This window comes from Salvia splendens, chromosome 1 (assembly GCF_004379255.2).
Source record: "Salvia splendens isolate huo1 chromosome 1, SspV2, whole genome shotgun sequence".
NCBI lineage: Eukaryota > Viridiplantae > Streptophyta > Magnoliopsida > Lamiales > Lamiaceae > Salvia > Salvia splendens.
In genome coordinates, this window is record NC_056032.1 from 15,201,913 (window position 1) to 15,345,427 (window position 143,515).

The 143,515-nt window shown below is 38.5% G+C and overlaps 13 protein-coding genes, 1 long non-coding RNA gene and 1 pseudogene across 20 annotated transcripts; 9 read left to right on the plus strand and 6 right to left on the minus strand.

The window, feature by feature from the left end:
* Positions 1-453: 453 nt before the first annotated feature.
* On the plus strand, positions 454-975 carry LOC121803646 (ethylene-responsive transcription factor ERF017-like). Its single transcript, XM_042203312.1, has one exon. It carries the CDS (start codon positions 454-456, stop codon positions 973-975), a length of 522 nt encoding a protein of 173 aa, XP_042059246.1.
* Positions 976-7,588: 6,613 nt separating this feature from the next.
* Positions 7,589-8,843, plus strand: LOC121796595. The gene is made up of 3 exons (XR_006049776.1): positions 7,589-8,227; positions 8,496-8,565; positions 8,660-8,843. It is a non-coding gene; the product is annotated as an uncharacterized LOC121796595 (long non-coding RNA).
* Positions 8,844-27,370: 18,527 nt separating this feature from the next.
* Positions 27,371-28,939, minus strand: LOC121803740. Its single transcript, XM_042203374.1, has 2 exons — positions 28,328-28,939; positions 27,371-28,255 (listed from the first exon to the last, which is right to left on the minus strand). Exons 1-2 carry the CDS (start codon positions 28,937-28,939, stop codon positions 27,371-27,373), a joined length of 1,497 nt encoding a protein of 498 aa, XP_042059308.1.
* An 11,107-nt stretch (positions 28,940-40,046) lies between these two features.
* LOC121803815 (heat shock cognate 70 kDa protein 1-like) lies at positions 40,047-40,537 on the plus strand. Its single transcript, XM_042203432.1, has 2 exons — positions 40,047-40,211; positions 40,259-40,537. The coding sequence occupies exons 1-2, from the start codon at positions 40,047-40,049 to the stop codon at positions 40,535-40,537; spliced, it is 444 nt and encodes a 147-aa protein (XP_042059366.1).
* A 189-nt stretch (positions 40,538-40,726) lies between these two features.
* Positions 40,727-41,269, plus strand: LOC121803890 (probable pectinesterase 66). The gene has a single exon (XM_042203485.1). It carries the CDS (start codon positions 40,727-40,729, stop codon positions 41,267-41,269), a length of 543 nt encoding a protein of 180 aa, XP_042059419.1.
* Positions 41,270-49,629: 8,360 nt separating this feature from the next.
* On the plus strand, positions 49,630-50,800 carry LOC121802922 (uncharacterized RNA-binding protein C17H9.04c-like). Of its 2 annotated transcripts, none has more exons than XM_042202619.1 (4): positions 49,630-49,768; positions 49,850-50,167; positions 50,292-50,394; positions 50,505-50,800. In XM_042202619.1, the coding sequence occupies exons 2-3, from the start codon at positions 49,866-49,868 to the stop codon at positions 50,380-50,382; spliced, it is 393 nt and encodes a 130-aa protein (XP_042058553.1). In that variant the 5' UTR covers positions 49,630-49,768; positions 49,850-49,865; the 3' UTR covers positions 50,383-50,394; positions 50,505-50,800. The 2 variants fall into 2 exon arrangements, with proteins under 2 accessions (XP_042058553.1, XP_042058559.1); XM_042202625.1 differs by having other exon boundaries at positions 49,641-49,768; positions 49,853-50,167.
* A 9,487-nt stretch (positions 50,801-60,287) lies between these two features.
* LOC121796601 (tRNA (cytosine(38)-C(5))-methyltransferase 2) lies at positions 60,288-64,303 on the plus strand. Of its 3 annotated transcripts, none has more exons than XM_042195418.1 (10): positions 60,288-60,412; positions 60,482-60,592; positions 60,921-61,014; positions 61,112-61,230; positions 61,810-61,932; positions 62,200-62,509; positions 62,613-62,722; positions 63,067-63,132; positions 63,247-63,311; positions 64,005-64,303. In XM_042195418.1, the coding sequence occupies exons 1-10, from the start codon at positions 60,341-60,343 to the stop codon at positions 64,084-64,086; spliced, it is 1,152 nt and encodes a 383-aa protein (XP_042051352.1). In that variant the 5' UTR covers positions 60,288-60,340; the 3' UTR covers positions 64,087-64,303. The 3 variants fall into 3 exon arrangements, with proteins under 3 accessions (XP_042051352.1, XP_042051356.1, XP_042051361.1); XM_042195422.1 differs by having other exon boundaries at positions 62,613-62,707; XM_042195427.1 differs by lacking the exon at positions 60,288-60,412 and having other exon boundaries at positions 60,485-60,592; positions 61,120-61,230.
* Positions 64,304-66,611: 2,308 nt separating this feature from the next.
* On the plus strand, positions 66,612-70,654 carry LOC121743864. 3 transcript variants are annotated; one of them, XM_042137259.1, is made up of 5 exons: positions 66,612-66,777; positions 67,391-67,875; positions 68,163-68,453; positions 69,742-69,882; positions 70,327-70,654. In XM_042137259.1, the coding sequence occupies exons 2-5, from the start codon at positions 67,426-67,428 to the stop codon at positions 70,393-70,395; spliced, it is 951 nt and encodes a 316-aa protein (XP_041993193.1). In that variant the 5' UTR covers positions 66,612-66,777; positions 67,391-67,425; the 3' UTR covers positions 70,396-70,654. The 3 variants fall into 3 exon arrangements, with proteins under 3 accessions (XP_041993193.1, XP_041993184.1, XP_041993201.1); XM_042137267.1 differs by having other exon boundaries at positions 66,615-66,777; positions 69,742-69,892; XM_042137250.1 differs by lacking the exon at positions 70,327-70,654 and having other exon boundaries at positions 68,163-69,974.
* Positions 70,655-71,190: 536 nt separating this feature from the next.
* LOC121796617 (GTP-binding nuclear protein Ran-B1-like) lies at positions 71,191-73,185 on the minus strand. The gene is made up of 7 exons (XM_042195432.1): positions 73,060-73,185; positions 72,853-72,922; positions 72,386-72,442; positions 72,159-72,276; positions 71,968-72,057; positions 71,565-71,891; positions 71,191-71,481 (listed from the first exon to the last, which is right to left on the minus strand). The coding sequence occupies exons 1-6, from the start codon at positions 73,060-73,062 to the stop codon at positions 71,885-71,887; spliced, it is 345 nt and encodes a 114-aa protein (XP_042051366.1). The 5' UTR covers positions 73,063-73,185; the 3' UTR covers positions 71,191-71,481; positions 71,565-71,884.
* A 780-nt stretch (positions 73,186-73,965) lies between these two features.
* LOC121803951 (putative pectinesterase/pectinesterase inhibitor 43) lies at positions 73,966-74,358 on the plus strand. The gene has a single exon (XM_042203533.1). The coding sequence runs from the start codon at positions 73,966-73,968 to the stop codon at positions 74,356-74,358; it is 393 nt and encodes a 130-aa protein (XP_042059467.1).
* A 30,793-nt stretch (positions 74,359-105,151) lies between these two features.
* Positions 105,152-107,055, minus strand: LOC121804074. Its single transcript, XM_042203639.1, has 3 exons — positions 106,392-107,055; positions 105,877-106,344; positions 105,152-105,177 (listed from the first exon to the last, which is right to left on the minus strand). The coding sequence occupies exons 1-3, from the start codon at positions 107,053-107,055 to the stop codon at positions 105,152-105,154; spliced, it is 1,158 nt and encodes a 385-aa protein (XP_042059573.1).
* Positions 107,056-108,996: 1,941 nt separating this feature from the next.
* On the minus strand, positions 108,997-114,395 carry LOC121743884 (T-complex protein 1 subunit eta-like). Its single transcript, XM_042137277.1, has 14 exons — positions 114,246-114,395; positions 113,048-113,308; positions 112,673-112,798; positions 112,370-112,573; positions 111,706-111,875; positions 111,479-111,614; positions 111,153-111,269; positions 110,777-110,896; positions 110,595-110,693; positions 110,406-110,495; positions 109,995-110,082; positions 109,754-109,842; positions 109,587-109,661; positions 108,997-109,356 (listed from the first exon to the last, which is right to left on the minus strand). Exons 1-14 carry the CDS (start codon positions 114,258-114,260, stop codon positions 109,267-109,269), a joined length of 1,680 nt encoding a protein of 559 aa, XP_041993211.1. The 5' UTR covers positions 114,261-114,395; the 3' UTR covers positions 108,997-109,266.
* A 7,308-nt stretch (positions 114,396-121,703) lies between these two features.
* LOC121743905 (photosynthetic NDH subunit of subcomplex B 3, chloroplastic-like) lies at positions 121,704-123,872 on the plus strand. 2 transcript variants are annotated; one of them, XM_042137294.1, is made up of 6 exons: positions 121,704-121,987; positions 122,151-122,252; positions 122,464-122,517; positions 122,976-123,038; positions 123,259-123,321; positions 123,593-123,872. In XM_042137294.1, the coding sequence occupies exons 1-6, from the start codon at positions 121,751-121,753 to the stop codon at positions 123,623-123,625; spliced, it is 552 nt and encodes a 183-aa protein (XP_041993228.1). In that variant the 5' UTR covers positions 121,704-121,750; the 3' UTR covers positions 123,626-123,872. The 2 variants fall into 2 exon arrangements, with proteins under 2 accessions (XP_041993228.1, XP_041993234.1); XM_042137300.1 differs by having other exon boundaries at positions 121,707-121,936.
* Positions 123,873-124,625: 753 nt separating this feature from the next.
* Positions 124,626-127,676, minus strand: LOC121743894 (serine/threonine protein phosphatase 2A 57 kDa regulatory subunit B' kappa isoform-like). Its single transcript, XM_042137283.1, has 2 exons — positions 125,877-127,676; positions 124,626-125,302 (listed from the first exon to the last, which is right to left on the minus strand). Exons 1-2 carry the CDS (start codon positions 126,996-126,998, stop codon positions 124,964-124,966), a joined length of 1,461 nt encoding a protein of 486 aa, XP_041993217.1. The 5' UTR covers positions 126,999-127,676; the 3' UTR covers positions 124,626-124,963.
* A 9,194-nt stretch (positions 127,677-136,870) lies between these two features.
* On the minus strand, positions 136,871-139,709 carry LOC121796623 (annotated as a pseudogene).
* Between the last annotated feature and the right edge of the window lie 3,806 nt (positions 139,710-143,515).

A 143,515-nucleotide genomic window follows, 5' to 3' on the forward strand; every position in this document is an offset into this window, starting at 1 on the left:
TTAGAAAGCCGGTTACACCAAGAATATATCTAAACTGCAATGTTGATCAACTCCAGGAAATCCTAACAACCAAAACTGTAAAACAGGTAACTTAGTAGTCTTATTCCTCAAAATGGAAATAAAAATTGTTATACGTGTATTGTCAAATAGGTAAATCCCCATTAATTTAATCTAAACGCTTTTAATCACTTGAGTCAACGCGCTCCGACAATTCAATTTTAACTTCAACTTCAACATCATTTGGTCTGTGCCCCACCCTCTCACTATCTATACATAAAACACACATGATTATATATCAGTATATATATGTAATCATGCATGCATTATGCGTACACACACTCCTCAACTAGATCTCTTCATTTAATTTCATGCGCTTCTTAATTTTATACAGACGGCGAGGCGAAGTGCAATTCAGTTATTAAGACACTTCTCCTTCAACTAATGAGTCAGAAGATGGAAACGGCCGAAGCTAAGTACAGGGGCGTGCGGAAGCGGAAATGGGGGAAGTACGTGTCTGAGATACGCCTCCCGAACAGCCGGGAGCGTATATGGCTCGGCTCGTATGACACGGCAGAGAAGGCGGCGCGGGCTTTTGATGCGGCCCTCTTCTGCCTCCGAGGCCACTCCGCCACCTTCAACTTCCCGGACGACCCTCCCGCCATTGTGGGCGGGCAGGGGCTGGATCGGTCCGAGATCCAAGCGGTGGCGCAGAGCTATGGGAATAGCTATGGCGCCGCCGAAGATGGGTTTCGGGCTCAGGCCTCCGGTGATGTGGATTTGGTTGATGAATCATTTTGGAAAATGGTGGACATGAATGGTGGACAAAATGCGGGCTGCAGTTCGGATTTTGGGCTGTTTGAGGAGCCCAGTGAAATGTACATGGATCCAAATTATGAAGCCAGGGTGTGTGAAGATGAAGATAAAGATGAAGATGAGGTGGAGGGGAGTTGTTATCTCGGCCTTTGGAGTTTCTAATATTTTGTATCATAGGATATAGGTTATATATGAGCTGTTTTTTTTATTTCTACTAGTATACTATACGTGTATTCCTTTTTTAAGGATTACATATATGTATGTCTTTACAAAGACTTCAAAGTTTTCAACTATATAATAAGACTATTTATTCTTATTAATTATTGCTAGTATTTTACTTGTATGCATTTTGAAATTTGAATCATATTTAACTTTTATTTCTTGGAAGATATTCAAACAAAGAAAACCATCTATATCAACAGTGGAGTTTGGAAATCAAACCTCATATCCCCTCTAATCAATTTAATAGTATGTCTTTGCGATGGGGTTGAACTAAACAAAATTTTGTATTTTGACTTTAAAATACTCCCTACTTGTTTCCTGAAAATAGATGTGATAGTATATTTCTCCACTTAATAATTTTTCTATGGCGATAGAAATATATACACATAGAACCACTTTAATTTTATACTCTCCTCATCTATGTTACTTTATTCGTTATGTTACTCTTATTTTACTCTTTCTACTTTAACCTTTAATATATCAATTTCTTAAATTCTGTACCCAAAATAAATGCTAAAACACTCCAACTACCTTGGAACGGAGGGAGAATAAAACTCACTCCCTTCGTCCCACAATAAGAGTCCTATTTTGCCATTTCCATCCATCACACAATAAGAGTCCTATTTCACTTTTACCATAAATGATAAATAGGTTTCATATTCCACTAATTTAATTTCACCCACATTTTATTATAAAACTAATATATATAAGTGAGACACATATTCTACTAACTTATTTAACTCACATTTCTTTATATTTCTTAAAACATGTGCAAAATCCAAATAAGACTCCTATTATGGGACGGATGGAGTATATTGGTCGATAGAAGAAAAAAAAATGAGATTATTTTGTGTGATAATGAGTAGAAGTAGCAAAAGAATGAGGATTCAATGACTAAATATTGATGACTCATAGTATATAACTAGAGTCACTTAATCTTGATACATCAAACATAACTACAATGATGAGAGTTATACAAATATAATGTACTCTCTCCGTCCTTGAAATTTTGTCACATTTTCCTATTTTCGTCCGTCCCATACAATTTGTCACATTATGCTTTTTACCAGTTTTGGTAGTGGATCCCACGATCCACTAACATATTCTCACTCACACTTTATTATAAAACTAATTCTTTAAAAGTAGGATTCACATCCTACCAACTTTTTCAACACATTTTTCATTACATTTTTTAAAACACATGCTCGGACAAACTGTGACAATATTTGAGGGACAGAGGGATATGATATTTCCGGCGGCCATCTACACATTTTTCACCGGCCATCTACACATTTTTCACCGGCCAAATGGAATGTTGAAACTGGTGGAATTTATCCATGTGGCGCCGCATAAACATGTTAAGAAGTACTACTGTGAGAGAAAGAGACTCCATGAATATTACGAAAGCACACGTCTCTGTCTCACTATCAAATGTTTTTTCATGCCTTGTTTTATTCAGACATATATATATAATGTCACCATTCCAATCATTGGTATAAACTAAATGCAATTATTAAAAAGTTGCCATTAGGCCATCGTTAACGCACTGGGCCGGGACTCGCGTTTGCCATTAGGCCATCGTTAACGCACTGGGTCGGGCCGCAAAACGCGAGTCCCGGCCCGTCCTAAGCGTTGGGGGGCGGAAGTTCCGGCCCAGGCCGGTTCCGGGGCCGCATTTGCGGCCTGGTGACGCTCCCGAGGTCCGGCCTGGCCGGCGTTAATCGGGGACGGGCCGCAACACGCGAGTCCCGGCCCGGCGTTGCACGCTCTCCGGGCCGGGCCGCAAGTCCTCAAAATTTTATTTTATTTTTTTTCGATTTCGTCTCTATAAATACGGAACTATGGTGCACCATTCTTACGTACATTATCCATTTCAATCCTCTTTTATTCCCTTTCTTTCGGCGATAATGGATTGGTTTCACAACGATGAACGTCAGATGGACGAGTTCGTCAACTCGAACAATTGGTACATGCCGGTATTACCACCATCGCAGCCGACGCCTAGTCCGGGACTCGATAGCAACATCGACGTAACATCGCCGGTCAACACCGATGAGTTCGAGATCAGTGAGATAGAGCCCGCTCAAGGGCGGGGCAAGGGCAAGGTCGACGAGGATGACGGGCCGAAGAAGTACAGTGGCTTGCCAGGAACTACGTCGACGTCGCCGAGGATCCTATTATCGGCAACCAGCAGTCCGACAAGGTGTTCTGGGAGCGGATTGCTGAGAAGTATAACGCTGGGCGTCCTAAAGGGTCGTTCGAACGTAGCTACGTGAAGCTGCGCAAGCATTGGGGTCGGGTCCAGGCGGATATGAGCAAGTGGAATGGGAACGCCGAGCGGGCACAGCGAGACGGACCTCGTCGAGAAGGCGAAGGAGACGTTCTTCGGTGACTGGAAGAAGCACTTCAAGTACTTCGACGTTTGGAAGCTCGTCGAGAAGCGCCAGAAGTACACCAGTGGTGCCGAACCGACGGCAACCGGGGCGGCGAAGAGAACCAAAGTTTCCGCCTCCGGACACTACTCTTCAAGCGAAGGAGGTCCGGCGATCAACCTCAATGTGACGGACGACGACGTCTTCGTCTCATCTCCTAGCGTTCACAATCGCCCGATGGGAACAAAGGTGGCAAAGAGGAAAGCAAAGTGGAAGGCAACTGCGAGCAACTCCGTTATGGCGCCACCGCCGATCAATCAGTCTCTGGATAAGATGCCCGACTCTTTGTCGGAGATGAGTATTACCTGGAGGATGAGTCAGCTGACGGAGTTGACATCGAGGGATACCTCGACCATGTCGGAGTTCGATCTCGAGTTGCACCGTGAGATGTTCGTCTACCTTCGCGCCCAACTGAAGTAGTTTTTCTAGGCATTTACGAGTAAAATATGTTGAAGTTGTGAATAGTGTCATTTATTAGTTGTGGCCCGGGTTGGGGCCTGCAGGGTTAGAGCAGTTGGGGCCTGGACCGCAACTGTAGGAGAATGATGACGTGGAGGGGACTTGAGTGAACACGTGGTTTTATTTAAAAGGTCCGTGTCACTAAAATTTCCTTTCATTTCATAAAATTGATTGCACAATCACATCAACATAGATACCATATCTGAAACGTATGTGAACCGGGAATGTGGCCACATTCCACGACGGTCACTGGACCGGCCAACTCGAAAGCTAGCTCACGATCCCCACATGAGTTTGAGACCAACTGGACCCAATTCACTGAGTTCAACAATGCACAATGGGCCAACATCAATGCCCAATTCGATGAATTCCGTGGCCAGTGGCAACATCCGCTTCCTCCTCCGCAGTGAAGGTCCATGGGAGATCCACTCTCTTTCAAACTTATCCTAGCTTTGTTTGGAATAAGTTTGGGGAGATGTCGAGTGGATTCCCTCTTTCCTCTTTTATCTCTCTCTCTCATACTCTTTATTTGATGATACCCCGGCCTGTACCCCTATTCTTTTGGCTATATTTGATGATGATATGTGGGCATGTAACCTTAACTTTGCCATGTTTCCTTGTTCCACTTGTTTTTGTGTTTGTGTTTGTGTTTTCTTTTTAGGTTTGTTTTTCTTGTTCCTTTTGTGTTGAATAATATCCCTTGGGTAAGAAGATAGTAGGAAAAAAAAGTTGAAGTTTGAACGAGTGTGAGACATGTTGGAGGAGTTGCCAATGATGATTTTGCCAAAAAATTTCAAAATTTTGAAAACCTTGTTGATATGGCCAAGTAAATGTAATTTTCATTTCAAATTGCCTAAAGTGAATTGCATGGTGCCTTGTCTTTTGCCAAAAAACACCTTGTGAGAATTGAGCCTATTTTGTTCTTAATTGTGTGCTTGATCTCAAGCATGTCATATGTTTCTAGAACTTGCTCGCGATCTCCTTGAGTCTACATAGTGGTTATAGAGATAAGGGAGGATGTTAGGCCATCCTTGTTAGCTAAATTTTACCCTTACCCATTATCATGTTAATAATCCTTGCTAGCCCACTTTGAGCCGATAAACCTTTTTCTTTGACAAACCAAGGGGTTGGGTTTCTTATGTGTTGCTTGGGAAAAATTAAAGGAAAATGAAAGTTTGGAAGTAGTGTTAGCAAATGAAAAAAAAGGGTGTTGAGGTAGGTAAGAAAAAGAAAAAAAAGGATTGCATAAAAAAAAGAAAAATGAAAGTGAAAAATAGTGTATAATTAGCTTGTGGTGAAAAGGGTGTCTTGAATGTTGGAAAAGGGGTGAAGAACAAAAGTGGAATGTTGATAGATGAGAAGAGTCTAGGCAAATCCTAGAACTAGCTAAGATTGGAAAGGAAAGTTGGTGAAGTTGAACAAGTTATATTTTGGGGATTAAAGTCACTTTAGCCAAAACTTACCTCACCTAACCAAAGAACCTACATTACAACCTATAGAAAAGACCTTTCGGATCTTAGATCTTTAATCACACCATAGTAGAGGAGAGTGTAGATTTCGAGCAATTCTATGGTAAACTATGCATGCTTTGATGATTTGAGAGTTATGTCATGAGCTTATACACTTTGAGAGTGAGTGAAATTTCTAAAATGCACATTGCATTTTCTCTTTGTGAGGGCAAATTGGCAAGGTTGAGTACATGATAGTAACTTGAAGCTATATTTCATAATACTTTACAGCAATGTGGCGGCCAAGTTGCTTTTCCCTCCTGCAAAATAAAAACAAGTTTTAATGGCTAAGGAACAAGGGAAATTAATGAAGCTCTTATTATAGGAAATGGGACAACCCCTCTTTAGCTATGGAAGACCAAAGGCTCACCAAAGAAGCAAGTCAAATCCTGCAAGTCTTCACCTCATAGGGCAGCACCTGCATTCTTGTTTGTACCAGCCGCAATCAAATAATGGAGATTATTAGCTAAGTACGAGGTAGCCATATGGGAACATAATGAAGTTAATAGTCAAGTACCCAGTACTACAAATAACACCAAATCTCTTAAGTAAAAAGGCTGCAAGGAGGATCAAATAAGGGATATGCTGTGTGTGAAAACAAATGAGGTTCAACCCCATTTAATTCTCCAAAAGTACACCAAGACTTGCTGACAAACTCATAGTTTAGGATGGTTTTGTGGGTAATTAGATGGTGATTTTGATGATTAAGGTGTTTAACATAGGTTTTTCACCACACATACACTAATTAATGAGTTAATGAGTATTGTCGTAGTTTTATGATGAAAACAGGTTGAAACGGACTGAAAAACAGATTGAACGAGCCGAGACATATTTTGAGAAGTCCAGTAGGTTCACCCGGTCGGGTCTTTTTCATCGACCAGAACAACCGGTCGGGTGTTTCGAAGAAACAGTTGAGGTCCAGAGAGAAAACCCGACCGGGTGTTTTCCAATTTCCAAATCACCCGGTCGGGTGTTTTGTCTTGCGGGATCCAGAGAGAACACCCGGTCGGGTGTTTTCCACTTGCAAATCACTCGGCCGGGCGATGCGTTTTTAATTGCTTCTATTTTCGCCCCGGGTATAAAAGGGACCGAGGGTTTTCGACTCCCACGCATCAGACACCCGTCCAGGAGCAGCTTTTGACGTCTAGAGAGCGGATTTGAGAGCCAAGGAGTCCCAATCCTCAACAAGGTTGAAGACGACGACTAATTGCCGTTCAATCCACCCTTGGGAGTATCTTTATTAGTTTTCCTATGTTCAGTTCACTTTCTATGGATTTATCTTGTGAATCTGCGTTGAATATGAGTAGTTAAATCTCTTGCAGAGTTTTGGTGAAGACTACAATGAACACTTGTGATTAATTCAATAGCTTTTAAGTTGGCCACATTCCACGACGGTCACTGGACCGGCCAACTCGAAAGCTAGCTCATGATCCCCACATGTGTACACTAGTCCGGTAGGGTTTGCGGCCCTACTGAGACCCGAATTCGATTTAACATAATTGGCATAGCCAAGCAGATAGGTATTTATAAAAGCAAAACATGGCATGACAAACAAGCATAGTAATTTTCACCTATCATACTAAAGTCACGTAAAAAAAAGAAAGCCCACCTCAAACGCAATTCCTTAATCGAACGTTCTTTGACTTGGTCTTACTCAACGATCGAAGACGTCAAGGTATACTTAATTTGGGCTTTAAGAAGCTAAATAAACTTAACATGAATGCATCCTAAGTGTGTGATCATTTTGTTCTTTTTCTTATTTCATAGGAGGGTCCTTGAGCATTAATTTAAATCGAGAGATTTAATTATGTGGAGGCTTACAAAATTATTTGTTTAACAAAGAGAGCATTACCTTCTATGCAAATTATTCAAGTATTAAACTAAATCCAAGGTTCATATTCATCATTGCGGAAATAATTAGCGACCCATTACCTACCATCAATCATTCGATCAAGCAACTTAGGAGAGCCCATGATTTAATTAAATTCTTAGCCCATACTTTTATTTTAGTTGGTGGCTTAAACTCCATAATTGTTTCTATTAAAAGGCACTCCACTTCTCTATCTAATTTCTTAGCCCATAGTTTTATTTAAAGAGGCCCAGTAGAAGAAGGATCAGGCCCAAAACTAAACCTCTCACTCCCATCGGTCTCCCTCTCTCATTTCACTTCGCATTCTCAAAATTCCCAAATTGGGGAAGAAAAACTCTAGGTCCTTCTCCTCCCTTCCTCTCGGCGAAAACGCCGCTCCAGCTGGGTCACCGGAGCGCCACCGGCTCAAACTCCTCGGCGTCACCGGGTCGCCGGCGAAATCCTCCGCCGTCGCCTTCTGCTGCTGCTCACACTTCCGTCGCTCCGTCCGGCTCTTCGTCGAGTTGCGGTTCCGCTCGCCGCTATCTCAACCGGCGTCCTCTGGACGCACCGCCGAGGCGGCCACCGCCGTTTCCGTCAGGCGCTCCACAGGGCGGGTCGTCGTTGTCTCGCAGTCAACCCTGCTGCCGCCTCTGCGCCTAGCCGCTGCTGGTGTTACTCCGTCGGAAGAGAGGAGGGCATCGCTTCTCTCCCCCCGCGCTACACAGCGGTGCAGCACCGCTGAGACCTCGAGACTCCGCCGTCGCCGGCAGCCGGTTCTAGTGTGCGGCACGTCGTTACTTCGTCCTCTGATGACCGAAGTCAGTAGCTGCCGTAGCGGCGCCTCTCCGTTTTTCAACCGACTACCAAGCTCGTCTCCTCTAATCTTAAGCTAAGCCCTCTAGTCATCTATCATTTGGTGTTGAGTTCTTCTTGGGCAGTAGGTAAGTTTAGTTTTAAGTTGGTGATCCGAGTTTGATTTGGAGGGATCTGCTCTATGTCCTAAATCCATTATGTCCTAAATCCATTTATCATTTAGCATGCTATAAACAAAACTTAGGCAGTGGCTTTGTGAAATTATAATTCTTGGATTTGTTCACAGTGGTGAAGTTTCGTAAGGTTTTGCTACTGATTGTGGCTTACGAGGCAGACTCTGGTTTTTCTTGCACTAACTTGTTATGGTGTGTTTTACTGATCTTATTTGGGATTTAGCATGCTATTTGAGATTTCCAAGATGTGGTGCTTCTACATTATGACATTTTAAATTGGGAGAAGGATGAAGGTGTATTACCTCTTGAAGTAGCTACTGATTCCTTTCCTCAGCCCCTAAAACTCGCAGCTTGCTCACTTGTGTTTCTGGTTCCTATGTCGAGTAGGGGCTGCCCTTGCAAGAAGCTTTCTGCTGGGAAGAACTTCACTCACTCACTCAAAACACTACACTTTCAAACTTGGTATGTCGCTGGAAAAAAAAATCGAAGTATGTGGGAGGGGAATTTGATGGAGAAAATCGGATTTCTAGGCTATTTGGCCTTTAAAATTACGTAAATGTACCCATTTTGTTATCAATTCCATTTATGGGAAAAACGCCGATGAAGTTGGCGTGTTTATAAGTAAAAACGCCAATAATATTGGCGTGTCTATACGCAAACACGCCAACACAGTTGGCGTTTTACAATGGCACCGTATGTTTCTCGTATTTTTAACCAAAATACTTAAATTTAAACACGCTAACTTCGTTGGCGTGTTTAATAGTAAAGACGCCAATCTTGATGGCTTGTTTAAGTTATAAAACGCCAAGGTCATTGGCGTGTTTAACATAAAAAACGCCAACCTGGTCGGCGTTTTCCGGTTGAACCATATTTCGCAGATCTCCCCCAAAATCGCAGACCCTAGTCACATTCCCTCCCCAAAACGCGAAAAACCTTCCCAAAGCTGAAAAACGCGAAAACGCTTGCCTTGATCGGGTCAACCCGGTGGTGGATTGAAGCGTGTAGATTTCTATTTTGGCTCATTTCTTCCAAATATTAGTACTCGCAATCGGTTAGTATATCTAATTTTTAACTCATTCTTCCAAACATTAGTCTACCAATATTCGTCAATTACTCAACAACATAGTCATCATCTCATGAGTAATGATGTTGGTACGTCTACGAGAGGCCGAGAACCATATTTCGCTGCAACACAAGATTTTGATGTTGGTACGTCTACGAGAGGCTAAGAACCATGCTTCGATACAACACAAGATTTTGATATTGGAGGCGTGCATTTAGGGGACAGTGACAACTGTGATGTGGTTGAGGACATAATTGGTCATGATAAAGCCGACTTTCTTGATCCATAATCACCTTATGATTCTGAAGATGTCGATCCGGATAATACAGATTCAGATGGTGCTTCGTCGGATGAGGACCAATTTGTTGCTCCAAGAACATCCATTCCGGTTGGAGAAACAGTGGTTGGAGAAACATCAATTGGAGGAAGAGCAGTACGAGAAAGAGTAGTTCCACAGTTCCCACAGCCTGGTATGAACTATTTTCGCACCTTACCAGGTCCATATGATAGTTTTGATCCAAAAAACTTTGAGTCTGATGATCTCAATGTGCATTATTGGAGTGAAAAAGATCCGAGCAATGTCGGTTTGCATACTAAATTTAAAACCAAATTGGAATTGAAGTCAGCTGTGACTTTTTGGCATTTGGAAAAAATCCGACAATATACAATTGTTGAAAGTAAAGGAAAGAGATGGCATGCAGTTTGTAAGTGGCCACAAGGAAATCCGAAAGATAAGTCCTTACCGCCATGTTTGTGGGAGTGCCGAGCAACATTGAGGAAGCATGATGAACACTGGCAAATTAGAGTGTTTAGCACTGCTCATACTTGCATGGGGGATCGTAATTATAATGGACACGCTAATCTTTCGTCGGGTATGATAGCGTTGAGTGTTCGACATCAGATAGAAAACGATCCTTGCTACAAGGTAAAAGCAATTGTGGCGGATATTGAAAATAGATTTCATGTGAAAGTTAGTTACAAGAAAGCATGGTATGCTCGGAGGACAGCTATTGAGCTTGTGTATGGTTCGTGGGAGTGGAATTTCAAAGTTTTACCAGGTTATTTGAATGAGTTGCAAAGACAAAATCCTGACACAATTGTCGAATGGTTACATGATGAAAGATTAAGCAACGGTATGAACAAGGTTTTCATGTACGTATTTTGGGCTTTTGGTCCAGCTGTGGAGGTTTTTCAACTATGCAAACCAGTTTTAACCGTTGATGGAACTCATCTACGTGGACGATATCGAGGTAAAATTCTTATTGCCGTTGGATTTGATACTAATAAGAAATGTTTGCCTATTGTATATGCCATTGTTGATGAGAAAACCATACAAAGTTGGAATTGGTTTATGGAACGTATTAGACTTCACGTAGCCAAGCATGAAATATGTGTAATATCTGATAGGCATGTGGGAATCATAGATGCAATGAATTCTCCCATATGGAAAGAAGAACCCAATGTGGGGCATCACAGATTTTGCTAGGTAAATGTTAGAAAAAATGTTTTGCAGAATCACAAAGGCATCATGGTAAAAAGACTTGTTTGGAAAATTGGTATTGCTACAAAGAAACGCAAGTTTAAGATCAGACGTCGTTTACTTCGAACCATCAACAACGAGGCTGTGCAGTACCTTGATGCCGTGGAGTTAGAAAAATGGAGTTTGGCGTATGACAAACACAAAAGATGGGGTGAGATGACCACTAATATGGTGGAATCTTACAACAATGTGTTGAGAGGCGCAAGACAACTCCCAATTAAAGCTTGCATTGATCTGATATTTTGGAGGACAATAGAATGGTTTAATGAGCGGTCAATTGCATCAACACAGTGTGCCACACCACTTACCCCGTGGGCCCATGAAAAGGTGTGCAAAAATGATGTAAAAGGTCAATTACATAATGTGAGAGTCCCAAACACAATTGCAGGGCTTTACGTGGTTCGAACAAAGCGTCGAATTGGTGGAAAGGGCGGTAATAAGTGGAAGGTAAAGTACTTGGAGTCGAACTGCAAATGTCAAAAGTGGCAGATGTGGAGACTTTCATGTTCACATGCAGCGGCAGTTGCGCGATTTAGAAACGAGCCCATGCTGTCGCTTGTTGATAACGTATACCGCACAAGTGTTTGGGTACACCAATATTCTACGGTGTTCAATCCAATCAGACACCAAGATTATTGGGTTGTGCCTGAATGGACTTTGCAATGTTCACGAGCCCAGTTAATGCCTAAAAGTCGAGGTCGATATCGTACTACTAGGATTCCTAATCAGATGGATGTCCGTGAAGCTGACCAGCCACGCGCCCGACGCCGATGTAAACATTGCCGTCAACCAGGGCACGACAGACGCAACTGCCCGAATGCTTCTTCAAGTATGGATACTCAGTTGGTAGATGATGCCGCTGACGATTTTATGCCTCCACCTCCATCAAGATCTGCAGTTCGAGGTCGTCATTCTATCAGCCACACTGATGATGCCGATCATGATTTTATGCCTCCACCTCCACCAAGATCTGCAGTTCGAGGTCGGCATTCTGTCAGCCACACTGGTGGTACAGGCGACGACATTGGGCTTAATGATATCCCACATTCTCCAACTAGGTCTTCTGTGCGAGACGATTTTTTCGGGGTTGATTTAGAGAATGTCGTTGTGCAAGATACTCCTCCGTCTAGACTCTCCACCGCCAGAATCGGGAAGGGTATCCGTAGCTTCTTTACCCGGAGAAGGCGAGACAATTGAATGTGTAACAACTATTTAGTTGAATTGAACATTGTTCTGTTTATAATCGTAGCTATTTATTGAATTGAACATTGTAACGTTTTACTTAAAATTTTGGCGAGGCAAAATTTTCCCAAGCCAAATTTTCCCCAAGTTAAAAACGCCAATTGGAGTGGCGTCTTTTAAAACACGCCGACTACAGTGGCGTGTTTATTCAGAAACGTTACCTCGGCGTAGGAAAAAAGTTCAAAAAATTCTAACTGTAAAACGCCATCGCCGTTGGCGTTTTCCCCGAAAAACGCCAATATTGTTGGCGGCTTATGAAAAAACGCCACTGTTGTCGGCGTTTTTATGCAGAATGTCCGCTACAACGTAGGAAAATTTGGCCAAATTTTCCCCAAGTTAACGCCAATTGGAGTGGCGTTTTATACAAAATCTTAGTGATATAAAAAGGCCAACTGGGAATGGCGTGTTTGTTCTTATCGTCGACCAATAAGTAATATAAAGAGTTCAAAATATCAATATGAATACGTGTAAAAAGAGGATTTATCAAATTACTAATATAAAGAGTTCAAATCAATGAAAAACCACCAATATCAATAGAATGTATCAAATTAGTTTAATCATCTCGCCGTTTCCGCATAAACAAACCCCGTATCCCCTTCCTAATTCTGGATGTAGATCTAGGGATCCTTGAGGGAGGAGTATCTTGAACAACAGCGTTCTCTAGATCCACCCCAAAAAAGTCATTTTGCACAGACGACCACGGTGGAGAAGTGGGGACATCACTGAGGCCAATATCTTCTCCGGTACCACCGGTGTGGCTGACAGAATGACGGCCTCGAACTGCAGATCTAGGAGGAGGTGGTTCCACAAAATCGTCATCGGAGCGGTGTACGGGCTGAGATGTCGACTCTCCGCAGGCGGTTTTCTTCTTGGTTCGTCGTTTTGCCTTTTGCCTTACGGGTACGTCCACGTCCATTGCAGAGCGCTGCGAAGGACGATAGTCCATCCGCTCAGCCTCCCCGGATATCCGCAGTCCTTCTTCAATCATCCTCGAAATGGTTCCCAAAGCCGGATGTTCTGTCGTATCTTGGCCACTTAGAAAGTGGCGCACGTTGTGAAGTGTCTCCACCTACAATTATCAAAATTAAATACATATCATAATATGAATTTAAATAATTAACTAGGGTTTGGTTAAGTATGAATAATTTACCGCGAATCTATGAGAAGATGCCGTTTCGTGGAAGCCCTGCTCAGCATGCACGCCAGGTTTGGTTAAATACACCACAGTTATCTGCCGAAACCAATCCATATAATCTTCGGTTGCAACAGGCTCATCACTATACTCCAGATCAGTCCACACCAAAAAGTGTCTGTTGTCCCACTCCTGTATATAATTGGCGTGCCAATCAACCCAATTTCGACCAGTTTTTCCACGGCGATCCTGTTTCGCAAAATCAGTACCGTGGAACCGGGGGAGTTGCGGGATATACGGTTGGACAATCCCAAATTGGCGCAACACTCGGTGTGGCAGGTGTGGCTCAGCCAGATTCCAGCAAATAAGCGTTGTTATCGACATCCATACAGGACGACCGACATCACAACTTTCCGGCAACTCCCGTTGGAGATAAGGCATCCAAATAAACTACATGTAACACAAATTTATTCAAATTAATTTCAATAAAAAACAACAAACAAAAAGCAATTTATAAGTATATGAAGTACCTGGTTGGCATGCATCATGGAGAACTGATCTCGGAAATTTTCAATACAATGTCCGGGTGCTTTTACATATGACGCCGGACCATTCCATCTACAAAATGTAAATTATGAGCGAATAACACGAAGATTGATGAACATAAAGCTTAAAAAATGAATTAGTGAACAACTTACGCGATTGGACATGGTAGATAGTCTGTATGCACGGGATCTAGCATCCTCGGTCTAATATTTGGGATTCTCTCCCAAGCCCACAGCTGTAATAGAGTTAAGGCTCCCCCGACATCCGTCCTCTTAGCAACGGCAGCTTCACACAAATTGTGGTACAAGCAAGCAAGCGTCGCACCACCCCAGCTATAGGTAGAACACCGTTCTATATCCATGAAAAATTGCAGGTAGAAGAACGGAATTTTATTTCCGGTGGCATTCGGGATCATCAGACCACCAAGTAATAGCAGACAATAGATACGAGCCCGCTGATCATATATGTTGTGTTTGTGCTCATCATTCAGCTCAATCCTCAATTGACGCGATAAGCTTGTCTGCTTAAAAGCCATTTCCTTCAACTCGGATGCGTCCGGTATGAATCCTAGAAAATCCAAACACCTGTCCTGCCAATATCCCGGTTGTGTCGGGGGGATGTAACCCGTCACAGCCTCTCCATCAACTTTCAGGCCCCATAAAACCTCCACGTCTTCCAATGTTACAGTCGCTTCACCGACTGGGAAGTGAAACGTGTGAGTCTCTGGCCTCTAACGTTCAATCAAAGCGGTGATAAGATGAAGGTCAATTTCCTTTGGCTGACCACACCTCAATAAACCGCCGAACCCCATCTGGTCCACTAGTGCCAAATCACGGTGATGTATGGGAACATTCCAAATTATTCCTTCATATCGTCGGCAGCGTACGTATTCGGATGGAACTCCTGCCCATATGTTATTAGAGACGTGTTGTCTCTGAAGATACAGTACAGGAGGATCCGCAGGACCACACGCAAGCCGACGAGCAGAAGTCGAAGATGATGCCATAATTTACCTACACAGCATTCATAATCCAAATTTAACATTTACCAAACATAAATCATTTCAATAATTACATTTACCTACACGGTGATTCCATTTCACAAAATTGGATTAAATTGTATGTAATTATTGAAATGATTTATGTTTGGTAAATGTTAAATTTGGATTATGAATGCTGTGTAGGTAAATTATGGCATCATCTTCGACTTCTGCTCGTCGGCTTGCGTGTGGTCCTGCGGATTCTTCTGTACTGTATCTTCAGAGACAACACGTCTCTAATAACATATGGGCAGGAGTTCCATCCGAATACGTACGCTGCCGACGATATGAAGGAATAATTTGGAATGTTCCCATACATCACCGTGATTTGGCACTAGTGGACCAGATGGGGTTCGGCGGTTTATTGAGGTGTGGTCAGCCAAAGGAAATTGACCACCATCTTATCACCGCTTTGATTGAACGTTAGAGGCCAGAGACTCACACGTTTCACTTCCCAGTCGGTGAAGCGACTGTAACATTGGAAGACGTGGAGGTTTTATGGGGCCTGAAAGTTGATTGAGAGGCTGTGACGGGTTACATCCCCCCGACACAACCGGGATATTGGCAGGACAGGTGTTTGGATTTTCTAGGATTCATACCGGACGCATCCGAGTTGAAGGAAATGGCTTTTAAGCAGACAAGCTTATCGCGTCAATTGAGGATTGAGCTGAATGATGAGCACGAACACAACATATATGCTCAGCGGGCTCGTATCTATTGTCTGCTATTACTTGGTGGTCTGATGATCCCGAATGCCACCGGAAATAAAATTCCGTTCTTCTACCTGCAATTTTTCATGGATATAGAACGGTGTTCTACCTATAGCTGGGGTGGTGCGACGCTTGCTTGCTTGTACCACAATTTGTGTGAAGCTGCCGTTGCTAAGAGGACGGATGTCGGGGGAGCCTTAACTCTAATACAGCTGTGGGCTTGGGAGAGAATCCCAAATATTAGACCGAGGATGCTAGATCCCGTGCATACAGACTATCTACCATGTGCAAGCGCGTAAGTTGTTCACTAATTCATTTTTTAAGCTTTATGTTCATCAATCTTCGTGTTATTCGCTCATAATTTACATTTTGTAGATGGAATGGTCCGGCGTCATATGTAAAAGCACCCGGACATTGTATTGAAAATTTCCGAGATCAGTTCTCCATGATGCATGCCAACCAGGTACTTCATATACTTATAAATTGTTTTTTGTTTGTTGTTTTTTATTGAAATTAATTTGAATAAATTTGTGTTACATGTAGTTTATTTGGATGCCTTATCTCCAACGGGAGTTGCCGGAAAGTTGTGATGCCGGTCGTCCTGTATGGATGTCGATAACAACGCTTATTTGCTGGAATCTGGCTGAGCCACACCTGCCACACCGAGTGTTGCGCCAATTTGGGATTGTCCAACCGTATATCCCGCAACTTCCACGGTACTGATTTTGCGAAACAGGATCGCCGTGGAAAAACTGGTCGAAATTGGGTTGATTGGCACGCCAATTATATACAGGAGTGGGACAATAGGCACTTTTTGGTGTGGACTGATCTGGAGTACAGTGATGAGCCTGTTGCAACCGAAGAATATATGGATTGGTTTCGGCAGATAACTGTGGTGTATTTAACCAAACCTGGCGTGCATGCTGAACAGGGCTTCCACTAAACGACATCTTCTCATAGATTCGCGGTAAATTATTCATACTTAGCCAAACCCTAGTTAATTATTTAAATTCATATTATGATATGTATTTAACTTTGATAATTGTAGGTGGAGACACTTCACAACGTGCGCCACTTTCTAAGTGGCCAAGATACGACAGAACATCCGGCTTTGGGAACCATTTCGAGGATGATTGAAGAAGTACTGCGGATATCCGGGGAGGCTGAGCGGATGGACTACCGTCCTTCGCAGCGCTCTGCAATGGACGTAGACGTACCCGTAAGGCAAAAGGCAAAACGACGAACCAAGAAGAAAACCGCCTGCGGAGAGTCGGCATCTCAGCCCGTACACCGCTCCGATGACGATTTTGTGGAACCACCTCCACCTAGATCTGCAGTTCGAGGCCGTCATTCTGTCAGCCACACCGGTGGTACCGGAGAAGATATTGGCCTCAGTGATGTCCCCACTTCTCCACCGGCGGTCGTCTGTGCAAGATGACTTTTTTGGGGTGGATCTAGAGAACGCTGTTATTCAAGATACTCCTCCCTCAAGGATCCTTAGATCTACATCCAGAATTGGGAAGGGGATACGGGGTTTGTTTATGCGGAAACGGCGAGATGATTAAACTAATTTGATACATTCTATTGATATTGGTGGTTTTTCATTGATTTGAACTCTTTATATTAGTAATTTGATAAATCCTCTTTTTACACGTATTCATATTGATATTTTGAACTCTTTATATTACTTATTGGTCGACGATAGGAACAAACACGCCATTCCCAGTTGGCCTTTTTATATCACTAAGATTTTGTATAAAACGCCACTCCAATTGGCGTTTTTAACTTGGGGAAAATTTGGCCAAATTTTCCTAAGTTGTAGCGGACATTCTGCATAAAAACGCTGACGACAGTGGCGTTTTTTCATAAGACGCCAACAATATTGGCGTTTTTCGGGGAAAACGCCAACGGCGATGGCGTTTTACAGTTAGAATTTTTTGAACTTTTTTCCTACGCCGAGGTAACGTTTCTGAATAAACACGCCACTGTAGTCGGCGTGTTTTAAAAGACGCCACTCCAATTAGCGTTTTTAACTTGGGGAAAATTTGGCTTGGGAAAATTTTGCCTCGCCAAAATTTTAAGTAAAACGTTACAATGTTCAATTCAATAAATAGCTACGATTATAAACAGAACAATGTTCAATTCAACTAAATAGTTGTTACACATTCAATTGTCTCGCCTTCTCCGGGTAAAGAAGCTACGGATACCCTTCCCGATTCTGGCGGTGGAGAGTCTAGACGGAGGAGTATCTTGCACAACGAAATTCTCTAAATCAACCCCGAAAAAATCGTCTCGCACAGAAGACCTAGGTGGAGAATGTGGGATATCACTGAGCCCAATATCGTCGCCTGTACCACCAGTGTGACTGACAGAATGCCGACCTCGAACTGCAGATCTTGGTGGAGGTGGAGACATAAAATCATGATCGGCATCATCAGTGTGGCTGATAGAATGACGACCTCGAACTGCAGATCTTGATGGAGGTGGAGGCATAAAATCGTCAGCGGCATCATCTACCAACTGAGTATCCATCCTTGAAGAAGCATTCGGGCAGTTGCGTCTGTCGTGCCCTGGTTGACGGCAATGTTTACATCGGCGTCGGGCGCGTGGCTGGTCAGCTTCACGGACATCCATCTGATTAGGAATCCTAGTAGTACGATATCGACCTCGACTTTTAGGCATTAACTGGGCTCGTGAACATTGCAAAGTCCATTCAGGCACAACCCAATAATCTTGGTGTCTGATTGGATTGAACACCGTAGAATATTGGTGTACCCAAACACTTGTGCGGTATACGTTATCAACAAGCGACAGCATGGGCTCGTTTCTAAACCGCGCAACTGCCGCTGCATGTGAACATGAAAGTCTCCACATCTGCCACTTTTGACATTTGCAGTTCGACTCCAAGTACTTTACCTTCCACTTATTACCGCCCTTTCCACCAATTCGACGCTTTGTTCGAACCACGTAAAGCCCTGCAATTGTGTTTGGGACTCTCACATTATGTAATTGACCTTTTACATCATTTTTGCACACCTTTTCATGGGCCCACGAGGTAAGTGGTGTGGCACACTGTGTTGATGCAATTGACCGCTCATTAAACCATTCTATTGTCCTCCAAAATATCAGATCAATGCAAGCTTTAATTGGGAGTTGTCTTGCGCCTCTCAACACATTGTTGTAAGATTCCACCATATTAGTGGTCATCTCACCCCATCTTTTGTGTTTGTCATACGCCAAACTCCATTTTTCTAACTCCACGGCATCAAGGTACTGCACAGCCTCGTTGTTGATGGTTCGAAGTAAACGACGTCTGATCTTAAACTTGCGTTTCTTTGTAGCAATACCAATTTTCCAAACAAGTCTTTTTACCATGATGCCTTTGTGATTCTGCAAAACATTTTTTCTAACATTTACCTAGCAAAATCTGTGATGCCCCACATTGGGTTCTTTTTTCCATATGGGAGAATTCGTTGCATCTATGATTCCCACATGCCTATCAGATATTACACATATTTCATGCTTGGCTACGTGAAGTCTAATACGTTCCATAAACCAATTCCAACTTTGTATGGTTTCCTCATCAACAATGGCATATGCAATAGGCAAACATTTCTTATTAGTATCAAATCCAACGGCAATAAGAATTTTACCTCGATATCGTCCACGTAGATGAGCTCCATCAACGGTTAAAACTGGTTTGCATAGTTGAAAAACCTCCACAGCTGGACCAAAAGCCCAAAATATGTACTTGAAAACCTTGTTCATACCGTTGCTTAATCTTTCATCATGTAACCATTCGACAATTGTGCCAGGATTTTGTCTTTGCAACTCATTCAAATAACCTGGTAAAACTTTGAAATTCCACTCCCACGAACCATACACAAGCTCAATAGCTGTCCTCCGAGCATACCATGCTTTCTTGTAACTAACTTTCACATGAAATCTATTTTCAATATCCGCCACAATTGCTTTTACCTTGTAGCAAGGATCGTTTTCTATCTGATGTCGAACACTCAACGCTATCATACCCGACGAAAGATTAGCGTGCCCATTATAATTACGATCCCCCATGCAAGTATGAGCAGTGCTAAACACTCTAATTTGCCAGTGTTCATCATGCTTCCTCAATGTTGCTCGGCACTCCCACAAACATGGCGGTAAGGACTTATCTTTCGGATTTCCTTGTGGCCACTTACAAACTGCATGCCATCTCTTTCCTTTACTTTCAACAACTGTATATTGTCGGATTTTTTCCAAATGCCAAAAAGTCACAGCTGACTTCAATTCCAATTTGGTTTTAAATTTAGTATGCAAACCGACATTGCTCGGATCTTTTTCACTCCAATAATGCACATTGAGATCATCAGACTCAAAGTTTTTTGGATCAAAACTATCATATGGACCTGGTAAGGTGCGAAAATAGTTCATACCAGGCTGTGGGAACTGTGGAACTACTCTTTCTCGTACTGCTCTTCCTCCAATTGATGTTTCTCCAACCAGAATGGATGTTCTTGGAGCAACAAATTAGTCCTCATCCGACGAAGCACCATCTGAATCTGTATTATCCGGATCGACATCTTCAGAATCATAAGTTGATTGTGGATCAAGAAAGTCGGCTTTATCAGGACCAATTATGTCCTCAACCACATCACAGTTGTCACTGTCCCCTAAATGCACGCCTCCAATATCAAAATCTTGTGTTGTATCGAAGCATGGTTCTTGGCCTCTCGTAGACGTACCAACATCAAAATCTTGTGTTGCAGCGAAATATGGTTCTCGGCCTCTCGTAGACGTACCAACATCATTACTCATGAGATGATGACTATGTTGTTGAGTAATTGACGAATACTCAACATACAATTCAATTTGACCTCCTGTAGTCATACTCTCACTAAACATTAGTGGCATGTATACTTCTTCTAGTAAAATACCTATATACGTGATTGAAGATCCATAGAATATATGACGTTTCCATACTATTTGAAGTTTGTTTTCAAATATGTTTATCCCCATTCTTTCACAAATTGTTTCCACAAGCTTTTCGTAGGAAATACTTTCATCCAACATAATCAATCCTTTTGCAAAAGGAGGATCATATGAAATAACTGTTCCGGGAATTATATTTCCACCCCAATATAAATGGACACACCACGTCATACTATCTGCATTAATGTCAAACACAAATATTGGTCAAAAATATTTCTTTACAGTACACTACAATATATACTATCATAACAACCTATCAAATATGGGTAAAAAATTAGATATACTACAACATATAATACCATAACAATTGGTCAAAATATTTCTATTAATTACAATACAATTTATAATACTATAACAATCCATCAAATAATTATATAAATTACACTACAATATATACTATCATAATAATCCATCAAATATTGGTAGACTAATGTTTGGAAGAATGAGTTAAAAATTAGATATACTAACCGATTGCGAGTACTAATATTTGGAAGAAATGAGCCAAAATAGAAATCTACACGCTTCAATCCACCACCGGGTTGACCCGACCAAGGCAAGCGTTTTCGCGTTTTTCAGCTTTGGGAAGGTTTTTCGCGTTTTGGGGAGGGGAATGTGACTAGGGTCTGCGATTTTGGGGGAGATCTGCGAAATATGGTTCAACCGGAAAACGCCGACCAGGTTGGCGTTTTTTATGTTAAACACGCCAATGACCTTGGCGTTTTATAACTTAAACACGCCATCAAGATTGGTGTCTTTACTATTAAACACGCCAACGAAGTTAGCGTGTTTAAATTTAAGTATTTTGGTTAAAAATACGAGCAACATACGGTGCCATTGTAAAACGCCAACTGTGTTGGCGTGTTTGCGTATAGACACGCCAATATTATTGGCGTTTTTACTTATAAACACGCCAACTTTATCGGCGTTTTTCCCATAAATGGAATTGATAACAAAATGAGTACATTTACGTAATTTTAAAGGCCAAATAGCCTAGAAATCCGATTTTCTCAATTTGATGAGTATGAAGTGGTTATTATAGGCAAGTGACTCAACTTATTTTAACACAAGAAATTCCCGTAAGTGTACGTATCCCACAGAGACAAATTGTATAAACTCAAGTACCACGGACCGATGTTAACTACTATCTAGACAAAACAAATGTTTGGTTTTGATATGTAACTATTAAACATAAACAAAGTAAAGCAAGAGACAAAAGAGCAAGTTTTCAATAAGAGAACGAGGTAGAGCTTTGGATCCGACTACAATACCCACAATGTAAACAACTCAACAACTTTTGTTACCCGTTGACGTCTCTAGGATTATTAGGAAAATCGCTAGTCTAGGCTAAGCCCCCTCTCGAGTGCACTCAACCCGTTGATTACTTATTAATATTGAAGTCTCCTTCTAATACTTCACAACTAACTCCTTTAAACAAAAGATCCAAGCCCTCGCTCTAGAATTCCTTCTCTCGAATGCAAATTATCTAGACGTTATTCATTCTTTTATCAATCCTAAACCGGTATCTCTCGATTACACAAATCTAGGACAACATATCCAATTGGTAGCTAAGCAATTGAATTGAAAAAGGGCATAACAATGAAACAAAATAATCTCAAGAGCATAAGTAATCAAAAGCTATTGAATTAATCACAAGTGTTCATTGTAGTCTTCACCAAAACTCTGCAAGAGATTTAGCTATTCATATTCAACGCAGATTCACAAGATAAATCCATAGAAAGTGAACTGAACATAGGAAAACTAATAAAGATACTCCCAAGGGTGGATTGAACGGCAATTAGTCTTCGTCTTCAACCTTGTTGAGGATTGGGACTCCTTGGCTCTCAAATCCGCTCTCTAGACGTCAAAAGCTGCTCCTGGACGGGTGTCTGATGCGTGGGAGTCGAAAACCCTCGGTCCCTTTTATACCCGGGGCGAAAATAGAAGCAATTAAAAACGCATCGCCCGGCCGAGTGATTTGCAAGTGGAAAACACCCGACCGGGTGTTCTCTCTGGATCCCGCAAGACAAAACACCCGACCGGGTGATTTGGAAATTGGAAAACACCCGGTCGGGTTTTCTCTCTGGACCTCAACTGTTTCTTCAAAACACCCGACCGGTTGTTCTGGTCGATGAAAAAGACCCGACCGGGTGAACCTACTGGACTTCTCAAAATATGTCTCGGCTCGTTCAATCTGTTTTTCAGTCCGTTTCAACCTGTTTTCATCACAAAACTACGACAATACTCATTAACTCATTAATTAGTGTATGTGTGGTGAAAAACCTATGTTAAACACCTTAATCATAAAAATCACCATCTAATTACCCACAAAACCATCCTAAACTATGAGTTTGTCAGCAAGTCTTGGTGTACTTGGGGAGAATTAAATGGGGTTGAACCTCATTTGTTTTCACACACAGCATATCCCTTATTTGATCTTCCTTGCAGCCTTTTTACTTAAGAGATTTGGTGTTATTTGTAGTACTGGGTAATTGACTATTAACTTCATTATGTTCCCATATGGCTACCTCGTACTTAGTTAATAATCTCCATTATTTGATTGCGGCTGGTACAATCAAGAATGCAGGTGCTGCCCTATGAGGTGAAGACTTGCAGGATTTGACTTGCTTCTTTGGTGAGCCTTTGGTCTTCCATAGCTAAAGAGGGGTTGTCCCATTTCCTCTAATAAGAGCTTCATTAATTTCCCTTGTTCCTTAGCCATTAAAACTTGTTTTTATTTTGTAGGAGGGAAAAGCAACTTGGCCGCCACATTGCTGTAAAGTATTATGAAATATAGCTTCAAGTTACTATCATGTACTCAACCTTGCCAATTTGCCCTCACAAAGAGAAAATGCAATGTGCATTTTAGAAATTTCACTCACTCTCAAAGTGTATAAGCTCATGACATAACTCTCAAATCATCAAAGCATGCATAGTTTACCATAGAATTGCTCGAAATCTACACTCTCCTCTACTATGGTGTGATTAAAGATCTAAGATCCGAAAGGTCTTTTCTATAGGTTGTAATGTAGGTTCTTTGGTTAGGTGAGGTAAGCTTTGGCTAAAGTGACTTTAATCCCCAAAATATAACTTGTTCAACTTCACCAACTTTCCTTTCCAATCTTAGCTAGTTCTAGGATTTGCCTAGACTCTTCTCATCTATCAACATTCCACTTTTGTTCTTCACCCATTTTCCAACAGTCAAGACACCCTTTTCACCACAAGCTAATTATACACTATTTTTCACTTTCATTTTTCTTTTTTTTATGCAATCCTTTTTTTTTCTTTTTCTTTCCTACCTCAACACCCTTGTTTTTTTTTCATTTGCTAACACTACTTCCAAACTTTCATTTTCCTTTAATTTTTCACAAGCAACACATAAGAAACCCAACCCCTTGGTTTGTCAAAGAAAAAGGTTTATCGGCTCAAAGTGGGCTAGCAAGGATTATTAACATGATAATGGGTAAGGGTAAATTTTAGCTAACAAGGATGGCCTAACATCCTCCCTTATCTCTATAACCACTATGTAGACTCAAGGAGATCGCGAGCAAGTTCTAGAAACATATGACATGCTTGAGATCAAGCACACAATTAAGAACAAAATAGGCTCAATTCTCACAAGGTTTTTTTTGGCAAAAGACAAGGCACCATGCAATTCACTTTAGGCAATTTGAAATAAAAATTACATTTTACTTGGCCATATCAACAAGGTTTTCAAAATTTTGAAATTTTTTGGCAAAATCATCATTGGCAACTCCTCCAACATGTCTCACACTCGTTCAAACTTCAACTTTTTTTTCCTACTATCTTCTTACCCAAGGGATATTATTCAACACAAAAGGAACAAGAAAAACAAACCTAAAAAGAAAACACAAACACAAACACAAAAACAAGTGGAACAAGGAAACATGGCAAAGTTAAGGTAACATGCCCACATATCATCATCAAATATAGCCAAAAGAATAGGGGTACAGGCCGGGGTATCATCAAATAAAGAGTATGAGAGAGAGAGATAAAAGAGGAAAGAGGGAATCCACTCGACATCTCCCCAAACTTATTCCAAGCAAAGCTAGGATAAGTTTGAAAGAGAGTGGATCTCCCATGGACCTTCACTGCGGAGGAGGAAGCGGATGTTGCCACTGGCCACGGAATTCATCGAATTGGGCATTGATGTTGGCCCATTGTGCATTGTTGAACTCAGTGAATTGGGTCCAGTTGGTCTCAAACTGGTTCCACCGCGCTTTATTCCGGGTCTCATATTGGGTCAGCCGTGCATCATTATGGGCCACAATATTCCTCCTGCCGAAGCTCCATCCGTGTTAACCTCTCATTTATCGAGCCGTAGTCCTCATCTTCTCGCTCTCGTCGGCTTCGTATCCTATGAGTGCTTGTCCAGGCTCCATCGTCACCACGCAGCGGCATCTCTACGTTAGGCTCCTCGGGAACCCCATCCTCATCTTCATCCGCATGCCCCATTATCAAGTTCTCGGGGACCTCGGGAGCCTCAGGAAACTCCGCACGATCAAATTCTTCGTACTCGTCCTGATCAACATCGTCGAATCTCCTATTCGGGTATCGGGCTGTGATGGCTTGGTGGATTGGGGAATTCATCTTCCAGTTTCTCTTATCCACGGGCCCGTTGATGTACGTGTTGACGGGGTCTGGAAGAGGGAAGTGATCCTTCAACCTTTGCAAGAAAAAGGCTCGGACCTCATACTCTACTCCAAGATCATGTGATCTCCGGAGTACTTCAATATCAATAGCCGTGGACCCTAGATCTTGCTCAAATCCCCTTGTGTTCACGCCCAAGTGGCGTGCAATGGCGCCCACCACAGCACCGCAACATATCATACCCGAACTCCTCTTTGATGCCCCCTCCATGTTCTTCACAATGTAGTGGACCATGTTCATCGCCAGTCCGTGTACTAGGCACCATAGCAGGAACAATTCGTCTTTTTGGACACTCCCTGTTTCAGTCCGTGCGAAGGGATGGTTGTTGCAAGCCTTCTGGATCAAACGGAGAACTGGGTTCCGGATCATAGAGCTCTTAGCCCGGGCGGCCTTGAACCCCTCAGTCTCCAAAGTAATGTCGTTCCAGAATCTCCCATTCTTGAACTCCCTCGGCATGTCAAATTCGTCAGTTGTGATCCCATAGATTTCCTTTAGCTCCCCCATTGGTAGCTCATATTCCGTGTTCCTTAGTCGGAACTTGATGGCCGCAATAGTTCTCCCCCGCATCACTACCACCAACGTGGTTAAGAACTCCAGAGTTAAGCGGTGGTGGGAAACGATCTCCATCGTGAACGTCCTATGCAGTTCCCCCACATTGCACAACTCATCAAAACATTGAAGTACGCCTAGGTTGTGTAAAAGGACCCGACAAGGCTGCCTCGCAACCCTATAATCTTGTTTGGCCAGAGCCTTCCAAGTGGCCCGCTCCTCTGCAGTTCTTAGAGTGACCGAACATCCCGTTGCTGTAAGGACCATCACTGTACCTACAAGGGCAAAGTATTAGCTTATGATGTAACCAAAAACTTACCAATTCAATCAATATTTACAAGTTAGCATATGGAGTACAACTAAGTGTATGCATCACCCCCATCATGTGTTTATATACCACCAATCAAAGCATATAACAAAAGAAGTTAAGCACAAAATCACAATTGAAGCTCAAAAGATGCACAAATTCATCCTACACTTGTTCTAACATGTAAAGATCAAACAATTCACTCCATAATACCACAAATTCATCATTAATCCTCATGCCATAGCCAAATTCTCTCCCAAAGTCCAATCAATCACAAGTATCAACAATTCAAACCAATATCACCAACAACTACACCATCATTCCAAAGATTTATCCTTCTACAATCCCAACTCTTCATCAACATGAAACAAAAGCAACAATGTCCAACAAAGGCAACTATCAACACATTCAACTTTACATTATGCAAGGAATTCATAAATTCTCACCAAATCCTAGCAATTCTCCAACAAATCGACACTAATCCTCAAAACCCCACAACTATGCATCAAATTCATCATAATCTTCCATAAATCACTCAATAGTCAACAATAATCCATGGGTAAAGAAGATCAGAGGGAAAAATTCATACCTTTGGGGTTTAATTGAAGTGGAAATCGACAATTAGCCTCTTGCCTTGTTCTTACCAAAATTCACCGATTAATCGGTTAAAATTGTGTAAAAGAGAGAGTAGAGTGTAGAAGTGGGATTGGAAGGGAGGAATTGAGAGGAAATCACCGGGAATTCGGATTTGGAGGCTAGGGTTTGCGAGAAGAGGCGCCGGGTGTTTTGCAGCCGGGTGTTCTTTGCGCAATATATGTAGCGACACAAACACCCGACCGGGTGATTTGGAAATTGTAAACACCCGGTCGGGTTTTCTTTCTGGACCCCGACTGTTTCTTCAAAACACCCGACCGGGTTTTTCTGAAATTGAAAAACAACAGGTCGGGTTTTCTCTCTGGACTCAGAACGACTTCTTCATAACACCCGACCGGGTTTTCTGTGACATGGAAAACACCCGGTCGGGTTTCTTCTCTGGACTATAACCTATTTTTTTCCGTTCATTCCGTTTTTCACCCGTCCAAGCCTATTTTCCTGTTCCACTCAACTCACGCAACAAAACACCCATCTCAAACACATTTGAGCATCCTTAACAAAACAAACACAAGGAAAACACACAAAAACACACCAAAAAACAAGAACAAAACAAAAACACACCCAAACACACAAAAGCGATAAATTTTACCTACTAGGGGTTGCCTCCCCTATAGCGCAACTTTTTAACGTCATTTTCCTGACGGTCTTCAAGCTTTCACTCAATGGTCCAACCTCACTCGGATAATGTCATCGGGACCCGTCTTTGCTTTAGCGGCCAAATAGAGCTTGTGTAGCCGCTTCTTCCACGAAGTGGCCTTCACATCTCCCCCAATAACACTTCCTTTACATCTCTCCTCCAGAGGTTTCTCCACATCATCATCCTTACCCTTCACATGTGCCACTTGTATCATGTTGCAATCTTCAACTTTCAAGGGCACCTCTTCCACTCTCTTGGCTTCTTCCACTCTCTTGGCCTCTTCCACTTCTTGGCGTTTCATCTTGTCCAATATAGAGAGAATGACCGTCTTGTTTCCATGCCTAAGGGTGAGTTCTCCCTTAGTGACGTCAATTAGAGCTTTCCCGGTCACTAGGATTGGTCTTCCAAGGATGAGGGGGACATTTGGATCCTCCTTCATGTCCAAAACAACAAAGTCCACGGGGAAGATGAAATCATTCACCCTTACCAATACATTCTCAAGGAGTCCATTCGAGAATTTGACGGACTTGTCCGCCATTTGGAGGGTAATGGTAGTTGGCTTCAAGACACCAAACTTCAACTTCCGAAAGAAGCTTAAAGGCATGAGATTTATGCTTGCCCCCAAGTCACACAAGGCCTTAGTTTGCCTATCATTCCCGATCACACAAGAAATGTTGAAACTCCCCGGATCTTTCATCTTTGCCGGCATCTTTTGTTGGATGATTGCACTATAATTCTCGGTCAAATTCACGGTTTCATAATTAACCAACCTCTTCTTCTTGGACATGATCTCTTTCAAAAACTTGAGGTAGCCGGGCATTTGTTGGAGGGCCTCAATAAGAGGTATGTTGAGGTGCACTCTGTTGAAGATCTCAAGGAACTTGACAAACTTCTCATCCAACTTCTTCTTTAGCACCACTTGAGGAAAAGGAATTTTGACCTATCTTGGTTTGGGAGAAACAATTGCCTCGGGTTGAACCTTGGATTGCATAAGAGGTGATTCCACCTCAAACTCCTCTTCTTCTTTCTCTTCGGGCACTTCATTAGCTTCCACCTCGGGCATAGGATGACTCTCATAGCTTGTCCCACTCCTTAAGTAGATTGCCTTGCAGTCTTTCGAATTTGGAACTATAGTACTTGGGAATTGCCCCGATTGATGTATTTGTCCCACGGCTTGGGCAATCTGACTCATCTGCGTCTCTAGGCTCTTCATATGTCCCGCCATGCTGTGCATATTACTCTCAACCTTCTCTAGCCTTTGATTGGTATGCTCCATGTTCTTGTGTGACTGTATCATGAATGCATTCAGTATGTCCTCTGAACTTTTCTTCTGCGGCTCAGTGATCATCCCTTGAGAAACTGTGAACCCCGGTGGTGGTTGAAGGGCATTGTTGGGGTTCCCATACGATAGGTTAGGATGCGCCTTGTGCCCAAAATGATTGTAACCTCCACCCCCTTGATTGGGGCGGGAGTTGTTATAGTATCTATTGCCCCCTTGGTGTATATAGTTAACATCTTCTACACCTTCTTGCTGCTCCTGCACAGCCGGTCCCATCCCCATGAGATCTATCTTCTTGTGGAGGAGCTCCATCTATTTATACATGTTGTCCATATGGCTGCTCTCTGCGGCAGAGGCTACCATGTGTACTCTGCTCCTCTCGTTGTTCCAGCCTTCATCATTAGAGGTCACTCTCTCAATCACCTCCATGGCCTCTGCTTCTCCCTTCTTTAGCAATGATCCCCCCGCGCTCAGGTTCAGTTCACGCTTTGCTTCAGGCAAACACCCCCTATAGAATGCTAGGACTTGATGCGTCGGATTCAGCCCATGATTGGGGCACCTCTTCATCAGTCCCTTGAATCTTTCCCAAGCTCCTCGGATACTCTCTTGGGGAGTCATCTCAAACGAAATGATTTCTGACTGCCTCTTCAATGCCTCACTCGGTGGGTAGTATTTTTTTAAGAACTTTTCCACCATGGCCTCCCACGTGCGAATGGAGTTGGGCTCCATACTGTCCAGCCAATCCTTGGCATCATCCTCCAGAGAAAAAGGAAACACCCTTAATCTGATCTGTTCATCTGTGTCTCCATTTATCTTCGTCGTGTTGCAGATCTGGATGAATTTAGTGAGATGCTTGTTAGGATCCTCTGTGGGTCTGCCTCTAAAAGCATTGTTCTCAGCCATCTGAATTAATCCTCTCCTGAGTTCAAATGTGTTGGCATGAACATTGTTGTCAATAGCTGGATTTGTCACCCCATGATAGGCATACATGTTTTGGATAGGCATCACATTTTGCCTTTGATCTAACCGCCTCAGCAAGTCTTGGAGTTGTTGTTGAAGTTGAGCATTCGTTGGATGAGGTGGTGGAACATTATTCCCGTCTCCGTTCTCCATCAGGATAGGAGAATGTGGCTCAAACTGAATAGGGGAGTGAACTGGTGACGGAGTAGGTGATGGTGATTCTTGAACCGGTGAAGGTGATCGTCTCTGGACCGGAGAAGAGACTCGGATCCTTTGATTTAGCCTTCTCAAAGCGTTTCTCCTTCTGTTGGATGCTTCGATCTCAAGATCTATAGGCTCTAAAGGTAGACCTCTAGAGCGTGTGTGCATACAACCTGAAACAAGAAAACCCAATGTGAGAGCTCAAAAATAAAATAAAAATTAAAGCAATAAAGTCTAAACTAGTAATCTCTATCTTTACCGCGATATTGAGCTAAATTAACACAAATTATCCTCGGCAACGGCGCCAAAAACTTGACTCGACTTATTTTAACACAAGAAATTCCCGCAAGTGTACGGGGCTAGTGTAGCACAAAGCAAGCAAGAGTATCGTATCCCACAGAGACAAATTGTATAAACTCAAGTACCACGGACCGATGTTAACTACTATCTAGACAAAACAAATGTTTGGTTTTGATATGTAACTATTAAACATAAACAAAGTAAAGCAAGAGACAAAAGATCAAGTTTTCAATAAGAGAACGGGGTAGAGCTTTGGATCCGACTACAATACCCACAATGTAAACAACTCAACAACTTTTATTACCCGTTGACGTCTCTAGGATTATTAGGAAAATCGCTAGTCTAGGCTAAGCCCCCTCTCGAGTGCACTCAACCCGTTGATTAACTATTAATATTGAAGTCTCCTTCTAATACTTCACAATTAACTCCTTTAAACAAAATATCCAAGCCCTCGCTCTAGAATTCCTTCTCTCGAATGCAAATTATCTAGACGTTATTCATTCTTTTATCAATCCTAAACCGGTATCTCTCGATTACACAAATCTAGGTCAACATATCCAATTGGTAGCTAAGCAATTGAATTGAAAAAGGGCATAAGAATGAAACAAAATAATCTCAAGAGCATAAGTAATCAAAAGCTATTGAATTAATCACAAGTGTTCATTGTAGTCTTCACCAAAACTCTACAAGAGATTTAACTACTCATATTCAACGCAGATTCACAAGATTAATCCATAGAAAGTGAACTGAACATAGGAAAACTAATAAAGATACTCCCAAGGGTGGATTGAACGGCAATTAGTCTTCGTCTTCAACCTTGTTGAGGATTGGGACTCCTTGGCTCTCAAATCCGCTCTCTAGACGTCAAAAGCTGCTCCTGGACGGGTGTCTGATGTGTGGGAGTCGAAAACCCTCGGTCCCTTTTATACCCGGGGTAAAAATAGAAGCAATTAAAAACGCATCGCCCGGCCGAGTGATTTGCAAGTGGAAAACACCCGACCGGGTGTTCTCTCTGGATCCCGCAAGACAAAACACCCGACCGGGTGATTTGGAAATTGGAAAACACCCGGTCGGGTTTTCTCTCTGGACCTCAACTTTTTCTTCGAAACACCCGACCGAGTGTTCTGGTCGATGAAAAACTCATTAACTCATTAATTAGTGTATGTGTGGTGAAAAACCTATGTTAAACACCTTAATCATCAAAATCACCATCTAATTACCCACAAAACCATCCTAAACTATGAGTTTGTCAGCAAGTCTTGGTGTACTTTGGGAGAATTAAATGGGGTTGAACCTCATTTGTTTTCACACACAGCATATCCCTTATTTGATCCTCCGTGCAGCCTTTTTACTTAAGAGATTTGGTGTTATTTGTAGTACTGGGTACTTGACTATTAACTTCATTATGTTCCCATATGGCTACCTCGTACTTAGCTAATAATCTCCATTATTTGATTGCGGCTGGTACAAACAAGAATGCAGGTGCTGCCCTATGAGGTGAAGACTTGAAGGATTTGACTTGCTTCTTTGGTGAGCCTTTGGTCTTCCATAGCTAAAGAGGGGTTATCCCATTTCCTCTAATAAGAGCTTCATTAATTTCCTTTGTTCCTTAGCCATTAAAACTTGTTTTTATTTTGCAGGAGGGAAAAGCAACTTGGCCGCCACATTGCTGTTCGAGGCATGGGCTCGCTGCCCTAGGCCCGACGGGCTGATCGGACACGGGCCGTGATTTGGGCTTGAGTAACAAAGGCCCAAAGTGCAAGCAATAAGGATTTTTAATTTCTTAAACTCCTTGGCCCATTCAAGAGTATTTGTAATAGTAATATCCCCTATTTTTTCTTCCATTCATGTAAGACGATCATGCAAGTTAACGTATTATTCGAGAAGTACGTGAACACTTTCATTCGGGGAGAACAACTTCATATCCTTGTACAACGTTCATTTTATTTCATAACATACATTAGATTGTTTTAGTTCGTTCGATTATTACTTTAACTCTAGTTTTGCGAACTAACAACATTAAGTACCAACAAAGGGGCAACGAGTTCCATTTAATTCAGCGAAACAAGAGAGCGATAAATCTCTAGTTCGACATTAAACATAATGAAAGAGGGTAATAAAGGGGCGGGTATTACATTGCAACTCTATAAAGAAGAAAATTTGTGATATCTCAAGGTAAAATTTCTCTCAGATTTTCATGGTAAAATTCTCACTCGAAAATATCTCAAGGTAAAATTTGCGAACTAACAACATTAAGTACCAACAAAGGGGCAACGAGTTCCATTTAATTCAACGAAACAAGAGAGCGATAAATCTCTAGTTCGACATTAAACATACCGAAAGAGGGTAATAAAGGGGCGAGTATTACATTGCAACTCTATAAAGAAGAAAATTTGTGATATCTAAAGGTAAAATTTCTCTCAATTTTCATGGCAATTCTCACTCGAAAAGGTCAGCTTCTTCAAGAATTACTATTTGATCAATGATTTCATTTATAGGGCTTAATAAAGTGTTTGAATGTATTTATTAGAGCATCCACATCTATGCTCTTTGGCAAGAGCATGGATGTTGGCCCGGACACACTTTTATTAATTTTTTACTCTCTGCTCTTCCGCAAGAGCATGCTCTAGGGTCCCATCATTCTATTATTTAATTTAAATAAAAATATTTCCACAATATTAAAATGCATTAAAAATACCCTAACTATAATTACAAATTACTAAAAATTTTAAAATTACTTAATTAAAATCCTAAAAAATAAAAATTACATAATTAAAATCCTACAAATTAAAAATTACATAATTAAATCCTAAAAAATATATCCGTGGAAATTTAAAGAAGACTAGCCCGATGGCGGTATCCCCAATGTTTGTCGGAGAGCTTGTATCATTGCGTGAGGTGAATCAAGTTGCTCGGGAGTCATCCGAGACGTATCGGCCATATTGCCTTGACCCAAAAAAGCCCACAACGAGTTGGTGGGGGTGGAGATGGCACAAAGGGAGCGGGAGTGGGAACTCGCGGTGTGGCTGGGGTCGCGACGCGACGGCGGCTGTGCCGCCGCCTGATTCCTTCCTAGCGGCCGGCGTCGGGGCTATCCAAGTGAGCTCTGGCAAGCTGACTAGCCACCTCATCCTCGCTAGCGTCGGATAGGGATACCGACCTTGACCGTTTGCTGGAGGAGGATCTGACGCCTTCCTTATACTTCGGATGATGACGCACCTCTTGCCAAGCGTTGAGATGCTTGAATGTGAATTTTGGGGTAAAAATAATGAAAAATAAATTAAAAGTGGAGAAAAAACGAATATATTTTATTGGAAAGTGAGAAAATATATATTTTTTAATTTAAAACTGATTTTTTAATATTTTTTTAATTTTTTTAAAGAAAAAAGGAAAAATGACAGCGACATTGTCGTTGGCCAATCAGAAGCCGCTACGTCACCTTGCTCATCGGCACATCGGTGCTTGATGCATCGAGCAGGGCCGCGCTGTCGGCAAGAGCACAACGGATAGCAGGGTGCTCGCCGCGCCATCAGCATGGCGCCTACTCGATGCAAAGAGCACCGATGCAGGTGCTCTTAGAATCACGTATTTTGGTAGATGATAATGTAAATATGTGTATGATTGTGGTGTGTACATATGTACTGTGATTCGGTTTTGTAAGTGTGTTTGCTGAAGAAGATGTAAAGTTAAACTAATCATCGTCTATGTGAAAATTTGATTCCTGATTTCTTCAAACTATTTTCAAGATCATTGGAAAAATGGTATTACCTCCGTCCCAATTAAGTTAGGGCAAAATTTTTGGGCACGGATTGAAAAGTAGGAGATGAACAAAGCAAGAGAGATAACGAGAGAGTAAAGTAGGTGATGGAATAAAGTACGAGTGTTTGGATGTTTTGTAATACGCTTTGCACTCTGTGTTAGATGGACCTACGTGTGACTGACTGTCTGTGGGCTCGTCTAGAGGTTTCGTCATCTGACACTGGAAACGGAGGGGCCTCTGAGTTGGAGTTGTGATTTGCCGCTTGGAAGATTTCATTCCTCTTGACTGTAATCCTGAAAAAATAAGGATCTAGATCATCAAACCCTTCAATCTGATATAGCTATGCATCATTAGATTTTATTAATGAGTTATTACTACTATCTATTTAGTTGTTATTAGTTTTTAGAGATACGTTTATAACTTAGAGTTTGATCTGGTTCAGGAGTCTAGTATTTATCGTTTATAGTTTTATTCAAGTTGGAGTCTTTTAGCAAGTCCTATAAACAGGGCTTTGCTCCCTAGCTCTGTAGTGTTCATAAATAGTTTAAGTTCGGCAATTTTGTTATGGCCTTCCAGAAGATGCACTATTAGTCATAGAAGGAGTATTTATCTTTTATTTTATTGATCATTGTTTTCTTTTATATTTCTACTCTCTGTTATTTTGTACCACCTTCTTCATTGTTATCATGTCAATTGTGCAATATGCTTCGTATGATAAGCTATTAGCAATTACCTTAGTCACATGATTGAAATATGAAACACACTACTCATAGAGTCTTATTGTCTCAACAATACAAGAGAAATAACAAGAAACACACTACTCGAAGATATCAAGACCTTAGGAATTATTGTATTCATCTAATGAGCGAGCGAAAATAACATACAAGAATGACAGATCTAGATTCATAATCAAATTGTAAGTTGAGCATATATAACACAACGGAATTAAATCCTACTTGTTGTGTTGATGTTTTCTTCGATTGATTGATTCCTGATGGTTGAATCCATTACTATCGAGGTCCACGTGTATTCCAATCCGATGCAGGAACAATTCCCGGTACATTTGCTCTACATATGAAAGCTAGGAAATCCTCTGTAAAGCTTTAGTGTATTATAAGTCTCTGACTTTTCTGTTCTCTTTGTTGTGTCCTTTCACCTTCTCCTCTAAGGAGAATATAAATAGAAATGGGAAGATGAATAACCAAATGGACTTTGGCTAATGGGCTTATGAATAAATATAATTATTGCCCAATTATAATTATATAACTCATTAATCTAATTCTTGCCTATTTTCTTTTTTAAAAATTTATCACTCAACATAAGTGGAGCTAAGCAGAATTAATAAAATACAACCATGAACAGACAAGAAAGAATCACCAACTACAGTTAAACAATAAAAAAACATCAAGATCTCAAGGCTAATGTTTCAATATTACATTACATCACACACACCTGGTGAACAAGATGTACAGTGGGAGTCAAGAACGCAATCAGCTTTCCATCACCATTATTGCTATTCAAAGATCTCCCAATTTCGTTGATCAACCTAATAGCTATCTTAGTTTTGCTTGATCTTGGTCTATTGTTTAAAATTCTTGTAATTGATGGGGGATAGAGAAGACAATGGGGATGGAAAATTGATCATGTTAAGGTAGATAATTTGATTTGTATATTTTATGCCTTGATATGATTAAAGTTTGGAGGATTGCCACATATTATGCATTATACTCTACTATAATTTTCTTCATTCTATGCTCACATTGCGAAATTATAGATACAAAATGCATCACAAAGGAAGTCCCGAGAATGGGGGATAACTTGAGTTTCAAAGAACGTCAAGCTAAAGACGTTAACCAAGCGCTTGTTGGGAGGTAACCCAACATTGGTATCATTCTTTTTCATATTTAATTTTGTTTTAGTTTAATTTTTTTTCTTAATTTACTTGCGTCCCTACCGACTTTTCAAACTTATTCTTAACGTAGTTTTGAATAAGTTTGGGGGGATGAAGTGGTGGACCGTGAGTTTAGTTGTTTTTGTTAGTCTTAGATTAGTTTTTTATTATTTTTATTTTTAATAAACCCGAGGTGAATACTGTCATGAGCATAACATAGAAAAATTAGAAATACCCATGTTTAGGGACATCAGACTGAGTTGCCTATGATAAAAAGTTCGTTTATGTGTTGGTTGAGTTGACTTGATACATTGATTTGAAGATTTTGTGAAAAGGTGCATAATTAATGAATTGTTTGTTTGCCTTGAATCGTGTTTATACCCTGTGAGATTTGAGCCATAAATTTCTTTCTTGTGTGATTTATCTGCATTCATGTACTTGTTTCTAGAACTTGCTCATAATCTGTCTAAGCCTACATAGTGTTTAAATGATAAAAGAGGACGTTAGGTCATCCTTCTTAGCTACTTTATATATCCAAATTAATAACCTTATTCAAAAATAAATTTCCCTAGCTAGCCACTTTGAGCCTTGAAAGCCTCTTTCTTTGGAAGATAAATAAAAGGGGAATATCCATACACTCTTAGGGGAATTTATTTTAGATTTTATGAAAAGAGTTGGAGAGATAAGGTAGAAAGAAAGTAGTGTACTTACTGGTGAAAAGTGCATAGATATCTATGGTTTGAATGAGATATTTGGTTGTACATAAAAGAAAAAAAAAAGAAAAAAAGAAAAAAAGAAAGAAAGAAAAAAAAATGAAATGTTTAGAAAAAAATCAAAGGAATTTGGGAAGTGAGAAGAAATTTAGACTAAGTCTAGAATTTACTGAGATTTGAATTGTTGGTGAGGTGCTAAGTTTGATGTAGTAGAAATTGATCACTTTTGCTATATTTGGGTTTAGTCACTTTTTAGCCATATTTCTCCACCTTACCAAAGAGCCTACGTTATAACTTAAAATAAAGACCTTTCGGATTGTTTATTTTAATCACATAAAGTAGAATAGAGATTAGACTTTGAGCAAGCCTATGGTAAACTTTGCATGTTGCATGATCGGAGAGCATACACTTTTTACCTTATACACTTTGAAAGTGAGTGATAAACACACTTATAAACACTCGTGAGTGCATGTATTTCAAGGTGATCAACGAGCTAGTAATGAAAATGCACTAATAAGCTTTGCTTGATTTGATTTGTATTCTTATCAAACTCTTTATTTTTATTGTAATTTTTTAGGCAACTATGAAGTTTTGTTTTTAACATCCGTGTTTCTAAATTTGTTTTTCTCTTGTTTTGTTTGAGGACAAACAAATAATTAAGTTTGGGGGAGTTGACAAACACAGTTTTTGCATGTTTTTAAAGGCAAGATCTGACTCGTTTTAAATGTTAATCATGAAAATTATGTTCTTAAATTGCATATGTTATATATTTAGTATTTTTGACGTGTTTGTTGATAAATGATAGAAAAAGACAGAAAAATGACGTGTTCTTAAATTATGTTCTTAAATTGCATATGTTATATATTTAGTATTAATTCATACCATTCTCTTCTTCTTCGAAAGAGCTTCGCGTGGATACCTTGCACGACTCGATCGGAGTTCTGTGGAGAAAGTTATGACTATTCCACGAATATTGCACAGTGCAGTCAAAGCTGACGAAAATTAGGTAGAAATTCAGGGAAGAAAATAAAATATTGCCCAAATTTCTCCCATTTCTTGATGGCCACAAAAATTATCAAAAATAAAACTTTTTTTACTTATAAATACCTCTTAACCTAATTCATAATCTTCATCTCAGAGCCTACAATCCTTCCCACCCTCTACACATTCTTCCATTCCATCTTCCACAAATAATTCATCCATCTTCCATTGGAGCGGAGCTCTGCAGATCCAGGAAAGAAAAGACTGAAGAGCTCTGCAGATCCATGCAAGAAAAGACTGAAGATTCATGATTCAACATTGGGTTTTATCAATTTCTTTAATGTCTCGTACTTTTATTGTTTTTACTACTTGTCTATGAGTAGTTAAACATCATTTGTGGTTTTTTCATGATGACTATTATGAACATGTTTTGATTTATTGAAATGAACTTTTTCCTAGCTCTTGTGATTGTTTTGCTTGTTCTTGTACTTTTATTGTTCTTTTGTCCGTCCAACTTTAGAACTATGTTTGTTTAACTAGATTAATCGAAAGATAGCTAGTTTTACGTGGTAAAAAGGAATGAGTACACCACATAGGTTTATCTGCACTCGAGAGAGGGGACCCTTTGTGAGGACTGGAGTCTTAGGAACTTAAGGAGTTAGAATCTAATCTATTGGAAGGAGACTTTGATAGTTAGAGTCTAATCTACTAGATAGGTGCACTTGAGATAAGGCTTATGCTAGAATTGCGACTTTCCTAATAATCCTAGAGACACATAAACGTAAAGGTTCTGTGAGATTAATCATCACTAGGTCGTAGTAGTTGGATCCTAAAATTCTATATTCATTCGTCTGCTTTGTATTTTTTGGTTTTTATACTTTCTTTTATTTGTTTATATTTATGTAGTTTATAAAACCAAAACCAAAAACTCTGCGTCTCTAGATAGTATATGATAGCCAGTTGCAATCTTATTCCTTGAGTTCGATATTCCGGTACTGACCTTTAGCTATACTAGATCAACCCTGTAACCTTGCAGGTATTTTTAGTGCTAATAAATAGTGCATCAGTAGGTCTGCCTCTGTTCATAGCTACCCACCCATATTAGTCCACTCGACCTTATTTATTTATTTTTTGCATTTTATTAGATAGAGAGTCGAACGTAATTATAAGCACCTTTCTGGGTTTTCTTTTGTTGGTTCTTTCTTGGATCAAATAAGAAAGTCGAACCAACCTAGTGTTAAAACTCTTAAATCTTGTCACACGTCGACTTGGTGATGATACTATCTCATCTATATAAGAGTGGATAACTGATACGAGTATATCTACAAGATATTCTCATATCTCTTTTATTTAATATATTATTGTTTAGCATATCTTTCCTATTTCTTGATCATTAAGTTAGGTTATTAATTAGTATTATAAATTGAAGTCTTTGTTATCATTGGAGTCATTCATTGAAGAAATATAATTTATCTTTTCGTATTTTACTTTTCACTGCAATTTACTTTATCAAAAACCCTAGTTGAACGATAGTTGGCTGCTCGACGGGAATCATCCCCGCGAACGAACCAATATCTTCTTTGCGATCTCTCGTTGTTATCTCCCGATACGAGTTTACTCGTATCATCTGGTGCTTCCATCCGATTCTCATCCTCCGTAATTTCGCCATCATGTCATACACCTACACCACCTACCACCATCACCAATTCGGCCATCCTCATCCGCGCCCCGAAACAGACCCGTATCAGTGGCCATCGCTGTACGCCGCCCCAACTACTGAATATGGACAGCCACAACCAATGCCCTTCTCCGACAGACCAGACCCATCCTACGAGCTGCCATGGTTTGGCTCTCGAGACAAGCAGCCACCATACACTGCAGCAAAGACCACTCACCGCTGCGATCCACGTTCGCTGGCCAGGATCTGTACAACCATGTACAGTGGCAGCCGCCCGACCATGTACAGTGGCCGCCGCCATACCAGAACCACCCACAACAAATCGACTACTACCAGCCGCCGATGTTATATCCGCAACCTCCCGATCCACCGGATTGGCAATGCTTCTCAACGACCAATGATGTCGGCCATATGGAGCCTCTCGGCATGCCACGTGATCCAGTGATGCCGGATTCTGAACCGAACCTAACGGTGGCTGCCTTGGCTTCACAGCTCGAGCGTTTGACTGCTATTGTCAGGGAATTGGAGTCTTAGATGGATTCACGTGAACATTGCCTGGGCGATCCACACGCCGCGCCGCGACGCGACCCCCAGCAACAGGTATAGCCCCATTGCCTACTACTGATTTTCCGAGTTCAATGACAAATGAAGCACATCTTCGTGGTAGTGATGACCCATTCCTTGATGGGATGCAAACAAGTGAAATAGTGAAAGAACCCTTAGTGATGACATCTAAGGAGATTAATGTGAATTTGGGAGATAGTGTAATTGGAAGAAACGAGTTGGATAACAAGTGGATCTTGGATGAGGGCTTAGATGTTTCTGTTAAGGTTTCGGAAGTTCCCAATGTGGAAGAGTCTGAGGGCAAAGACGATTAGCAGGTCATCCACCACCTTTCAGCAGCACCGCTACTGGATGTTGCTCCACCACCAGCAATGAAAGAATCCCAACATCAAGGCACTGACGATGCTGGAGTTATTGTTGGCCTCGATGTGATGCTTGTCATAAACAAGCCTGCTATTGCCGCCATTGCCTACGGTCTTGACAAGAAGACAACGAGCGTTGGGGAGAAGAATGTGTTGATCTCGTCCTTGGAGACAGTACTTTTGACGTGCCTATTCTTACCATCGAGAGGGGTTTCTTTGAGGGGAAAACTGCTGGTGACACTCATCTTGGTGGTGAGAACTTCGACAACAGAATGGTGTTCTTCAAAGGGCAGGAGCCTTGCAAGACCATCAAACCTGATGAGGCTGTTGCCTATGGAGCTGCAGCCCAGGATGTTGATTTGGGCGGCGAGGTTAACGAGAATGTACAGGATTTGTTGCTTTTAAATGTCACTCCTCTGTTCATTGGTTTGGAAACTGCCAGAGGTGTCTTGACTTCTTTGATCCTAAGGAACACCACCATTCCCACCGGGAATGAATAGGTCTTCTTGACCTACTCCGACAACCATCCTCGTGTGTTGATTCAGGTTTATGAAGAAGAGAGAACGAGGACCCGTTACAACAACCTGCTTGGATGATTTGAGCTCTCCGGTATTCCTCCACCTCAGCCGTGCAACCTCGATATCAGGGATGTGGACTTACAGTTAGCAAGTTACCTGCGCTTGTTGGACATGAGGCTAGAGTTATCTATTAGTAGGATTTTGCAATGGAATCCTCATAAAGGGGAACATGAGACAATCTTTGCCGACATGTTATTGACCCATCTAAAGAGAAAACTTGGGAAAACACCCAGGGATACAGACAGCTCAACTTTCGATTCTGCAACTTTTGAATTCTTGGTTGGTATAATTTTTATCCTGAGAATTATTTTTGTGGAGCCTTCTAATTATTCACTAGGTAGCAGAGAAATTCCAGCGAGAGAAGCTGTGACGGAGACGATCCCAGGATCTAAATCAATTTTATGTAATCATAGTTTCTTGGGGTATCACAAGACATTGTACTATGATGACCAGCAGTATTGCATAAATGGCCATATCAATGGAGTTGCTGATTTGATGTTTTGGAGTGGACAATCTGCATATGGGGATGTCGCCATTTCAGAGGATATAGGTGCACAGCAGAGCAACTATTTTGTAGGTTCCATCATTGCACATGAAAATGATGATCTAAATGTTGAGAGTTGTTTCATATTCACCAGTTGCATTGCATTATGAGTGCATATGCAAAATTGTATCAGAGGATGGCTTGGTGGCCTTTTGTCAGCACCAAGTTTTATTACTTATCTCTCTTAGAACTCATCTCTCTTCAAGAATGAGACGCAGATGTCATGTTTCTTACACCTATTCTTGGGATTTTGGCTTCACGTGGCGATCCAGTGGTTCCCTTCACATTTCTTGGAGGTCTAAGCAGGGATTTCTCACCTCTTCCTCATGTGAGTGCCAATTTTTACAACTTGTTTCATGAGGTCACTGCAATTGGAGCTATGTTGGAGTTCAATGGCTTGAAGGGATATATTGGTTACCTGGTACATGTTCCTAGTTTGGCTATAGTTACAATTATTGATCTTGAGCAACATTGGGGAACATTTGCTAATTTTCTTGCTGTGGGGAAGAATAATTCAGAGAATCATATTGTTGGAGCTTCAAAATTTTGACTTCATATGTCGACATGGAGGTTACTCTTGTGAGCATTTATGGCGAATCCTCAGTTCACGCTCCTTGTTGCTGCCCTTCCTGAAGGCTCAACGAACGTGGAGCAGGTCATGACAAATTGGAAGGAAGGTAGTATTATTGTGGTTACTACACATGCTACACTAAGGCTTCACAACCAGGTGCTACTATTGGATGCCGAAGCCGTTGTTCAAATTTTGAATTACGCGGGGTATAAGTTAGTGTCGCGGGACATGGATGCACGAGGAAATGACAGCCATGTGAGTCAACTACGCGCATCTGTGGAGCGCGAGCCGATGACAACAGCAACATCCCAGTTGAAAGAGTTTCATCGTGGTAAATCAGTGTTGCAAACGATAGGGGTTCTAGATCGTCGAGTGATCGTTCTACAAAAGAAGTATCGTAACTTGCTCCTTGAGGACAAGGGGGCTCTCAACGAAGGGGGAGTTGATACGAGTATATCTACAAGATATTCTCATTTCTCTTTTATTTAATATATTATTGTTTAGCATATTTTTCCTATTTCTTGATCATTAAGTTAGGTTATTAATTAGTATTATAAATTGGAGTCTTTGTTATCATTGGAGTCATTCATTGAAGAAATATAATTTATCTTTTATCGTCTTTTACTTTTCTCTACAATTTACTTTATCAAAAACCCTAGTTGAACGATAGTTGGCTGCTCGATGGGAATCATCCCCCCGAACGAACCAATATCTTCTCTGCGATCTCTCTCAGTTATCTCCCGATACGAGTTTACTCGTATCAATAACCCTCACCCTTATAAGGCCTTTCAAGGGGTGAGTGGCCCATTTCTAATATGGTATCAGAGCGGGCCCAAGTCGATGAAGGATTTTATCTCTTTATCTCTTCTCTTGCCTACCCAAGGGTTGGAAGTCTGATGTGTCATTCCAGCTCACATGTGAGTGGGCGTGTTAAAACTCTTAAATCTTGTCTCATATCGACTTGGTGATGATCGTATCTCATCTATATTATGGTCATCTATATTAGAGCATCCACAATGGCGGCTAGCGGATCGACTAGCCGATTCCCGGCGCAGGCCGGTCCGCTCGCCGAACCATTGAAGGCGGCGAGCGGCAAATCGGCGAGCGCACGCCAATTTTCGGGCTCTGGCCGATGCGCTCGCCGATCGGCTGGCCGCCATTGCAGGCTCCCGATCGGCCAGCTAAATTTTTTTTATTAATTTTTCGAAACACTATATATACGCGATCTGTATGTCTATATTTCGATCTCAACTTTGAACCAGAAATCGATCATAAGAAGATGCTGAAGACGAAGAGTCGTGTCTCTTCATTTTCAAACTATTGCAAATTAGTCCTTCAACTTTTGGAAATTACGTTTCAGGATGAATTTTCTGTACAGCAACTTTAATGGAAATAAAAAATTTCCAAGCTGACCTGGCAGCTCGACCCCAATCAGGAGCGCTGCCCCCGAACCCCCGTCTAATCATAACGAATTCAAATAAGTGTACATTCCGCACTTCTAACTTATTTGATGTCTCATTATGATCATACTGATCAATCAAGTTAATCCAATTACACTAAAATATCCAACAATTTGCACGTCATTTTCATTCACACCACTTGTTTTAATTGAATAGTTGTGGGCGCAGAGGACTGCACGTCGTTAGATTTTTTTTGAGTTAATATAATTTTTTTGAATTAATGTACTTTTTTAATTTTAATATTATTATTGAATTTTCCCGTATCTGTGTCGTAAATTTAATTCCGTATTTTGTGTGATTGTTAATTATTTATTTTTATAATTTTGTATATTGTGGCTAGCCTATTGTTTGTCCAGTTGTTTGTCCTGATGATGTGGCAGGAGGAGTTTTTAAGTGCTGATGATGTGGCAGGAGGAGTTGTGGCTAGGCTATGGCTAGCCTATGACTGGCCTATTTGCCATTGGAGATGCTCTTAGGGTGGATAACCCTCCCCTTTTCTAATACCTAGCATTATAAATAGAGGGCTTTGTTCATTTTGAACTTAAGGAATAACTACTCTCCCGCGATTTTCCTCCCAAAACCAACATAAGTGTGATCTATAAAACAAACATACTCTCCCGCGATTTTAAATATTTTATCAATTTTTCTTTTCTTTCTGCTACGCAATTATTTACTGTAGTACATAATGTATGGGAAATGGTCCAGATTTTGGACGAGAGAGAGAACTTTATGAATTTGAGCGTGAAACTGTGGAGTGTATTTTTGAGTTAACAGATTTGGGAATTTTATATAAGCCCAATATTTAGAGCATCTCCAATAGCGGCGAGCACACCGGCTAGCCGATTCTTGGCGCTCGCCGGTCCGCTTGCCGAACCATTGCAGCCGACGAACGCCAAATCAGCAAGAAAAACGGAGAGCGCACGCCGATTCCCGAGCGCTCGGCGATGCGCTCGCCGATCTCCTGGCCGCCATTGCAAGCTCCAGATCGGCGAGCGGGATTTTTTTTAATTTAATTTTCGAAACACTATATATACGCGATCTGCACGTCATTTTCATTTGCACCACTTGTTTTAACGAGTTTTCTCTCTTTGTTAATTTCTGTACAAGATCAACAACGCGAAATGAGTAACGCGGGTGGTGGTAGTGGTGGGGATGTTGAGGAGTTCGAACGGCGTTTGAACGAAAAGTTGGAGGCCTATACGTCCCGAGAGATCGACCGACTGATACAACGGGCCTTGCAACCGGCGGTACCTTGACCTCGACCCGTTGTCCCCCGCCGAGCAGTGATTGATCGGGATCACGTAGCTGCACATCAGCGGCTATTTGACGACTACTTCGCACCGGAGCCGCGGTTTAACACCAACATTTTCAGGCGGCGTTTTAGGATGAGCAGGGCCCTGTTTATGCGTATTGTTGACGCTTTGGAGCGTCGATATCTGTGTTTCCGCTTCAGGCACGATGCGGCTGGCACACCCGGCCACACACCTATTCAAAAGTGCAACGCGGCAATCAGGCAGTTGGCCTACGGAGGCGCGGCAGACATGTGGGACGAGTACCTCCACATCGGCGAGTCGACTGCCCTTGAATGTATGAAGTATTTCTGTCAGGGCGTGGTTGAAATATTCCGTGATCAGTACCTTCGAAGCCCTACCCCCGAAGACTGCCAGGAGCTGACGCAGATACACGGGGCGAAGCATGGGTTCCTGGGTATGTTAGGCAGCATAGATTGTATGCATTGAGAGTGGAAGAACTGCCCCGCTGCTTGGAAAAGGTTCTACACGACCAGCTACAAGGGAAAGAATCTCACGATGATCCTCGAGGCCATAGCTGATTACCGGCTGTGGATTTGACATGCATATTTTGGGGTAGCCAGGTCGAACAACGACCTCAACGTCCTCAACTCGTCGCCCCTTTTCAACGAGCAGTGCCAGGGCGTCGGTCCGACCATCAGTTTTGTCGCCAACGAGAACCAGCATGATATGGGCTACTACTTGGCGGATGGGATATATCCTAGGTGGTCCGTCTTTGTGAAGACGATCAGATGCGCATCAGATGAGAGGAATGCCTAATTTGCGGAACGGCAGGAGTCGGCGCGCAAGGACGTGGAGCGCGCATTTGGTGTGCTCCAGTCTCGATGGGCGGCAATTAGGGGTCCAACGCGTTTGTGGCATGTCGACTGCATTGTTGATATAATGTATGTCTGTATTATCATGCACAATATAATGTACGTCTGTATTATCATGCACAACATGATTGTCGAAGATGAAGGTGTACAACTGACTAGTTGGGCCAACGACGATAATGAAGCCGGTCCAAGCGACGGGGTGGCCACCCCCAGCGTACGAAGTGGGGTACCTCACGATGAAGACGGCCGCCTCCAAGCACATGCCGACATGCGCCAAGTGGAAGCTCATATTCGACTCCAAAAGGATTTAATTGAAGAGTTGTGGGCGCGGAGGACTGCACGACGTTAGTTTTTTTTTTGTAATTTTGTAATTTTTTTAATGTACCTTTTTTTAGTTTAAATGAAATTATTGCATTTTTTTCATATCTGTGTCGTAAGTTGAATTTCGTATTTTGTGTGATTGTTATTTTTATAATTTTGTTTATTATGGCTCGGCTATTGCTTAACCAGTTGTTTGTCCTGATGATGTGGCATGAGGAGTTTTAATGCTGATGAAGTGGCAGGAGGAGTTTATGGTTGAGCTATGGCTGAGCTCTTGCTATTGGAGATGGTCTTATGTAAGATATTCACTAATCACTACTCATAGTAAGCAATGTTCTCGATTAAGAAAGTAAACACTTTTCTTTTCTTTTCTATATTTTAATTTTTAAATTAGATTTGGCAACCGTATTTTAAATTGGATGGAGTTAAAGTTAGATGTAAATTCTTGAAAAATAAACTAATGGTGGTTGAATCGAATTCGAATTCAAAATGCTTATTACATGGGGGAAAAATGAAGCTTGGTTTGATTTTTATTTATGTAATCGGTTTTTTCAAAAATATTTTGCAAAAGAAAATGCTTATAATTATTATAATTCATAAAACTCTACTGTTTTTCACACTCCGGTATTTATATTAATTCAAATAATGTTATTAATGTTGAATCACTTTGAAAATTTTAATTATTTCTAAAAACAAATATTTGCATAGTTAATTGAATAAACATTTGTGAATTTTGATAAAGTTAAATATGAAAATATATATTATTATAAATTTAACTTCAAAATTGTACTTTATCAAATAAGATTATTTTTAATTGTAGTTATGACAGTGTCACTATCGTTTTTCTTATATAAGTTTAATAAAAATAATAAATTAGGTTTTGATTTCAAACTTAATCATCATGATCACAATTTATTTAGAATAAGAAACAAATAGTACTAACATAGTTGGGTGCAATATTTTTGTTAGAGCATCCGCAGCTATGCTCGTTGGGACGGACGGCATCCGTCCCGCTGGCACGACAACGCGCTGCTCGCCGTTGCGCTCTCGCTGCTCGATGCATTATGCTCGTCCGTGCCGCTGAGCAGGCGACGTGACACGTTTCTATTCGCCAACGGATTATCCGTTGGAATTATTATTATTTTTAAAAATAAAAAAAATAATACCGAAAATAATACCAAAAATTAAAAAAAAAAATCAGATTCCCAAAAATATAGCCGTTTTATTACCATTTTTTTGGAATTTTTTATTTTTTTATAATTTTTTAAAACCCTAAAATCATCTATAAATACACACATTCATCATCCATTTTTCACATCTATAAAAATGGATTTCACCGATATCATGGCTGAAGCGGAGAGCGAAGAACAAGAATACTATGAACAATATCGTGCCGCCTATGAAGCCTATGTCGCCGCCACCACCACCGCCTCTCCTCCTCGACCAACTAGATCAATTCGCCGCTACATACCTCGTGATCGGGAGGGAGCCAACGAAAGGCTCTTCGAGGACATTCGTTCTGCTTTCGGTGAGGAATTCCTTCGGGCATCCACCACCGAAGATTGTCAACGGCTACTTCATCTTCACGAAACAGTCCACGGTTTTCCCGATATGCTTGGCAGCATTGACTGCATGCATTGGAAGTGGAAGAATTGCCCGACTACTTGGAGGAGGCAATACTTAAGCGGCCACAAAGGCAGAGGCTAGGGGTGAGCAAAAAAACCGGAAACCGAATATCCGAACTGAACCAAACCGAAATTTTGAAATTCGGTTCGGTTTTTTTCAGTTTTTCGGTTCGGTTCGGTTCGGTTTTAAAAATAAAAAAAATTCGGTTTTCGGTTCGGTTCGGGCGAAGAAAAAACCGAAAAACCGAATTATATATATATATTCTATTAATTTAATATATTATATTATATATAATATATATATATTCTTTTAATATATTCTACTATATAATATATATTATATGTATTATTAATTTTATATTATATATAAATATTCTATTAGTATATATAAAATAAAATAAAATACACATATATAAATATATATTTCTATTATATTTATTTTTTTAGGTTTTTCGGTTTTTTTTCAGGTTTTTCGGTTTTTTAAGTTCGGTTTTCGGTTTTTCGGTTTCGGTTTTTCGAGTTCGGTTCGGTTTGGATTTTGAACTAAATTCGGTTTTTCGGTTTTGGTTCGGTTTTGGCAAAAAACCGAACCGAAACCCGAATGCACACCCCTAGCGGAGGCCCAACGCTTATCCTTGAAGCGGTCGCCGACTACCGCCTATGGATTTGGCATGCATATTTTGCTGTTGCCGGATCCAACAACGACTTGAACGTGCTCTATTTTTCACCACTCTTCAATGATGTTTTGAATGGTGTAGCACCGGCGATCGACTTCACCGTCAACGGAAATGCATACCACATGGGTTACTATCTCGTCGATGGTATCTACCCAAGGTGGTCTACTTTCGTGAAGACATTCAGCAATCCGCAAGACTCGAGACGGGTTCTTTTTGTGCAGCGTCAAGAGTCTGCTCGGAAAGGCGTCGAAAGAGCTTTTGGGGTCCTTCAAGCCCGATTCATCATTGTGAAGGCCCCGTCTCGGCTGTGGTACGTTAAGAATATCGCCGACATCATGTACACGTGTATTATCTTGCACAACATGATTATAGCTGACGAATGACCGAGGGCGGCTAACTTTTACGATGAGGATGAAGCCGAAAGCTCAACCGCGAGGTCTCCCCCACGCTGAGGTGTGCATACGACGGTGGGCGAGAGGATCGAAACAAGACACACAATGCGCGATACCATAACCTACACTGAGATACAAGAAGGCCTAATCAAACACATTTGGGCGAAATTCAGCCATGAGTCGTGGTTTTTTTTATTTTTATGAATTTAATTATGTAATTTTTAATTTTTAGGATTTTAATTATGTAATTTTTTATTTTTTTAGTAATTTGTACTGGTATCGGATATTTTTAATGCATTTTAATATTGTGGAAATGTTTTTAGTAATTGAAGTATTTAAATTGAATAATGGAATAGTGAAACCTTTGAACATGTCCTTGCGGAAGAGCAGAGAGTAAAAAAGTAATAAAAGTGGATCCGGGCTCACATCTGTGCTCTTTGGCAAGAGCACGGATGTAGATGGTCTTACATGCTCACAAATTAAGAGTATGTCGACGTGTGTAAATTTGGAGAAAGGGAAAATGTGTGTTAGGGAAAAAGAAAACATGACAGCAAAAAAGGGAGGAAAAGGGAAAGATGGTCAAATTGCTCCTCGAAGACTACTTCCGATTCCCTCTACTATCTTTATCGAAATTATACCATTTTCACTTACTACAATTTTAAATTTGAATTCCATCTTCTTTCATTTTAGGAAACCAACTAAATCAATAATCTCAAATGCTATATGTTTGCGAAAAAACAGTCACAAACTAAATTGTAAGTAGTAGTATTTTTTTTAATGGAAAGGTGAAGCATGAAATATAATGACTTTAGCCAACTTAGAAGGATGGAATATTTAATAATCCTATCCAATTCTCAGTTGAAACGTAGCACATAAATACTTTTAATTGTTTTGTAATTAAAGTTTTTTTAAAACTCTAGAAGGACATTGTTAGAATAATTTGCTGGACGGTGCCACAATCAATGATGCTGAGTTGGCCAATTATTACTACAAAGAAAAAGTAATTTAGAGAAGTGTGCTAAATAAATAAAAAAGTGGGGGTGTTCGGTTCGAGCTTATATCCGAGATTAAATTTGTAGTGTGTTTGGTTTATGAGATTCAACCTCACAACTGAATCCTAGATGGATAATCATGGGATAATTAGTCATAACTAATCTCCTATGACTAAAATAATCTCACAACTCAATCCTAGATTGTATATTGGTATTATTTTATCTTGGAAACCGAACACCACTTGATCGTACACAAAATCTGCATGGAGGCAATCTGATTTTGGTCTTTAAATTTTAGTTCTTTTTATGCAATTCCAGTCCTCGAATTTTGCAGCCAATTCCAAGTATATACATGCCCTACACCAAACACACACACAATCACACATTATTATTCCTCCCACGCTAATTAACTTCCCCAATATTAGTAGAATTTCATCTATTTGAAGGTATGTTTGTTAAGTCTCGTCACATTACATATATACACATGTCAAACTATATATATTGAAATGTTTAAGTGTGAATTATAGAAGGATCGGAGAAAGGATGAACAGGCCGGGCGATTGGAGTTGTCGGAGCTGCCAGCACCACAATTTCCAGAGGAGGGAGTCTTGCCAGCGATGCGGGGGCCGAAAGCCCCGGGCCGAGTTCATCACGGGGCCAGACGTGCGGCCCGGGGACTGGTACTGCGCCATCGCCAACTGTGGGGCCCACAACTTCGCCAGCCGCTCCACGTGCTTCACGTGTGGTGCCACCAAGGATGAACGAGGATTCGACTCCGACCTGTCGCGTGGCCGCGCTCTTGGAGGCGGCGCCGCCTGGAAATCCGGCGATTGGATTTGCACTAGGTACTTACGTACCAATAAATTTTTTTTTTAATTCGTCTCCGATTTTGTATGTTAATTAGTGTGTTAAACTTAAAAGGGAATTTGGGAATGAATTGATTAAGTTCAATTTTAAAAAATTGAACAGGTATGCATGCAATGAGCACAATTTTGCGAGCAGGATGGAATGCTTCAGGTGCAATGCGCCAAGGCAAACCACTGACAGCTCTTTCTTCTAATCATGTTTTGGGGTAAGTTTCTTTTTTTTTCTCATATTTTTATATTTGAATTTTTGCAATGGGGATTATAATTTGTATTCTTAACTCAATATTTATTTATTTTTCTTTTATATTTTACACAGAAACTAAGAGCAAGGCTGAAGCATGATACGAATGAACGGGATTGTGAACGACGATATATGACTATGCTTTCAAGAATATGATTTAGCCTGCATTTCCCAATTTATCTTTCTGCTTTTCTTAGTTTTGATTTCCTTAATTTGGGAATTAGCATTAGCTAGGTGATCAGCTATGGTTGCAATTTTAATTATGATGGGATGTAGGAAGTTTGTAGTATTTGAATTTTGTAAGATGTATCCTCCCTTTCTGTTTCTGTTTCTGTTGTATTGTCACAAAAATTTCATATTTCTTGTCTTAATTAACTGTGACGGTCAAATGTTAATAATTGGAAATAACAAGAGGACTATAAGTTAAACTAGTAATAGTATACTTGTGAAATAAAATGAATATGACGTATATGAACTTGAGATAAAATCTTGAGATAAAATGAATCTTTAGTTTAATTGATGCATGCATGGAATATCTGATAGACCAATAAACAAATACTCCCTCCATCCACTATTTAATTAAGAGTTACTGTATTTAATTAATGAGGTAAATATGGAATACCTTGTAAAGAAAATATTGTAGATTTATTGAAAAAATATAGGTATTCCATATTTACCTCATGCATGAAACAGTTGCTTAACTTCCATAGTCTATTTTCCCAGTTAAAAGAAACACCGGAATACATTGATTATTTTAAATAAACACAGTATAATATTTTTTCAAATTATTTAATAGTAGTATAATAAGTTCACAATGATTGAGCTAGCTAGATTTGCGAATGTATCACATCAATCCATATTCATGTAATTAAATAATGATTACTTCTTCTGTTTCCGACGTAGAGATGTGGGTTGATCCAGCTTCTTTGGTGGCTGGTTTTGATAATTTTTCGTTTCACCCTCGTATATATATTGTCAGTTCTTTTCCACTTGATAGTATGGAGGATCTCGACCTGTGGGACCTCTATTTGGCTTCTTCATGTTCTTGTTTAGATCCTAGACACTTTTGGGCTAAGATCATGTTGGTAGAACATTTTATTTTGATATTATTTACGGGTTGGAGGTCTGCCTAAACCTCCCGCCCACAAAGGGCGTTTTTTTATTAAAAAAAGTAAATAATGATTACTTAATTAAAGATATTCCATCCATCTTTGACAAGTCCTGTCCTCGTAAGTTTTGTACTTCAAAATTATGTGTAAAAATGATACTCCATCAAACTATGATTACATATCCTTATACGACTTTGAGACAACATACTCATATATTTTAAGGTATAGTTCGATTGTCATGACTAATTATTATAAGATAATCAATTTATAATTAAATTATGTGATTATTTTAGTTGGAGTCTTAGAGGAGATAACTGTAATTAATTATCAAATAATTATTCATCTAAGATTATGTTGTGAGATTCAATCTCAAGAACCAAACATAATACTCCCTCCGTCTCATAAAATAAAACTTTTGGGATGACATATATGGATTTATTATCCAATTAGCAAAGTAAGAGAGAGATAGAAAGAAAAAATAATTATGCCATATTTAGTTGACGGGAAAGTAAGGTTGGCAAGGAAAATGATTCCTGGGAAAATGAATCCCGGGAATATGATTCCTAATAACTTTATTTTCCTGTGTTTGGAAAATATCAAGATTTTAAATTTATATTTAATTTAAACACCAAAATAAAAATATACTTATGATTTTTTTAATTATAAAAAAGAATAATAATGTAAAATAAATTATTAATTACAAATAATAATAATTTATTATTATGATGGATAGTTTAAATATGAATTATCCATCATAATATATAATAATATAATTATAATTATAGTTACATGGAGTATTATACGCATTTATTATAATAATAAATATAATTATTATTATATAATTATAATATTTACGGATATTATACGATTTATATTATATAATTATATTTTAATTATTTAATAAATTATTTATTACTATTATGGATATTATAAAATATAGTTATAATTATGATCATTTTAATCATATTTATTTAGTATACTGAAATTAAGTACTCCCTCCGTCCCATTAAAGATGACCCACTTTCCTTTTTGGTTTGTTCCAAACAAGATGTCTCATTACTAAAAATGAAAACTCTTTTATCTCTACTTTATTTCTTCTCTCTTACTTTACTCTCGCCACTTAACACACAAAATAAAACTGCATAAAAACTCATGCCGGATTTATAATACATTATTAAATTATTTTTAAAACATTGTAATTATTATTATTATTATTATTAATAATAAAATTATACTATATTGCATTAAATATGTAAGAATTCTAAAACTGGGAAAAAGAATACCTAAGAAAAGTTAGGATTCAGAATCCTGGAAAGTTGTACTAACTTTCTTTGTTCTCGGATTCTGACTACTTTCTCAGTTTGATTAAAAACCGAAACAAACACAAGAATTTAAAATTTAAGGAATTAGATTATTTTCCCAGACAGAATCCTGACAACCAAACATAGTCTTAGAGTATTGTTAGCGGAGAATGAGACTCACCTCATTTAAAATAAAAGAGTTATCATAAATAGAAGTGTGTTATTTTATTGGACGGACAAAAATGAAAAGAGATTCTATTTCTATGGGATGAAATGGGTAATTATTTAATCATGAGATATAAGTTTACCAACCAAACAACCCCTTGCATACTCTTCTTATTTTATACTCCCTCCGTCTATGAAAAATAGACAAGTTTTGTCATTTTGGTCTGTCCACAAAAAATAGGCTAAGTTCAAAAAGGAAAGTTTTCAACCAATACTAACCATATACATCATTCTAAATGTGGACCCCACAATCCACTAAATGTGGAACCCGCAATCTACTAACTCTCATTTCACTATCTTTTCCCTTCATCTCTCTTACTTTTCTTATCTCTCTCTTACTTTACCAATTATACATTAAAATTCGTGTCATTTACAATCTTGTCGATTTTTTGTGGATGGAGGGAGTACTACAATACTGAAAGACAAAAATAATAATTTTAAGATTTTACTAATACACATATTTAGACCACCAAACAACTTATACCAATTTTCAGTACATTAACATATCGGCATAAAAATTCAAAATTTTGTTACAATTAGATAAAGGATCGTTAAGTGTTCTCTTCCTCTCACAATTTATTTTATCAACTTGCACTCTAATGATTATGTATATCAGTTCCATCATATCCAATTTTAGCAATAAAATAAATTGAAGGGAAATTGATGACCATTCACATTGGATTCCAAAGCTTTAAGAGGTGATATAATCTTTAATGTTGTTTTCGTTGACATCTCTTGAGAAGCATGCTTAATGAGAGGTTGAGAGAGGTATAACATAAATTGGTCAAAAAGTAACCAAATTCTTGATTGGTAACTGCAAGCACTACACTCTATATATAGCTTTTGGGGAGATTATTGTCTCTTTTTTAAATAGGCTTTACACGTACATGTGTTTTCTCAATGTAAATCAAAATATTCGGATGCCATGTTTCTATCCATGAATATAGTGCGTAGATAGTAAGTGTTCTCTCCAATCAAATTTAACCGAGACGTTTTTTTAGCACACGATTAAAATGATGTTTAATGTAAAGATAATAAATTAAGAGAGAAAATAAACTAGATAATTTAAAAATAATAATGGAGATTGAAATGGTTATAACTCAGTTAGAGGTTTTTTAAATTAAAAAATCAAATATATTTGAAAAATATTTTCGAAGGTTAAATTATAAAGTATACTTAACCCCACAAAATATAAAGAAGAAAAAAAGATACATGTAGCAATTATTGTCATCCAAAGCTCTAAATTTCATGCTCTTTTATAACCTAGAGGGGGGGGGGGGATTATAATTAGGGCTGGCAATTTTCGACACGACACGATAATGCGACACGAATCCGCACGAAATTATTGGGTTGGGGTCAAGTCTTATTGGATCCGTGTCCTTATCGGGTTGACCCATTAAGAACCCGATAATTTCGGGTTGGGTTCGGGTCGGATACGGGTAACCCATTAAGAAATAATATTATTATTTTTATTATTATTTAAAATATATATATTACTTTAATTTTTTAATTTCTTATAAATTAGGTTTAAATAGTATAAAATGAATTTTAATTATGTAAATTAGGTTAAAAATTAAGGTTTAATCGTGTAATATTAGGTTTTAATCGTGTAATATCAGGTTCGGGTTGTTATCGTGTCGTGTCAACCCATATTATATCGTGTCGATAACGGGTTCGTGTCGGGTGCGGGTCGTGTTCGGATTTGAAGGTAGCAGGTCGGGTTCGTGTTCGGATTTATAGTTTCCTTAACAGGTCGGGTTCAGGTTAAACCTTATTGGGTTGGGTCATTATCAGGTTGACCCGATAACGACCCAATCCGCACGATTTGCCAGCCCTAATTATAATCATGACTTCAAAGTGGTGACATATGGCCCTCCAAAAATGTGCATTTAAAGGAAAAATGTGTGGATTTTTATCACTTACTGTTATAGTCAAAACACAAATAACTAAAAAGGATTTATTTTCCATCCAATTTATTGTTAGTGCTACAAAAAAGATTACTTTCTTATCCCCCTTTAATTTTTATCAAGAGCATAAAGGACATTTGTTAATTGAATCTGTTAGTGGGCCATGCTGACTTTGTTACAAGCCTACTTATTGGCCCATTCCCAAGTAGAACAATCAGTGAAGTGTATGTATAGTAAAGCCACCCCTCCAAAGCCAAACATTGATATGATTCACATCATTTTTTGCAATTTCAACAGTATATAAATTCGAATCAACAGTATGCATGCTATGAATTTTTGATTTCATATCACGCGTACCACAAACCTTGCTCACGATCATGGCAGATCTAGGAAATAATTCTGGAGGGGTGAACGGACGACGGTGAAAACGAGGGGAATGAGTTTTTTACATGGTAAAATTGTAATTTCGTAAATTAAGCTGTAAAAATTCTAGCGACGACGTCACTTGACATTTTTTTCTTCAAAAATAATTTTCTGCCAACATTAAGAAAAACTATTGACTATATATATATATATATATATATATATAGGATTGTGATCAAGATAGAACCATTCTTAAACGTAGAACCATTCTTAAACGTAGAACAAATGCCAAACGGAGGTCGTTAGATCTTTTAATCCAATGATGTTGATTTGCACAGCAACTTCCCATTACAACCAAAACTATTATTAATGGGTGAATGCAGATAAGTGAAAAAATAAAGCATGCATGGACTCTTCTTCGTTTCATTCATTCTTCCATCAACATGTGAGTTTTTTCACATGTTGAGTCCGGAATGTCGTGAAAACATAGTCTAATATGTATGATTTTTAATCTTGACCGTCATTTTTTCCTCATCCAATGAATAAAATATGTAGAGTTCTAGGTTCTACACTTAAGAATGATTCTATCTTTAACGCAACCCTATATATATATATATATATATTACACTTCATAAAAAATGTATGGATTATGCTAAGCTCCAAATTATGGTGTTACTTAAGACATGATCTCCAAAAATTAGGTCATTCTTGGGAAGTTACTTATTATAATATTTTCTTTTCAGGTCATTGCTGCAAATCGGGTGCTATGGCGGTCACAAATTATGGATTGTAATTGGATTCATAACTCAACCAAAATGAATACGGTCTATCTATAAAAAGATTAAATTATCATTTGACAGTGTTAATAACTCAATGTTTCATCTATACATATATAAAAGTTGAGTTTTGGGGGCATTTTAGGAATTAAAAATTTTGGTTTGAGATTATAATGTGTTATTATACATATTTAAATGAAATTATAATGTGTACGGTTTTTATTGTTGTTATAATAAAATAATAATTTAGGGGAGTGGAAGTGGAAAAGTTTTAGCCTTAATTGTAAATATATATATAAGTTTTGGATTATATTGTAAACGTTAGATATTTTTGTTGGTCCATAAAAAATTAATTCAATTATTTAATATAGTTGTTACAATTCACCAATCATAATCATCATTTGAATCAATTCATCTCAATCTTACACTAATAATATTTCGTCCATAAAAATAGAATAGGCGGTTACACTAATTAGAGTGATAAATGTGGCATGCAATTTCTTCATAGAGGTTTAAAAAATTTTGGCAGTTGCAAATTTTTAATAATTATGATTTAATTTCAAAATTTCAATAATAAGCACCACATATCAATCCGCCATGGAATTGGGGTTACACGAACTAGAGATTAACTTTATAACAGCCACATTATTACACATTATTAGTAATTGTGTTAATAATAATTTAATGAAAATTATAACACACTATAAACTCCCTATATTTTTTGTCTATATATTTGTGTCATTGCTAGCTTATTATCCACTTTCATATTACCCTCACCTATAATCTATTGCATCACTGAATTTTCTACAAAAAATAATATTTCGGTATGGTTCTTCCTCTTTGTCAACAATATCTTTTTATCTTTAACCACTTTATGCATTATTTTTGTGTGATTATTATGTTACTAATATTTGTTGTTGTGTTCTTACCAAAGAGGATGGTTGAAACTATGGAAATGGAACTAATCTCTTTTAGTGATCTACAAACCACAACTTTATCAATAAATGTTGAAATCATGGAAGCATTCCCCTTGCCAAATTTGGTTTTGAAATTGGTAAGTAATCTATAAAATTTTATAGTACAAAACGCAAAGTTGTATTTGCATTGTTCATGAATGAAATATTTATCGAATTGTAATATGGGGTATTTAGTTGACTTTTGTTTGAAGTTCTCATCTACATATGAGAGCATACTAACCTGATGGAGAAGATGGTGTCGACGCATGACGATAAAAGTGTTGGAGACGATGAGTGGAAAAGATGAAAGCTATTGGAGATAGATGGAGGCTGATGGGCGGTGGGCAAGAGCTGCATGAGCATAAATGATTCTGAACTCTAATATTTTTTATCGATTTCTTCATTTTTTGGTTGCATTCTGATATAGATCTTATTAATGAAGTTGATTAATTTTTTTTATTGTCAATCGATTTTTTTCTATTAGTGAAATTATTGAATGTTAATAATTAAACGGATTGATGAACAATGTAATTAAATCAAACATAAGTATAAGATTAGAATTTCAACATTGTTAATAACATAATTAAGATTGCTTCGTAATTAATGTCATTGGTTTTTATTGACAAGATAATTAGTTTACGTGAATATTTTGAAAGATTCAATGGCCAATCAACATTTTTGAACAGTTATACACTAATTAAATTTATTTAATTCAGACAACCATTAAAAAGGAAGTCATTAATAAAAAATGTAACGATTATACAATAATTAAAAATTGTTTAATTTAGGATACGCCCTAAAATAGGGGGCGGTTGAAATTATGAGAACAAAATTAGAGAATTTAAATGGGAATCAAATAACTAAACTGAGAATTTAAATGGGAAAATAATGATACGCCCTAAAATAGGGGGCGGTTGAAATTATGAGAACAAAAACAAAGAATTCAAAATTAGTTAATTGAAAATCACCTCAAAATGCTAGAGTGGCAATAAGATCCCGACTAATTGGCGCAAAGTATAAATGTAAAGTAATTGCGATTAAAAAAAAAGTAATTGCGATTAAAAGCTAAATAAATGTGTGACATTGTGATAACGCTTTTGTGCAAATAAAAATTATAAATATAATTGAAAAGATTGATTACATGCAAATGATGATTGCAAATAAAGTGTGGCAAATGATTACTATGAAATGATTCTTGGTAAGTGATGATGAAATGAAAATGGAATTTTCATGTGGACTCCAATTCAATATATGAACCATAAATGAAACAGTGAAAGAAAAGGAGAAAAAAGTTGAGATGAATTGTATTGACTTGCCGGTATCGTTTTATGAGAGGAGTGGGTATTCGGTTAATTGCCTTGATATCTATTTACATGATAAATACTGATACACAAATTATAACCACTATTCTATTTATTTTATTAAGTAATTTAGGGATCATGATTTTTCCACAAACTCATTCTCACTCACTTGCAAATAAAACAATAAAGTGTACACTATATATGAGTTAGGGATCATGATTTTTCATGATCTTTTTAAAGTTGTAATAGAGATCTAAAAGTAGTATAGTCAAAATATATCGGAGTATGTATTTGCGTTATTTAAATGTCAAATTGATTGAGTTTTATGTTTTTTTAAATTCTTATACATTTTCTTAGTTTTAGATTTTGTACAATTATATCATTTTCCATTTCAATTAATTAATCGATAATGTGAAGTTAGTACCAAAAAAATAAATGAGACACATATTTCTTATTAACGTTGTTTCACTATTGAAGTACACGTGTTCTTGATTATATATTGTTGTGTTTGTAGTTTTTGCATTAGATATAAAAAATATTTTAGTCACTGTTTATAGGTTATATTTAATGAATGATTATTTTTATATTCTTACTTTTCATAATAATTTCATAATATAATTTTGAAGGAAATACAATGGGTCGTGCATATAATTGCTATAAAATACTGCTATGTCTTAATGAGGAAAGTCAAATGTTTTCCCAATTGTTATGATATATGTTTAGAGTTTAGGGTTTAGGATTTAAATTTTTAAAATGAAAAGGTTTTTAAATCAAATAACATAAATGGCTATTGAAATATCAAACGTTAAATATTAGAAGTGATAGTAAATTTATTTAAAAGATTTCTTCAGTTACAATATTATTAGTATTATTATTTAAAATATCAAACGTTAAATATTGAAATATCAAACGTTAAATATTATTTAAAATGACAAGCCAAAAGCTGATATGAGCATATAAACAAATTTACAGACAAGATTCAGGTAAAAAACCTCCACTATCAGTAAGAATTATCAAGTAGGCTGACCCAATGTAAGATATCAAATACATATCTAAAACCCCCAAAATAGAATAAGTGATCAACAAAGTACAATTGAACTGGAACGGAGGGAGAATTTTATTGATATTTGACTCATTTGTTGGTCATGATGAGTATATTTTGAATAAGTGATCAACAAAGTAAAATTGAACTGAGGCAGAGGGAGAATTTTATTGATATCTGGCTCATTTGTTGGTCATGATGAGTATATTTTAAAGTTAAGGGTTTATGATTTAGGTTTCAAGGTTTGGGTTTTTAGTGTATAGGGTCACTATATTGCAATGAAATGAAGCTCGACTAGGAAGTGTCTCACCAGTGCAATCTTAAATTATTGCAACGTAAACTTGCTCCTGCAGTTATAACTCAACGGTTAATTCATATTTTCACAGAATTAAAATGTCTTTTAATTTTAAGTCTGATATTTAAATGTCAAGACAGTTTATTAAAATGTCAACACAAATATGTGTTGAAATTTTAATGTGATCGTATTGACATTTTAAAGAAAAGTTAGCATTTAAACGGACTCTTGTGGCCATGTGGGGTTAATGTGATTGGAAAAGTATAATCCGAAGTAAGAGGACGTCGAATATTCTTTTGTTTATCATTTCACAAATTTTATTTCGCATAATGAAATAAATATGAAGAAATTAAAATGACCCGTGCATCGCACGGGCGTGATACTAGTATTTAATAAGACGGGAGTGGTAGGGCGTATATTGATTATTGATAGACTAATAGATTATCTCTTGTAAATTTTATTGGATCATATTTAGGTGATATTGTTGCTGAAGGCCCAATAGAAAATTGAAAGCGGCCCATAACTATTCATTTCACAATGCCAATCCAATTCGAGATTCAGAATAGAAAAAGAAGACCAACTGCACGAACCGGACAATAGCGCCTCCAATTCCCCAAAGCCGTTGCCTAAGAAAAAATGGAGGGTTTAAGCAGAGAGAAGGAGAAGCCATGGCGGGTACTCGAATTCTACAGTGGCATTGGTGGATTGGTAAGATTGTTTATTTTCGTGTTTAGTTACAACTTTTTTTGTGCTTAATTTTACTTTCGATTCCGATAGAGATATTCATTGATGGAGGCTGGCGTGGATGCTGTGGTAATTGAAGCATTCGACATCAACGACGTCGCAAATGATGTTTACGAGCACAATTTCGGCCACCGTCCTTACCAGGTAGCATATCACGATAAGCAGAAATATTAGTTTAATTCATTTAGTTAGCTAGCTTTGTATTTTTAGTATAATTATTAGTTAGCGATGTTAGTCTTTGCATTATGATTTAGGTTGGTTCGTGCGTGCGTGCGTGTTTGAATTTAATGCTAAATCATACCTGCAGCGATTCATTAGTTTGCTTTCTTTATTTTTCAGTATGATTATAAGTTAGATATGTTAATTACTGAACATATGATTTAAGTTAGTGTGTGTGTGTGTGGGGGGGTGAAGTTGATGCTAATTGGTATTTGCTTGTGGTGTTGGCCATCTGTTTTTGGTGTGATTGTAGGGAAACATTCAGACTTTGAGTGCTGCGAACCTCGACAGATATGAGGTCGATGCATGGCTTCTGTCTCCTCCTTGTCAACCTTATACACGGCAAGGTGGTTGATTTCTGATTTGATCTGCAATATGCAGATTGTATGTTCGTGCGCATATTTACCTTTTGTGTTATAGCTTTTTAAAAGTTTGTTTATTAAGGTCTCCAGAAGGGTTCAAGTGATGCTAGAGCTTCTTCGTTTTTGAAGATTCTTGAACTAATACCACAATGTTCACGACCCCCAGTTATGCTATTTGTGGAGAACGTTGTTGGATTTGAGGTTTGTGGTTTATGTGTACCTTTCATTAAGGGGAAATGGTTGTAGTATTGAATTTTTTGAACCACCTTTCTAATAAAAAAACAACTTTTACTTGCAATGTATCCAAGAAATTTTGTTCTGGTTTGGAGTTGTAGGTGGGTGGATGTTTTTTCCTTTTATTTTCCAATGTCTTTTCTTTTATTTATCAAGAAGATATATGTTTAATTTTTTTGTATTTATTACTCATTGTTATTGTTATTAAACCTGAGGATATAATTAGGTGATACTCCCTCCGTCCCAGAAAGATTGTCCCATTTCCTTTTCCACACTCGTTTTGCAAAAATAATAATAAATAGTTAAAGTAGAGAGAGTAAAGTAAAAGAGAGAATAATGTGGAGAATAGTCTTACCTACATTATTCTTTCTCTTATTTTACTCTCTTTCAACTTTACCTATTTATTATTATTTTTGCAAAACGAGTGCAAAAAATGAACTGGGACAATCTTTCTGGGACGGAGGGAGTATCGTTTTTGTTTAACAAGTCATCCATATATACTTTCCCTTTATTCAGTTTGGTATCTGTTTCTATTTCTTTCTGCAGACATCTGATACACATGAAAAGATGATCACCATGTTGCGAGAAAATCATTTTGACACACAAGAATTCATTCTAAGTCCTCTGCAATTTGGTGTTCCATATTCTCGCCCTCGCTATTTTTGCCTGGTCCACCTCTCTCTCTCTCTCTCTCCTGTTACAAACCACACGTTTTCTATTTGTCCAATTACTTTTGTACATCTAGTGTATTCATGTGCATTCTTCTCACCTCTTTCTTGTGCATCTACATGTAAAGATGGTACCTAGCACGTGATATGAAATCTTAACATAGTTATACATAGAATCTGTAGCCCAAATAGAGAAAGTCCTGTATATACCTTCAGCTTCATTCCTCTTATTGAATGTTCAGCATAGGATTAATCCATTGAACTGCAGGCCAAGCGGAAACCTCTTTGTTTCCAGAAGGCCCAGTTCAATAATGTGCTACTTTGGGGCCCAGGCCCTATACTTGGGGACGAAGAAAGCATGGTGACAAGTGAAGAAGCTGAATCAGATAGATATTGGAATAAGTTACTTGAAACTACTCGACCTATATATGATTTTTTGGAATCAAGCGAAGTTATTTTGGAATCGAGCTTAACTAAAATATCTGAGGATATTGAAGAAGAAAGTGAATTTGGTGTTGACCCTTCAAATCCATTCTTAGTTCCATCTAGCCTGGTAGAAAGATGGGGGAGTGCCATGGGTATGCTCGCCTCTTTGGTCTTGATACTTCTTAAACATTTGTTCACAATTATTTCTTTTTTTGTAACTCTTATATCATTAAATTGTTCCCTTGACTGATTTAGATATTGTTTTCCCCGAATCAAGACGTTGCTGTTGCTTCACCAAAAGTTATTTTCGATATGTGAAGGGGACAGGTTCCCTTTTGGCTACATGTCCTGTAAGTCTACATCAGGTATACACCTAATTTTAATTGCAATATATCTACTTTAGATATAAGCACATGCAATATCAGCAGTTCCTATCTTAGGCCCTGAAAGCCATAAATTGATCTTTATAAATTTCTGATATTTGATGAGCGTCAATTATTGACATGTTCCTTACTCATTAAATTTTCTGGTGATGGGTATTAATCTGAATATTTTGATGCATAATTATCCATGTTTATGTATGAGAGTGTCAACTATCTGAATATGTCTGCATTGTTTTTTTGAGTACTGGTGATTCTGATGTTACCAGATACATTTGTTTGCTTTTATCAGTATTAAAGCAACCGTATGCTTTAATTATATCATGCAGGGAAAGAAGAAAATTGAATTGCCTTCCTTGCAGGAGCTTCAACTTAGATACTTTACACCCAGGGAGGTATGCATATGTTACTCTCATGCATCACTTCAATTCTCAGCTCTTTGGGCTTTGGTATTATTACAACATAAATTTTGTTCTCTTAAGTGTTTTTCTCTCCAACGTCACTGCCAGGTCGCCAATTTCCACTCCTTTCCGGAGGACTTCCAATTTCCACAACATGTTAGCCTTCGTCAACGGTGCGTACATTTCTTGTATCATTGTTTGACATAATATGCAAAAGCAGGTATCTTTGAGGAGCCTCTTTCTCATCATGTGGAACTTAATGAAATGATTAATGAATTATTGACGATAATTTGACATAAAGAAGTGATTCAAATCAGGTGTTCCCTCTTCAATTGCTTTTAAATATTTGAATAATAGTGTGAATATTTCATCCTAGTGCAGCTTGTCTCCAGTTCATAATAGTATCTACCATTAATGTCACATGATTACTCATTGCAATTTAAACCAATCATAAAAACATTAAGACACGAGACCTTTTATTAGTCTCCAATGCGATAACCTTTAGGACACAATGCTACCAAGATTTCCTTCTTCTTTGGCACTATGATCCTTTAATTTTGATGGTTTTATTCAAGATGCTGCGGATTTGGGACTTCGATGAATCTGAGAAACACATTGGAAAAGACTCACATAAACTTAGATGATTAGCTCTAATTTCATGCACGTGTATAAGAAACCATCTACCACTTGCGTTTGTATCCGTGACTTAGATGCTTTGCCTGAACTTTCTGTGTGCCCCTGTATAAGGTCACAATGAGCCAATTTGCGCCCAAGAGAGTGGCGGTTACATAAAACCACCAAAGATACTAAGTAATAGTAATTTCTTCTGACAAATGCATGATCAGAATATTTTTCAATCTGTGCAGTTACGCATTGCTGGGAAACAGTCTGAGTGTTGGGGTCGTGGCACCACTATTGAGGTATCTATTTACTCATCAATCACCGTAATGCTGTTTTGATCCCGGGTGGTACTAACTTGTATGGATGTACTGCATACCCATCACTTAGGTAATATTTTACTGTCTATTTTTATCGCAGCACATTGCACCAAATTGTATACTAAAATTCACGATTTGTGTTCCATTTACGTTATGTGTTACTGAAAAAGATTGTTGGCATATTTGTATTGTTGGGTATCACAAAAGCCTTTGGTAATATTCTTTTACAGAGTGGTCCTGACTCAGGAAAATCGAACAAAGAAACGGGTCATGGCCCAACCCGAATGTAGTTTTCGGATTTCAATCCCAGTAATATTTCCTGGTTGAACTATTTATTAGAGTATATTTATGGGGTGGAACAATTAGGAGATTAGGTAATGAGGCTTGGGGGCTTTGAATTAGGTAAAAATGAATAATTGACATGAGAATACAATAAGGTAATTGAGAAGTTCTTGATCTTAGTTTGACTCTATTATTGGTAAGTTAGGAAGTGTATTTATTGGTGATTAAGTCACCTGAATTCTAGTTCGTATCTGACCCGATTAAGACATCTAACCCCAATCACTTTTTATTTTATCTCTCTTAATATTATGTGTGTAATATTTAAATGTTTTTGTATGCATTAAGATGCAGATAATGGAGATAAGTACTTAGATAATTAAGTGTTTATGATTCAAATGTTTTTAGTGCATCGGGGTTGCTCTTAGAAGCTATCCATGCTAAAATTGTTTAATTGTGGAGATAACCCTCAAGTTTTTTTGTCTTCGCCGTCGAAATTGGCCGAAATCTATGTTGGAATCATCACAATTCGCGAGAAAATATTCAGTTGTCAATCCATAGGTCACATCACTAACGAAACCCTTGACACCATCTAAATTTAATGGGTTCGTCAATTTTTGGCAAAAGTTTGAGCGATTCATAATGTGTTAGGACCAATTTAGCAAGCATAATGCTTTGTTTATATATTTAGAATCAAAGTGGACCTTAGTTGAATGTTTAAGACTTTAAGTGTTTAATTAATACTAGTATTTAAATTACTAATCTGGTCAAAATCGCTTTGACCATCAAATTATACGTTACTGTCACTTGTAGCACAAAAAATGAACCAATTAATAATATTATTGAAGCTATCAATATTCATGTTATAGACAAAAATCATAAATAACGAACATGTTTAGGATAAAAATAAACTTTAAAGTCAATTAATATGTGTCACAAGGTCATGAACAATAAATTTTAAAATAAATTTATAATGTTTGTTTTCCAAAACTAATAAAATCCTAACTTCTTTTATCTTTTTACGATTTTAATTCTCTATTTTCTTTCATTTTATTTCACGACCAAAAGCTCTCCTCCACATTGATTTGGACTTTTCTTTATTTTCTAATTTTTACTATATTTCTATGAGGAAACATCTTTTTTTACTTTTTCAAACTACCATTTTAGGTCCGTGAACTTTGAAAATATCATTTGAGGTCCGTCAACTATGAGTCAGTATCAATCGAAGTATTTTTTTACTATTTTCAAGTTTTTTTAGACGAAAATACCCTCAATACATTGAAGGGTGTATATTTTTACTAAACTTATCACATACTCATATTTTTTATAAATATCTTTACAATATATTTTTGACGAATTTTCTAAATATAATTTGACCTTTAACTTCATCAATTAATTTTGTAACATGCAAAGAAAAGTTCATTCCTCAACTTTTTATAATTAAATAATTCTTCAAGTATCGTTAATTGATTGTGACATTAATTTTTACAAGTATTCGTACCTCAAAAATATTTAAAAATTATTTAATTATAAAAAGTTGAAGAATGTGACCTTTAACTTCATCAATTAATTTTGTAACATGCAAAGAAAAGTTCATTCCTCAACTTTTTATAATTAAATAATTCTTCAAGTATCGTTAATTGATTGTGACATTAATTTTTACAAGTATTCGTACCTCAAAAATATTTAAAAATTATTTAATTATAAAAAGTTGAAGAATGAACTTTTCTATATTTAGAAAATTCGTCAAAAATATATAGTAAAAATATATTTATAAAAAATATAAGTATGTGATAAGTGTAGTAAAAACATACACTCTTCAAGGTATTGAGGGTATTTTTATCTGAATAAACTTAGAAATAGTAAAAATGTATTTCGATTGATATTAATTCATAGTTAACTAATCTCAAATGATATTTTCAAAGTTCACGAACCTAAAATGATAGTTTGACAAAGTTAATGAACTATAAAAGATGTTGCCCCTATTTATATTTGTAATAATTTTTAATGCAGTTAAAATGTCGACAATTATGTACTGTAGTATTTATTTTGAATTTATTAATAAATTGACTTAGTTTAAGTTAGGTGGATTATAGAGTAGTAAAGAAAGTGCATCACACTAAACAACAGGAGCGTGAGATTATATGATCAATTAGGTCGCTAGCTTCCATTCGGCGTGCATTACGCACCCCCTACTTTATTTTGAGCCAACATTTTTATATGACAATTCTACCCCCATCCTCAATATATATTTTTCTTTTTTATATTTTCTTGCCCCAAATTGTTTCTTCAAAGCTCACGAAAACAAACCCTAGGACGTAAAACTGAGGAATAAAAATCTGTTTTTTATCCAGCATCTGAGATTTGAACTCCCTAATTCGGACTTTGGTGATCGTCTGTACCTGTCTAATTTCTCGAAAAGGTTTGTGATATTCTCAGTTTGCAAGGTTTCACTTCTGCTATTTCTCAATTCCTAAATCGATCGAAATTTAGCTATTCAATTTAGGGGTTTTGTCTAATTTCTCATCATCTGCAAGTTTTCTTTCTAATTCCGTTGTTTACTGTTTCCTATTGAGAAATTTAGTTCCAGATTTAGCGTCTCCTACACTTTTGCCATTGTTAGTGAGATTAGTTTAATAATATGGATGTATTGGATATATGCCAGTCATTTTTATCAATCGACTGGTAATTTTGCACTTGAAAATTGATATAGTATTTTAGTACTGTTTTTTTTTTTGAAAAAAATGAGTCATTTCGGTGATTATTTCAGGAATATGCCTGCGGATGAACTGATCCACCGCGATTTACATTTTTTTCCACAACTACGAAAAATCTAGGCTTCTTTCTAAATTCTGTTGTAGTTTGAGGAATGTAAAACGATTAATAAGTGACAGTTATTTGGGGAGTTTTTTAATGCATTTTTTATGATCGTTCAGGAATTACATACCTTTAGTACCACCAAGATTTGGCTCGATTGATCCTCTAACTTATATTCCTGTTTCTAAATTCTAATTTGCATATTCTTTATATTTCAGAGACTTTTGATACCTGTTAAAGAAGATAAGTGGCTATGAGATTCAAAGCTGGGGACACGGTTGAGGTGATGCAGAATAAGGAGGTACCAGCTTCGTGGCGTGCTGCAGAAATACTATGTTGCAGCGGGGATACTTATACTATCCAATATGTTTGCTATCCTGGTATGGAAAATAAGCGGCTGGTGGAGGTGGTTTCAAGGAAGTTATTGAGACCTTGCCCTTCTTCGCTACAAGGTGCCAAGTGTTTCATAACGGGAGACATTGTTGAGGTCTTCCATCAATATTCTTGGAAGATTGCTGTGGTCTTGAATGTTCTAGGAGGAAAAAAAGAAAGTAGAAATAATAAGATCCATCACAAGGTTTCGACATGTAAAAAAAAATATCTAGTGAGGCTACTTGGGTGTTCAAAGGAATTGGCTATTGATAGAACGAAGGTCAGAATGAGACAGACATGGCATGATGTGAAATGGCTTCAATTGACAAAGGTATGTCTGGTTTCTATTCCACCTTAGATGTAGGCTTTCTTGTTTCTAGCTATTTGTGTGCTTTCTTCTGCCGCTTTGTGGATTTCTTTTGCCCTCATCTGTTAAGTTCTTCTCATATTGACTTTGCATGTTCATCGTATCTGTTGAAATTTGTGGACAAACTTCTTCATTGCACTTATTTGATAAATTTTTGCTCCAAATATTCATTTAATTTTTCTCTTTTACTACAATCAAGTTCTTTTAGATCTTAAATTTACTCAATCTGATCGCCATATTCCTGTTTGCAGATTCCTCAAGCTGGGGATGATGTAATAGTGAGCAAGCCATCAAAGTCAAATTGTTTTCCGAATATGAACTTCCAGGTTCCAGTGTTCAATTCAAAATCTAAATATCAACCTGGAGATGATTGTGGAAGCTTCCAAGATGAAGCTGCACTGCGGGAATCTGCTGTTGTCTCTTCAAGAACCTTAAAGAGGATGTCCCCTTATATTTCCTCTGTTGTTGAAGCCAATGAAGGACCTGTACAAAAATTTAGAGCAGCAGAGAAAGAAGACCGAAAGCAGCGAATGGTTGAAAAGGTACATGCTGTTGCTTTCCCAAAAGAAATTTTGGGCGAAACATACATGCATGCTTCCCATAATATTATATCAATTGGATATGATCAAATGGAGAGGCAAAAACAAAATGCCGTGCTTGGATATTCAGGGTTCAGAGACTCTGAATTAAATTGTTCTGACAGTGATGTTTGTTCTGTTGGTAGTTGTAGCATTACTAACCAGAGTCTTAAAAGCTATTCTAATTATTTTATGCCTGTGCATTGCCAAGAGACGGACACCCATAGTGATGCAGAGTCATTTAATGGTTCAGGCTTTGAGAGGGAGAGTTTCTCTCTCCCCCCAAAAGAGGTGGTTGAGGTCAGTATGCGTAGCTTAGAGTTGCATGCCTATCGCAGCACTCTGGAAGCTTTGTATGCTTCTGGTCCCTTAAGTTGGGAACAGGAAGCATTATTGACAAATCTTCGTATTATGCTCCACATTTCAAATGACGAACATTTGAAGGAGCTGAAGCACCTAATTTCCACTAAAACTGCAATTACTGTTAGATGATTGTACAAAATATTCATATATCATTGCCCTGTTTTAAAGCAAAATTGTAGAAGTTGCTCTTTTGTCAACATTGTAAGAAGAAACATGAATGCAATAAGATGTATATTCTATCTATTTCTGTGCACAGATTGACATTTTGTAATTAAGAGATACATGTCAATTGTTAATTGATTATCAATGTAGTGTATTTTTACCCAAGGCTCTATTTTTGTTGATGATCTGTTCTGTCTTCTATTGCTTCTAGTTATTTTTGAAATGAAGGGAGTAAAGCTCGTGCTCATGCCTAAAATTGGGTGCACCAGCCAATTATTTCATGTCTGATGTTTACGAGATGTCAATTATTGTTCTGTCTGATCACGTAAGAGACTTCTATTTGCACCCTTTGGTGTCATATGTCCATTAACTTTTAATATCGCGCCCTGCATAACATCATTACAAATTTTCAACATTTTGACAGCTTTGCTTTTAATGATCTGTTGAGAAATTGAATCTTGAAGTTTACAGTTGACTTTGAACTGTAATATAATGGCTAGTTGTTCATATCGGAATCTTAATCAATGTTGCAATTCTGGCTCTACTTTTAAGTTTACTTACAGAGTATCTAATCTGATCACTGTTGACTCTAATAAAGTTGGGATGCTGCTTTTTAGATAAATTCTGTATGCAATGCATCAATAATTTTACTTCTGTAACTATGATTTACTCCATTGGACTTTGGCTGCTCTTGAATCATTCTTGAATCCTGTACTTTATTTTCCAGGGCTACAGTTGGAGGTATGTATCATTTGCTTCCAATGGTACAAAGATGATGCCAGGGTTTGCAGCCTTTCTCTTGGCATTGAACTTTGGACGATTCAGTCGTCTACTATCACAGATATGCCACGGTTGTGGCCACTCCCTGGTATCACAGTGTATGCTACTCTAGTTTTACCTTTTCTCCCAGCCTTAGCTCGATATGTTATTGTCTATACCTGAGTATTGTAAATGATAAGAGGATTGTTTCTACCAAAGTTCCTCTTTTTTCTTTTAGGCGCACCGATTCAGATTACATTTCGACTATATTGAAAAGTTATACCTTTTCCATAAAGGTATATCATGCCAACAAAAATTATAGTACATGTTACAGAGCAGATTCTGACATTCTGTTCATGCCATCTAGGAGTATAGTAGTTACTTAGAACTGTATGTGTAAGAAATTGTCTTCTGAAGCAGAAATTATAGCCTTTATAAGAACACACTCTTGCATGATCATTTTAAACTTGCGAAAAATGAAAATAATGAATAACTGCCGTGTTCTCATCAAGTGCTGCTCAGTGTGTGAAGTCATGCTTCATTTGCTTAACAGCTTGAGATGGATCAGATGAGCCTTGAAAACAATCTTGAGAAGATGAAAAGAGTTGGAGAGGAATTTTAGTACTTGAATGCAGATGGAGAGCTGCAGAGCATTGTGCTCAACCAAGTTTTTGTTGTGCTTGCAGTTGCAGTGGAGTCTTGTTTACAGTCGCAAGAGACTGGTTTTTGGGCAGCTAGCGATGAACTTATTTCTCTATTTGAAAAAAAAAAAAACTCCAGAGAAACATTTTGGTAGCTTTTTTAGATGTGAAAAATTGTGTTCTTGTGTTATAGACTTGCCATGAATGATTAATAAATTTGAAACTGTTTATCATGTTTTATATACTTTTCTCTGGATTTACTAAATCCTCAACCGCCAAGAGAAGCTGAAATACAACCAACACAAGGTATTTAACGCGAATTAACTTATTCTAATACACAAAATTAAATATAAATCAGGAATTTGGGTATCTTATTCTAAAATATCATTTATATTCTAAGCAACAAAGTAAAAAGTAAAAAAAATACCACATATTATGAATAATACTCCCTCCTTCCCTGAAAAATATATACTCTTTTTTTAGTCCGTCCATAAAAAGTATGAACATTTTAATTTTGAAAATTATTTTACTTAAAATACTTTCTCTATCTATCTCTCTAATTTTACCAATTATGCATTAAAATGCGTATCAAACCAAATATGTTTACTCTTTGGTTAAGTTGGGAGTAGGATTTTGAGATGGATGTTTCTTGTCAACTTGATTTTTGAACACATAGCTAAATTGATCACAGTTTTCAAGGCTCAACCAAATTTGAATGGCACATTTTTCCAACAGAAATTTCAATTGCTCAAATTTGGTTGGGATATCAATTTGTGTTTGTTCCACAAAAACACGGCAAATATTTATATCAATTACTCATTTGAAAGCCAAGTTGATACAAATAATACCCTGACATATTTCAGAAGACAAAAAAAGTATCTTCTCACAACCAGAAGCAGTTCAAGAGAATCAACATCTCCATTAGAACCCCCTCAAACTCAAGGAACAAAATCCTCGCGAATGGAAAAATTGGGAGTTATCCTTCTTAGTCAAAGGACCCATCATCATCATCATCATCATCATCAGGAAGAGGCTCGTTAGCTGCCCGAGCAAGCTCTTGTTCATGCCTACAAAAAAGATTTATGGATTACAAACAGAGGAATTTCAAGTGGTACTCGAGCATATCTCAAGGACATAACAGAGGACTTACAGTTGCTTGGTAGCTAAATCAATTTGAACCTCAGGAGGAGCCAGGGCCGGTGACTCAACAAAGTGTAGGGAAGAATAATTGCAATTTGAAAAAAATTTCAAATTGCAATATTATATACAAAGACTTGAGACAAAATACAATAGTCTTTCGCTTTTTATACCCAGCAAGCTTCCTGGCCAGGTACAAGAAAGGCTTCTCGAAGTTGTAGTTACTCTTAGCTGAGATTTCATAGTACTGCAAGTTCTTCTTCCTATGGAATGTCTTTCACCTGCCTGTTCTTGACATCAACTTTGTTCCCACACAGCACAATTGGGATATTTTCAGACCCTAAAATTGAAAAGAATTAGCAGATCAATGTTACATGAATTATAGCAACAAATTCAGCAAACATGGCAGCACGTACCGGCAGAGATCACGGTGCCAAGTTGGGACATTCTTGCAAGTCAATCGAGCTGTCACATCAAACATAATGATGGCACATTGTCCATGGATGCTGAAACAGTTCGAACAGGTAAAAACGTTAGTCTATCAAGATCTTGTTCAACAGTTAGTACAAAATAATACAAAGAAAACTGACAGAATCAATTCACTCACTAGTATCCATCCCTAAGCCCACCAAATTTCTCTTGACCAGCAGTGTCCCAGCAATAAAATCGGATTTTCCCACAGTTGGTGAAGAAATCCAATGGATGAACCTCCACACCAATTGTTGCTGTTAAAAAGAAAATTCCATTGAGATACACCATAACATAATATTTGCAAGCAGACCTTTTTATGCAAATGATCATGACAACCGATGAGAATTGAATCATTGATCTTACGTTCATATTTCTTCTCGAATTCACCAGTGAGATGCCTCTTCACAAATGTAGTTTTCCCTGTATGATCATGGAAAAAACCCTCAACGATGGACAAAAAAAAACACAAGCCATTTATGCAAAATCATATTCCCAGTCATGGAACTTAAAATTTTGAGTAAAACGCAGTAGCTCAAATTAATAACTAGTCTAAAACAAAAAAAAAGTAGGAACATATCACACAATAAACCCTAAACATTGCATCCAAACCTCCAGTCTATCATTACTCCATCCAAAAACTCACAAGTTATCATGTAATTACTGAATTAATCTCAACTCAGATCTCAAAACAGTAATTAACAATAAGACAAGCTGCACTGACCGACAAAATCGAAATCTAATCCAAACAATAGTTTCCATCGAGATCACAGGGGATCAGACAAATTCGATTTAAGATGGCAAGTGCGAGGCAATCAATTGTAAAAATTTACCAGTTCCACCATCTCCAACAATCACAAGCTTGAAGCTAGGGTAATCCACAGTCTGCTGATTCGGCAAAGCCTAAAATCGCAACAGGAAATCACAAAATTAACAAACCGTAAATCATCGAGTAGCTCATATCAACTCAAACGTAAATCCGCAATCACAAATCACAGCAAAAGAAGAAAAAAAAAAAAACAAACAGTAGAAATCATTACCATTCAATCGAGGCCTGATCCGTTAGAGAGAGGCAAAAAAGCAACGTCGAAAGGTGCAGCTAGAGAAAAAAATTCAAGATTGATAGGAATTGGTTAGCGTCGGTGAGTGTGATGTGTGTGGGTTATTTCTTTTTTTATTGTAGAGCATTATTTACATTCTTATTGTGTACTGCATTTTTTTTAAATTACAAGTTTAGGAGACACGCATGAGTGTCATGCGTCTTTTGTTAATGAAACGCATGATGCTCTTGCATTTTAGGCTAAGACACATGACAGTTATGCGTTTTTAAAAAAGAAATTAATTGAAAGACGCATGACCGTCATACGTCTTTACCTAAAACGCATGACGCACATGCGTCTCTACCCAACTATTCGATTTCCCTAGCTTGTGCCACCTCAAACTATTGCTTCTATGCGGCTGCCAAACACATCCGCAGGGGAGAAGCTGATCTGATGATTGCGGGCGGAACTGAAGCTGCAATTATTCCTATTGGATTGGGTGGTTTTGTTGCTTGCAGAGCGTTGTCACATAGAAACGACGACCCACAAACTGCTTCGAGGCCCTGGGACCAAGATCGTGATGGTTTTGTCATGGGCGAAGGGGCTGGAGTTTTGGTAAGGGTTCCAACTTCTCATCTCTCTTCAAAACACCGGGCTTACATTCATGATTTGATCAGATAAGTTTGTAATTTAACAGTACTTGTAAAGTTACAGTACTTGTAAAATCATAATTTAATCAAAATTTGTTGTTAATATTGAATTGGTGTTTATATTCGGCTGTAGTCGTGAGCGGCGTGGATTTCTTGGGCAAGAACATGGCCGTGGAGAACACGGCGGGGGCCGGACGGGCACCAAGCGGTGGCCGTCCGTGTATCCGGCGACCGCGTCATCCTCTTCAACGTCCGCATGGACGGGTACCAAGACACCCTTAACGCGGACACGCACCGCCTGTACTACCGCAACTGCACCATCGACTTCGTATTCGGCAACAACCTCTCCCTCTTCCAAAACTGCACCTTCATCACGTGCAAGCCCGACCCCAAGCAGGGGTGCATGGTGACCGCCCAGGGCCGCTCCGACCCCAAGAGCAACACCGCAATCATAATCCAGAACAGCAGGTTCACCGCCGAGCTGGCGGTCCTCGCCGCGAAGCCGCAGGTGCAAGCGTACCTCGAGTGTCCGTGGAAGGAGCTGTCGAGGACCATCATCATGCAGTCCGAGATTGAGGGCTTCATCAACTGCTTCGAGCCCTGCGGATGTGGTTGGCAGCCGCATAGAAGCAATAGTTTGAGGTGGTGAATAGTTGGGTAGAGACGCATGCGTGTCATGCGTTTTAGGTAGAGACGAATGACGCTCATGCGTCTTTCAATTAAATTATTTTTTAAAAAAAACGCATAACTGTCATGCGTCTTAGCCTAAAACGCAAGAGCATCATGCGTTTCATTAACAAAAGACGCACGACACTCATGCGTCTCTCCCAAACTTGTAATTTAAAAAAACGCAGTACACAATAAGAATGTAAATAATGTCCTAAAATAAAAAAAGAATTAACCCCGGTGTGTGTATATATTGGAGATTGGAGAAGCCCTAATTAAAGATGGTGGGAGGGTTTTTGAATTTGTACTAGCTTTGAGCCAACACGATTATGTATTCCGTTGGATCAAAAGCGGGTGAGATCACGTGCGCCTCACGTGGAAATCCTTTTGAATTTGAAATCTATAGCATTTATAACCGTTGTAGTATGTACTATGTCATCGACCGTTCACCAGTAAAGATGAGTTGGGCTTTTAGGCTGCAACCCAAATTGGATGAGTTGGGCCTTAGTAGGCTGCAACCCAATTTGTTAAAATAAATTAAATAATACTCCCTTCCTGTGTTCCGCAGCAGTGGATGCGTTTCTTTTCAGCACGCGATTTTTATGTTAAGTGAGTTAAGTAAAGGAAGAATAAAGTAAAATAAGTTAGAAGATATATGTTGACTTTTACCAAAAAGGGAAATAACTTCACACTACTATGGAACGCACCAATGTCAAAATGACTATACTATTATTAAACAACGGGAGTAATACTATATATTTTATTATTTATATCTGTATTTACATATATATTTAAATAAAAATATTGTCATATTCAAGGTATATTAATTTATTTTGGTAATAGTAACAAGTCAAATTTATATAATGATATTATGATACTCCCTTCGTCCCACTTTAGGAGTCCCGGTCACTTTTCTGCAGTCGTTTTATAAAAATGATAATAAATAGCTAAAGTGGAGAAATGCTAAAGTAAGAGAGAGAATAATGTAGGGAATACTCCCTCCGTCCCACTTTAGAAATCCCGATCACAACTAATCTTAGATTATATTTTAATACTATTTTATAAAGGAAACTGAACACCATCTTAATAGACTGGTTGTAAATGATATCTACAGTAGATAATGCAATCGGTTCTAAATAGAAAAAAACATAAAAATAATAATCATAACAGAAAAAAAGGTTAGATCAAAACAAAAAGGGCTAAAGAGAGAAAAAATAATAAGTGCATCGAACATGCAATATCAAATTTGATCCAAAGAGCAATTAGTTAGCCAATTATGCTAGCAACTAAATACGATTAAGAGCATCCGCATTGGTGCTTGTGGGGAAGGACAACGTCTGTGCCGTCGGCACGACACGCCCCTGTCCGCTGTTGTGCTCTTGCCAACGGCACGGCTCTGCTCGATGCATCGAGCATGTCCGTGCCGCTGAGCAGGGCGACGTGGCGCATTTCTATTGGTCGTTGATATTTTCTTTTTCTTTTTTTAAATCGAAAATAATACCAAAAATTTAAAAGTATATATTTTTGGATTCCCAAAAATATAGCTGTTTTATTACAGTTTTTTTGAAATTTTTTTAATCCCAAAATCATCTATAAATACACACATTCATCATCTATTTAGACGAAATTCGGCCACGAATAGTGGACTTTTTATTTTATGAACTTAATTATGTAATTTTTAATTTTTATAATTTAAATTATGTAATTTTTATTTTTTAGGATTTTTATCTTAAAATTGCTTGGGTTCATGTGTCCCCAAGCTTCTACGTGGCTTCACATTTGGATTGATTTAAGTGGGTTGTGTGTTAGCTCGACCCACTAGAGCCACTAGATGATTATTTAAGTCATGCAAGATAATTGAAATTATACAAACATAAAATATGATAGTACTACGTATGATTTTTTTATATACGGTCAGGTTTTGCACTGTCATATTTTTGTAAAGTATTTGAGTTTTGGATTGCCATATTTTCAAGTAAATTTAATTTTGTTCTCTTTGCTTATATGGTAGAATTAAGTTTTAATTTCTCTATCATTCAAGAAGTTACACAAATTAAAAGGTTTAACATATCTATCAGTAAATACTAGAAAGAATTTAGATTTAATTGTTACATATAAAGAACACTAATAAAGATATTTTCTTATATTATTTTACATATAAATCTATATAATTAGTTAGAATAGGTACTGCTCAAGTCAATTAATGTTTAAGTTGAATAAGTCCAAAATTTATGTGTAACAATTAATCTATATTAGTAGATAAAATATAGTAGTAGTATAAATTATTTAGTTTGTTTGACATGACGAGTTAGCTCGAAACTAGAAAGTGTAAATTTTTGGTTAAAAGTTTTTTATAGCTCGGAAAAATATCCAATATGAATACTTATATAGATAGTCTGAGTGAGTTAATCCGAACTCAAGTCATTTGACACGATTGACATCCCTAGTTTTAAACCAAAATAATTTGTGTCACCCCTTATCCCCTCACTTGATTTTATGCGAACAATTCAAGTTTATCTAATACGTATTCTCGAATAACAACGTCAGCTTTTCTTCTCTTATCCAAAAAATTTATTAGTATAAATATTTGATGAACAATTGAACATTAATAAGTATAACTAACGGATGATTTATTAGTTACACAAGTTTACAAAGTGAGCAGCACTACATATTTATTCACTGATGTTTAATAAAGAATATAGAAGTAAGACTTGTTTTCAATAAAAATAGGTAAGACCAAATTCAATGTCTAAATAATTAATATATATTTACCTTTCCATATGTAGGGCTCATACTATTAAAAGTAAACAGCTAAGCTAGATAATCAAGCAAAATATATCTCCCAAATATTCTGTGGATCTACATATCATAGTATGAATATCCCAAGCATGCATGCTTCAAGAAACAATGTAAGTCCTCTGAATTTCTCTTCTTTTATGTTCTTTTAGTTTCATCATCAGTGTTTGGATGATGATAAATTTATAATTATATGTATTTCTTAATATAAGCTCCCTAAAGTATAAATTCATTAACCCAACATATAATCTTATAAGCAACAATCATGTTACAAATAGAACCTACTAATCCATCCCTTCCTTTTTTTTTGTTATTGAATCTCTCAATCAAATTCATCGTAACGATCAACTTTATGAAACTCTTATCGTATTCCTGAAGCTTGCAGCATTGGCCCCGATAAATCCCCAATTTGGCATTTCTTTTCTAAAAAAGTACAACAATTGGCAATAACAACATTCTGGATCAAACTTGCCATAGGAACTTATAAAATGTCCAAAATTAGCTTAGTTGATGAAGTTGATAATAAACAGGTTGAAATTGAATTTGATTATTCTACTCACAGGAAGCCGGACAAGGAGAGAAACCTGAAACAAGCAAACATTCAAAAGGAAAAAGTTCAATGCAAGGACGAAGGGTGAGTAAATTGAGCTTGATTTCATATGTTATTAATTATTAATCTAGATATATATAATTCGATTTACATATGCATGTATATCAAGAATGAAATACCATATGTGCGAGAATATTCTTTGTTGTCCACATTGGCATAATTGTATATTCTTGGTATGACGGCAGGTCGTACGTCATAGGTATGGAACTTAACTATTCCATAATAATAATAAAATATTTATGAAATAATATGATACTGTAATTGTTTATAAGTAAAAAACAAGTTATTGAGAAGCCCTCCACCGGATAATATCTTGGATATGGCATTTAGATTTATTTGGTTGGGGTTTTTTTTTATTTTTTAATTCTACTAATTTAGTATTCGAATGTTGGAGAAATTTCTAGTCGGAAACTTTAACACTTATCGTATTTATTGATGCATGTATCTATTAATGTATATATCCATACAAATGGAGTATGTTATATTTTTAACATCTATATTTCAAATTTTACAATCTCATTTTGTCCTAATTATATATAGATCCTGCAAGAATTGATATTTAGATGATTAGACTGTAATAATAAATGTGAATTTATGTAATTAATTAAGGGGTGCGATCGTCTAGGGCTTCTCCAAAAAAACTTACTTCTATTGTGAAAATTTTAGAATCCATTTTATGTATTACTACTTCTCAGTACTGGCACAATTTCATAAACATTTATTAATGTCGTTAACTTACATTAATAGTGCACTTCTTAAATTGTCTTCTTAATAGGTGATCTGTCGAAGGTTGCTGAGGGAAAAAATTAATAGAAAATTGAAAACTCTCCAGGAATTAATTCCCAATTGCAGTAAGGTCCGTTGATAATATATTTATTTATTCAAATTTTTATTTGTAAAGGGTACGAATTTAAATATCATTCATATATGATTAATTAACTAGTTCCTCTTCCATTTCAAGAGAGGCCAAGCATCTATCTTGGATGATGCCGTCAAGTACATAAAAGACCTTCAAATTCAACTTCAAATGGTATATCTATTTCTTGTTTCTATTTTAATGTAGTAGTATTTCTTTATTTGAGGGGAAAATGAATTCGTTTTTAAAATCGTTAAAAAAAACTTTAAATTACTTCCCTTGTGACATACTCCCTCCGTTCTATAAAAATAAGTGCAATTGATATAGCATGAGAATTAAGATAAAACTGGTAAAGTAAGCTAAAAGAGGAGAAGTGTAGTTAAAGTAGTGTTAATGGATACTAGGACTCACATTATTAGTAGTGTTTAATATTGATATAAGTTGTAAATAAGTTGAGGTATAGGATTAATAAATTGAGATAACTTTCCAAAGATGGAATGCACATATTTTTATGATAAAAAAAAATATATGCAACATTAAATTTTATCATATGACTAACTCTCTCAATCATAGATGTCAATGACGGCAGTTTGGCCCACATATGGGTTGGCCATGACCCCCCAAGCACTGCAACTAGGGACGCAGGTCTCTAGTCATGCACCCTTTTTGCAAGATACTGGTGGAATAAAATACGAGACTGGAGCGAGAACACGTTCAAACATGTACTTCTCCTTATATTTTCCCGAGGGACTACCCCATTCTCCTTTCCTGCCACCACAACCACCTATTTCTTATAATCAGGTCGATTTCTTCTTTCTTTCTTTATTTTTCTTATAATATATATGAAAAAAATAATTTTAAAGTAAAAAGTTGATGTTGAAGATATTGCAGCAATCTCTAGCAATGGGAGGAGGATCAACGACTAGGGTGATGCCAACTCAGACTGTTATACCTCCTTGTGATCATGCTGTTATTCAAGATCCTAGAAATTCTGATTCTAGTGAATGGTAGGTAATAGAGAGAAAACGAGATTGAGTATGCGATTATTGGAGTGATATCATAAATTAATACTTCCTAAAACATAGGATTGCATTGAAGATAAGATGGTTAAAGCAGTTCAAAATTAATTATTTCATCCAAATATATGATAGACTAGCTATTTAGAATTATTTTGATTTAGTGATTATATCATTCCCAAACTAAATGCCTCCTAAGTGTACGGATGCAGGTATAGCAGTTCAGAGACGGAATGAAAATGTCGTTTTCTTGCATTATCTGGAGGGAGGGAAGTTACTGATAATCATCATTGTAGCTGATATTGTTTTATATATGCAGTTTAAATTTTAATGTTAAATTGACTTCTCATTTTCCCTGTTTTGGGGTTATTGCAATCAATGGCCATATAAAGTTTATTATTTTTACTACACAAAAGTCAATAACTAGGCTTATTGTAATCAAAGTCCATATCTTAGTCCTATTTAGGTAAGCTAAACTTTTTTTTTTACACAACAAACAATATTTCTCATTGGCTTAACTATGATAAAATTTTTCCTCCTTAAATTTGGTTAACTATATTGTCGTGCCGGTTACGAATAAGCTAACATGCTCTACTACCACTTAGGGGTGATGAATTATACCGGAATACCAGACTTAACGTACCAAAAAAATACCGAAAATACCGATTTTTCGATATACCGTAATTTTCGGTACGGTAACGATATTAGATTTCATATACCGCGGTATACTGAATCTTCGGTATACACCGGTATACCGATTGTTTATTATATATATAAACATAGGGATGTGATCAAATAGTAATCATCTTAATGTGCTACTTGCTAACTAAATCAACACATTATATTAAAAATGTCAACACAGTGACATGAATATGTCAACAAAATTTGTGTTGACATACTCATGTTATTGTGTTGGCATTTTTAATGTAATGAGTTGATTAATGAACAAGTAGCACGTTAAGCAAAATGTCAAGATAAATTTGTGTTGGCATACGCATGTTACTGTGTTGACATGTTCAATATAATATGTTGATTTAGTTAGCAAGTAGCACACTAACGCAACCCAACTATAAACATATACCTATATGTATATATGTTATATTTATACTAAAATTTAAAAAAGAATAACTGTATGAACAAGATTTGTTTGTAATGAAGTTTAATTTTTTTGGACTTTTTTGAAGTAATTGAACACTAAAATTGTTTTTTTAATATTTTGGGTATAATAGATTTTTTTCGGTATAACAGGTATAACGGTATGCCGTATCACAGTTTGGTAAAACGAAATGCGGCACGATATACTGAAAACACGGTATGGTAACGGTATCAAAAACTACCTTACTGAATTTCCGGTATACCGAAAAATTCGATACGTTATCAATATGGTGTTTTGTCATACCGTAACTTTTGGTACGGTATACGGTATGACACTCACGGTATGGTATACGGTATACCGTACCAAACCACCCCTACTACCCCTAGTTGAAGGTTCTTTAAGTTAACTATACATTTTAATGATGGTCCTATTTTCCCTTTAATTTTCATGAATATAAAAATACTCACAATATTAAGTTGGCTTGGATATGAGAAAATCGTGAACCAAATTAGATAGTCTTCATCGACCAAGAATGAGGTTTCAAATATACTACTTATTTGAATCTCAGGGTGCTCTCTTAACACAACCTTTGGTCACACCCTCATATTCATGTCGTTGGTGGGCCATTCTCCCGATGTTTGCCGCTGCATAAGCATGAACCGTATGGTTCTCGCATTCATGATTTACTAAAATGATTATACAAGGATGAAAGTTTATTGAAACCCGTTAATTCATAGGAAGTTGAAAGCACTACAATTATCATTTGAGGATGAATAGATGATGATTCAAGGAAGAGTTGATCGGGAGGGAGGAGACATATATGGTGGCTTCACGAAACCGTTAACTATTGACTCATAATTTTTAAAATATATGATTAGATAGGAAGACAAATGATTAGATAGGAAGACATACTACTAGAAGTAGGCCGGCTTATTCGGCTGTTCCGGTTCTAACCGGACTAATTGACCGGTTAACCGGTTTTAATTATTCATAAATCCTAGAACCGGAACCGGTCGGTTCCGAACTTACAGGTTAAGAACTGGTCGATTCCGGTTCCGAAACGAAGCCAATGTGTAACTTTAATCTGAATTTATTTATAATTTTAAATAGTTCAATACTAAAAAAATAATAATACAACATCTTGAAATATAACCTAAAAATTCAAATAAATACACAAAAATTACAAATCAACAATACAATAATATTCATGTATGGATAAGAGTGATGCCAAGTGCAGTACTAGGTCGGACTAGTTTATGTTGGCAATTTTTTTTATAAAAAAAGGTGTTTCAAAATTTAGTAATTTTTAAAAAAAATTGAATTCCATTTCCCCTTTTTATGGCTAAACAAATATTTAATGGAATTTCAAATACTAATTGATTTTCTTGTGACTTTTTGGTTTATAACGGAACAGTTAACAAATTATTCACAAACAGGTTAAAATCATATGTTTATGAATTGCTACATAAATTTGTTATAAAGTTAAATTTCTATCATATAAATGATATTGTATTTGTATAAGTTCTTTTGGACATTATAAACAAACTTATGATGTTCTACTTATAGTACTTATTTTTATCTAAAATTGATTGGGGAAATAATTGTAGATTCAAATTATCACGGTTTAACATTTTAAATACTTCAGAATACAGAGTTTTCAAATTTAACACTGTTTAAATCTAAAAATCACTCAATGTTTCAAATTATTTTAGTTCAATTCAATATTAGTTTAATCAAGTTAGATTTATTAGTATATTAAATTATAAAAAATATAAAATTGAATTATAAATTGGTTCCCGTTAGGAATCGGTCAGTTTCAGTTAGAACCGGAACCGGTTTTATTTAAAAAGTTGGAACCAGTACAGGAACCGGTCCGGTTCAAGGTTCCTCAATTAACCTGACAGTTTCCGATTCTGATTCCGGTTAACCGAGAATCGGAGAACCGTTTAAGCACCCCTAATTGGAAGCAACTATGCAAGAATAAATTGACTAAAGAAGGGGACCAGAGTAACGTATAGTACTTCCATATTATCGCCCTCAATAGAAGAATGTTCAAGAAAATTGATCGAATTAGTGAGGTGGTTGGATGTTCAAGACGCCTAAAGACGCGAAGATTGAGGTGTTGAAATTTTCAAATGAGATTATTTCACATGTAAAATATGTTTTTTTCTTTCTAGGTGGACCTCATTCTCCGCAGATAATAGTACAATAAGTTTTATTTTTTATTTTTTCTCATATTCTATAATAAAATATTCTAATGGGACGGATGTGTACGCACTTTAGAATAAATGGAAATGTTTTTTTGTTTTAACACTTTAGCATTAATGAAAATGTATTTTTTTTATCTTATTTTATAAATCTTAAATTATATTTTTAACATATCAATATTCATTATAAGATATTCTTATAAAATTAATTATTCTACAATTCAAGATTTTAATCAAACGTTATAACTTTTCAATATCATATTTTTTAATTTTATATATTAGTTTTTATTCACTTTTGAATTTATGTTTATCATATGATTTATTTCTTTGTTTTTTTAAATGTTTATATATTCCTCTACCACTTAGTATACTGACCGTTGGGACGAAGGATTAGTCATTTGATTGTCTACACGAAGGATTCCTTGGGATACCCAAAAGAAGAAATAAAAAAACTTAAATTAATTTTAATATCTAGTCAGTTTTAGCTCAAAGCCCAGATATTTAGGATTATAACCGTAAAATTTGATAACATTCAAACTTAATTAGCATGAATATGATTTAACCCCCAACCTACATAAAACTTAAAAAAAATTGATTGACTAGCCGATTGACCTCATAAAAACAGCACGAATTATTTTTGGTTTAAAAAACTGGGTATATATATTTATTTTGAGGAAACGCCAATATTCCAATTTTCCAGTTGGAACTTGCCAGAACAGCCATTTGTTACAGATATCACCGCCTTGGTGATTTGTTGGGCTTCAAAATCACAATTTATTTTTCTATCCGTTCCGATAATCATAACCTTTTTTAAATTTTACTATCAAAATATACGAGTAATATATACTCCACTACTCCACTATCTAAATGTAATATGAAAATGAGATATCTTGCTATTACGATTTGTATAATAGATCAAGATACGAACGAAAACGTAATTACATAATTATTATTTTTCACGAATATATTTGGTTAGATCAAAATACAATGAGATATGGTAATTTTATAAATAAGCCATGTATAAATTTGGAATCTCAATAAATTGGTAGAGCCAGTTTAAGGACATATATTCAGTTAAATAGCAATATACTTTGTACTAATATTTATTTGAATTCTCATTTTATTCAACAGGCTTTCTATCGGTTAAAGTTACTATTAAATGGAAGTACGGAACCAATTTGGTGAATTCAATCTAGTTTTATTTTTTATTGTCCTTTAGACAGGTGCATATACATGTCTTGGGGCGTGGGGGGTGGGGCCATAGACTCAATTAACCTATTTTCGAAATTTCGCTATTTATTAATAAATTTATAAATTTTATAATAAACTATCAATAAATTTAAAGATAGTACTCCTTCCGTCCGCTATTAATAGTTCCGGTCACTTTTGCAGTAAAATAAATAGTTAAAGTGGAAAAATAGTAAAGTACGAGAGATAATAGTGTTGAGAAGACCTTCTCAACATTATTCTCTCTCTTATTTTAATATATCTCCACTTTAACTATTTATTAGTATCATTTTTACAAAATGAGTGCGCAAAAGTGACCGGGACTCCTAATAGGCGACGGAGGAAGTAGTAAATAATAAATATATTTATTTGGTCTTAGTTTTTATCTTTAAACAATAGACAGTGACGGAACCAAAATTTTAATCTTGCGGCCCAAATTGTTGTTAAAATATGTAGAATGTTTCAAAGTCAACACATGGAAACAACTTGAATATGAGTAATTGAGTGTTGTGTGTGAGAGATGGATAATGAGATGGATAACTAGAGGGTGAGTAATAGAAATTAGAGATACAATAAAAAAAACGTGGACATCAAAATAATTAAAGATTCAAATTTTCATAATAAAGAGCATTGACGGAGCTAGGATTTTGATGTTGGGGCCTCTTAATAGTCATGGAGTATTTATAAATGTTGTTGTGTCGACATCGCCGAAAATAATTGTAGGTGTTATGACATTAGTATTAGAATAATGCAATGAGTACACAAGAGACTGCTAAAAAAAATTATGCACTACTATATAAGAAAAATAAAAGTTTAATAATTAAAGTGAAGTAAGTGAAAACGTGCATTTTGAATAAAATTTAATTATTAAAAGAGATAAAACTGTAAACTTTTTTAATATAGTAAAAAGCAAAACAACTAGGTTGCGGCCGGGCCCGGCAAGGATCGCCCTGACCCTGGGCGAGAGAGGGAGAAATATTGGGACCTAACCATCTGCGCAATCGAAAGCTTTATGCATGTCTGTAGCACTTGTTGGGTTGGCCAGTGGCCCCAGGCCCAATAGTGACTCCGTCACTGATAAAGAGCATACTAATAAATTGATTTTATTAATAATAAATTTATATGAATTTTGTTTTTTATAATAAAATGTTTAGTAATGAAATTGCTTTTTCTTATACTTATAATTCCATATATGTTTGTATGGAATTAAAGAATTACTTCTATTTTAATTTTATTTAAAAAAACATAATGTTGAAATTGATTTTAAATAATACTCCATCCGTCCCATAATAGATGTCATATTTTCCTTTTTTAGTTTGTTCCATAAAAGATGTCACATTTCCTTTTATGGAAAAAACTCTCTCTCACATTAATATATATATACTATTTTCTCTCTCCATCTAACACACAAAACAACATCTCCTAAAATCTTGTGTCATTTCCCAAGTGTGTCATCTATTATGGGACAAATGGAGTACTACAATTATAGAGTAGTATTTGGTTACCAAATTGATATTCTATTTCGAGACACTAAGGTGTTGCTCGATTTCATGACTCATTATCACATGATTATCCATTTAGGATTAAATTATTAGATTAATTTAGTTGAAGGGTATGGCTATGACTTATTATGATATAATTATCCATCTTGGGATTAAGTTGTAAGATTCAATCTCATTAACAAAACACAATATATATTCAATCATATGATATAGTAATCTTAAGGGAAAATTGCCTAAAAAGTCACAAACTTTGGGGAAAGTTTGGTTTTTCCCACAAACTATAAAAGTTGCGCCTAAAGTCACGAACTTTATCGGATCGTGCAAATTTCCCAAACTACCGACCTGACGACATGTTTCCGTTAAAAACTTATACTCATGTGGCATGCCGGAGGCGTGACTTGGCAAAATTTTTGACTGGGCACAAAACGACGTCGTTTTATGCTTTTTTTATTGAATCTTCTTTATACGTCTCCAATTTCATCCCTAAACCGTTTGTCGACGATTTCACTCTTGTCGATTACATTTTCCGACGATTGAATTGGGGTTGCGCTTTCAAAATCAGCCAAAAAGAGGTTATATTACCTGAGTTTAGGGTTAAGCCAGAAATTTTGCCAGGTCATGCCTTCGGCATGCCACGTGAGATAAGTTTTTAACGGAAATATGCCGCCGGGTTGGGTAGTTGGGAAAATTTGCACGATCCGATAAAGTTCATAATTTTAGGCACAACTTTTATAGTTTGTGGGAAAAACCAAACTTTCTGAGACAAAAATGCTCAAACCATTGAAGAATGATGAGCTTAAGAGCAACAACGACAGAAAACATGTCCCAAAGAAGATACTTCAGACAACACAGTGTACTCAAACAGAACAAAACAAAACAAAAAAGACAACCAAGGCAAATATGGGCATGACATAGAACAACACCCAAAGAAGACACCCAAAAAAGTGTAGCCAAGCAGCAAAAAAAACAAGAAAGAAGGGGGCAGTCATTTTTTTTTGATGAATCAATCAATAGAATAACGAAAGTAAACATACAAGCATTACTCGGGCATACCCGAGGGATACAGCCAACTAGCCTAGGCTAGCGAGCTGGGGAGGGGGAAGTAACGAAATACACACGAACTTGGGCATTCCCAAGGGTTTGTACTAAGCCAAATTACAACAACATAAAGACCTTGAGGTGAAGAGGATCCTACCCAGCCTAATGGCTTAGACGAACGTCCTTGCCATGTAAATATTACACATCAACATAGGCATACCTATGTGGGATAGTCCGGGTCTATCCCGAAACCACAACAGAGACCCTCCAACGGTGGAGGGCTGGCCTCGTTAAAACCTCTTGGGGCAAAACCCAAATGGGAAAAATCCCCAAGAGGAAAAAGAGTACCCTAAGTGGGGGAAGAGGTTTGTGGGACGCTTGATGCAAGTAAGAGGCTCACTAGCCTTGATCTTGAGAGCAATTGTTAACTAAACAAAGAAAAGCCAACCCGACTGCCAAGGTTTGAAGGAGGTTCAATTTTGCGGGGGTGGCTCAGAGATGGCTCGGAGAAACTGTAGCAGGGTGTGCAGAGGCTCTGGTCAAGCGTAGGGTGGGGGAAAAGGTCGGGCTACTCACGAACTAGTGTGTGCGTTGCTTGAGCCTTTGGTGAAAAATAAGCCCAGCATGTCCCATGGCTCGAGCCATGCTCGGGAAAGTGGATCTGGGGCGGTTCGGAGAAACTCAAGTTTATCGTGGGAAAAGAGTGTTATACTGGTCGGCACGGAAAAATGAGAACAATCTTATATAGGGAGACCGAGAAGAGGAAAAAATGGGGCGGCAAGGGTGGAGCCAAGCACCAAACCACGGGCATAGCGACACAAAAAAGGAAAGATGGGGGCAAAACACGGCCAAATGGTCCGGAGGGCAATCTTTGTGTGGGCTAAGGCACGTGTACATTGCTAGCAGTCGAGCCTTTCTCTCGGTCGATGAACTACGACCATGATATGATGTGTTCCCAACGAGATTGGTATGTGGGTGTCCCATGGCTCGAGCCATGCCCGGGAAAGTGAATCTGGGGCGGTTCGGAGGAACTCAAGTTTATCGTGGGGAAAAGAATGTTATACACGTCGGCACGGAAAAAACGGAACAAACTTATATAGGGAGACCGAGAAGAGGAAAAAGTGGGGTGCCAAGGGTGGAGCCAAGCACCCAACCACGGGCATAGCGACACAAAAAAGGAAAGATGGAAGCAATACACGGCCAAATGGTCACGAGGGCTATCTTTGTGTGGGCTAAGTCACGTGTACAACGCTAGCAGTCGAGCCTTCTTCTCGGTCGATGAACTACGACCATTATATGATGTGGCCCCAATGAGATTGGTATGTGGGTGTCAAAAACAGAGGGAAATGATGGCAAGGTCCCAAAGAGATACACAAGTAGCCATCCTACCTTGGGGTAACCCCGCACAGGCAGTGGCGAGCACACCGAGCCAAGGGAAATCCCTTGGTGCCAAATTAAATTCCAAGACGCATCAATGACATGTGGTACAATTACAATGATAGAAGAGTAAAACAAGAGGATAGAAAACCCTGCTATCACCTGATGACCCTTCACGTCCCCAGGTATCGCTGGACAAGTTCTTCTGGGTACATGGAGTATAAAGTTGCATACGTGGTCTTCTTGACTTCAAAAACAATATGACTTGGTTCAAAGGTTGTCCCATCATGGACGAGGGCATTGCGCGCCTTCCAAATAAGACTCACTGTCGTCATAAGAGCTAGACCCCGTGCCTTGCGCATAATCACTTCTCTGTGTCTCTCCTTTGTCATCCACTTGATCGCCATTGGGATGGAGCTCAATAGTCTGCGCATGCCCACCCATCCCTTGATGACATTCCACACTTCTTTTGTCTTATAGCACTTGAAAAAGTGGTGGTCCGCTGATTCGACCTGTAAGGAGCATAAAGGACACTGTTGCTCAATGTTCAGGTAACCAAGTCTGTCCCTTGTGTGTAGTCGGCCTTTGATAACTTGCCAAGTCGTGAAAGAGTACTTCGGTGGCACGAAGTCTTTCCACACAAATCGTGGCCATAACTTGCGCTCGCCTTTTGGCCTGAACCAATCATATGCCTCCGTTGTTCCATTTGTAGCGTACCACTTGGCTAAGAGGGCCACGACCTCTCCTTGTGACTGATTGATGAGCAGGCTGTCTCGGATCTCCAAGATTCTCTTGAGTAAAGGTGAATCTCGTGACCTTGCTGTCCACTCCCATAGCGTCTTGTTACGAAGGAACTCACTATGAATCCACTTGATCCATAGTGAGTCCTTTTTGGTGTGAATGTTCCACAGATTGCGTCCAAGTAAGGCTTTGTTCCATGCGCCTAAGTTTCGGAAGTCCAGCCCGCCTTCGTCCTTCGGTAGACAGAGATCCTTCCATGCCACTGGAGGGTATTTTGTGATCCATATGAATTGACGGCAAATTGAAGTGATTCGGTCAATCACATTTGACGGGAGTGGGAAGATTTGTAGCCAATAACACTCAACGCCCTATAGAACCGATCGAATGAGTTCAGCTTTACCGGCATATGTGAGATTCTTACCTGTCCACTTGTTTGTGGTCGAGGCAATCTTTTCGATTAGAGGGGAGTAGTGCATGATGTTGAGCTTCTTTGATTCGAGGGGGGCGCCTAAATATTTGACTGGAAGGCTTCCGATTGGGATCCCAAACACTCCTTTGATGTCCTCTAATTCTCGTGACGGAGGAACTCCGTAAGTGAAGAGATGGGACTTGTCCCGATTAATATCCAGACCCGAGCATTTCGTGAATTCGTTCATTGTGTTGCTCAGGATCTCCAAAGATATCAGATCACCCCTGCAAAATAGCATAAGGTCGTCCGCAAATGCTAGGTGGGTGATCTTCTCTTTAGAACATTTTGCATGGTAGTTGAAGTTGATGTTTGCGGTGCGTGCTGCAAGTAGCCGTGAGAGATACTCCATGCAAAAGATGAAGATAGTGGGCGACATGGGATCACCTTGGCGGATGCCTCTCTTGCCGGCAAAGAAACCATGTGGACTCCCGTTGATGGCAATTGAAAACCGAGGGGTGGTGATACATTGCATCACCCAGTAAGTGAACTTCGGGTGGAAGTTCAAACCCGTGAGGACTGCTCGGATGAATTCCCAGTCCACAGTGTCATATGCCTTGCGAAGGTCGATTTTGATGGTACACCTGGGAGAGTTCTTCTTATTAGTATAACCACGCATCAATTCTTGAGCCAAGTGAATGTTATCCATGATGTTCCTCCCCGGAATAAAGGCTGATTGGGCTCCGTTAACAAGCTTTGTGGCTAGAGGTAGCATCCTTTTTGAAAGGATCTTGGTGATGACTTTATAGATAACGTTGCAGCACGAGATGGGCCTATAATCTCCGACTTTTGGATTGATGGTCGTTTTGGGGATCAGGCTCACCACTGTTGAATTAAGGTTACCAAGTAGTCGGCCAGTTGCAAAAAATTCCTTTACTGCCGCAATGACTTCATGGCCGATCCTGCCCCATTGTTTCTTGAAGAATGCAGATGAATAGCCGTCGGGCCCGGGAGCTTTTTCTTTGCCAATATCAAAGAGGGCAACTTTGATCTCTTCGTCCGAGACTTCCTTGATCATTTCCCTACCGTCTGCTTCGCTAACCTTTGGTCCCTCGGTAATGACATCTTGATCAATGGGTTCAGTAACCTTCTTAGTTCCCAAGAGAGCGGTGAAATAGTCCACGAAGTCCTTGATAATCTCTGCCTGCTCCTTGACAACTGACCCATCGTTTCGATGCAAGCAAGTAATATAGTTCCTTGTGTTGTTCCTATTGACAAGGCTGTGAAAGAAGGCTGTACCTCGGTCACTTAGGAGTGAGTACTTAAGCTTTGCTTTTTGCTCGAAGTATGCTCGTTCTGAATCTGCAAGATAGGCCGAAATTTTCCTTTGGTCCCGGATTTGTTCCCTTAGTTCCGCATTCGTGGTGTCCCAATCTGCTCTTTTTTGTAGCTCTTCAAGAATTTCTGCAGCTATTTTTGCTCTGTTGGATAGATCATTGAACTCTTGGAAATTGAAGGCTCTAAGGTGAGATTTGAATAGCCTACAACGTTCGGCCAACTTGTACTGCGCAATTCCAACAACACTTGCAGACCACTTTTCTTCCATGAGCTCATTAAATTTATCATGCTTGAGCCAAAAATTGAAGAACTTGAAAGGTTTGGGGTATGAGCTAATGTTACCAAACAGAGTGGTGATCACTGGGGAGTGGTCAGTGTATGCCCCAGGTGGAAGATATTCGGTTGCTGCCATGTAGCCATTTGCGTACCATGCTTCGTTGACCATTGCACGATCAATCTTGCTCAGAATGCCCCCTTCTGAGCGTGTGAAACGGCAGCCCGTTGACATGACATCTTCAAGACCAAGTAGAGCACAGGTATCAACCATGTTCTTGACTTTGTACTCGGTTGGGACATTGCCTCCCACTCTTTCATCTTCTGCCATAACATTGTTGAAGTCCCCACTCACAAGGGCTGGTTCATCCTGTGGGACAAAATCAATCAATGAATCCCAAAGGGGACGTCGATCCGGTACGGTGTGATTGCCGTAAACAAAGGTAAAATTGAAAGAGTTATCGGAAACCAAGCACCTGATTTTGGTATGGATGGTCTGCACATCTACGTGAATAAGTTCCAGCTTCACTCGGCATGGGTTCCAAAGTATCAAAATTCTGCATCTGTCACTGTGGTCAAAGTTGTCGGTGTTCCTCCAATCCTTGAACTTATTCTTCATTAAGTAAGTGTAGTTCTTGTGTTTGAGTTTCGTCTCCAACAACCCAATAATATCGATTTTGTGTTTTCTCACAAAATCGAAGATCGCAGCTTGACGGGGGAGTTGCTGCATTCCCCTTACATTCCATGTTGCGACTTTCATTGGACAGGGCCCGGGTCATGTTTATCGCCATCCTGACAGATTCCAGGGATGGATTCCTCCTTGGTTCGTGATTTGGATCGGCTTTTCATCCGCTTGGCTTCACCCTTCTTCTTTGATGCCCGTCCCTGTCTAGTGGATGGTTCCGCAGCTTCGGTTTGATTCACGGTCTCCAATTCCACCACACACTTGGATGGTACTGCTACTGTGTTCTGAAGCGGGTCTGGAAATTCATTCACAGTTGGGTTGTTGCTCTCTGTTGGGTTGTTTAGTGCACCGGTCTCATTCAACTCATCTCCTTGCTTCCGTGTTTGGCCTTCCATGGTGGGCGAGTCTTTGGTTGTTGCTGGCCCTTCGGTAGTTGGTGTAGCTGCTTTTGCCGCAAGTCTAGGGTCACGGTTTTTGCTTCTTCCTCTTTTCTAATTAGCTTCCTTCACTGCAAGTTGGAGAAGCACATTGACGCAGTCATTGAGAGTCGCGGGAGGTGGGATAGCAAGGTGATCCGGTTCAATTTCAGATGTGAGGGCATCGAACTAGTTAGGCATATTAGGGGAGTCCCCTAAAATTGATTTGCCCTTGTCGGCTTGGTGATACTGGGATCTTGGTGTGTTGGCTCCGTTTGGCTTCCTCTGGTTCCTGGGACGGGACCATGGTCCATGGCTAGGGCCTGCTTGGAATTGAGTTGATTCTCGCCTTTGGTATGGTGGGGCATATGGTTGGGCGGCTGGAACCCTTGTCGCACTTTTTGACCGACTCCGGGACTTGGACACTTTGGATGTCCCATTTTTCCCAACCATCTGCCAATCCTCCTTTCCTTGCCCACAATTCTCTTCAAGGTGGCCGAAGTTCTTACATGTTGGGCAATAGTTCGGAAGGAATTCGTAATGGATCTTCAGTTCAATGAACTCCCCGGATGGCATCTTGATGCTGATTGCGTTCCGGGGCCTCTGTGCCGTGTTCATAATAACTTGGATGCGAGGACCATCCAATGATTCTCTTCTGAGCGTTCGGAAGTCCGTAGTGAGTGGTGTCCCAAGGTATGAAGCGATTTTGCTAACCGCTGTCAGATTCCATAGCTCCACTGGCAGATCAACAAGCTTGAGCCAAACTGGGACTCGGACTTCGGGTTCCATGTCGGGGTCGAATTTTTCAGGCATTGTTTGGAGGACGAGTTGTGTGCCAAAAACGTCGAATGGCCCTTTTTGCCTTGTTTTCTCCATATCCTCCTCATTTCCAAACTGGAAGAACATTCATCCTCGGCTATGGAAAGTAACTCTAGCTTTGAAAGGCCACCGTTTCATGAGGCCATACACTGCTTCCTTCCCGGGGAAGCGGCCTGCGAACCGACCAAGGAGGCAGTGTCCCCATCCTCGGTGGAAAGGGGTGATATCCGTTTCCTTTAGAGCAAGGAATCCTGCTTTTTGATCGACGTTACAGAATTTTATAAGCTCGATATCCTCCTTTTGGTAGATTGGGTCGATCTCAAACTGTTTTGCTCTCTTAAGCCAAGCAGAATAAGCAGGGTGAGCAATAACGTTAGGTGTTGTCATTGGGCTAATCTCTTGCACTTCATGGATCTGTTGCGGTGCGCAGCTGGCCGAGCTGAGGGGTGTCTCGGGCACCATACCTCCGAGCATAGTTTCACTAATATCTTCCAAGCCAACTTGGATCATCTTGTCTGGCGACATAGACGGGGTGCACATGTTGCTGACTGTATCCACGTAGGTGCCACGTGGTGAATTGTCACGTGCTTGCAAGATGACAATTGTTGCTGAAGTGGTTGGTTTACAAAAGCTGAGTAGGGTTGACTCTGGCTAAGATCAGTTGCCTCAGGCTCCTTTTGTAGCAAGACTTAATTGCTCCCTCTAATTTAGGAATGGTCAATGTACCTTCTCTGACAAGTACTAGGATGGTACCTAGTGCAGCACAAGGTTCCAAAGTGCCTGCATAAGACAGCACAAAGATCCAACTGCTCTGCTGCTTCTGCCACAAACAGACAAAACAAAAGCTGGATTTCTGACACACACAAACAAACAAATGCTGGATCACTGGCACAAACAGCCAAGGATCCTCAACCCTTGTGCACCTGCCACCAGCAGCCAAGGGTCTTCTTCAACGTCTCTTTTTGGCCGGAGTTGGTGGCCGGCGCCGGAGGGGAGGTCGCTGAAACGTCTACAAACTCTGCACTAAATGGAAATTCAGCCAAATCAAGGGTTCTCGTCCTAGTACAGCTGTATCTCAACACGAATGAACTACGGACTCCCTTAATTCAGATAAGAACATAGCTAAACAAGCACTTGAAACAAGATTTGGAGCTTCAATGTTTACAAGAATCTTGTATTTCACTCTTAGTAAATCACAAGCTGGATAGAGACAGAAAGCTCGAGTGAATCACAAAGCTGGATAAATCGAGACTTATCTTAGTAAAGCAGCCCGAAATCAAGAGATCTTCCTCTCCGTTGAGCAGTGATGACCTTGCAGCCCTCCCAAGGAATGGGATTCGATGGTCACTAACGGTTGTTGAGGCAACGCTTGGAACTTCCGGCGACGCACAGAGAGCCGTCACCCCTCCAAAGGAGGTAGATCTGCGGGTTGAACTAAGTTTCTGTCGGAACTTCACAAATCCCCCAACTCCTTGAAAAATTCAACTCCACCACTTGTAGCGATAATCAATGGATAGCTAGCGAGAGGATGAAGTGAATAATCGGTGGAGATTTGAGAGAGAGAGGCCGAAAATGAAGAAAAAGCTAGAGAGAGAGTGAGGCGCTAGAATTTCTTTCTAGAGAGAAGCTAGAGAAAAATTCTAGTGAGAGAAAGTCTCAAACCCCACTAGAAGGGGGCAGTCATTGAACCTGTACTCAAGCAAGCAACAAGTCGCAAGCGAGAGACGGAAAAAGGGTAAACCATGCATACCCTAATCGTAGTAGGGTAAACCATGCATACCCTAATCGTAGTATTAATTTGTTATGTACAATTAAAATAAAATCAAATTGTGTAGAAACCAAAAATTGACAGAAATATATAGTCGAATATAGTAGATAGGTTAGGTGTGAAACTCACCTATCCTGTTAGGAATTTTATATGTCCTATTGGAATTAAATATGTATGATGGTAATAAATTGATGACAGGCATTACCATGCTTAATTAAATATTTGCATTAATTTCAAGGAAAGTACTCCGGCATTTTATAATGCTGCAATTTTTTCTCTCTTGGACTTGGTAGTGTAGATCAATCTCCATAGACACTACGCTGACTTCAATTTGTGTTTGGTGATAGTTTACTGTTGCTTATCCTTCGCAATTTTCAATTTTAAGATAGATGTGTGTGGTGAGAGAAATTGAACGTTAATTAACATTGGCAAATGGCAACACACATCAAATTAACGCAATGAGGAGAGTTGGTGTCAGCATTTTTTTTATCAATGGATTATTAGTATGTTTTCAAACTTAATTACGTGTGAAATTGTTTATATTTTATAGGTTAATTAATGAATCATGCCGCCATGTGCACTAATATTGTTTGAGGCTTTGAGCTAAAACTCCATCCCCCTCTCTTTCTCATAGATGCAATTATATGTTAGGAATTGGCATTTCTAAATCACAAAGCCTTCGATGAATCTGAAGATCAACAAGCTTCTCTCTCTGCAGACAGAGACACACTGATACGTTCATTATTCAATATATATTTCATATCTTGCATTATTATTTAGTTAGATATTTAGGGAGTGCATATGTTTTTCATATCTTTTGTCTTGCTCATTAAGTTAGGGTATTCACTATTATAAATAGTGGACATTGTTATTCATTTCGATCAATCAATAAATATCAATTATCCTTCTATTTTATTTTCACACTCTCTTCTCTTTTTCATCGTGCACAACGCACAAATCCTAATTTTCGACGCCGGATTGATCGACGGGCAAAAGCTCCCGCGACGTTCGACGCGGAATCTATCGTTTAGGAACTTCTTCCTTAACAATTGGTGCTTTCATCCTCGAACTCATGGCCGAAGTCAATCTTCCTTCATGGTCGGAGATATCGCAAGCATCCGAAGGCTTGCAATTGAATTCAACAGCAACGTTGGAGCATATTCTCGCTAGGTTCGCCCGACTCGAGACCCGATTGGTTGAGCATGCGCAGGGTGGCAGCAACGCTCCCTCCGTTGCAACCCGAACCTGATCCACCCAACCAACCCCGGTTGTACACCGTCGCACAACCACCTCACGCGCCCTACCAGCCACCGTTGCCTCCGTATCAGCCCTACACTTGGCAACAGCCGTCGAGGTCTGACCTTTATATGCACTTGTACCCACAAGGTCAACTGCTAACCACACAACCTCGCCAACCAACGAGCTGGGATCTCCCCGAACAGCTCCAACGTCAAAGCCACCCAACCTTCAACCGGCTGCCTCATAGACCAGCTACCTGTTGGGACCCACCGAGCAGTCGGATGCTTCCAGAGTTCCCGCCTTATGATCAACCACCAACAAGCCCAAACTCTTGTTGGGATCTGTCGGATGGTCATGCGCTCTATCACCAACATGGGTACTAGAATTGGCAGCCATCGTCTCCACCGCACAACTGCCCTTGGTCCACAACTGCCATGGGTCCACAACCATATCCAACCTGGGACTCCCTCACGCTGCACCGAAACCCTCGGAGCATGCCTCACGTTGTTGATGTTTCAACCAATTCAACACCACCAACGCCCCCGTGTCGATGCTAGAGTCATACCACTGCTATCCCTCGCCTGCTGCAGCTGCTGTCTGGCAACCAACACAGCTCCGTGAGCCTTCTTCTTGGTTCAATATGCCACAACATCAGGTCCTAAGCTCAAACCCAACATATATAGCCTCGGCAATTTCCCCGACAGCGAGAACTCAAAGCCGCTCCTGCCACGGACAGCCCATTGCTGTGTTGCAGCCACTGCTTGGTCCACCAAGTCACTGCCGTTCAGCAGCGACGCTTCCCGCTGCAGCCCCACCGCCACCTCTGTCGCGTTACATGGTAATGGGAAAGCCCTATGGCGATTAGTTGCCTATAAATGGTTCACCCGAAATAAACGCCGATGGTAGTCAAAGTAATGTGGTTGATTCTGATGGAAACCAAATGGAGTCATCTAAAATTGATGGAAAAGTTAATACAATACAAACATGGACCAATCTTGCTGCTATGAAGCCACTTCATTCCATTGATGAGACTAGACCTGGAAAAGGAGCACCCGAAAAAGCCTCCGAGGAAGAGTTCTACGATGTGGAGAAGGATCCACCTAAATATCTTCAGGAGAAGGTTGCATGGTTAAAGGTTGAGCAGTATATGCTGATTGAAGAAAAACGATCAGCCGAGCTCAGGGCAAAAGAGCTCGAAATAGCACCGATGCAGCGAGAGTTGTATGGGCTTCGGAGCGCCCTAGTTAAAAAGCACGAACATGAGAACGCCATGACTCGTATCCAACACGGTCTTCCCTCGGTGAATTTTTATGGGAATAATGAAGGGAGTCGTTCAACTATTCAGTGTGCATTTGATCCCGGAGGGGTTAGCTCGCCAAAGTTTCTGTTTGTGACTCTCTTCATTGCTTTGTGATTCCCACCTTGAGGACAAGGTGGATTTTAACCGTGGGGGAGTTGATACGTTCATTATTTAATATATGTTTCATATCTTGCATTATTATTTAGTTGCATTATTTGGTTAGATATTTGGGGAGTGCGTATCTTTTTCATATCTTTTGTCTTGCTCATTAAGCTAGGGTATCCACTATTATAAATAGTCGACATTGTTATTCATTTCGATCATTCAAGAAATATCAATTATCATTCTATTTTATTTTCACACTCTCTTCTCTTTTTCATCGTGCACAACGCACAAATCCTAATTTTCGACGCCGGATTGATCGACGGGCAAAAGCTCCCGCAACATTCGATACGGAATCTATCGTTGAGGAACTTCTTCCTTAACACACACACACCTTGTTGTGAATACTGTGTGCGTTAAATGTGATCATCCATCATTTCTTGGAAGGCAAATGCTAGCTAGCTAGTGAAGATAAAAAGGTATGAACAATACACACATGTTCTTTCTCTTGGAAATGATGTGTTTCAATGCTCATCGGTGATAGGACAAAACTTAGCTAAAACTGTCATAAGGGTTGAGATATGTAAGATATTTGGTTACTAGCTAGATGTGAGGCTATATTGTTATTTGGTTATGTTTGCACATACATAGCTACATATGATTATTGTTTTTAGATCTTGATCATAACCTACTCGTACTATATGAGGCATAGAAAAGCAACTCAATCTCATATTTGGAACGAAATATACAAGTACATCAAGATAGCTAGAGAAAATAGATTATAATTAAGGCAAATCAATCATTGATAGATGTGATACTAATTCATTATAGGAATCAGGTGTGCAGAAGTCCTTTTTTTTGTCAAGGTTTACTTTTGACTCGGCTCAAATTCATTTAGATCTAAATAATTGAGGCCCGAAATATTGTCTAACCCATTGGGTTGGGCCACTGTTGATATAGTTTGAATATAATTTAGGGCTTATTAAGCGAATAAGAATAAATTAGTGGGCTAATATATTGGGGTTTTAATTAATTATGGCGTGACATTTCCAAAAGTGAAAGTCTATAATGAGTGATCACTCCCAAGTCGTAGTTTAATTGAATTGCAAAATAAACACATTCATAAAATCATACATACATGAGTCAGTGTATTTATACACATGGGCTCAATTACTTAGAGCATGATCATTATCCTACCTATTTCTAAACACATTTCCACTATCCTAGTAAATATGTATTGACTCGTTCCACAATTACAAAATACACATATATACCAGCTAAAATAGACTTAACTATCGAAGTCAAAAAAATCTTGTCTACTACTTTCTCACTCTTAAAAACCCTAAAATCACTTCTTCTTGCTCTGATTTGATTATCTTCCTACGATGGATTTGATCTTCGTTCTCCTAACTCAACTCATCAACACCACCACCTTCAAACTAGAATTCGAAGACGCGGATGGCAACTGCGGCTTGCTGCCAAGGCTGCGTCCGGGCAAGACCCGATTCGCTAAGCAAATCCCGGTCCTCCACCGTCTAAATAGATCCGTCCGGGCCTGGAAATTCCGGGTCCTGATTGATGGGAAGTTCACCGGGATAGAGATGGATCCTCAGGTCGTAATCAAGTGTGTTCGGGTCGTGTTTAGTGTTGAAGGAGGCGTGCTCTGCGTTAAGGAAGTACATGAGAGGCGAGTCGATGCCTTCTTCCGACTAAGGTTTATTGCTACTTTCAAACTTATAATATGTTTTTTAAAAAAATGGATGCATTTATTTTATAATTTCAATTGTGATCAAATTTAGGTATTTCGGGTGCATGCGAAACTTTTTTTGGGATCGTAGACGAGAATCTAAATCCATGTGTCTATCTCACACACAAATGCCTACAAAATTAAAGAGGTAAGATTTGTTTTTTTTTTTCAAAATGAGTTGTGGTATGTATTTTACTTTGGGGTATGGATATATGTCTTTAATTTCCTTTATATGCAGTAATTATCATCACATAGTGTTCATGGGTGCGTTATATTGCTAACTATTTTAGTTGCTAACTCTGCTAACTCATCAATGCAGTGTATTAAAAATGTCAACACTGTGATATTAAAATGTCAACACATAATATCAACACATTATATTAAAGTTCAACAAAATCATGTGTTGACATTTTTAATACATTGCGTTGATGAGTTAGCAAGTTAACAACTTAAGAAAATTAGCAATTGATCACACCCCTAATGTTCATTGTGTAAATTAAATTTTGAGATTGATTAATTGCCAATTTGGCATAGAACTGTATTTTGGACATACATATATATAGTAAGGATATTTTCACTGCAAAATCTGAACTCATGGCATATACTATCATGTGATCTAGCGAGCTAGCACTTAATCGGTATTAAACTATGTGTGCATATAATTAATATTACATACATATACTTAGACCACAAGCTGTAGAATGTCGACAAATTGATACAGTTTATGAATTTTCACAAACAATTCCGACTATAGTTATCCAAAATGAATACACAATTAATTAATGGGCGTATAAAATTACAAACAAAAGGACAATAGTAATTATTAGGATGAATTTTATATTTTTGCTGCTACTGAATGCTGCTATGTATTTCCATATTAATTTCTGGTTGAAAGTCGAAACAAATTGGTATTGGTGCAGGAATGAAGAATGCCATTGTCAGCATTTGCCTCCATATGTTGGTTTGAAGAATAGGTAATTAATTCACAGTCACACTATTTCTAAACCTTACTTGTCTCTCTAAGAGAGAAATTTTATGTACAGCTATATAGTAATCCCTCCGTTCTACAGTAGTAGAGTCATTTCATTTTCTACACTCGTGTATGAACTATTTCCTTTATAGTTCGTCCCTGAAAAATATGAACTTTTAAATTTTGGAACCTCTTTTCTCTCTAATGAGGTGAGACTCATTCTCCACTAACAATACCTTAATTACTTTTTCTTTCTATCTATGTCTTACTTTACCAGTTATGCATTAAAACATGTGCCGAACTAAATGTTCATCATACTTTTTAGGGATGAAGGGAGTATATATAGTTAAAGTGGAGAGAGATTAGAATAAGAGAGAGAATAATAATTACTAATAACTATTCGATGGTACTCTAAAAAGGGAAAAATTATATTCGTCTTTGTCAATAATGATATTGTATCAAATTGAAAATGATAATGTATCGACATGATACTATGAAAGTGTAAAAATGATGTTGGTCTTCATCAACAATGATATTAATTAGCTTAATATCTGATGGTGGTTATATATATTAATCTCGATTTGTATAATTTCGTGTAGATAATATATCATTTTTATTTTCATATAAAAACAAAAACTCAATATCATATTCAATTCGACATAATATCATTATTGATGAAGGATATCATCATTTTTCTTTTTTCAGAAGTGTATGCAAATCCGATATCATTTTTGATTTGATACAATATCATTATTGATGAATACCACTATCATTTTTCTCTTTTTAGAGTATCATCAAAATAGTTATAAATCGTATGTGTATTAAACTTGATTGTTGGAAGATGTGAGTTATCATTTGATTATGTTCATATGTGTGTGTGTGTGTGAGAGTATTTCATAAATTGCATGTGTATTAAACTTGATCGTTGTAATTATTGTCTAAATTGAAATATTGGAACTTTATTTCTTGGTGCTCTCTCCCAACTTTTGTGAGATATTAAACTTTTACTGATCTGTATTTTTATTTTAGAGGAGAAGAAGATGGAAGTGAATGCTCAACAAGTGAGGCAGAAGCAGAGGCAAATGTCCGATCATCGGCCTCCGATTCTCCGGCCAGGGCCAATAATAAAATTGTAGGGGACAGGACGAATGTCAATTCGCATTTGGACCCACCAATAAAATCTAGAGGGCGGATAGGTAATACCCCTCAGGCTCGGGCTCGGGCTCGGGCTCGGCCTCCGAATGATAACGTGGCTCCGGCTCCGGCTCCGGCTCGGAGAGCCAGGCCAATTCATGATGAGCCATTATCCACCAATGTGGTTGAGAAGGATAGTTTTGTCCACGGCACGCTTCTTGTATTTGATTTAATAGTTTTTATATGGTTGAGGTTGTTTTGATGTACTATCAAAAAATATATTGTTGCAACTTGGAAGCTGTGTGCGTGGAACAAATAAATTTTGGCATAGTGCTATAATGTATTGAGTTTATTTATGTTAGCTTTTCATTTTTGTTGGCCATCCAGATACACTACTACGTGTGCACATTTTGATTACTGGAATTGTAGAAAGTAGAAACGTTGAATTAAATTTGGCTGCAGAATTTAGGTATTTTTAACATTTAATTTGACTCGGTATAGTTAATTTACGAACATGCATGGGGTTTTCTTTGATTTGTAATATTCACAAATTTACTTATTTAAGCATGTATTTAGGTCTGTCCATACGTGTTTATTGGAAATGTATTCAACTTTTTGGTGGAATTTTGATGATGTGCACTGTCGTGTATTCTTTTTCTTATTTAATTAGAACATTATCTACAATCTCTATATCTAGATGATAGAATCATAGAAAATGCACTAAAATGGTACTAGTAATTAGGTTTTACTTTTTAGGTTGGAAAATGGCCATTTGAAGTTTCGATGATCTAACTAGGAGTTAGGACAAATATAAGTTGTATTTATTAAACATGGTAATTGAGAGAGGCGATGTTAATCACCTTGATAGGCATTGAGAACACAGAGAGAATTGGGAGTAAAAGATTGTTTTTTTATTGCATTGTATCTTTTCCAATGTTTATAGCTCCCAACTATATAGGAAAGAATAATTCCTATCTATGGAAAAAAGTATATGCCTCAATCAATTACATTATTCTTCCTCAATCAAATATTCTTTCCTCAATCAAATATTTCCTCAATCTTCTTCTTCTTTTGCTGATGTCTCGGTTGATATCTTTTGACACTCCCCCTCAAGTTGTGTGATGGTATCCCCAATACTCAACTTGTCTAATATTTCCTTGAAGACTTTTGGATGAACTGCTTTGGTAAGGATATCTGCAAGCTGTTCTTCGGACCGAACGAATGAGAACTCTATAATTCCTCCTTCAAGTTTCTCCTTGATGAAGTGGCGATCAACTTCGACATATTTGGTTCGGTCATGCTGCACAGGGTTCTTTGAGATACTGATTGCTGCCTTATTGTCACAAAACAATTGACTTTTCCTCGTAGGTGGGAAGCCGATCTCTGTCAACAACCTTCTTAGCCACATTATTTCCATTAGCCCACTTTTGATTCCTCGGAACTCGGCCTCTGCACTAGATAGAGCTACCACTTTCTGCTTCTTACTTATCCATGTAACCAAGTTCCCTCCAACGAAGGTGAAGTATCCCCAGTGGATCTTCTGTCAACAGGATTACTTGCCCAATCAGCATCGGTATATCCATCGATCTCCAAGTTATCTCTTTTTGCTAGGAATATTCCGTAGCCAATAGTTCCCTTAAGGTATCGCACAATCCTTAAAGCAGCTTCCATATGATGACTTTGAGGTCGGTGCATGAACTGGCTGATCACTCCGACTGCATATGTGATGCCAGGTCTGGTGTGTGAAAGATAGATGAGTTTCCCTACTAATCGTTGGTATCTTTCTCGGTCTGCCAGGTCAACTCCTTCTTCATTCTTCAATCCGTGGCTAGGAATTATTGGAGTTTCTGCAGGTTTGCTGTCTAGTAGTCTTGTCTCTGCAAGCAAGTCTAGAACATACTTTTTCTGCCTCAGAAATATTCCATGTCTCAATCTTAACACTTCGATCCCCAAGAAGTACTTCAATGCTCCTAAATCTTTCATCTCAAACTCTCTGAATAAGTTATCTCTCAGGTTTTGGATTTCCTCGGTATCATCTCCAGTAATGATCATGTCATCCATATAAATGATTAGACATGTCACTTTTCCATCTCTCCTTTTTGTGAAGAGTGTATGGTCTGAATGGCTTTGTTTGAACTCGTGTTTGACCATTGCTTGACAGAACCTTCCAAACCATATTCTTGGAGTTTGCTTCAACCCATACAGAGTTTTCCTGAGTCGACACACTTCACCTGTTCCAAACTTCATAGAGCATCCAGGAGGGACTTCCATATACACTTCTTTTTTCTTCTCCAACTCACCATGAAGAAATACATTTGTGACATCGAATTGGTGTAGAGGCCATTCCTTGCACGCTGCCACAGACAACAACGTTCGAACAGTATCCAATTTGGCAACTGGAGAGAATGTCTCATCGTAATCTACTCCATACACCTGTGTGTATCCTTTGGCCACAAGTCTCGCCTTGTATCTCTCGATTGACCTATCTGCACGTCGTTTGATGGTGAATATCCATCGACATCTAACAGGTTTCTTTCCCTTCGGCAATGTACACTTCTCCCATGTCCCATTCTTCATGAGAGCATCTATCTCTTTCTTCATGGCTTCTTTCGAATGTTGATGTTTTGATGCTTCCTCAAATGACTGTGGGATCTCCTCCTCTTCATATAGGGCCAGCTTCGAAAGCACGCGCCATTTCAGTGAGGTGCCCTTGTGCAATGTTCGCCACAACATATTTGGTTTTCCTTCCTTTCCATTCTGGTGAATATCTCTGGGGAGGAACTCCCCTTGTAGTTCTATGTGGCAGTTTGAATGGCTGCCCAGAATCTTCATCTTCACCACTGGCCGAGCAGTTTTCCCCATTGTTCCTGTTCACGTTAGTATTCTCCAACGGTACATTATCCACATCTAAACCGTTTACCTCAGGATTCGAAGAAGGGGTCGAAGGCTGAGCAGTGTCACTTAACTCCACGTTTTGTTCAATGGGGTTTGACGGCCCGACGGTATTGCTACTTTCCTCTGTTGGACCGACTTCTGTGACAGGGATTGACTCTGACTCTCCCCCTGACTAGGCATAGGTATAGGTAGTCAATTTAGTAGATCACTGTTAGGATTATTATCCGGTTGAGTCTCCCCCTGGCTACTAGATTGGCTAAAGTAGTATTCTCCTTCGACAAAGTCACAATTCATGGTAGTATGCATTTGACCAGTGTTCGGATCGTAGCACCGATAACCATTTTGATTTTTTCCATAGCCTAAGAAGACGCACTTGAGGGCACAAGGTGAGAATTTTGTACATTCATGTTTAGGAATATGGACAAAGACTGAACAACCGAATATCCTAGGCTCAAGGGACAGTGATGATGGCAGTTCAAAATGGTTGGAAAAAATGTCTTATGGAGTTTTGAAGTTCAGGATTCCTGTGGGTAGACGATTCATAAGGTATACTGCAGTGGCTATAGCTTCAGGACAAAACTGTCTGGGTATTTTGGACTCGATGAGGAGGGCTCTTGTAATTTCAAGGATATACCTATTTTTTCGTTCGGCAACCCCATTTTGTTCTGGAGTATAGGCACAAGTAGTTTGATGAACTAAACCATTTTCCCGAAAGAAATCTTGCATTTTCCCGTTAACAAATTCCCCCCGTTGTCAGTTCTAAGGATTTGGATTTTCTGTTTAAATTGTGTTTGGATAAGCGCATAGAACTCAGTAAACTTTTCAAAAACATCGGATTTATTTTTCAAGAAATATACCCAAGTTATGCGAGAATAATCATCCACAAATAACAGAAAATAACGAAATCCCTGACCCCCAGTAATTGGTGCAGGACCCCACACATCAGAATGAATTAAAGCAAAAGGATTCTTCATTCGAGTATTGTTCAACTTAAAAGAGTGTCTATGGCTTTTGGCCAACAAACAAGTGTCACAGTGAAAGGAATGTGTAGAAGAAACTAACGTAGGATAAAGTAGACGAAGATATCCTATAGACGGGTGTCCTAACCTACGATGCCAAAGCCAAGCCTGTCTGTCAGTCAGTCCGTGAGTCAGCATTGCAGTACTATGTTGGGCTATCTCATCCACGTAGTACAATCCGCGTTGCTCAGTGCCACGCCTAACTATCATCCCCGTCTTGATATCCTGTAATAACAAAATTGCGGTTGCATAAGTAATTTGCAATTTAGTTCTTTAGTCACATGACTAACGGATAACAGTTTATGTGATAGTGACGGAACAAAAAGACAGTTAGGTAGGCGTAGAGTGGGGGAAATATTAATCGTTCCCGCCCCATGGACTTGCGCTAGGTCTCCACTGGCTGTTTGGACATAGGATTTGGAAGATTCCGAAATGGTTAGGAAATCTGAGGCATCAAATGGCATTGTGTCAGTTGCTCCACAATCGAATATCCACTGGGTATCTTTTATATTGGACTGGGAGGTAGAGGAACATGCAAGGGACTCAAAGGAATTTTGGCAAGGAATTGTGTGTTGAATTATGAATTTTTCGGTTTGTGGGGGTGAAATTTGTAAAGTTTTGGCAGTATTGGGGTCAGTTTGATATTTCGGAGAGGTTTGTGGTGGCTTTTGAGAGGTTTGGGACGTCTGGGGTTGGTTTTGGACAATAGTTTGTGACTGGGGTATAATATGGGATATTTGGGAGTTGGGGGGTCGGTTTCGGAATTAGGAGAAGTGGAGGCATTTAAGTGATAATCCCTCTTATTCTCCCAAACCCTAGCCGTCACCCCCATGGGTTCCGAAACCCTAGCGCCGCCCTGTCCACCGGTGGCTGCCTCTGTCGCCGTCGTTTGACTACCGGCAACGTTAATTGCTGGTCGATTACCTTCAGACCATGCTCTGACCACCGAGGCTGATGCCACTGCCTTCTTCTCATCGCCGTTTCTGCTTCTATCTTCTCCGGTGGCGATTGGAGTCGCGACGCTGCCCGCCGATGGAGTTTCGGTGTAGGTAGCTCGCTCTCCGACCGCTATGGCTGCTCTGCCTCCCCCTCCTCCTCGATTTGAATTTCGATTTGCCCTTGCCTTCTTCATTTCATCCCACCATTCGGGATATCCATGAATCAGAAAACATGTGTCTCTGGTATGCTTCTTTCCCCCACAATGTGTACATGTGAGTTTACTCTTGTCTTCTTCCTTGCGATTGGACTGGAATTTGGGTTGGTTGAACCCTCTGTTCCTGTCTACCGCACTGAGTCCGATTCCAATCTCGGAATCCTTCGTTTCTGTCTTGGATGATCTAATTCTGGCATTGACAGCTTCTCGCCTTATGATCCCATAGGCGGTTCTAACATCTGGGAATGGATCTTTGTTTAGGATTTCTCTCTTTATTGGATCATACCGATCGTCGAGAGCCCATAGAAACTAGTAGACTCTGTGCCTTTGAATGATTGAGTTGTATTTTTGATGCTTGAGGGCGTATCCATTGGATTGGGGTCGCGGCTGTCTATGGATAACCATAGGTCCTGGAATTTATTACATAGTGCCTCCAATGTCATTCCTCCTTGCTTCATTCCATACGCTTGTCTGTGCAGGTCTGATACTTGGAATGGGTCTGCTCCGCTTTCGTACGTGATGGCTAGACCTTCCCATAGGTCTTTGGTTGCCTCGTATTGAGAAACCTGGTTTACGAGAGACGGATCAATGTTGTTGATGATCCAATTGAAGCAACAATGGTCGCGTTGCTGCCATTTCGGGTAGATCGGATCGGTTGGCGAGGGAGGGTCTGAAACTCCAGTGATGTGAGATGTCAGGCTCTTCCCTCCGATGGCTCTTCCCATCATTCTCGCCCATAGAGGATAATTGTCCCCGTCGAGCTTTGCGACGAGTTTGATATCTCCCAGTGATTCTGGTTGGGGTTCGTCTGGAGGATATTGTTTTGGAGGTTTTTCAGATTTATGAGACATACTTAGTCTCAAAAGTTCTGCAAATTGGTCGGCAGAAAGAGTTACAGGGGTGTTTGAGTGTGGAGTTTTTTCTTCGGTTCCAGAGTCAGATTCTGGCATCTTGATTTTTGGCTGTTTTGCAGATTTAAAAAAAAAGGTCGGGGAAGGTATAGTGAGGCTATGATGATATTTTCCTGAGCCTCAAGCCCGGATTAACCTGCTCTGATACCATCTTAAAGATGGTAATCGAGAGAGGCGATGTTAATCACCTTGATAGGCATTGAGAACACAGAGAGAATTGGGAGAATATAGGGAAGAATAATTCCTATCTATGGAAAAAAGTATATGCCTCAATCAATTACATTATTCTTCCTCAATCAAATATTTCCTCAATCTTCTTCTTCTTTTGCTGATGTCTCGGTTGATATCTTTTGACCGTATCAATGCGTCTCGATCCCATTTAATGATTTACCGACAATAATTCACCTTAGTTAACACTTAATTACTACTTCTGTCAATAAAAATAGTTATAATTGGAAATTAATCATCCTTTTTAGTTTTTACTACATCTGTAAATAAAAAAATAGTAGTTATATTTTTTTTATTTTGGTCTGACAACCGGAATTTAATCTCTATCGATTTATAACAAATTTAATCATCCACATTTTCAGTGACGATTTAATCAACTATAAATGGCGGACATATGAAGTAATAATGAGATGAATAAAATTACATATACAGGAACTAATGGCAAAATAGCCAGTCAAGACACTTCAAACGTAATTTTTTTTATGTCCATGTCCCTTAAAACATGATGTTTCTCACTACAGGAACTAAAAAAGTGCAAACCTCATTTTCTAAGGACCAATTTTGAAGTTTAATCTAAACAAAATTTTATAAACAAAATAAAATATATGTGCTGCAAATTCTAACATAATCATGTTATATCTCCAAAATAAAACATTAGTAGTAGTATATAAAAATGAAATAATCATCATTCTAATCAAATCCAATTGAAAAACAAAAATCACAAATATTTCAATTCACGACATTTTAAAAAATTACTGATATTAATTTTTAAAGGTAATACACGGTTCAGTATAATTATTTTTTAAAAAGTTATTGTTTAAAACAATTAAAAAGTAATCTATTTAATCCCCATTAATTGTCACATGATTCATCAGGACTTCAAGAAATTGTTTGAATTTACTAGAAAAAATAAAGTAAAATAATTAATGAAATATGAATCGAAGGGTCTTAATTGTTGTATTTATGAATTCGATTGTGCAGAATTTTCAAAATTATAGAGAACTTTTACCTCCATCTAATTTGGCTTTTGTATAATAAATTTTCAGGTTTTAGCTTTTGAAGTGATATCTTGATGACTTGCAAATCATTTGATGTAAAAATTTCTTTTTTAAATGAATAGTGATTTGGATTTCCAATTTAATTTCCATAATTTTTGCTTTAGTAGGATATTAATAAAGCACTTACCTCATTAATCATTGTAATCAATTCCAACTTCAAAAAGTTCTTAATTCTGATTCTTAATTAATGATTTAATAATAAACACAAACTACTAATAATGTGGGCTCCTTAATCTATTAACACTACTTCAATTATATTTGCTTCTTCACTCTTATTTAATTATATATTAAACTCTTATCGTCCCCAAAGTGTCTATTTCTATGAATATGAAGTACTGTATTAGTTTTATATAATTGTGATGAGTAGTGACATAGGAAGTAATAGAATATGAAATTTACTGAACAAAAACAGTAACGAAATGAGACAATAAATGAAAACAAGACGAAAATGTCATAATTAAACGATTAAATTGGAGAAAGGAAAGAGTACAATTTAGAAGAGGTAAAACTAGAACAATTCACTAAATAATTTTATTTTGATTGAAAATGTTCATCGTAAAAAAATCAGAAAATCTAGCAGTTCTGGTTAAAAATTGGAGTTCACTCCAAAAATATCGGAGTTCATTGGGAGTCAACCTTACATGAATTGACAAAGTTACAAATAAATCATGATTAAATTTGAGGAACAAGAAAATGCACAAAAATTTGAATAAATGGCAATAATTTATATTCCAACGGATCTATCATCTATGTCTAATCCACTCCAAATAAATATTACAAGAAGTTCATTTGATAACACAAAAACCTCCAAACTAAAACTTCAAAGATAGAGATCAATCCGAAACTGCTAAAAGCACACTAAAAATGGAAACAAATGGAGATCGAAACAGCAGCCGCACATATTCGACAGAATACATTGAGAGCACAAAACTTCCATCCAAAGGAGGAAAACACATTCAAACACTCATCGCCTCCTCATTCCACGACCTCCGTAGCCACCTCTTCCTCGACCTCTACCTCCCATAGCAGCAGCATCTCCTTGAGCACTCTCAGACTGCAGCATAAAGAATGGCATTATGCAATGATCATATTGGAGTGAAAAATGTGTAACAAAATCAGCTAAGATAACTAGAAGCATCAATCAAGGCAGCCACCATGGATGAAATTTGAGTATACGAATCTCATCCGAGTTCTGCTACCAATTGATCAGAGTCATCAGACCTCTTCTAGGCCGTAAAATTTAGGTGCATTATGAAAAGAGATTAATCCAAATTTTCAAATTACCTTGGGGTTTTTGACAGTTTCATCAACACTTAAGACAAGGCAAGCAGCTTCAGTAGCAGCGTTTATGGCATTTATCTGTGGAACAAAAGTTTGGAGACGTAGTAAGTGTTACGAGTGTAATGACAAAATAACCAACAGGTCCAATTAACTAATGGAATAAGATATACCTTGACAACTGCTGGTTCCCAAACAAAGTTGGCAAATGAATCAGCAATTCCACCAGTATTAATGTCTACGCCATAAGGTGCACCCTCTCCTGTTTATAATCCATATTTCCTTAGTAAAAGGTTGGTTTTACACTGGAGAAAGATGCTAGACATCTTCGCATTAGAACTAATCATCTCCACTTACAAAGAACACAGCTAATAGGCCAACCACATTTAGTAATACTCAACAAAGAGAGCTAACCAGATGGAAGGGCATGCTTTTGTCTCAGTTTGTTCAGCACATCAGTTGCATCAAAACCAGCATTGTCACACAGTTGTCGTGGGATTACCTGTAACGTGGCGGCAAACACTGAATCCGATAGCACAGAGGACAAAATAGTGGAAAATGGTAATTAAGGAGGTTGCAATCTACACATGATAGTTTGAATTGAGATATATAGATGCTGATACCAGCTCTTCTTTATATTCAAGCTTCTTTTTTTTTCAATTAGCATTCCACAAGAAATAGTAAAAATATCAAACTGTTTAGTTTCAATTATCTCTATCATAAGAGAAGCATATGTTTGGCCATATCTTTACCTCTCATGCATTTCAATTCGAGAATATGAAAATATGGCTCCAAATCATTGAACATACTTCCTAGTAAAATTACCTCAAGGGCTTTCGCGTAGGAGTTTATAAAGAGCTGTGACTTCCCAGCAATGGTGCGTGCATGCTGCCTCAAGTATCTGCTAATCTCCATCTGCAGATGCAAATAAAAGATAAGAATTGCAACTATGGTGCATGCTGCCTCAAGTATCTTCAAACGTAAGCATTGCCCAAAGCAGAAGATAGATCGTACATCAATAGCACCACCACCAGCAACTACAGTTGAGTTCTTCAGAGCCCTTCTGACAATCATTATCGCATCATGTAAACTCCGCTCTGCCTCCTCAATAAACTAAAGTCATCAAAAAGAAAGTGATCAGAGGCGAGTCTAGATAAACAACAGTCAGGAGAGCATGAAGATGATAAAGACCGAACCTGATCTGCACCACCACGAAGAACAATTGTGGCAGTCCGACCAGAGGGGCATCCACTAAATATATTAAACCGCTCATTTCCAACTTGCTTCTCTTCAAATACGTCACATGTACCAAGGACCTTTCATATAAACGAGTGGAGAAAACCAAGGATTCAGCAGGGAGAAATTAACAGTTTATTTCTATAACACAAGGTAATAACATATACACTGTATTAATGTGTCAATTATAAAATAAAACTTTAAAACTGAGTCTGAGAGGCGTCAAGGGTATCACAATTGTTTTAGTATTATTATACTGGTATTATTATTATTATTATTATTATTATTATTATTATTATCAAGGCAGGAAAAAGGAGAAAAAAGGAAAGAGTATACCTCATCAATAATGTTGTTCACAGTTGTCTGAACAGTTCCACCAGCAGCTGCTGCAACCCGATGCAGATCTTCCTCTGCAACACGGCCAGCACAAAAGATATCGCGGTCTGCAAAATACTGCACATAGATAATAAATTTACAATGTTAACCAAAAGCCATCTTAAGCCTTTCATGACTAACATTTACAGCCGCACTATTCTTGAATGAATTGGCAAGTAAAATCCGTATGTTCAACTTTAGTAAATTTAACCCTAATATGGACTACGTGCTATGAATTCCTCACAATGACCATGCTTATTTTCTATAAATATTTAAAAATCTAGTACCTGAGTTGCCAGATCACCAATAGCAAGCCGGGAGAGGACGACTTTGGCTCCACTCTTCACACATTTATCCAATTTGTCATAAATAATATTCCATTCAGCATCTACAATTGATTGGTACTGCAACGGATCCGACAACCTATCACAACACCCACAATAAGAAATCTAGGGATAGTGGGAAGCCATTTTGCAAGGCATGAGGCAGATCCAAAAAGGTAGAACATTCACACCTGATCTCTGCATTTTCTTTCTCTGATTTGAGCTCTAGTTCAATGTTAAGCAGAAGTATCTTGGGATTTAGAAACTTTTTTGGTTGCTGCTCAAACCCAGCATATGAGAATGTCTTTTTGAAAGCAACACCGTTCACAAGAAAAGAATCCCTCATGGTACCTCCAGGAACCTATAAAAGTAAATTAGCATGAAACTGCTATCCGACGATCAGCAATCCAAGAGGATATTAAGGATAAAGGCAAATGATAAATCAGCAACAACTCCATTCAACTATAACATTGCATGTAAAATGCTAACAGTGGCAACACCACAACATAAAGAATAGTCTTAGACTCTTAGTATTCACAACCATTCTAATGTCCAGATACTAGATAGTGCTTCAACTAAGAAATGTCCATAACATCATCAACCCCAGTCAACTTCAAGATAATACGTTAAGATGCTAAACATGGTTCCTGTCATTCAAAACACTGAAACCCAAACATTCTAAAATAATTTGTGAAACTTCCATAGACTCAGTTTACAGAGTCAAAGAATAAAGCTAGAAGACACAACACATAACTGTGTTGCATAAGCAAACAGCAGGAGACCAAAATAATGGCAGGCTCTAATAAACAGGCATGAGAATAAATAGGTATCAAAGTAAATTTTAAATTCATGCACCTTTTTCATCCCAATCATGTTTAACCTATCTTCAAGCCCAATAGCAAGGACAGCATCAACAACCATAGTTGCAAAAAACTCCTTTTCGCCACCAATAAGCTTCGAAGATAGAGTTGTAGCAGCACATTTTGCCAGTAAACTTTTCTTTTCTTCCAAGCTTTTACCTTCTATGCTAACAGCTAACTCTTTAATCTTCTCAATAGCCTAGAAGAGTAAAAGAAACGCAGGACATTCAAGTGGCTTTGATGTGAGACCTATAACCCTAATTTGAACAGACAAAACAAAAGTAGCCTCAAGTCTTACCAATGAAGAGGCTGAGCGATAACTTCTTATAAGGTTTTGAGGATGAACTCCATCTTCAATAAAAGGCTTTGCTTCCTTTAGGAACTCTCCTGCAAGCAGAACTACTGTTGTGGTTCCATCACCAACCTGAGAAACAAATAAATAGAATAACAATAGACTTTAGCTGGCCAGTTTACTATAGAGGAGTACTGGAACAAAATTAGTTTAAACAAATGCAGCAGCATGTGGTAATTTGAAATAAAATCAGTTACATAAGTAATGTTATTCAACTTATCTTGAATGGATGTCAATGAAAGTACACTGGAAGTTAAAAGTTAAATAAAAAATAGGAGAAAGGAAAAGTAACTGGCAGCAAAATTATAATGAAAATATTACCTCGGAATCTTGGGATTTCGCAATGTCAACAAGGATCTTGGCAGCAGGATGAACAATGTCGAGAAGCTTCATTATGGTGGCGCCATCATTAGAGATGGTGGTATTCCCCTTGTCATCATGTATCAATTTGTCCATTCCCCTTGGGCCAAGAGTAGTTCGCACAACATCAGACACAGCCACGCAAGCATTTATGTTGCTTATTAATTGCGGTTTGCCTTGGGATGTATCAGTGCCTTCCTTGAGCAGTATAATTTGGGGTTGCTGTTGTTTTATCACCACATATAGCAGATTTTAGTGCAAAGAAAATATTGCATTCATACAAGACTTAAAATACCAACAGATCATGCACAATTGGTTCAGGGAGTGCACTTGAGGAAAAAAGATACAAACGGGCAGGGAAATTACGCGCAGTTGCACAAATCATTTACCTGCGCTAATCCTTTGTTAGCCTCAGCAGAAATGTACTAAATTCACAAACTCTCCCACATAGCTCTTACATTTTCTAAGTAATTTGTTTAAGGCTTTATACATTGATCATCTTAATGCAAAAAGTTAACTTGGCAAAGCATGTTTGTATGGCTATATACTGTCTTCAAAGTTCAAACAACTAATACATTTGGTGATACATCCCCAAGTGTAGTTTTATAGTTATGTAGTAGGAGATGTAGCACCCAATGTATTAGGTGATCTCATCAATTGCACTTCTCATTCATGTAGCCACCTAAACTTTCAGGTTCACTCCAAGGCTTTCTCAACAGAGGTATGAGCTGGTACACTAGCAAGATCTGGGAATTGAACCCTCCCTCAACACTACTTGGGATGCCAGTGATACGAACTAAAACAAAAAACGAAAAAAGCAGCAGTGGCAAAACACAATTGAGGCTCGGTCAATTCCTTCTGGAGACAGATATTGCACTATGTTCATTGCTTGTAGCTGAATAAAACAACGGCCATTGAGTAAGTAAATGACACAGTTATGCAGACGAAGGTGAGTAATTAAGTATCCGAGTAACATTTTCTCTGTCGCAAAACGAAATCTAACATCCAAAAAGTCGAAAATCAGCAAAAATCCAAACAAAGGGAGCGTTGATGCACTAATCGCGAAGCGCGAAGAAGCATAAATCTAGAAAGAGTGAACTTTTACATCCAGAAACATAAAACGGCATCACATAGAGAAAGAATAACAGATCGAGCTCACCATCATAGATGCCATTGTGAATATATTTGAGTTACTGTGTGAAGATTATCGTTGCTTTTGTAGAGCGAGAAGTTGGAGCGCTAGGGTTTAATGGCGAGGGGTTTCAAAGGAGTTGTTTATTTACTTTGAAAAATAAGTGTGTTTCTACAGCTTCACTTTGTTAATGAGGTAATCATATATTTATCTTCGCATTTCATTTATGTCACTGAATCAATGTTGTTACTAAAATTGTTCCTTTTTTTTCCAATATTTACATTTTATCTTATTTTAAAATAACTCATTCTCCCCTTTCCCGACGAACTCATAAGATTTGTTTTTTATTTCTTATACAATGTATCTATTACGACTTAGAGCTTTAGCAATGGGGCGCCCTAAGAGACGCCCTAAAGCCCGCTCTATGCACCGTCATGTCAGCATTTTATCTTCTTACCCTTCCACCTGCAGTGGAGCGCCCTATAAGCCGTCCTAAAGGTCGTCCTAAGCATTTTCTTTATTTGAATATTTAAATAACTACAAAAATTGAAAAAAAACATTCATTTCATTTAAAATTAATACATCAATATGAATTTAAAAAAATATGCATTCTCAACGACGGCGGTTACGGGCCCAAACTTCTTCAACCATGTTGTTCATGAGCTGAGCATGGTCTTGTTGGTTGCGCATTGAGGCATGTCTAGACATAACCTCATTGAAGCCCGTCGGTAATCCTAGAGCGTGGGGCGCGGTCACCGTGATGGAGCTAGATCCACCTTCGTCATCGACCCAATCGGTGACGCTTCCACCTTCGTGTTCGACTATCATGTTGTGCAAGATTATGCACGCATACATGACATCGGCGATGACTTCCTTGAACCAGAGACGCGTCGACCCTTTCACTATTGCCCACCATGATTGGAGCACACCAAATGCCCGCTCCACATCCTTCTGCACGCCTCCTGCTTTTGCGCAAATAAAACTCTCTTCTCACCCATTGGGCAGCTGCTCGTCTTCAGAAAAACAGGCCACCTAGGGTATATGTCATCGGTCAAGTAGTACCCCATGTGATATTGGCGCATGTTGGCAGTGAACTCGATGGCCGGGCCGTTGCCATTGCATTGCTCGGTGAAGAGGGTGGATGAGTTGAGGACTTTGATGTTGTTATTCGACCCCGCTACACAGAAGTAAGCATGTCAGATCCAGAGTCGATAGTCAGCGACGACTTTGAGGATCATCGTCGGGTGGCTGCCATTGTATCCACTAGTAAATTGGTCTCTCCACGCCCTTGGACAATTCTTCCACTCCCATTGCATACAGTCGATGCTCCCTAGCATCCCAGGAAAGCCGTGCGTCGTCTCGTGCATCTTCATCAGGCCCTGGCAATCCACAGCAGTCGGCTTTCGCAAATATGTGTCGTTGTAAGCCTCCACAACTCCCCTACAAAATCACTTCTGGCACTCGCGGCCAGTTGTTTCCCCGACGTGAAGGTACTCGTCGAACATGCCCGCCGTGGCGCCGTAGGTCAACTGCCGGAGTGCAACCGTGCACTTCTGCAACGGCGTAAGTCCGGGTCTACCGAGGCCATCTTCTCGATACTGAAAGTATTCATCACGTGACTCCAACATCTGGACAATGCTGAGAAAAAAGATAACGATGCATTCTAAACCGGCGGTGAAAAATAGTCGGTCCCCACCGTGGTTGCTCGGCAAAATAGTCAGCAAATAGACGTTCGTGAGCTACGGCGTGTTCGCGGCGGACAAATGTCCGACGTTAATAGGCTTTGGGATCTGCTCCGTCGCCGCCGCCTCCTTCTCCTCGCGCTGCATTTCGGCTAAGCAATCCGCCATTGCGTCATTGAAGGCATCGAATAAGGCTCGCGTCAAGGTTCGACTAACTCCCTCCGAGGTACTCCACAATGAGCGGACGATGGGGCAGACGATGCCCTATCGTCCGTGATCTATAGGGCGCGGACGATGCATCGGGCATCGTCCGCGGACCCACAGTGGGCGGACGATGGCGCGCCCGAGGCATCGGACGGCCTATCGTCCGCCCCATTGCGGATGCTCTTAATCAAACTGATTTTTTAATTTAATTTAAATATAAAATTCATTAAAAGCAAGCACATTTATCATTAGGCTAAGCATGATTTTGTAATTAAATGATTAAATCCGATAAATTTATACACAACGTAATAAATAAAATTCCTTTATTTTATTAAAAAACAGTTTTTATAAATATAATTAATTTTTTTATAATATTTGATATTTTAAATAAAATAAAATAATGTTCGTGGACATCACGTCGAACACTATTGATCGCAAATGAACTTTTTATTAGAACTATAACATTAATACAAGTATACGGAGTACTATTCTAGTATAGCTAAGAAAGCACGAGCATATAGGTTGGGAAGGCATTGCAAATGAGAATTAATTGTTTGGACGAATTGATAGATTATTTAGATTTAAGTGTTCTGATATAAGCCAATGTAGGAATTGTTTATCAGAACCCAAAACAATGAAATTTGAAAAAAAAAAGACTATGAAAATGAGAATAACGAGGGAATTTGGAAGAAAAATGTGAAGAAATTGAAGGAGATGGTGATTTTGAGGTGTGAATAAAGTGGGAGAGGAGTGGGATATTTATAGAACGTGGTAAGATAAAAAAAATTCAGAAAGTATTGCTATCAAACTTTAAAAACGAGAATAGTTGAAAATAAAAAATTTTAAATAAAAAATAAAAACTAATATATGCTCCATTAATTTTTTCAACCCATTTTCTATTACGTTTCTTAAAACTCATGTCGGATCAAAGTGAGACACATATTCGGGGAAGGAGGAAATACTAAGAGAATCCGCAGCGGTGCTCTTCCGCAAGACCAGGTGTCGTGCCGACGGCACGGCAAGAGCCGTGCTCGCCGCTGCCCTCTTGCTGACGACACGGGCGTGCTCTTGCAGAAAAGCAGGCGACGTGGCGGCTTCTGGTTGGGCGGTGACGCCCAATTGCCCTCATGCGCGATTGGACTCATTTTTATTCCATTAAATTCATAAAAAATCCAAAATAATTTGAAAAGTTTTAAAAAAATCGAATTCCCAAAAATATAGCCATTTTTCAACCGTTTTTTTTCAATTTTTTTATTTTTAAAAAAAAATTATCCCAAAATCATTTATAAATACCCAACATTCATCAGCCATTTTTTACATCAAATTATCTCTCACTCATATTTCTCTCATATCTTTTCATACAATTCACCTTCACCTTCCTCTCACACTCAAACAATCTCTCTAAATTCGGCCACGAGTAGTGGGTTTCTTTAATTTTACGAATTTAATTATTTAATTATTAATTTTTAGGATTTTAATTATGTAATTTTTAATTTTTAGTAATTTGTAATAGTATTTCGGGTATTTTGAATGCATTTTAATATTGTGAAAATGTTTTTAGTAATTGAAGTATTTAAATTGAATAATAGAATGGCGAGACCCTTGAATAGTGTAAGAGTATTCTCTTGCGGAAGAGCAATGAATTAAAAATGAATGAAGGTGGATGAGGATGTTCTAACAAAGTAGTAGCTACAATCCATTAACTTTTTCCAATACTTTCATTTATATTTTTAAAACTCGTGTTAAATATTGTAAAACTTTAAATGGTGAAAGGATGGAGTGAATATTGGTGATTCAAAACTCTATATCACCAATACCTATATTGCAAGTATAATTTCTTTAAAAGTACATGTCTTCCATTAACTTAGCAAAAATATTTACACATGAATATAGTATTTAGTACTCCCTCGGTGTCACGCCCGCATTTTCTAAGGATAGAAAACACAGTTGATCGCGACTAGGTGAGGGTTAAAGAAGCGGGGAAGAAATGGGGAAATCAACACAACTCGACCATAGCTCAAAATGAGTTAGAATAGCTCAAATAAAATCAGAGTATCATTTCAACAATCAGCAACTAGAAATAAATATTATCTCAACAATACTTGGCAAAAGAAACAATATTCAGCGGAAGCATTCGAGAGTAGAATACTATTACGTATGAAGACATAATATATTCAGAAAATTTTATTTAGTATCTTCTTCACTTTCATGCTCAACACCCACCGCGCTCGTCACCGCTCAACCTGCACATAGGGAAAACATATGCATGGCTGAGTACTTGATGCACTCAGCGGACTCATGCCGAAACAATTTTATAAAAACAGTTATATCATGCCACCATTGAGCGACCTCAGGGTTTTAACTTGAAAAGGCCCGAGACACTAAAAATATCTCAAACACAAACTTTCAACTCATCCTCAAATCATTTCCTCATCATTTCAAAACACAACCATTTCTCCTTGATTTATTTAAGAAACTGCCCTATCTGTTCTTTAGGGTGCCGTGTAAGGGGGCCACTTTCCACGAGCACGAAGACCGGCCAACTCGTTCGATGACTCACGGTCCTCATCGTGTACACTAGTCCGAGTGGGGACGCACCCTTGCTAGGACCCAAATTCGATTAAACTCATAGTAGGGACTCACTCCCCATTAAACAATCATCAACATCAACATCAATTTCATCAACATCAACACCATAATGTGAAACGAGAATGTGGCCGCAAACTCAATCACTGGACCGGCCAACCCAAAAGACGGCTCACGATCCCCATTGGTATACACTAGCCGGAGTAGGGACTCACTCCCTAGTCAGACCCGAATTCGATTTCAATAGGTCTAGTAGGGACAACTCCCTTGTTAAACAAGCAGATAGGCATTTCTCAAAACAAAAACATGGCATGACATTCCCTTTGTAAACTTTATTTTCTTCAAAAATGTATTTGAAACACAAATCACTTTTCTGTCAAGGTCAAGCATCAATTCACATCGCATCAACAAAGCCAAGCAATTTATAATATCACACAATAAATCAACACATAGCACCGCATAACATGCGCAACAACACTTTCACTTTGATCACATATCTCGCCTCAGCATTGGAATAATTATAATAAATCAATCACACATAACATGATGCTCAAACCGATATATTAAAACGAAAGCTCTTGAAAATACTTTAGTTCGAAAGCCCACGAAATACTTAGTTAGAAAGCCCACCCCGTTCGTTTAAAGCTTTAACTTGTGTTCTATTCCGTTCTCGAGAAGCGTGCATAGAGTCACCCTTTGATTTAATGTACTCCAATCCATCTCATTTACTAAAAACAATAGGCCCATATCTATAAATTAATTCACATGGTCCATACATTTTTTTTAAAAAAAGGCCCAAAACTTCAACTTTTCTCACCTCACGTGATATCCAAGGATTTTGAAGTTTCCAAATTCTTTTCCTTCTTCTTCTTCTCTCTTCCACCTATCTTTTCGTTTCCCTCTCTTCTATCTTAACATTTAGAGGAACAAATCTCCAAATTTGAGCAGCAACTTTCTTTTCTCCCTCGCTTCTTCTCTCCGGCAAAACTCGACATTGCCGCTGCCACCGTTCTTTCTCCTCACCGTCTCTATCACAGCACCTTCGCTGCTCGTCTTGGCCGCTGATCCAGAACGTCACGCCTCGCCGTTTCTATCTCCTTCGCGCCTTCTTGTGTCGAATCCACCGCGCCTCTGTCTCCGTCATCTCCTCCCTCTCTTTCTTCCACAATTTCACATTCTCCGGCCGGCAACTTTGTCTTCATCCCGTTCCATCTCTACTCATACGCACATTACACACACCAAAAGATGCCTAATTTCAACCTTTTTCTATATATATACGCAAACCCCTTGCAGCTCACATAGTGATATTCAATGGGTGCCTTTTCATATTTGAACGGGATGATGATAGGTCACTTGATTTTCCTGTTCGTTTCTATCAACGGCGTGCCATTGGCCAACTCCTCCACTCTCGGGTGGGTTATATTTCACGGTTGCTGGAGATTCAAGACCGCGAGCCGCCATCTGTCCAAGTCACCACCGCTCACACTGAAATCACGGCGGTGAGCTCGCTGCCTCCGTCGCCTTTCGCTCTAGCTTCTCTCCGTTGCGCCGCCGTCGCCGTTGCTGGATCGTTACCGCCCCGCTGCCATCATCCTTCCGCTCTCGGAGTTCACTCGCCCCTGTCCGATCAGCCCTCCAGTCACTCCACGTTGCCGTCACTCTCTCTTCAAAAGGAAAATCCAAAAAAATTTCAGATCCCTATCTTCACATTCCTCTCTCTAGTCTACCCGTTAAATTTTTCGTGAGTTCCAACGATGCTTGGCTGATCTGATGAGTAGTAACTGTTGTATTGATTTCTCTTCTCTTCCCGTTCCCAATTCCAGAAACAAAACAAACGTATTTCTTCTCTAAATGTGCATATACATATACCACAGCTTTATTTTAGGGTTTGTTAAAGAGATTTGTTCCTATTTTTCAGCGATGCAGAAGATCATGGCCAAAAATCTAGTAACTAAAAGTTGAGGGGAGTAATCTGCGGTTTTTATTCTCTTCGGGTGATTGGGTTTCGAATGAGAATGGGCTCAAGAAAAAAAAATAAAAATAAAAATAAAAATGTGTTTTTGGTTCATAGTAAGTGGCTTCAAATTGGGCTAGGAGAGAATAATTATTTGGCACAAAAGTAAAATCCTTCTCTCGATAAAAGAAACAAAGGCAGAAATTTTCAGGTACACAAACGATGTCACTACGAGAACAAATAAAAAGGGTAGAAAAAGTCGGGGTGTTACACTCGGTCTGTAAATAGGAGTCCCATTTTGCCATTTTAATCAGTCTATGAATAGGAGTTTCAGTTCATTTTTTACCATAAATGGTGATAGAGTTCCACCTTCCACTAACTCATTCCACTCACATTTTATTTAAAACTAATATATACAATGTAACCCCTATTCCACTAACTTTTCTTAACATTTCTTAAAACTCGTGTCGTCAATAAATGAGACTCCTAATGACAGACGAATGGAGTATAAACTAAAAGTTACTACTTCCTCCATCCCATAAAATATACTCCATCCGTCCCGCCGCTAAGATGACACATTTACTAGTTGGTATGAGATTTTAGGAGTTATTGGATAATGTGATTACTTGGAGAGAGAAAGAGTGAGGGTAAGCATTAAATAACGAGAGAAAAAGAGTTGAATATTTAATAGGAGAAAGAAAAAGGTGGTTGAGTGTATTAATTTGAGATAGAAAGTTACTAAAAATAAAAATAAAAATGTGTTATCTTAATTATGACAAACTAAAAAGGAAAGTGTATCATCTTAGTTGGGATGAAGGTAGATGTTTTGAACTAGCAAAAATTTTATGAAATGTAAAAATAGGTATGAAAAAGTTAGTACGATATTTTACATAGTTTAGCATGTCACAGACTACGTGAGATAGGCGAAAATTAAAAAATATTAAGTCCTAAAATATTAAGTCATAAACTTTTTAGGATCGAGGGAGTATTATTATTTTAAATTTTTAAAATAATATCTGAAAATCTTGAATTTTTTTAGCCACAAATACTAAAATTATAAACTGGGCTGCGAAGGATAGTGATTGAATGCTTTTCTCTCATGCAGTATGGCTGCCATGAGTTTCTGCCACGTGTCACTCCGCCCACCGGAACTCTCCAGCGTCACCTCCAACCACCGCACCTCCGCCGCATTTCCTTCTACAACCAGAAGCTTTTCCGTTTCCGCCGCTGCGTTGCCGGAAACCTCCACCGCACCTTCGGAACAACCTGAGATCGAGCTAGAATTCCTTGGTGTGCGTATAACTATCTCTCTCGCTCTCATGCTGCGATCATTACGCACATCAGTTATATCTCTAAATTGAGCCGATTCACGCTAATTCATAGTCATTTCTACTTCACAAGCGTTGGATTGATGAAATTAGGAATGTGAAACCGAATTGGGGGTTTTAATGGCGATTGTCGATTTGTTTATGAATAATTTAGTAATTATTCTTCGTTGATTTGTAGCCTAAATCAGGAGATGCAGTAAACAGAGCCAAATCCATAAGTGGAGAGAAGCTGCTGAGGAACATAATGTTGGATAACAAAATTGAACTTTACGCCATTTATGTAAGCTAAATGTCTATTTTTTCTTCTCGTGTATGCTCATGGTAGCTTCATTTGATCGCTTAATCCGTTGGATTAGTGTATTTTAGGAATCAAGATATCATTGTTTATAGATAGCACGTGGAGTAGGTTTGACTGAATGGTAGAAACAGAAGGCCTCATGGTCGGCTTATTTTACTTTTTCTAACTCCAGTTAGTCTTTCTTTTACACCAGGGGAAACTAATGAATTGTGGAGGTGGTGGAAGCTGTGGAACTTGTATAGTCGAGGTAAGATGAGGAGCTTCGTGTTCTACTCTTATTGCTTATGCTTAGAGGCTTAGAGCCTTGGCATTACGCAGTTACTTAGTTGGTTAAGATGCTAGTGGTTTTGATAAGACGAACGTAATGCCATGATGACCAATGGGTGTAATTGCATAGTTCATTGCTTTGATGCACTGTGAAATTCTTAATCGATTGATAACGCGTGTCAATCAGTTTCTGGTGGTGAAAAAGAGTAGTGGGATGCGGGCATGTAAGATATGCTGAGTGTAAGTAGAAGATTCAGTTCATGAGAATAAAGCTACTTGCAAAGTTGCAATTAAACTAACGTAGTGAAAGTTATTGTCCTTGTCTATGCCAAAGGAGACCGAGAACAATTTAGATTATTGAGTATTAAATTTCCAATTAGTTGGACCTTAGATTTTACTGAAATATACTTATGAGCAAATGGTTTATCTGACCTGTAGATTATCGATGGAAAGGATCTCCTGAATGAGAGAACGAATACAGAGCTTCGATATCTCAAAAAGGCATGTGTTACCATGATCTTCTTGTTTTTACTCCCCCTCCACTTTCTAACTTCATTTGTATTGCAATATATGATCACTTAAGGGCTGTCAATTTTCTTGTGAATTATGTGAATATAGTATTATTAATGTAATATAGCAAAATATTTCCTTATTTTCAGAATTTTAGTTCTCTTTTGTCTTTTTGTTTGCATATTTGAGTCTATATTTGTATTTCTCACAGAAACCGGACTCTTGGAGGCTTGCATGTCAAACTATTGTAGGAAATAAAGAGAACTCTGGAAAGGTAATGCTGTGGCATCTTACTCCAAGTTAATTTCTCTCTTATCGTGCACTCCTTTTGTTTGAAATTTGTTGCGTGGAAAGAGATACGGAACTTACTTAGTAATAAGAATTATAAGGTGTGAATCGAGCTGGAGTAAACTTCAGTACATATCAATACATCGTCAAGAAACTGCATCTTGTTGATATTGTCAACTCAAGAATATTGTTGAAACTACTTTTATGAATTTTTCATTGTTTCGGCAGAAACTGAGCTACCTATTTGCTTGTTGCAGGTGGTTGTCCAAAGGCTGCCCCAACAGAAATGATCAAAAATATTCTGGATCCAAGCTTCTATGCTGCTTTTATCTTCATTGGAACATGGTAGATTGTCTGGAACATTTCAGGTTTGCATAGGGAACTATATTAGTTTAGTGTTGATTGTTTTCATTGGGGATATATGGTACTATAGTCACCATTGTATGGTGTATACACTAGTTCATGATTCTTATTTTACAATTTGATCTTCTATGGCATTCAAATTTATATAAAACGAACACGATTTGACGGAACTTATCTCTTATCTTATTCATTCATTTACTGATAGGGTGCTAGATTGAGATTTATGACTATCGAGGCTTAAAACCTTGTTAGTTTACCAACCAAAGAAAACCTAGTTAGAATGCATAGATCTTTTGTGACATTCGTTTCTTGAGTCTAAATAAATTAGGGCAGCAAACGTAATTGTAAGGAAATGATATGCTACATATCATATATGAGCACCGTATAAGGTATGTAGCCTATCATTTTCCCATAAATGCATATAGAGAATTTTGTCTCTAAAGTTTGCAAATTGGAATGGACTTGGTTAAGGAGTATATTGATTTGATGCATAACTACTTTCTTGGTCAAGATTGCTTATTTCGAAAGCCAAAAGCATACCATTCTAGACAAAAAAGAATAATAAATTTGATAATGGTCTTTATGCAATTATGATCGAAAATAAATAATTTTGCTTTAGCTGGCAGCCGTGGACTAAGAAAGGGAGAACACATGGGGCATTATAAACTTCCTAAGTCAAGCTCGTACTATTAAATATATACACAATATATTTTGAGCTATATACAATCTAATATCAATAAAAATACTCCTAGTCGGAATTAAAAGGTAAACAAAACATGTGGGCATTCCCTCGACAGTTTCAACGCGTAATTGCATATTTTTAACCAAAAATGAACTTGAGGACATTTATAAAATAAAATAAAATAAAATAAAATAAAATAAAATGGAAGAAAAGAAAAAGGAGATGAGATGATAGAGCAGTGGAGATAATTTCAAACATTTCTCTATATATTTTCATACAAACAGACACAAATGGCAGAGTAAGATTGTAGATTATGAAAGCTACTTTCAAAGATACAATGCCAACAATATCCAGTCTAAACCAAGAAGAAGAAGCAGAAGAGCTGACAAAAGATGTTACTTTACACTATCCACTGGAGATCACTGCCCATGCCATCTCTAAAAGCAGAAAGAAGAGATTTTGTAACACCACGATGATGCCATCTCGATCACCCAGCCCCCGCAGCCACAAGAACGACAGACTTTGCAACAGGCACCTGAGATGGAGCTGAAGAATATATTACCAGGATGTAGAGCTGGTTGGTTCAATGAGTTACCAGAACGGCAGTGTTCCTGGCCATCATCGGCTGGAGACTGGCCGTGCTCTCCAGGTGCTCCCAGACCTGCTTCCGTTTCTCGGCCAAGGAGCTCACTCTCTCTTGCTGCTCTTGGTTATTGGAGATGCAAGCTGATACTAGGGCGTTGTCCATTTCTGTCAGCATCTTTCTTGAGTTCATGGTTAGGTTTAGTACCGCCTGGTTCCAGTGGTTTTGAGCATTGGCTTCCAGAGCTGGGAATACTATCGGTAGTATAACTTGCCGATTGTGAGCAACCAGGCTAAGGATCTGGTCATTGTTCCAGAGGTAGAGAGTCCTTTCGGCTACCTGCAGCGTAAAGGAGAGAGTAAAAGTTGAGTCATTTCATTGGTATAAAAGTTAACACAAATTTTCAGAGTAGAAGTTTTCTGGCTAGACCAATCTGACAGGTCCTAATACATCTCAAGCAAAGGTTTAGCCAGAAAACTTAAAGTGGTGCGAAAGCTACCATCTTTAAGTTTCCTTATACGATCATATTTGTAGAGAATGATTTTGTTAGGAAATTGGGTCGAAACAAACTAATGTCCAGAGAGTAGACAAAGTGATAGAATTCTTTCAAATCTGTTTATGATATGATGGAGAAAATTAAGGTTTTGAAATCAGGTAACACTAATCAAGAGTAGAACTCAAGCATCATGAATCCGATAATGCTTAATATCATACAGGATAAGAAATAGTGAAATTAAATGCCTCTTCGTTGCCCATCGTAATCTTTCACTTCATCATAATTCATAAATATGGATACTTATGGCACGCCTCAAAACTACAGATCATAATTAATATTCACACAAATATCGCATGTGCCATCATAGTGAGTAAATGAAGCTAACAGATTCATAAGATCAAGAATGGAAGGATATACCTGAAAGTGGTAGCTATTTATGCAGTGCTTGATGCGACAAAACAACGGAACCATCACTTTTTGGAACTCACTCATGCTGATTACTTCAAGAATCTCCTCCACCTCGCCTAGAAACATAACCTCCTTCTGGCTATTTGTAATAGGCCAATACTTGAGCAGCCCCTGAATCAAGTGGCTAGCCAGCTTCGGCTCTTTCTCAACATACTGATTTACACAATACGAGAGCTGCTGAAAGTAAACCCCTAGTGACTTCGGCTTATGCAGGGGAATCAATGCCCTCCAGAAGAATACCTTATGTTCTTCCTTTAAAGGAAGAGCAAATCCCGTGATTACACTCCCGAAAATCTCCAATAGTTCTGCAATACCATTATGCTTCTCCACCTCAAACACGAATCTATAGAACACATTGCTTATGCACTTTCGAATAAAAGGCCTATGAATCATAAACTTCCCGTAGATTCTGTGCAGAATCGCCTTCAAACAATCCCTCTCCCGCGGATCCTCAGACTCCAACAAATCAATGATCCTAGATATGAAATCATTGTTCACATACTTCTTAGCCGCTTTGGCTTCCAAAGAAGACGAGGTCAGAAACTTGAGCAAGAACTCATATACCAGCTGCAAGTGTGACCACGCAGGATCAAACGTGGGCTCATCGTCGTTTTCATTTTCACCGGAGCTTGTGCATCTCGACCGACATTTGGGTGGGAAAACACGAAACAAATTAATGGAACACATCTTGCAAGAAGCTAAGATGGAGGGCTCTGAGAATTTCGGGGGGTTTTCGGATACAAAATCGACTAGTTCGAGCAATGTAGCTCGTTTAAGCTCCTTCTCTTGAACATTTTTAGCCGGATCAGTGAAATCAAACACAACACAGCAAAGACTCAACTTACTAATGAACAGATTCATCTTCTCTGAGTTTGAAACATCTTTAAACGCAAGCAATGGCTCGATACCCGAAATCACGCTGGCTGGGAACACCGCAGCCGAAGCCCGTTTCGTAGCAGAGCTGCCAGTGCAGGCCCGGCCCGAACCCGCATCCAAATTAGGGTTTCTGGCCGAATCTAGAGCCGATTTCTGGGATTTCCGCGGGAGCTTATTCAGAAATTGCTTCCACATTCTGGCTTTCCGAATTTCTCCACCCTCCCCCCTTTTTTTCCTTCTCAGGTGATCAAATCAAGCAAATTACACGAAGAAGATAAAAAAAGTGAAGTGAATTTCAAATATTTTCAACTTTTCAAAGATAGATAAAAATGAGGATCTGATACAGAATGCCATACGAATTATCACAAACTGTGCTGAGGCGAGATCTCCAAACAAAAAATTAGGCCTAAAAGGCGCAGCTTGAAGATCTCAGAAGTCATAAATTTCAAATCACAGCATGAAATTCAAACTAGATAGGTGCCAAAAACTGAGTTTCCAGCAATAATGCGAAGGCGTTTGTGAGTGAAGGTGGATTCACAGCATTATGCATAAATAAAAGAGAAAAACACCTAGGTTCTTCAATTAGGGATGGGGAAATGAGCGCGCATACACACACATGCAAGTTACAGTGAAAAGTTAGGGATCTTCAGGCTTCAGATGCGGAAACGATTAACAGCCATGTGTGTATGTGTAGTTGTAGAGAGAGAGAAGTGGTGCGTGCGTGCGTGTAGGTGAGGGTGTGTCAGGCTTAATTATGATAATTTGCCATTGATGGGCAGAGATTGGGGAAGAAAATGGAGAAGAGGATGAATTATGAATTCAATTATTTCAACTGAGCTTGTTTTGTTTGTTTGCTTATTCTTGTATGCAAAAGCAGCAACATCGAAATGAGAACATCAATTGCTGTTTTTGTTTTTCACTGTGTACGAATCATCACCACGGCCGAAGTAGTCAAAAGTTACTCCTTTCGGTGTTGAGATGAAATTAGGGAGTAGATTTAATTTCGAATTAGAAGGTGATTTGTTTTGTGTAGACAAACAATTCAATAAGTTATATGGTGTTTAAGAGCATCCGCAACACTGGTGGGGAAGAAGGCCGCCATCCATGCCAGCGGCGAGAACGAGGCTCGCCGCCGCGGGCACGGCGCTGCTTGATGCATCGAGCAGCGCCGTGCCAGCTAGCAGTCGACGTGGCGGCACACGACTGCTATCTGTTTCAGCGGTCGCCGACTATCATCCCGTAACTTTATGGACTCTTTGTAGCGGTCGCCACACCCTTCCTAGCGGTCGTTGGGCGTGTCTTCATTCCATGCACAATTTTCCCGGAGCGGACCGCTGCTGGCTTGGAGGTCGCTGGGCGCCGGCGGGCGCAAGTGGTGTTGCAGCGGCCGCTGGACGCACCCAGAATCTCCAGATTTCCAACTGCGCGTTTTGACTCTTTTTTTAGGCACAAATATGCACATTTCTCACAAAACATGTCAAAATGCCAAAATAGATAAAATATACAAATAATGGACATGTAATGCAGCTTTGACATTCAAAATGAAGCAAATAATGGCCTTAAAACCTTGCAAAATCCGAGCGTATCAACTCCCCCAAACTTACATTTTTTGTTTGTCCTCGAACAAAACATAAAAGACACAAGAATAGACGCAGAGAATGCACAAGGACTAGACGTCATAATTGCCTCAAAGTATGAAAAATATAGATCAAGTATGTATTAACGCAATCAAATCAAGCAAGGCTTATTAGTGCACTTTCATTACTAACTCGTGGAACACCTTGAATTCATGCACTCACATGTGGTAAACTTCCAAAGATGGAAAACGATTTATCTCTCACTCTCAAAGTGTATAAGGATAATGTGTATAAGCACTCAAATCATGCTTCATGCAAAGTTTACCATAGGCTTGCTCAAAGTCTAATCCCTCATCTACTAGATGTGATTAAGCATCAAAAGTCCGAAAGGTCTTTATTTTTTGTTGTAATGTAGGCTCTTTGGTAGGTGAGGAATATTTGGCTAAAAAATGACTCAAACATAAAAATATTCCAAGTAGAGTTAAAATGACTCCACTTTTCTAATAACCCAAGACATGTTAACACTTATTTTTCTCCTTCTACTCACTTTCCAATCATTTGATTTTTCTTTTCTTTTCACAACCTTTCTCTCTCTCTCTCTTTTTCTTTTTCTTTTCTTTCTTTTTCATAAGCAGCCTGTCTAGATCAAACACAAATTTTGATTTTTTTTTAATTTCTCAACTTGCACTTTTCTACATTTAAGCACACTACTTTTTATAACTTTCTTATCTCTCCAATTCCTTTACAAAAGATAATAAAAACTAAACTAACCCAAGAAATTATCCCCATTTATTTGGCTTCCAAAAAATAGGCTAAAAGGTTCAAAAGTTGGCTCCAAAGGGAAAATTTTTGAGAGGGTCGAAAAATTGGGAATAAAAGTAGCTAAGAAAATATGGTCTAACATCCTCCTTCATCAACTTAAACACTATGTAAACTTAGGCAGACTAGGAGCAAGTTTTAGAAACATATACATGAATGTAGATAAATCACACAATAAAGAAATTAGGCTCAAATCTCACAAGGTATAAACATGATTAAAGACGAACAAACAATTCACTAATTATGCACCTTTTCACCAAACCATCATATCAAAACGTCAAGCCATACTTAATCAAAGATGAAAAGAAGTTCATATCATAGGAAACTTGGTCTAATGTGTCCCTAAGCATGCGTGTTTCTAAGTTCTTCATGTTAAGTTCATGACATGGATTCATCTTCGGGATTTTAAAAATAAAAACTAAACTAAAACCCTAAAAATAAAAACCTAAACTCACGGTCCACCACTTCATCCCCCCAAACTTATTTACAACAGTGTAAAATAATGATACAAGTGCTCATTTAAAGTCACGAGCTTGACTTCTTCATTCTTGAGGAGGAGGAAGGAAACGAGTGTTGAGGTCGTCGAATGCACCAATAAGATAAGCGATGTCGCCACTCATGGTTTGGCGCTCCTCTCGAGCCTCGTCGGCCATCCTTTGGAGCTCGGCGATTTGTTGATGTTGATGAACATCTTCTAGCCGTTGATGCTCCCGAAAGTTTTGCTCCGCCGTCCGCCACTCGCCTTGTGCCGCCATCCTTGGCGGTTGTAGGCATTCTCTTGTTGTTGCTCCGCCCATCTATTGTCCCAAGTATTGGACATATTTTGCATGTAGGAGAACATATCTCTTAATTGGGCGGAGGTGTTGGCTTGAAACTCCTCATTGGCGTTAGGCCTTCCATGGCGGTGGTTGGCCCTAGCACGGCGGCGGTGTGCTTCCACTTCCTCTTCCTCCTCCTCCTCTTCTTCTTCTTCTTCTTCTTCTTCTTCTTCTTCTTCTTCTTCTTGTGGAGGTGGCGTCCCACTCCCTTGATTTTATGAATGCTCCACATCCTTATGATAATTCTCGATGGCATCGAAGGCGGAGTCATCTTCGGGATCAAAGACGGGGATGCGGGAAGGAATGTTCCTCCTCCTAAACTCCCCATTAACGGGGTTGGCCTCGATGGATCTCCGGTGGGCGGGAGTGTTGAGCTTCCAATTGGATTGGTTCTCCCACTTCTCGATCTTGGTCAAATGGGGAATGGGAACGGGAAAGTGATCCCGATCCAATTGCAAAAAGAATCCTTGACCGCTAGAATCGGTCTTCAAAAGCCCCATCGAGAAGAGCACCTTGTAAGTGATGAATCTCTCCCCCATACCCTCGGCGAACCCCGCGGTCGAGATGCCAAAATGTTCAGCAAGCGCCATGATCAATCCCCCGCAACAAATAACTCCCACGTCCTTCTTGGAAATCCGGTCAACGTAGAGAGTGAAGAAGATTCCAAAGTTGAACCCCCTATTGGTGAGAAGACACCACATGACATTGAGCTCGGTTTGGGACACATTCCCACCATCAATCCTTGCAAACATAAGTTGGGTCATGGCCCGGTGGAGTTACCTCAAAACGGTGTTGCGGGTGGATGAGGACTTGGCGTAGCCCGGCTCATGATCTTCCCTCTCCGTAGTCATCGCACCTCAAACATCGAAGTAATCATAATCAATCTCTTTATCGGGGTTGTGATCGAAGCAATGGAACACCACACAAAGCTCCTACATGGTTAGTGAATGGTTGCGGTGGCGGTTGCGGTTGCCTAGGCGGAAGTCAATGCTCTCGGGGGTGCGGGTACATCGATTCTTGTGCACCTTGAGTGTGCTTAGGAACTCTAGAGTGAGTCTCCTATATGATGGCCACTGATGCACTTTTTATTAGCACTATAAATACTTGCAAGTATACAGAGTAGGAATAGTATAGTAAAGGTCAGTACCGGATATCGATCACGGGGAAAACAATCACAGACTGGCTACCCTATACTAAAACTCAATTGCTATTTGGAAAACCGAAAGATTTTTTGAATTTTTGAAAACAAAGAACAATTGAAAACAAATAAACAACTAATTGCAAATAAATCTCGAAGATAAAAGTATCGAGATAAGGGAATTCCAGGGATGTGCGTTCACAGTTATGGTTATACAAATTCCAACTACAATACCCTAGCACAGTTCTTACTTTGATAGAACGAGTCACCTAGTCTATGTTCATGCGATGCAAACGTTGGTTACAAACATTAGGGTTGTCAATCCTAAATACGTAACTCCTAAAAGCTCCTAAGACCCTTGAAAAGTCCTCACTCTCAATTAACAGTGCCGTTTTAAATGAAGCTAATTGTAGTGTCTATTAAGTGGATCTAACTCGCCAACCTTCTCTCTTGATTATATAGCAAGTTATATTAATTCATCACAGAATGTGTCACTCAAACGTGAAGCATTATCCAACAAATTAAGGAAGAAACAAAGTAAGAACAAAACGGATATTAAATAGAAAAAGAATTGTATAACCAAAGTCGTTACTAACACATCCCTAAAATCCTATGAATTTAGTTACACATGATAGAATAATCTAAAGACATATATTGAAGAGAAAATAATTGGAACATAAAACTAAAGCAAATAAAACCCAAAGGTTGAATCCTTGTAGCTTTGATGTTCTTGAATCATTCTTCAACTCCTTGCAAAATGAAGCACTCTAACTTTTAATCTCTGGATATTTTGCAAAAAGAGGATTATTTTGATGAAGCTTGAGGGGCTATATATAGGGAGAAATTCGAGCTCCTCAAAATAAGGAAAAGTGTTGCAAAATATGGTAAATCTTGGAGAGAAAATTAGGGCAAATCTGCTCTCCGCTATTTTGTGGCGGACCGCTGCACCCTGGCCAGCGGTCGCTACGCCTTGTCCAGCGGTCGCTGGGCGTGTCTTCATTCCATGCATAAATTTCCCGAAATGGACCGCTACAGATATGGCGGCCGCTGAGCGCCGGCGGTCGCCGACAGTGTTGTAGCGGTCACAAATTAATAACCATATGATAATTAGTCATAGTCAATATCTTCCAACTAAAATAATCTTACAAATAAATCCTAAATTATATCTTGATATTGTTTTATCTTAGAAACCGAACACTGCTTAAATAAACTACTAATATCGTACCTCTCATTAGCATCATTATACTGAATACACTAATACCTCTCATAATCTTGAGACTTGAGCGCTAAGCCGCTAATCAATGGAACAACTACCTTGAAAATTGATAGGTGTCATGACTTCGCAGACGAAATTACTTTAGGGTCCTTTTATCATTCAGCTTTATCTTGGAAGCTTTTTTTTTCCTTCAAATTATGGCTTTATGAGAGGTGCATAAGCCTGATGTCACTGGCGAATCTACATGAAAACAATCAACATGGGAACAAAGGGTGCAGCTGTACCCCAAATATTTGAATTAATACTGTATAGGATTCCATTATATGCAATTGTAGTTGATGGCCTAGCGGTAGAATGCTCTGGGTTTCTCCGGCCAAGCCTAAGTTCGAGTCTCCTCAACCCCGTTTCATTATTTTCTCTGCTCTTTGATTTATCCGTTTTCTTTACCTTTTATTATTCCTAATGCATTATAATATTTAATGCCTTTATTTTCTTATATAACATTTTTTAATTTTATATAATATATTTAATTCCCTTATCTTTTCACTATTTTCAAGCTTAATTCCTTTTAAATTTCTGTATTTTAAACTTTTTTTTGTATTTATTTTCTTTTTTAATATATTTAGATTACTTTAATCATTTTCAAATATTTTGTAAAGTATTTTAATCGTCCTGTAATACATAATATTTTTATCTTTTCTATTTCTAATGCATATCTTTTTAATTTTTTTTAAAATTATTGAAATTCTTTTTAAATAAGCCAAAAGATGTTTTATCATTAAAAATAAAATTTTAAATAAATTATCCATGATATATAAATATAAGAATTTTCATTTTTGACAATGGAAGTCTAGATAATGAAGCTTTTTTAAAAAAAAACAATGAAATGTTAAAGAGAAGATAATTAACCGATTCTGAAACTCGAAGATATATAATTATTTATCGTACCCTCAAACAAAAAATCCTAGATCCGCCGCTGTCTGATGTGTCTTTCACTTTAAAGAAACGCATAAGCCTTGTGTTTCTTTCACTTTAATGAAATACGTGAATCTCACGCGTCTTTGATCTGATGTATCTAGACTCTCGATCGGTTCAAATAAAAGACACATGAGACTCATGCGTCTCTTACAAAGTTTAATTTAAAAAAGAGCTTCTCAGTCTGGGAAGCTTTATCGTATATTTGGCCATGAGTAGAAATTCGTCCGGCTTCCCATGCCCCATAGTCCTGGATTTGTGATTGAGTTCATGTTACATAGAATGTTTATTTTGCAGGATTAGGTAGATTGATTCATTATATTTAATTTTTATTTTTAGATAATTATAACGATTCTTCATTTAGTCAATAAACATAATGACTCAAAATTTGATCTATTAACTTAAAGGAGATTTATTCAATTTAACTATTACTATTTATTTTTTTAACAAAGTAGAGATATTTTAAGATATAATGGTATTAAATTTATTGCTTATCTATATGTGAGTGTTTTTATCCCATGAAGTACATAGGACATTCCCAACTCATGCATCCTACCTATAATTTTCCGCCACATCATAATTCCCGACCACAGTATGACGCCTCCCTCCACATCCCCACGCCACTCACATATCTAATTTACACTATTCATTCCAAATACATATATAATAATACTAATATTTATTGCTAAAATTAATAAATTTATATGTTAAATAATGAATCAGTTTTATTTTCAATAACTATCTCATTAAATAAATAAATAAAAATTTCCATTAATTGTTAATAAATTCTAATAATGATTATCTTGTTAATTATTTTTGGAAATAAAGAAATTCAAATATTCCACCAATTTTATAATAAAATGTGAGTAATATTAGTCAGTGGAATGTGAGGTCCACTACAAAAAGTAGTATTCTCTTCATCCCACCTCAAGTGAGACACTTCTTTGGATATGCGGTTTTAGGAAATGTTGTATAATGGTTAAATAAAAAAGAAAATAAAGTATGTGATAGAAAAAAGTATGTAAGAGAAAAAAGTAAGATTGATAAAAAAAAGTGTTGATTTTTGCCTAAAAAAGAAATGCATCACTTTAGTTGGGATGACAAAAAAAATACGAATCACTTGAGGTACGATGAAGAAAGTAAAAAGTAAAGATGTCAATTAAGTGTGAATGAACGAAAAATAAAAGTTATGCTAATTAATCCTAGACGGAGGAAGTACTTTGAAAAAACAATCTTCAAACTATAATTAAATCCTTAATAAGTATATATGAATATGTATTTAATCATTATGTATTGAAACTAGTAGTTATAGAGTACTACTGGCATTTCATAATTGAATAAGTATATATGAAAGTAAATAATTCAAGTCAATGCCGCTTCACCTATTCTAGAAAACGACCGTCTTAGCGAAGTATTAATAAATTTGAAGCACACGAACATGTAGCTGGTTTGCCCGAGAGGTTAAGGGGAGGACTTAAGATCTTCTGCACACAAATGCGCATAGCCAGCATCAATTATTTAGGACATTTAGAGCATTCACATTCGTACTCTTGCCAACGAGTATGGATGTGGGCCCGCCCCAATGTTCTTCGGAGACCCCGTATCATCGCCACATGCGATCGAAGTTGCTCGGGGGTCATATTTGACCTATCGGCCAAATTGATTTGGGCCAAAATCCGCCACAACGATTTGGTGGGAGGTTGAGGTGGCACATAGGGAGCGGGAGCGGGTTCGGGAGCGAGGGCGGATGGAGTCGCGGCGCGACGGCGGTTGGCCGCCGCCTTCTTCCTTCCTTGCGGCCGGCGTTGGGAACCGCTCGGGCCGGCGTCGGGGCTACCCAAGTTAGCTCCGGCAAGTTGGCTAGCCACATCTTCGGAGCCGGCGTCGGATAATGATACTGACCTCGACCGTTTGGAGGAGGAGCTAGAGGAGGATGATACGCCTCCCCTATACTTCGGATGCGACTGCGTCTCCTGCCAAATGTTGAGGTACTTGAACGGCTTATAGTTGATGGATTGGTAGGTCGCCAACGCGGCACTGATGATGTCGACCTCGCTCCGGCCGCTCCCCGCCGACCGCTTTTCCTGGAGGTAATACCCCTGGAACTTTTGGATTTCTTCGTTGGCTTTGTATATGGCGTTGCGCACCATACTCTCGTTGCGCTCGATTGTTCCAGCCGGCCAGTTTTGATTGTGCCGGCGACAGATGCGCCACCAATAATGGTCACCGGATTGGTTCGTGCCAACCTCTGGATTTTCGGAGATTGACAAGAACGCTTTGAACAATTGCTCCATCTCCCCCGAAGTGTACGGGGTGCGAACACCGCGAGTAGGAAGAGGAGAAGTTTGAGAGGGGCCGCTCCCTCCCTCTCTAGGTACGGATGGCTCTGGTGTCCACCCCGTGTCCACCCGTATTGCCCTTCGGGGGCATCTTGGTCGTCCATCGGGTAAGGCTGGTAGCCACTCGGAACTTGCGAACCTTGGGTTTGAGGAGAGGCCGAATATTCCGTTTCCGGACTAGGAAACGGTTGTGAACCGAACCAATCAGGGTTCCAACCGTGGGAGCCGGATGGGTGATCGCCGGAGCCGGACATTGTGTTGTTGTAAGAGTGAAAGAAAGATTGAGAATTGAGAATGGAAATGAGAAAATGTAGATGAGAATTGTGTAGTTTGGTGTGAATTTTTTGGTGTGGAAGTGGGGGTATTTATAGATGAAAATGTGTATTTTTGAGGAAAAAAATTGAAAAAAAAATTAAAAATGGGTAGAAAACGGATATAATTTTTTGGGAAGTGGAAAAATATTTTTTTTTATTTTTAATCAGATTTTTTAATTAAAAATCTGATTTTTTTTTAAAAAAATTTTAATTGCCAACGGCTATGCCTTTGGCCAATAGGAAGCTGCCACGTACGCTGCTCGCTGGCACGGACGTGCTCGATGCAGCGGCAAGAGCGCAGCGGCAGACAGCGGTGCCACCCGCTAGCACGAACGGACGGACGAGCGTGTGCTCACCGTTGTCGATGCTCTTATGTTTTTAGTAAAAGTTGTTCAAGACGGTTGTGGGCTGGGCTGTGTTACTAGATCAAAAAAATGACGAATACTAAAACCCCACTAACTTCCTTTTTAATTCCTCGGCTATCGATGTGATCAAATAAAATAGTAGTTATTTTCCTCATAGGTTTTATACAACCTTTTTAGCGATTTTGAAACTCATTGTAGTATAAAGTTTGCTCTTGTAGGCCATGATCGAGGCAAAATGGACAAATGATGAAGTTTGGAACCTCAAAAAACTGTGCACATGTCCTTAACCAAATTTCACCCAAAAACAAGTTACACGGACCACACACATGCCGCGTAGAATGACACTATCAATCCAGAAAAAATCACATGGACCGCGAGTGAACCATGCGGCTCAGATGAAAAGACACAGCCCGTGTGGAAGCCAATATGCTATCTAGAACATATCACACGGACCGTGTGAATTGTCAACGGAACTTCTTTGTACTTTCATGTTCAGACTGTACAAATTGAATTAACAAGAGAAGCTTCATTTGAACAAGAGAAAGTTCTTTGAGAGGAAATACAGAAAAAGAACGAACATGAATTACAAATTGAGTTAATACTCATGAAAACAAAACCAAAATACAGAAAATAAACCAATATGTAAGGTCTACCTGCTGTGATAGTAGACAAAGAATGAACAGTTCCTACTTCTCGTCACTCAACGCGTCAATAACCGAAGCCCCGCTGACAAATCCTCCAAGGTGATGGTAAGCAAAGACTCTGTGTCTACACATTCAAAATCAATCCTCAAATCCAGATTCTCTCTAGCATTTACCAGCATTGGACCTACTAGACCTCCATTCATCTCTCTACGCTGTTTTTCACTCGTTTCCAGTTCGATCATCGCTTGGATGGCATCTACGCTACACGAAGGATGTAACTTAAATCCATACAAAAGACTACTGTCACCCTGATTGCACATTTTAAGATGAAGGATCCTGGCCAAATCTTCACTATTGAAGTCATCAAAGTGGAAAAATTTTGTCACCCTTCTGCAGAAGCCCTCATTTGAAGCTATTACACGCTTCATGGGTTCGCTATACCCAGCAAATATGACAACCACTTTTCCAGCGTCATGACAGACATGATCTCCTCCAATGCTTCTAATCCGTAATCTTTGTCGTCAGACTTTTGCATTGGTATCAGGCGATATGCTTCATCTACAAAGAGAATACCACCCTCGGCTTCTTGAATCTGTAAAAGTGGCACCTAGTTAGAATTCTTAAGAAGTGAAGAATGGTTACTTGTTTTTTATGAAAAAGTACAAAATTTGTAGAAGGCTTTACCTTTCTTCTTGTCTTTGGCCCTGTATGCCCAACAAATTCTCCAACCAAATCTGTTCTTTGCACTTCTGTTACTTTATTTGTTGGAAGTATTCCCACCATGTGCAGTAGTTTCCCTAAAACTCGGGCTACCATAGTTTTACCTGTAAGAGAATATCAATAAGATCAATTGGCATACCAAACAAATATAGTAAAAAAAAGTAAGGAGTAATTCCAGAGAGCAGTTCACTACCTGTTCCAGGATTTCCAAGAAAGGCCATATGAGGCAGTCTTCTGGCTCCAATTTTGAGTCCAAGGGATCTTCGCCTCTCATCTAAAAGCATCCCCTTTGCCCATTTCCGTAGTTGTAGCTTCAGCGCATCTAGGCCCACTATATTTGATAATTCAATTTCAAGTGCATCCATCTTGGCTTTGGTCTTGCTGCATGCTTCAATGGCTCTTCGTTTTCTCTGTTCTTCAAGATGTCGTACGAGGAGATCCCGCAATTTATCATTACCTGGTCCGTGTGACAGATGATTCAAAGGAGTCATTCCCTCCTGCACTTGAGGGTATTTTGAGTAAGCATCAACCAAGAGGATACAATCAAGAATGGAATAAATTCAAAAGAGTCCATAAGAATAAACTTATCAAACAGATCATACATTATCTTCAGCACTGCAATTGGCTTTATACTCTAGCAATGTATTAACAGTTGAGCAATCTTCGGCTCGAAGCGAGTGCCAGACAGCTAGATGTAAAGGAGTCATTCCGTTCTGCCAGATAAATTGGACCAGATGAGGTGAGAAGACATTAAAAACCTGAGACAAAATAAGCGTTGCAAAAGACAACTTAAGAAGCCATAACTCACATTTGCCTTTGCCTCAAAAGCAGCACCACGAGCAAGGAGCAACCTTGCGGCCTCATCACACCCATTCTTTGCTGCCATATGCAATGGAGTTTCTCCATACTTTCCGATTAATAAGACGAAGATGCATAAGCAAGTCAATAAAAATGTTTTGTTTCTTGAAGAAAATACAAAAGCAATGCTAATTAAAATACTTGTAATGTACCATATTCATGGCTTCCATTTCCACTTTCTCAGGTCCTCGCCAATCAAGAAGAAGTTTTACAATCTCAATATTGTTGTAACCAGCAGAAACATGAAGGGGTGTCTGTGCCATCTATATGCCATAAATTAAAAGACTTGAGCTAACAATAAATTTACACTTTAGCTAATAAGCAAAATACTTTCTGGCATGATTCTTTCAAGAGATGGAAATGAATACAAATGTGGAAGGAAAGAAAGAGATATGTGGATCATACGACGGGGTTTCGATCATTGAGAAGAGAAGGGTTGTTGTGAAGCAACCTCTGGAATGCATTGATATCTCCAGACTGCGCAAAGCCGTGGATTGTGGCAGGCTTCAAAGATCTGGGCCGTTGGTCCTTCATTTTCTGAATCACTATGATTGATTTCAGTCAAAATATATACATATTGATTATAAATGAAGCACAAGTTCATATTATTCCTAGGCATAAACAGTGGAAATCCCCATTGCTTCAAGCCACACAAAACTCTGAAATTATGTACCCAAATAGCTACAACTGGAAAACACACAAGGCTGCTTAGTCTTCACCGATTGAATTCAGAAGCAACTGTCCAATTTTCCAGATTGATTTAAAAAGTAGTTGCCTTTTAAATGAAGCCTAAGAATATGATATTTAAAAGATATTTCTACTAAGTTTAAAGGCATTTCAGCCAATATAATTGCATAAACCGAGCTAGAGCAACACGGAAAATGAAATGTAATGGGGCGAAATAATCGATTGAATGAAGAAGATTCGACAATTCAGAGAATAAATTTAGCAAAAGCTTCAATTCAAATGTGAGAAACAAGAACTGGAGAAACCCTCGATCCAATCCTCAGCCTTGATGATCCCTATACTCTGGCGACGACGGGGCACACAACAATTATCTGCTGTCCCGTCGCCTGGGAGATGGATCTGGTATTCTCTCTGAGCTTCAGTGGCAGAAAGAGACACAAAAATTGGGCTATATATATACTCCAACTTTTCTATATTTCTATTTTAATTTATTTATGATGCTACTATTTATTTCCACTTTATATTTTATATACTTGTCCTAAATTTTCACTTTCATTTTATCGATACTTTGAATTGTGGTCTCTTTTTGTTTTTATTTTACATAAAAGAAATTATCAAGTAAGTATTGAATACTTACTCGTAGAAAATAGAATCACTAAATCTAGGCTGAATTTTGCTGTCATCGTGAAAGTTAAATCGAATATATATAATGTTGAATGTGTTGTAATCAATGTCTATGCCTCTCTGTATTCCGATGTCAAGCTGGTTATGTTATTTTAGCGTGATTATTTATTTATTTTCAATAATTGCCCAATAATGATCGAGATAGGCTGGATAATTTGGAATGTTGTATTTATTGTCTTAACATATTCTCACTTTTTTTGCCGATAAATTTTAAAACGAAGTCATTTGGTTATTAAAATACACGTTAAAGCTAGTTAAGTAGTAGTTAACAGATCCTATTAAACGAAGTCATTAGGGAGTGTTTGGTTGGTCATTTAGAGTGTGTAACTGCGCCTTATCTTCAACTATCATATGTTTGGTTGGTCACTTTCCATTTCTACGAGGCCCTAGTATTTGGCCAAGGCCCGGCAAAAATAAGTCATTTTTTTAGATACTCAATCTCTCCAAATCGGTGATTTTGCATATTTGCACAGGTGAGTTAAGGAATTCATATGTAGGAAATTACCGAGATAACCCCAAATGTGCCTATTTTCATTTTTCAACCCAGATCTGTTCTATCTCTCTTCCTTCGCATCGGACTTTCCCACGATTCTGCAAGGAGAAAGGTCACTCAATCCGGCAAGGGCGGCCATATCCATCGGAAACTCTTTTCATTGACAGTTGCTTTCTGATTTTGGGTGTTGTATTATTTACTTATCGCTACCCTTGAAAGGTTGCAAATTTTATTTTCAATTATTCTGCAGAAACCTTGTTGTGTATGGAAGCAAAAATGAGAACTTATTTGACTGTTATACTTTATATGCGCTGCCATCTACTTCTGAAAATCTGAATTCTCAATTACATAGGAAAATAAAAGGTACTTGTGATGGGAGAAGAGTAAAATTTGGGAGCATGAGAATTAGTCTTCGAATTATATAGGTGTGTATTTATTTGTACACATTTTACAAAGATAGAATCCAACGAGAACTAATTTTACTTACAATTGGTGGGTCATATCGCCTTCATTGTCTAGAGAATTGGGAACAAGTGAAGACATCATCACTTTTGCAAGCATCAAACAAGAGATATAGTTTTTATAGCTTAAGAAAAAGTTTATCACTTCTTGCTCAACACAATTTCTTAAGAAATGCTAACATATGAACCAAACACACCCTGAGGACGTGTTCAGTTTTCAGGTTATAGTAAGAATTGAGCCCAATTCTAGGCATTTGTTGTTGTTCAGTGTATAAGAATTATTTCTTGCAAGCCCTAGAATGTTGAATTTTGCCTACAATTGTTGACTTTTGTCAAAAGGTTTCAATCCCACATCGGTGGGGAGATGAAACTTGGGGGGGTAAGTTGCCTACAAAAGGAACTCCCCCCTCATTTGTTATGTATCCAAAATTGTACTCTTCTCCATTTAAATATATAAGTGGGCTCTGCAGAGGGTGCTCGGAGACGTAGGCAATTTGGCCGAACTCCGTTATCAAAGTTCCGGGTGTGTTCTTTCTTTATTATCTATTTTGTTCCGCATTTATTTCTGGGTTTATTTTCTGTAGTAGTATTGTATTCAATATTATTTGCGGGTTTGGTAGTAGTGTTTTGTACGGTTCTTTTGGGTGTTTTTATATTGTGATAAATACACCGACTGATAAATTCTGTTAGGAATCTGGTATTTAAGAGGGACAGTGTCCTCGCCAGTCTTTCCAAAGAATTTATTTGGAGAAGTAATTTTATCGAGTAGACCCCATTGGGTTAACTCTGAAATTACTGAATCGGTTCATTTCACTATTTGAGAGAAAATTACCCGGTTTTCTCAACAAGTGGTATCAGAGCCAAGGTTCGTCCTTGGTTCTATTTGTTTGTAATATTGAATACTTTATTTTGAGTCTGTAATGGCGGGTAATGATCAAGAAAACAAGGCTAGTTCTTCGTCATCGTGGTCGAGGTTTCCACTGTCAAATATGAAATTGACGGTGGAGATATTTGATGGTACTGGCCATTTTGGTATGTGGCAGGGGGAGGTTCTAGACTCTCTTTTCCAGCAGGGTCTTGACATTGCCATTGAAGAAAAGAAACCAGAAGATATAGATGATAAAGATTGGAGTACCATAAATCGGTTAGCTTATGGAACAATTCGGTCGTGTCTGTCCAGGGAGCAGAAGTATGCTGTCAAGAATGAGACTTCTGCATATAGATTGTGGAAGACACTGGAGGACAAATTTCTGAAGAAGAGTGGTCAGAATAAGCTCCTTATGAAGAAAAGGTTGTTCCGATTTGAATACCGATCAGGTACCACTATGAATGAACACATTACTTTGTTTAACCAATTAGTAGCAGACCTGCTAAATTTAGATGTGAAATTTGAGGATGAGGATCTGGCATTGATGTTGTTGTCGTCTCTACCTGATGAATTTGAACATCTGGAGACCACATTACTCCACGGTAAAGAGAATGTGTCTTTAGATACTGTATGTTCTGCTTTGTATAGTCATGAATTGCGAAAGACAGATAAAATGAAAGGCAAAGCAGTTACAGATAAAGCATTAGTGGCAAGAGGTCGTCAACAAGGCCGATCAAAGGAGAGAAGAGGAAGGTCCAAATCGAAAAGGCGAGTTGCCAAAGATGAGTGTGCTTTCTGTTATGAGAAAGGACATTGGAAGAAAGACTGCCCAAAGTTGAAGAAGAAAGAAAAGGCTTCGCAAGATGCAAATGTTGCTGAATGCAAAAATGATGCGGAGTCAGATTGTTCTTTGACGGTTTCACCTTCAACATCGCATCCAGACGAGTGGATATTGGATTCAGGTTGCACCTATCATATGTGTCCCATCAGGGAGTGGTTCTTTGATTTCGAAGAACTCAATGGCGGACTTGTTTACATGGGGAATGACAGTCCATGTAAGACAGCCGGGATAGGCTCAATCAAGCTACGGAATCAGGATGGATCCACCAGAATTTTGAAGGATGTGCGGTACGTGCCCCAGTTGAAGAAGAATCTCATCTCATTGGGGGCCTTAGAATCTAAAGGCCTAGTTGTGATGATGCGAGATGGAATTCTTAAAGCAACTTCAGGAGCATTGGTGATGTTGAAAGGCGTGAGAAAGAACAATTTGTATTACTACCAAGGTAGTACAGTTGTTGGGACAGTAGCAACTGCAACTTCGAGTAATAAGAAGGATGCAGAGGCGACGAAGCTTTGGCATTTGCGATTGGGACATGCTGGTGAGAGATCATTGCAAATTCTCGCTAAGCAAGGATTATTAAAAGGTACGAAGTCTTGCAAATTAGAGTTTTGCGAGCATTGTGTTCTGGGAAAACAGCGAAGAGTGAAATTTGGCACTGCAATCCATAATACAAAGGGAATTCTGGATTACGTGCACTCAGATGTGTGGGGACCTGCCAAGACTCCGTCACTTGGAGGTAGACACTATTTTGTCACTTTTGTTGATGATTTTTCCAGGAGAGTTTGGGTGTACACTATGAAGAGCAAAAATGAAGTCCTTGGGATTTTTCTGAAATGGAAAGCTCAAGTTGAAAATCAGATGGGGAGGAAGATCAAGGTTCTCCGATCAGACAACG

Bases quoted from the DNA above. Each gene is read 5' to 3' on its own strand.
- LOC121803646 (XM_042203312.1), top strand. From the start codon at position 454: ATGGAAACGGCCGAAGCTAAGTACAGGGGCGTGCGGAAGCGGAAATGG.
- LOC121803740 (XM_042203374.1), bottom strand. From the start codon at position 28,939: ATGGAGCTCCTCCACAAGAAGATAGATCTCATGGGGATGGGACCGGCT. The intron at 28,256-28,327 runs GTTCAACCCGAG...GTGGTGCTAAAG, and splicing joins CACCTCTTATGCAATCCAAG to AAGAAGTTGGATGAGAAGTT.
- LOC121803815 (XM_042203432.1), top strand. From the start codon at position 40,047: ATGAAAGAATCCCAACATCAAGGCACTGACGATGCTGGAGTTATTGTT. The intron at 40,212-40,258 runs GTACTTTTGACG...GGTTTCTTTGAG, and splicing joins TGATCTCGTCCTTGGAGACA to GGGAAAACTGCTGGTGACAC.
- LOC121803890 (XM_042203485.1), top strand. From the start codon at position 40,727: ATGAGGCTAGAGTTATCTATTAGTAGGATTTTGCAATGGAATCCTCAT.
- LOC121802922 (XM_042202619.1), top strand. From the start codon at position 49,866: ATGAACAGGCCGGGCGATTGGAGTTGTCGGAGCTGCCAGCACCACAAT. The intron at 50,168-50,291 runs GTACTTACGTAC...AAAATTGAACAG, and splicing joins GGCGATTGGATTTGCACTAG to GTATGCATGCAATGAGCACA.
- LOC121796601 (XM_042195418.1), top strand. From the start codon at position 60,341: ATGGAGGGTTTAAGCAGAGAGAAGGAGAAGCCATGGCGGGTACTCGAA. The intron at 62,723-63,066 runs GTATACACCTAA...TATATCATGCAG, and splicing joins GTCCTGTAAGTCTACATCAG to GGAAAGAAGAAAATTGAATT. The intron at 63,133-63,246 runs GTATGCATATGT...CGTCACTGCCAG, and splicing joins GATACTTTACACCCAGGGAG to GTCGCCAATTTCCACTCCTT.
- LOC121743864 (XM_042137250.1), top strand. From the start codon at position 67,426: ATGAGATTCAAAGCTGGGGACACGGTTGAGGTGATGCAGAATAAGGAG. The intron at 67,876-68,162 runs GTATGTCTGGTT...TCCTGTTTGCAG, and splicing joins AATGGCTTCAATTGACAAAG to ATTCCTCAAGCTGGGGATGA.
- LOC121796617 (XM_042195432.1), bottom strand. The intron at 72,277-72,385 runs GTAAGATCAATG...TCTTTTTAACAG, and splicing joins ATTCGAGAAGAAATATGAAC to CAACAATTGGTGTGGAGGTT. The intron at 72,058-72,158 runs GTGAGTGAATTG...GAACTGTTTCAG, and splicing joins GGGCTTAGGGATGGATACTA to CATCCATGGACAATGTGCCA.
- LOC121803951 (XM_042203533.1), top strand. From the start codon at position 73,966: ATGGACGGGTACCAAGACACCCTTAACGCGGACACGCACCGCCTGTAC.
- LOC121804074 (XM_042203639.1), bottom strand. From the start codon at position 107,055: ATGCCAGAATCTGACTCTGGAACCGAAGAAAAAACTCCACACTCAAAC. The intron at 106,345-106,391 runs GTATGATCCAAT...ATCCATTCCCAG, and splicing joins CTATGGGCTCTCGACGATCG to ATGTTAGAACCGCCTATGGG. The intron at 105,178-105,876 runs GTAATCGACCAG...TTGTTATTACAG, and splicing joins GGTCAGAGCATGGTCTGAAG to GATATCAAGACGGGGATGAT.
- LOC121743884 (XM_042137277.1), bottom strand. The intron at 111,270-111,478 runs GTACTAGATTTT...ATCTATGTGCAG, and splicing joins TTGGTGATCTGGCAACTCAG to TATTTTGCAGACCGCGATAT. The intron at 109,662-109,753 runs GTATATCTTATT...TTTGTTCCACAG, and splicing joins GGGAACCAGCAGTTGTCAAG to ATAAATGCCATAAACGCTGC.
- LOC121743905 (XM_042137294.1), top strand. From the start codon at position 121,751: ATGGCTGCCATGAGTTTCTGCCACGTGTCACTCCGCCCACCGGAACTC. The intron at 123,039-123,258 runs GCATGTGTTACC...TATTTCTCACAG, and splicing joins AGCTTCGATATCTCAAAAAG to AAACCGGACTCTTGGAGGCT. The intron at 123,322-123,592 runs GTAATGCTGTGG...TGCTTGTTGCAG, and splicing joins ATAAAGAGAACTCTGGAAAG to GTGGTTGTCCAAAGGCTGCC.
- LOC121743894 (XM_042137283.1), bottom strand. From the start codon at position 126,998: ATGTGGAAGCAATTTCTGAATAAGCTCCCGCGGAAATCCCAGAAATCG. The intron at 125,303-125,876 runs GTATATCCTTCC...TTTACGCTGCAG, and splicing joins TAAATAGCTACCACTTTCAG to GTAGCCGAAAGGACTCTCTA.